This window comes from Pelmatolapia mariae, linkage group LG10_11 (assembly GCF_036321145.2).
Source record: "Pelmatolapia mariae isolate MD_Pm_ZW linkage group LG10_11, Pm_UMD_F_2, whole genome shotgun sequence".
Taxonomy (NCBI): Eukaryota; Metazoa; Chordata; class Actinopteri; order Cichliformes; family Cichlidae; genus Pelmatolapia; species Pelmatolapia mariae.
The window spans coordinates 50,776,546-50,883,415 of NC_086236.1; the positions used below are offsets into that span (position 1 = coordinate 50,776,546).

Genomic DNA, 106,870 nt, shown 5'->3' on the forward strand with positions numbered 1-106,870 from the left:
GAGCTTAATATCATAATTTTGACTTTATTCGCAAAATGAACGAATACATTTTTTTTCTTAATGTGGCTCTAATATTTCTTCATAGAAAGAATCTCTGTAACACACCGATATTTAACCAGTCAATCACTCAGTCACCTCAGCACTCTGACATTCACTTAACTTATTGTGGTCTGACCTGTGTGACATGCAGCAATAATAAACACCAGCTGTAAATGTTGTATCAGTTATGATCTTGATAGGCACTTGAATTTTGTCTAACTTCCAACAAACACAGAACATTTATTGAAGTGTTTTTCTTACAGATGGATCAAATTAGAAGTCTGGCGTTAAGTCAAAGAATACACTCTTTAGTAAGCTAATGGCTTTCTTCCAATAGGCTATTAAAATTGGATCGACATCATTTAGAAAATAACCAAGAAGCTAATGTGATCATTGAAAAAAACTTTCTTTCTTTCTGTTTTTCCAATTTTTAAATATTGTGGTTTTCCATCACAGCTAGAATTTGGCAGACATAATGGCATGTAATCACTGTGACTGGTAAAGATGTTCTGGCGAACATGGCTGAAACCCTGATGTCAACTGGTCAAAACTAAAGTATGACTGCAAAAACTGAACCGCAGTTTGGACAGATGTTGACGTCTCCACAAACAACATAGGTCCTACAAAGTGAAAAGTCTAGATGTGGTTATTAAAATGAAGGGAATAATGCATCCGTCTTCATATAGTCTTTAAACAATGTCAGCTTAATTGGTTAGTATACCTTTGTGAACAGCCAACCACACACCATCTTCTCAGTATTAACAAAGTTCAAAAAGAGTCCCATCAACCACTAAAATATAGTTGTACATGTGTTCTTTAATGTGTAATAAAGAAACTGTTGAGAGATGATATTTATTTGTTATTTAAAAATCATCTGACTGCTACAGTCACCTGGAATAAAGTCATACAGGTGGTTTGTAGATGCCACTCAACATCCAAATGTCTTAGTTTTTAATTAGCCAAGAAGCGCAGTCAATATCAGATCTCTGCTTTTCTTACAGAATTGAGAAATTAACATTAGGAAGGAAAAATCTTGAATCAAAATGTTGAAAGTGATTCAGCAACGTAGACATGTGATCAGAGTGCTTTATTCTAATGTGCTATTTTCATGAAAATGCTTAATTTAGAAGCTTAAATTAGATGCTCGTAAATTAGATGTTATACACAGTTTTAACTCTAAACAAATCTTCTTTTTCTTTTTTTTCTTTTTTTTTTTTTAACTGGAAGGACCTCAACAGAAACCTGATCTACTTGAGGTTTTAAAGTGGTGGATGAAACTACTTATCATGAGAAAATCAAACGTCAGCAATCACTGAGCATCACTGTTAATAGTGTTAGACTCAGTAATAATTCCCAGGTTACTATAATAACCTACCTACTACCAGGTTAAGAGGAGGGAAGATTTTGATGTTACTGCATATGTGAATCTGTTAGGATCTATTTGGGTTCAAGTGATGTCAATTTTGTTATCGGATGCTGAACCCAAGGGTCGGGGAAGACATCTGCATACCAACCAAATGTTTGTGACTGCGCAGACGTGACTGCAGGGACTCTACATTACAATCCACCGACTGTGAATGTGCTCGAGACAGTGAACATCAAATAGTATAACAGCAGTGACTAACAGGGTGTGGTGTCTTCTGCTGTTCGTGTCAACAACAGAGTAGAATCAACCTTATAGTGCCAGCTTAAACTCTAAGCTAAGGCAAAAGCAGGCTTGTTGAAATGACATGCTAAAATTCTGCCTTTTGTAGCACAAACTGTTAGAAAACAGTGGTCATACTTAATGTTTTATATATGAATTTGAGCCAACGAGCATTTGAAATAGTCTTTTAGTCTTTTTTTCTGCTAACATAAAAAAAAAAATACGGGATAGCTCAGCTGAACTACCAAGTTCAGCTTCTTCCCTATTTGCTCATGAACAGATGCAGACAGATCTTTGGATTTTTTTTTTAAATATATTTGTTCAATTTAAGCAGGAATTTCCTTCAGATGAATTCTACTTTTCAAAGGAGACTTTGTTAAGAAGGGTCATCATTGTAAGGTTACAATAATTACAAAATTCATCATGTCAAAAACAGACATGGAATGATAAAAATACGGAAAGTCAAAACAAGCAAGGAACACAATGCAAAGTCTAGCTTAGCAACAGAAGCTTTGCTCTAAAAGTATGAAGAGCATTAAATTCTCCCAGAGAGACAAAAGCTGTCATTTTTTTTTTCTGAAGGTTTTTTGTGACTGAGGTGCAAAATAACACAACTCAAGTTCAGAAAACATCCTGGGTACCCCAAAAGAGGAACCACCTGGAGGAGCGAATGTCATACCAGCTGTTGGAGAGCGATAAGAGATCACACACATAAGTTGCTGGGTTCACAGTATGCCCTGGCGGATAAAAATATATTAACACTGTTGTGTCCTTAGGCTAAATGAAGGCCACAAAATCACATCATAACATAAATAGCAATATGTTCTGACTCTAATTTTAGCTTCAGATTTACTGCTGACCCTCCAGTTCATATGCGTTTCTGCCCACAGACAGTCCAGTTTTTCCAAAATGTTTAAGCTGCTCTTTCTGGAAACGTGTTTGTCTATTTCACACAATATGTAACAAAACTACATCATTTCAGCTGTGTAATTTAAGTACAGTAAAAGAAAGAAAATCTGTGCAGATACAAAAAGGTAACACGAAATATTTGTTACTGTAATACAAATTATTCAGTTGAACTGACAATGAATAAATAATAACTACCTTCTGCCTCCTAAGCCCCCCGTGCTCTTACTCTCACTCTTCTTCTTCCTCTCTGTTCTTGCTCACCCATCTTCTTGCCTAACGTTACAGACTTTAGTGAAAAAAAACAAACATATGAAAACTGACAAAATGTGATTTGTTGCCCTGTAGCAGCCAGTTTGAACAAAGCTTTTTTTCATGGCAGTATTAGTATTTTTTTTGCAAATGCAAATGTTTCTTTTTATCTGATGTCTGAATTAAGTGCAGTAAATGGTGCAGTAATTCTGCATGGTTTTCTTTGTTTATTTTGTTTTTGTTTTTTGTCATATAAAATATATCAGATTTGATGTGTTTATAATTTTACATCCATCAAATTACACTGAAAAGTTAATATATAAAGGATTCTATTATTGCTTATTACTTATTATCTTTAACTGTACTTCAAATATTTTCATTTATTTCACAATGAAATGGTTGCACAGATGCTCAAATATCTTCCAATTGCACTTTGAACAAACCTGATGAAAGTCAATGAAAGATCATGTCCTAATTTGTTGCAGAATTATTATTCTCTGACTCTCACTACATGTGCTGAAAAGACTTGTACTGTACTCCTTTCAAATATTTTTACAGCCTCCTTTAGAGTAAATAGACATGGACTCCAGCTAACACAGTACACTGACAGCATGCAGTCATTATAGATTAATGTGGTTGTTCTACAGCAACCACCAGAACTGGGATTATGCACTTGACTTGAGAGGGATAAGAAAACAGAATTTAGTTGACTGCAATCTACAGTCTACTGACGTCTAGTGGTGAGATTTTACAGACTGTGCCTTTAAACCCTGGAAAAATAAATCAATTTTTAAGACATGTTGCTAGAGAAGTCCAGCGTTCCTGTAGGTGAACAAAGCTTGCTAAATGATCCAGTCTGTGTTCAGAGACTAAACAGAATGATTTTTGAGTGAGACCAGTGGAAGTGTTACATTGAGCATCATGCTTCCAGAATTGTGTTCATATTTCCACTTCTTAGTCATTTCAGATCATTTTTCTCATTTGTTTCTGTATCTATTCTTAGTACACACCAAAGAGCAATGTTGTATTTATGTAGAAATATGTGCAAACCACCTCTTTACTGTTCCATGACTACAAGAGGAACATGAAGTATTGAAGGTGCTCCACCAAAAGATAAACACTCGCTTAATGACTGGGTGGATTAGTAAATCAAAACACACATTTCCATTCACCTGTGCTGATGACAGATTAACTGTTTTAAATGAAACACACACTGGCAATTTGGGTGAAATTTTATCGCATAATTGTTGAGTGTGCAAGAGGCGTCCTGCTCTGACATCTCCAGTCCACTGCAGATATAAGCAGTTACTCTGACAGACTTTTTCCTCCATCCTCGGAGGAACCAAACTGCATCTTTTCTTTCAAAGCATGCTCAGTTCGACCTGCAGGTGAGTCCACACAGGTGAGTCTGCGACATCTCACGCAGCTCCTAAAGGCTATGTTGTTTTTATCTCAGTCTGAGTCTGTGGTATATTAAAGTAAATGCCAGTAACATGTAAACTATTATCAAATACATAATAGAACAAATGTAATCGATGGAATAATAATGGAATGTATTTTGTATATATATTTAATGTAAAAAAAAAAGTGATAAAGTTATAATCATCTGTCTGTTTCTGTCTGAAAGGTAACAGCAGCGCTTCAGTGTCAGATCAGAAGTGAGAGGAAAATTTAAAAAAACCAAAGTGCCAAATCACAACAACAGTCGTACCTTTCTAGCATCATTGTAAGGTAGACCCTACAATCATATGACCCCCTTATGAGCAAGCACGTTGGCGACAGTGGGAAGGAAAAAGTCTCTTTTAACAGGAAGAAACCTCAAACAGAACCAGGCTCAGGGAGGGGCGGCCATCTGTTGGGGTGAGAGAAAGAAGACAGGACAAAAGGCATGTTGTCTCAGACATGTAGCACACTGTACAACAAGTGTTTAGAAATCATCGAGTACTAAAGATGTAGAAGTGCTTAGAAACTCTCCATTAATGTTACTGGAGTGGCGATATCGGGGATAGGCACAGTTGTGGTACTGATTCACTCTTTAGAAATATGGTCACCCCGGTGTGTCGGCCAGTACACCACCTAAGGCCAAATTGTCCCAGAGTATAGAAGAAGGAACTTGAGGTTTGGTTTGAGGCACTTTATTCTTACAGCTCAATTCCTGTGGCTGTAATCACAGGGGTGTGTGTGTGTGACTTTTTTTCATTCACGCACACATCACATCCCACAGGAATCAGTGCACCCCCACCGGACCAACACTGCTCGTCCGACATTAAACTGCCCACCTTACTAGCTGGATGATGTCACCAGACAGTGGGCTGGATCAAACTAACAGAAGGTTAAATATTAAATGAACAGTATATAAACTTACAAACACCTGTATCAGAGTTCAAATAGAATTGTCCTGTGAACTTTGGGCCCTTTTATACAGTTACAGATATATGAACATCGTAAGAGGTGAAAAGGCTGTTATCTATTCAGTTTAAATTCTTTCTTTTTAGAATATATATATTTTTTATAGCCAACGTAGACAGCTGAATGAAATTATACCACCCTGTTAGGTCAGACCTGAGCACTGCACAGCCTCCTGTACAACACTGCTGAAGGATACATGCTTTCAGAGCAAAACACTGCCTAGTTTAAGAGTACCACTGATGTAAGCTGGTCGTGAAATGCTGCACTGTGACTAATGAGGCACCTTGGACCAAATAAGTATAAATACCAGCACCTTTTACCTCAGCCAAGCATCACAAAGGAGCTGACAGAAGCCAGTCAAAGGATCTGACCAACGTAAACCATTCAACCTTCCTGAAAATGAAGACATAACATGTTGCAGTTGCAGGGGCCCTTCAGGAGAGCTCTGCTACATTTGCCGAAACAGGCCGACTTAAATTCATGAATGAGCAGCCAAGACACTAACATCTGGTTTTCTTTAAACAGCCACAAGAGCTAGGGGAGGCAACAAGCAATGACAGTCCAGTTGCAATTGTGAGTCAGCTAACATCTCCTGATGTTAGATGACTCACAGTTGGTGTGCTCAATTCAGTCAATTAAAACAATGACTGTAAAATCACTTGTGTGTGTGTGTGTGTGTGTGTGTGTGTGTGTGTGTGTGTGTGTGTGTGTGTATGTGTGGTTCTTTTAAAACATATTTCCCCAATGCCTCTCTCCACAGGAGAAGGGGGGGCGGGGGGGATGCTAAGGGATTATACTGCAGGCTCTTGACATTTTGCTCTTGTCTTTCACACAAAATCAAACACAGTATCAAACAGAATCCTGTCAGGTGTTACTTTTGCTTCAGACAGTAGAATGTTTTATCCGTGCTTTTACTGACTACTGAAACTTATGGAAGCCCGTTTCCGCCACAAACTTATTAACTCCAAATTTTGACTTCTTTTCTTGAAATTTTGACTTATTAACTTGAAATTTTGACTTATTTTCCTGAAATTTCGACTTATAAACTCAAAATTTCAATGTATTAACTCCAAATTTTGAGAAAAGTAAGTCAAAATTTCGAGTTAGCTCGGCCAATCAGTAATCTACGTGGAATGCGCACTCAAAACCGGATCACAACAAATTGGCGCTTTCAAGAGTATGTTTGCTGATAGGAACGCCATGTGATTCCGCTAATAACACAAGGATTTCATCATTTGTGAAGCCACGCTGAAAATAATCAGCAATTTGTGCATTCATGACTGGCTGTAATACTGGTAGCTTAGCTGTAGCATTTGTAGCTGAGGGCTTCAGCTTCCGGGTAACAAGGAAATGACGTCATTCACGTAGATTACTGATTGGCAGCGCTAACTCGAAATTTCGACTTACTTTTTTCAAAATTTTGAATTAATAAGTCGAAATTTTGAGCTACTTTTCGAGTTAATGAGTCAAAATTTTAAGAAAATAACATGAAATTTCGAGGTTTTTTTTTTTTGTGGCAGAAATGGGCTTCCATAGTACTAGCTCCTGTGGGGGGGGGGGAACGCTGTAAACAGGAAAATAAACAAAGTGGGTGGCTTAGAGCAGGTTTATGAATGCTCATATGATTTATCACATCCAGAGAACGCGTTACTGTAATCCGATTACTTTTTTCAAGTAACGAGTAAAGTAAGGGATTACTATTGCAAAAAAGGTAATTAGATTACTGTTACTTTCCCGTAAGCACGCTGCGTTACTGCGTTACTAAAACCGTGATTTTTTTTGCGAGAGTGTCCCATGACAATGACGTAAGCGAGTGCGACGTTCGTGGCAGCAGCTGTGTGCAGATCAACAATGGATAATATATCGAGTGTGGGAGAGAGTATGAGCGTGCAGCGTTTAAAGCGTGGAAGTACTGACCTCACTTTGAGTTTGATTCCATAAAAAGTGACAAAAACATTAGCGTCCGCTGTTCACTGCGTGGGAAGAAAACTTCTTTTTACAGCGAAAACCCCTTAACTTCCGAGCAAGCACCGAGTACGCTACCACGGAATGGGAAATTCACAGACAAACTCGAGGATTCTTCCACTGACCGCTGCGGCACACCTGCACCAGGGCAAACCTCCGCCTGCTATACAGGTGAAAATAGAGCAACAGGACTGCTGAGTCTTTGATTTTATTTATTTTCTGCTGCGTTTCACTTGCATTTATTTGAAAGACTGAGTGTAAACACAAAAAAATATTTTATTTTATGTGCTGGAATCTGCAGAAAATCGGTTTAAATGTTAAACAAATTTCCTTCAATCAGAGAATGTTGCATATAATTTAATTTTTGCTCGATGCATAAAGTTAAAAGATTAAAACTAATAAAACAAGTTTTAAAAAGAGACTTTTTCATTTCATTACATTTTGTATGATGGATTATGAAGAAAAAGTAGAATTGGGCTGAAAGATCTATTGCTATATTATTCAGGCTGTAAATCGTGTTTTTAAAAAGTAACTAAGTAACTAAGTAATTAATTACTTTTGAAAATAAGTAATCAGTAAAGTAACGGGATTACTTTTTGGGGAAGTAATCAGTAATTAGTTACTGATTACTTTTTTCAAGTAACTTGACCAACACTGATCACATCACTGGACACTGCACTAGTACTGCTACTTTACAGTATTACTAGTGCATCATTCAAGATGAATGTAACCAAGGTTGTTAGGATAAACGCATTAAGTGAGCTTGATTAGCAAAGCTAATGCTTAATTTTTAAAAAGGACTTGAATAAATAATGTCCGTAAATGTTCTTACAAAGACAGTCATTACAGTTAGCAAGATGTGATAGCCGCTAATCCAAAAGTCCCCAGTGCTGCACTTACCCTCAGGAAAAAGTGGAGCAGATGAACGGCGGCCAAGAAAGAAAAGCAAAATACACACACTCACACTCACAGATTCTTGGATTTATTCGTAAGGTGTTTCAGCACATAAATGAATTGCTCTACTCATGGTTTGCAAGTGCACAGACAAAACCAAAAGGCAAAAGCCCTAAAATGAAACCCACATCAGGTCATTACACAGCTATTCACAATGAATGGTCAACAATAAGTTAAATATAGGAACACCATAATAGGGTGGATCGATTAATAGATGGAGGGATGGACTCAATAGTGAGCAATTGCAATACAAACAACTGCAGCACCATTATATATCCATCTTCTTTACAAAATAATTTTGTGTGTTATGCGTGTTTGTCATTATATCTCAAAGAATCAGCATTACTTTCCTTTTGCTTTGGTATTTGAGGACAAACTATGGTGAACAAGCAAATGCAGGCTTGCCTTTCACTTGGAATTTCCAAGCTGCAGGCTCAAGCATAGATGTTGGGAATACAGAGTGTTGCAAGTTCACCTGTGAGAGCAGGCAGAACCATTGTGAGTTATGAGCGACAAAACGTGCCCTAGCTGCTTAAACAACATTGAGCAGCACACCAGACAGGTTTTACAAAATAAATACAGCAGCCAAGGAAGAGTTAAGAGATAATAATTCTGTTTAGATGTAGGCCTTCTTTTGTTTTATGTACAGTAACTGTAAATGTTCTATGAGGCACTTTTACTGTGAGTCTGACAGGTTTTAGAAATTAGTACCAGCAACTAAGACAGAGTTAAGATGTAATACAACAACTTAGTTTATGCAAATGGAAGCCTGTCTTTGCTGGTTCACACACAGCTATAAATCCAGTATGCATGTATTAGGCACTATGTTTAGATTTCATACACAGTATAACTGTGTATGAAATCTAAACATAGAAGAAAGAGTTTATAGCTTTCCCTTAACTCAACTACAGAAGGGCATTTTCTACAGGACTCAATGCTTCATGCAGTGCTTTCAGAATATTGGTTATATGCTTATCATTCTTAAATGAACTCACAAGTGACATCCACAGTTTGACAGATTGAATCTGAGTACTTAAAAAGTTATTATCTGCAGCAAATAAACAATCGAGATCCTGATCTATTTTTCATCCGTTTGGTTGGTTTAAAGAATTCTTTCATAAGCCATTAAGATTTTTGAAGTTATTATAAGGAAACAACGTATCAAGGAATAATGATATAAATAGTACATATTTTGGTTCTTCATTAAAAGTATCAGAATGATGCTTGAAAATAGAAACTTGGAGTTGCAGAGCAAAGAAACAAACTTGGATAATTTCCCATTTCCGGTGCAGTGGAATTTCCCAGTCCCACTGATGCAAGACTGCTCCAGACATAGCTTTTGTACTCTCAGTGCTTGTTTCTCTGTGTGTGAACACTGTCCAGCCCACCCCACAAGAAAGTGGTTATGTAAATGGATGGATGGATGGCTATTTTTACAAGTCTAATAAAGGAAAAGGCTACATTTATAATAACAAAAATGCACATTATACTTAAATTAAAAGTTTATTGTGATAAACTGTGTAATACAAGCATGTAGTTGATGCAGTAACTGAGGACACAATGTGACTAAAATAGTATAATCTCACACATTGTCTGTGACATACAGTTTGTTAATACTGAGTGGTTGTTGGAGCAGGAATCCTCAGAACCTGCAGCAAACTCCACAGATACCGGGGGTGCAGCAGCCACAGCAAAAGCGACACTTGATGCCACGCTTGTGTCTGCTGTTATACAGCATCTGTGGGAAACACAAGAGACATGAGCACAGAGTTCATCTGCAGCAGCATCACTGCTCTTTATTTTCATCTGCTCTAACAAACACTTTCATTTAGCTGAAGTAATTTGGCCACATTCACTCAGTTAGTGTTACTTACCTTCCATGAGTCCACTGATGCCTCCTCATGTGCTGCTGCTGGATAGTCCATGCTCATTGGCTCCTCCAGCTCCTGCTCCTGTTAATGAATTGAGTGCAGTAGTAACCACATTGTAGCATTGAAACAAACATTTGCAGCTTGTAAGTTAATACACTTGATTAAAGTCAAGTTCTTACTTCAGTGACTGGGACAGCAGAGCTCTGCTGAACACAGATGAATGTGAGCACGACAGCCACTGCAACTGCAACACTGAACGTCTTCATCTTAGGAGGCTTTGAGAGGTTCAAGTTTGACTCTTTCTCCTGGTCTGGATGATTGTTGTGAGCTGAGTCCTTCTGTCTGATGGTTAATGTGTGCAGAAGTGCTGATATTTATACTGATTTGGGCCCCTGCTGCCTCGTCACTCACAGCTCTTGCTCTACCTGATTTCAGGAACATTGCAAAACTCCTTATTTTCCTGTGCTATGAAATTCTGGGAATGGGAAATGCCTGAGGAATGAGAAAATCTGTACTTTTCTGAACTTTGACCTTTTCTTAGGATGTTTAAATATATGGGTTTTCCTAGTCCTATTGATGCAAGCATGTTCCCGACAGTAGTTTCTGTACTCTAAGTGACGAGGCAGCAGTGGAGCAAATGAGTATAAATACCAGCACCTTTCCCTCAGTCAACCATCACAAAGGAGCTGACAAGAGTCAACGAGAGAGTCAAAGGATCTGACCACCTTAAACCACTCAAACCTCCTGAAGATGAAGACGTTCAGCGTTGCAGTTGCAGTGGCCGTTGCACTCATTTGTATTTGCATTCAGCAGAGCTCTGCCACATTTGCTGAGGTAACAGACTGTTTTAAATTCATGTAATGTGCTTCTCCTGCATGAATTTGTTGTGAAGATGGTAAGATCTGTTTTCTTTCTCTACAGATACGAGAACTGCAAGAGCTACAAGAGGCTGTGAGCAATGACAGTCCAGCTGCTGAACATCAGGAGGTATCAGCTGACTCATGGATGGTGGGTTTAATTCAATAAATGAATGAAGACAGTTATTGTGAGATCTCTCAAATGCAGGCAGATGTTTAAAATAGACTCTGCACTCGCAGCTTTACGTAAAAATAGAGAGAATGAAGTGAGTTATGGCTGAAGATAAACTCTCAGCTCTTCTCTTTCACACAGATGCCGTACCACAGACAGAAGCGTGGCATCAAGTGTCGCTTTTGCTGCGGCTGCTGCAATTCTGGTGTCTGTGGATTGTGCTGCAGATTCTGAGAATATCTACCTGCGATTCTCCCAACAACCACTAAATATAGACTGTTATACCTGAAATGATTTGACTGCTTAGCATTTGTTAAAGTCTGACAGTGTTTCTTCATCTGGTGATCCTGCTGTAACAGTGAACAGTGTACCAAGCATTTGGAACTACAGTATGTTATTATATTAAAAAGTTCAGAGTCACTATACTACAACATGTGCTGTTTGTTTCTGTCTGACAAGAATTAAACATTAATGGAAACCAGTGACATTTTGTGCTGATGTCAGTTAAGAGTTGTGGCCTCATACTCTTGCCCATATAGTGTATGGTACAACCTGTTATTAGAGCCAAGTCATTGATAGCAAAAGTAAAGTGAGCATATTTTCCCATATTTGTAATTATATGAGTAGGGAGCATCTCATCATCATTCAATATTACCACAAATTATGACAAAAATGCAGTAATGTACAATAGCTTTGAGCTGATGGACTGGTTCATTGGTTATTTGAAAGTTAAACCAAGCATACTTTTTTTTTGTAAAGAATCTAGAAGTGTTAGGTGCTGTTTACTCGAAACACTTTCTATACAAGTTCATTCATAAATGTTTTAGACAACCTTATCTTGACAACCTTTCACTGAATTTATTTGGAGGTGTGCATATGAAGTTTCTAGGCTGCATGATTAATGCAGGAATCCCTCACATAGAAGAAAAAGAGAGAATAGAAAGATTTGCGTAAAGCAGACATTTGATACTGGACATAATAATAGAACACATCTCAACAATACCGAGAGACGTTGCACTGTGGTGAAACTGTAAATTAGGTGTAACACTCTATAATGCCGTGTCAGATAATATCTGTACAATGTGTGCGCTGCATCAGTTCTGCAGAACATTTAATCAAAAATATTTCACGACACTTCAAAAAAAGCTAGAGTAGCTGTATCATGTGGCTGTAGTGTATCACAAGGAGGCGCAAAGCCAGTACAACCAAACGTGATCAAACGGAAGTCCAAGCTGGAACTGATTCCTATCTTCTGTAACTTCTACAAAACTGTCCAATAGAGACACATGAATGAAATGCAGTGTCATTAAAAACACTGATGATTTTTTTCATATTCTTCAATGATCTTTATTTAAAAATGTAATATAATTACATCTGAATAAACTTTTAGGCATTACTCTGACTGATGGATGGATGGACAATGAATGCTTTCTCATCCTTCTCTCATGCTCCATGGAAGTGTCTGCGGGGCTTTTCCACTTGGTATTGGGATTCTGTGTCCACACTTCCGAGGTGGAGTTTCCAGTGTCTCACCTGGGCCTCATCTGCAAACAATCAGCAGGAGGGCTTCTTAAACCAGCGCTGCCTGCTACTCCTCGCCAGTTTGTTTTGCCATCTACAGTGGTAACTAGGCTTCACCTCTGCTCCAATTCTGGCTTGCTCCTTCCCTGTGTTTAACCTTGTTTTCCCTGTGTTTAGATCTCCTCTGCCAACATACTCATCCTACCCTCAAACTCCCTTACCCGTCCAACAACTTCTTCTCCCTCTGTTGCAGAATTCCCGTTGGACTGTTCCCATCACGACCCAGGTGATCAGTCTCTCGATAGCTTTTCCTCTGGTTCCTGCTCTCTGCTGACACTCCTAGCTCTATCCACGTTCTCCATTCCCTCTCTTTAAACAAAGTCTTGTAAATAGTTTAACCATGCGCATTGAATCTGCATTTGGGTCTAAGCCTTCTATGGAGGGAATATATCTACACAGTGACATCCATTCAATTTTAAATTCAATTAAATTTTATTTATAGAGCGCCAAATCACAGTAACAGTCACCTCAAGGCGCTTTATATTGTAAGGTATACTTACAAAGAAAAACCCAACAATCACATGACCCCCTATGAGCAAGCACTTTGGCGACAGTGGGAAGGAAAAACTCCCTTTTAACAGGAAGAAACCTCCAGCAGAACCAGGCTCAGGGAGGGGCGGCCATCTGCTGCGACCGGTTGGGGAGGGGGAAGGAAAACAGGATAAAGACATTCTGTGGAAGAGAGCCAGAGGTTAATAACAAGTACAATTCAGTGCAGAGAGGTCTATTAACACATAGTGGGTAAAGAAGAAACACCCAGTGCATCATGGGAATCCCCCGGCAGCCTACGCCTAATGCTGGGCTCACACTGTTTGATTTTTGGCCCATTTTGAGCCGATTTTTCAGTCGTGCGACCGTTTTGGGGATCGGCCCGAGTTTGGCCTTAATCGTGTGTCGTGCATCGTATACATGGGGTAACGAGAAGCGATTAACACCTCACGACCAGCTCCCGATCATCAGTCGTTTGGTCGTAAGAAAATCAAACCTGTTTCAAATCCTGTCGGCCGTCGTGAGGGTGTCAACGCAGCGTCTCACACTGTGCACGCGCAAACACAGAAATTAAAGTAAAAAGACGGAACAGCACGGCAGTGCAGCGTGTGATCTGGACACAAGCAATGGAGGCACAACTTGTAGAACTGCCAAGCTCATCCGAGCCTTTTCGATGTGGTCTCACAAAATTATCGCGACCGCAACAACCGTGAAAATAGTGTAAAATTTTGTGTTATAACCTTCATGCTATGGACGCACAGTGTGAGCACTCAGGTCGCACAGAGCATCGGGCCGTATAGTGTGAGACCCTGCATCGTGACCTACGAACTTCTAACCCCTGCGAGTCAATCGGACAGTTTGAACAGGAGCTGAATAACGCGACTGAAAAAATCGCACAGTGTATGCCCAGCTTATTGCAGCATAACCAAGGGAGGATTCAGGGTCACCTGAGTAGGCCATCAGCCTTTATAAAAGGATACGGAAAAAATCCGTCGAAATAGTGTTAGTTGTCATCACTGGTGCTGGTGGACTCATTTGAACACCGCCGAAATTTGCAAACACGCAAGTATTCCTCTTCTTCCTCCAAATCCTCTCGGGACCACTTCCTCGAGCCTCCTGTTTCATGGTTGTCAGGCTCTTCATGTGCATCTTCAAAAAGTTCATCACTACTGCTCTCAGAGTGATCATACACAGTTGAGCTAGTCCCCGCATCAGAGTTTGTGAGCCTGGATTTTTTGCTATTAGGCTCTTCTTCATCTCCATCTTCCTTTCTGGACCTTTTCGTGGGTCCAACAGGCAGCGGTTCCTCATCAGCAATATTACCAACATGAGGACAGCCCTCGCTATCAGGGTCACAGGCAGAGATGAAGTCAGAGTCATCATCAGAAAACTCCTCGCTCCATCTGATTCTTTTGTTTGGTTCCACATCTTCCACATCCAGCTCTCTAGACCTCTTCCTGGATACAGCTGGCTGAGGATCCTCTTCTGGGAAGTACTGGTGAACATCCTCACAGTCTTCAAATGCCTCATCAGAATCGTCATTTTCAATGTCGACAACAACAACAGCATTATGATCATCATGCAGTTCATTGTTGTCAACATTGCCATTATTGTCTCTCACATTAATATTGTGAATGTTTACGTTGTTGACATTGCCGTCATTGACATTGTGAAAGTCAATGTCAAAGACATCATATCGGTCCTCTAATTCATCTAATATCTCAATCAGCCTCCAAAAAAAGATATCATGAAGAGCAAGATAAAGACTGTCCAGTAAACCCCAGAATCCACCAATAGGTTCATAAGCTGGTTCCTGATCTCCACTTTGAAACATTTCTGGGTTAACCTGTCGGCCTGCAAGATCATTTTATCTTTTAATTAGCATTCATAAATATCCGCTGAAAATCAGTTTTTCATCAATTTCAAGACTGAGTACATGTGCTTACCATTACGGTTATTTTGTGATCGATCTCCTCTTCCATTCATTTTGACTAAAAGGAACACAAAACAACAATGATCACTAAACCTCAACTCAGAATGTTCAGCGAATTTGCTTTTTTTGTGATAACTTTAGGCTAGGTCCACTCGTACACGGGCATTTTTGAAAACGGAAATTTTCCTTTTTCATTTGAAAAAAATCCCGTCCACATGTGCAGTTTTGAAAAAAATATCTCCTTCCTAAAAACAAAGTCAAACGCGGTCAAGAACATGCCAAATCCTAACTGTGTAGAAATGTTGGCCAATCAGAAGTCTAGAAGCCTGGGAGGAAAACCTCACAAAACCTTACGTACTTCTGAAAGGTTTTTGTCTTTTTCTGGAAAGGCAGCTAATTTTGTGTTACTTTTAAGTGCCTTCATCATTTCAAATGTTAATAACTAAAGACAGCATTTTGGCTGGTATAGACTCACAACTTTGGAATGGACAAAATGCATATAGCATACATAGATGTAATTTTTTTAAATTACATTTATTCCAAACCGACGTCAGGATCTGGGTTGTGAGAGCGTCTGTGTTGAATGATGCTCACTCTGATGCCTCTGTCTTTCTAACTGGAGGCACAGTAACTGTGTGTGTATATGTAAGCGTGTAAAAACTGCAGATACTAAGATTAACAGCAACAGTATTTTGTCTACATCCGCCATTGTAGAAATTGATCTGATGTAAACAATAACGTGGCCACAGCGTGAAGTCAAAAACGGCGCACACTTTTGACATTGCCTGAGTAAATCTCCGTTTTCCTCGTCCACTCCTAAACACAAAAACGTAGTTTTCAAAAATCTCCACCCTGGCAGGAGTTTTTAAAAATCTCACCTTTCAGTGACTCACTATGCTGTTTAGGTGTGGACGAAAGGCCCAAATGCATAGACAAAGCTGCGTTTTCAAAAATAGCCGTGTACATGTGGACATAGCCTCAGTTTCTCAAAAAATGCTCTCAGAAATTCTAATAGTTTGTTTGAGAACAAAACTTAAGTTTTCTCTATTTTCCTAAATTAACAAGATAATCTCAGAAATAATTGTGTTAAAAAGAGCTTCTGTCACTCTAAGATATGATTAAGAACACTTTCTAATTTATGTATAATGTGTCAAATATTACAACAGCTGACAAATAGTTAAGTCTTCATTTGTTTTCCTGAATAATAGATCCGCATCACTATGATGAAAAATATAGTCTAGACTTGCACAATGTAAAGTACATAAATACTGTCCTGGCAGGCAGGAAAATCGGGCTTTATATTTAAGTAAATGATCTTAAGTTTATAAACTGAAATTTGAGCTTACTTTAGTTCTTGGTAAATTACAGAGCAGTTAATCCTCAGGGAAACGTAGAAATTTCACTAAATAGTCGTCTTCTTTCATACGGTTGCAGTGTCTCTTCAGTTTTGTTTTCATATGCTGATGTTTTCATTCAAAACATGTTTAAATGCTGTGATGTCATTTTAGCATCAAAGACTGCAGAATGTACAGAGATTCTTTTTACATCAAGTTGTATGCACAGATTTTGATATCTTTTATATGGCCTTATTATTGAGGATTAAAGCTCAATAATGAGTACACACACAAAATATAACACATTTCTTTATGATTGTTAGGCAAAAACGAAGAGAACCCAAATTTATCAAAACACCTAATATGGTCTTATTCTTGCTCTGCTTCCTAATTTTTCCCTGGAGGCATCACTATGGCAACAAAACAACATGCATTAAATGACGTTCCAAACAACAACAACCAAACTGTTTTCGGTGCTTAATATTTAACATGTCTTTGTTATAAACTTTATTTGTACAAATCAGTGATGTTGATGTGCACAACCTGGGATTCAGACCTTGGAGGGTTAATCCAACAAATCACGAAAAATTAGGTTAAAATTTTTGTTTATGACAGTGCAGATTTCTGACATTTTGTGTACTTTAAGCATTTAACAATTTGATTATTTTCCAACAAAAAACAGTGTGAAACTCAAGTTAGACCTGTGTTTGTAAATTAACCGCCCCATGTTGTGTAGCTTTCTGGATTTTATACTTATTGGGCTACATATTTATTTATTATACAGGCAATACAGTACATAACATCAAAACTCACGTTTTATGGAACTAAAGTGTTTAATTATGTGGGCTACAGACAATAATCAAGTTATGGACTATACAGTGGTTTGCAAAAGTATTTGGCCCCCTTGAACTTTTCCACATTTTGTTACATTACAGCCACAAACATGAATCAATTTTATTGGAATTCCACATGAAAGACCAATACAAAGTGGTGTACACGTGAGAGGTGGAACGAAATGATTCCAAATATTTTTTTACAAATAAATAACTGAAAAGTGGGGTGTGCGTAATTATTCAGCCCCCTGAGTCAATACTTTGTAGAACCACCTTTTGCTGCAGTTACAGCTGCCAGTCTTTTAGGGTATGTCTCTACCAGCTTTGCACATCTACAGACTGAAATCCTTGCCCATTCTTCTTTGCAAAACAGCTCCAGCTCAGTCAGATTAGATGGACAGCGTTTGTGAACAGCAGTTTTCAAATCTTGCCACAGATTCTCGATCGGATTTAGATCTGGACTTTGACTGGGCCATTATAACACATGGATATGTTTTGGTTTAAACTAGAGATGGACCGATCCAATATTACGTATCGGTATCGGTCCGATACTGACCTAAATTACTGGATCGGATATCGGAGAGAAATAAAAAATGTAATCCGATCCGAAGTATCACAAAATCACCTCACAAAACGCGCTACTTGGCGTAACCCAGCTCGGCGCATCGGAGCAGTATGTGTCATGTGATAGAGCGGCTGTTGTCTGCGAGACCTGTCGGCGGTCTGGTGGAGCAGTTGGAGCTTCGCTACATGCTTCCTAACCGTGGCATTTCATCTCGGCGAAAACTATCCCAGAGAAGTAAAGCAAGTGTGTAAGTTCGTCCCTGAATGTTTGCATAGTATTTCCAAGTTAAGCTTAACAACTGATATATTGAGCCACAGCTGGACTGGCCATCGGAGTTCCAGGTGAAAAGGAAGCGATTTGTCCCGTACTTCAGCTAGAATTAAAAAAATAGACACAAAGCTGGAGTTATTCTGTCTTTGCTGTGCAGTTGCATCCACTTCTCTCATTCTCTCCCCCTTCCTCTCCTGTTATTACTTAAAACATGAAACTGATCAATGATCAGCTGATCGGCTTTTCTGCTGCAAGTCCCGTCTTTTTTGTTTGTTTATTGCCCATTTTGCGCTAGAAAAAGGAGACCAGTGGATAAACAACAGCAGCACGTTTAAGCGTGATAAGCTGTTTTTAGAATGTATTTAATATTACTTTCTAGTATCAGCTGAGGTTTGCTGGAGCCACAGCTGTAAAAGCTGCTGGTCATGATATTTTGGTTTGGATATGTGGTGAAAGGGAAACATGAAGATGAAACCAGGAGATGTCCTTACTGAATCATCAGAGCAAAGAAATATTTTTCTTTGTTATGTCATTTAAAAACTTTGAATAAATAATTATCTGACTCTTACAACAAAAGTGGTCATCTGATTAAATGTATAGAAATCAAGGGCGTAGATTTGGTTTTGGCATTGGTGGGGATGGATGATTAAACCCCCGAACCCTGCCCTGTTTCTTTTTTTTTTTCCTTTTTGTCTCTGCTTCTTGATAATAATAAAAAAAGGAGAAATACAATACAATACAATACAACTTTATTTCTATAGCACGTTTAAAAGACCAGCGGTACACCAAAGTGCTTTAGAATAGAATAGAATAGAATAGAATAATCCTTTAATTGTCCCACAAGGGGAAATTTGGTTGTATCAGCAGCAAAAACACACATATACAAACAGAGCAGGACACAGAACAGAAGCACAATTATTTACATATTTACATCATGGACAATAGTTACCAGAGCAGAGTACTGTACAGTTGTTTAAATTGGCGTACACATAGTGTGCAAACAGAGCAGGATACTGAAAGATGTTTAAATAGTTAAGAATATTTAGAGTAATTAGAAAAGTGCAGATTGTTTATTGTACCTGTGCATTAAAAAGTAGACATGTAACTTTCAATAAGTTAGTGTATATATAAGCTGAGAAAAGTAATGTGCAAGTTATAACAGTAGAAGTTGTTACAGTGCTGATGCAGACATCTGTGTTTGTTGGGAGCAGTTCTGATTGTACAGTCTGACAGCTGCAGGGAGGAAGGACCGGCGGAAACGCTCCTTCATGCATCTAGGATGCAGCAGTCTGTCACTGAAGCAGCTCTGCAGTTCAGCAACATTTACATGCATGGGGTGGGAGACTGTCCATCAGAGATGTTATTTTGGCCAGAGTCCTTCTGTCTCCCACCACCTGCACTGGGTCCAGGGTGCACCCCAGAACAGAGCTGGCCTTCCTGATGAGTTTATCCAACCTCTTCCTCTCAGCTGCCGATAAACCGCTGCTCCAACATACCACACTGTAAAAAATGACAGATGCCACCACAGAGTCATAGAAGGTCTTTAAAAGCGCTCCCTGTACTCCAAATGACCTCAGCTGCCTCAGCAGGTAGAGTCTGCTCTGACCCTTCCTGTAAAGAGCATCAGTGTTGTGGCTCCAGTCCAGTTTATTATTCAGGTGAACACCCAGGTACCTATAAGAGTCCACTATCTCAATGTCCACTCCCTGGGGTTCACCGGTGTCAGTGTGGTGGGTCTGCGTCTCCGGAAGTCCACCACCAACTCCTTGGTTTTTCCGGCATTGATCAGCAGGTGGTTCTGCTGACACCAGTCCACAAAGTCCAGAGTCCACTGTCTGTACTCTGAGTCGTCCTCACCTGTGATGAGGCCGACTATGGCAGAGTCGTCAGAGAACTTCTGTAGGTGGCAGCGTGGGGAGTTGATGGAGAAGTCTGCAGTGTAGAGGGTGAAGAGGAACGGTGCCAGCACAGTTCCCTGTGGGGCCCCCGTACTGCAGACCAGCGTGTCAGAGACACAGCCCTGTGACCTCACATACTGTGGACGTTCTGTGAGGTAGTCCAGTATCCACTGGGACATGTGGTGGTCCACTCCCGATAGCTCCAGCTTGTCCCTCAGAAGTCGTGGCTGGATGGTGTTGAAAGCACTGGAGAAATCAAAGAACATGATCCTCACAGTGCTTCCAGGCTTCTCCAGGTGAGTCAGAGCTCGGTGCAGGAGGTAGATGATGGCGTCCTCCACCCCAATGCCAGGCTGGTAAGCAAACTGCAGCGGATCCAATGAAGACCTCACCAGGGGGCGCAGATGGTTTAGAACCAACCTCTCGAGGGTCTTCATCAGATGCGATGTCAGGGCTACCGGCCTGTAGCTGCTGAGGTCCTTGGGATGGGAGGTCTTTGGTACCGGTACCACACAGGAGGTCTTCCACAGCTGTGGTACTTTCCCCAGTGACAGGCTCAGGTTGAACAGATAACCTAGGATGCCACACAGCTCATCTGCGCAGCACCTCAGGAGTCTGGAGCTGACGCCATCTGGACCTGCAGCCTTACACACCTTGATCTTGCGAAGCTCGTTCCTCACTTGAAGTGCTGAGATGGAGAGAGGGGGTTTTGGGGGAGGGGTGTGTATGCTGGAGTCCACAGAAGCCGGGGGTGGGTGTAATGACTTGGAGCTGGGAGGTGTGAAGCTGAGAGGTGTGAAGTCCTGAGATGAAGGACAGGCAGTCCCTGAAGATGAAGGAGATTGCAGAAGGGGGGACGATGCTGTGGGAGGGGTGGGTGGTTGATCAAACCTATTAAAATATTTATTTAGGTCATTCACCCACCCCAAGTCTCCTGCAGCCTGGGGGGTTGGTTTTTGTCCTGAGATTGTCTTCAGGCTGTTCCAAACCCCTCTGATGTTGTCCTTTACAATAAAAACAGGAAAATAAAGACATTAAATAAAAGACTATTAACAAAGCACCACATATATCATCAGGTTAAGGGCACTAATTATACAGCAATAGAAGGGAATATAAGAACAAAGTTACTAAGAACAGATATAGCTAAAAGATAAAGTACATAAATAAGAAATTGAACCAAATATAAAATAGGGACACTAACTAGATGGAAAAGCTATGTTGAATAAATGAGTTTTTAAACGGGATTTAAAAGATAAAACGGAGTCTGACGCACGGATAGCGATCTGTTCCACAGATTTGGTGCAACCAGGGCAAAAGCACGGTCACCCCTAGATTTAAGTCTAGAGCTAGGCTGAGCCAGGAGTAATTGGGCTGAAGACCTGAGGGCTCGCCCAGGGACATATAGACTAAGAAGATCGACAAGATAACGAGAGCATAAATTATTTATAATTTTAAAGGTGAGCAACAATATTTTAAATTCAAATATACTTGCCTACATTCTACATTCTACTAATTAACCTTATGAATAAAATAAATTTCAACATCGGTAACATCATAACACCCACCCAGCAGTATATAAAGTCCGTCATGCTAGCTAGTACACGTACGAGTTATTGTAACTGACTGTAAAAAGTCAGCATAACGAAAATAAACTCCACCTAAACTTGGTTTATATCAGACCCAGATAGACTGCAGGTCATAAGTTCTCACCTGAAGTTCAGTTCCCCTGATACTCGGACCAATACCAGCGGCCGCCTCGGGTCTCTCCTCCTCCTGCCTCACCTTTCCGTCATCCACCTGCCAGCGTGTTGCACCTGCTGGCCTCCACCACTTGCTCATGTTACTGAATCTGTGGAAGCTCCGCAATATCCACCACCAAACAATTGAGTTATTTTTACACATATCCCAGCATCTGGCCAATCCACCACCTTTTCGTGTTTATACCGTTACGAAAAAAAGGGGGAAAAAAAAAAAACCATCGGCCCATAAAAACGAAAAATCCCCATGGCCAGTCCAGCTATGTATATACTGCTGGGTGGGTGCTATGATGTTACCGATGTTGAAATTTATTTTATTCATAAGGTTAATTAGTTTCCAACTGTAGAATGAAAAAGACACAAAGCTGGATTTATTCTGTGTCTTTATGCTGCAGCTGTTTCTTCTTCTCTCATTCTCTCTCCCTCTCTCCCCTATTGTTATTTCAATCATGAAACTGATCAATGATCAGCTGATCGGCTTTTCTCTCTTGTTTATTTATCGCCCACTTTGCGCCAGAAAGAAGAAAGCAGCGGATGTCGCGCTAAACAACAGCAGCACGTTTAAGCTTGATCAGCTGTTGTTAGAATTTATTTAATATTAATTTCTAGTATCAGCTGATGTTTGCTGGAGCCACAGCTGTAAAAGCTGCTGTTCATGATGTCGGTTTGTATATCCTGGTGAGAGGGAAACATGAAGATGAAACCAGGAGATGTCCTTACTGAATCATCAGAGCTGAACAGGTGATGGAGAAACAGGTTTACCTTTTAGGTGACATGAATGAGTTGAAGGGAAGTTATAAGTTGTTTCTGAGAGACAAATAACACCAGGATCCTTTTCTAAGCTGACAGCTGGTAACTGTGCAGGGGCGGGTCTAGAAAAGTTTTGCCAGGGGGCAGGTAGGGCATTAAATCAAATCAAATCAAATCAAATCACTTTTATTGTCACATCACATGTGCAGGTACACTGGTACAGTACATGTGAGTGAAATTCTTGTGTGCGAGCTTCACAAGCAACAGAGTTGTGCAAAATACAATAATGTAAAACAAGCAAAATATAAAAATGGCTAATCTAAAAAGTAATAAATATATGTACAATATGTAAAGGTATATACATTACTGAATGTGTATACTAAATATGTTTTTCTACGTGTGTGTGTTTGAGTGTGTATATAGTATGTATATACATGTTTTACAAATGAAATAAAGTAAACAATAAAATAAGATATATAAAATATACAGAGGTTGGTATGTGCAAAACAGTGGTATTTATATACAGTATGGAGTGCATAATGTTGAAGTTCCAGTAGTGAGGGTGAGGTGTCTATGAAGTGTTCAGCAGTCTGATGGCCTGATGGAAAAAGCTGTCTCTCAGTCTGCTGGTACGGGACCGGATGCTGCAGAACCTCCTTCCTGATGGAAGTAGTCTGAACAGTTTATGGCTGGGGTGGCTGGAGTCCTTGATGATCCTCCCCGCTTTCCTCAGGCACCGTTTCCTGTAGATGTCTTGGAGGGAGGGAAGCTCACCTCCAATTATCCGTTCAGCACACCGCACTACTCTCTGGAGAGCTTTACGGTTGTGAGCGGTGCTGTTGCCGTACCAGGTGGTGATGCATCCAGTGAGGATGCTCTCAATGGCACAGCGATAGAAGGTCCTGAGGATGCGGGGGCTCATGCCGAATCTCTTCAGTCTCCTGAGAAAGAAGAGGCGCTGCTGCGCCTTCTTCGCTGTTTTGTTTATGTGTACTGACCACGTAAGATCCTCAGCCAGATGTACACCAAGGAAGCGGAAGCTGCTCACTCTCTCCACAGCGGCGCCGTTGATGGTGATGGGGGTGTGTACTCCTCTGCACCTCCGGAAGTCCACTATAAACTCCTTTGTCTTTGCGACGTTGAGGGTGAGATGGTTGTCTTGACACCAGTGGGTCAGGGCGCTGACCTCCTCCCTGTAGGCCGTCTCATCACCGTTGGTAATAAGACCCACCACTGTAGTGTCGTCCGCAAACTTCACAATGATGTTGGAGTTTCTAGTGGCCGTGCAGTCGTAGGTGTAGAGTGAGTACAGGAGAGGGCTCAGTACACACCCCTGTGGAGCACCAGTGTTCAGTGTGATGGGGGATGAGGTGGTGCTGCCCAGTCTGACCACTTGGCGTCTGTCAGACAGGAAGTTAAGGATCCAGCTGCAGAGGGAGCTGCTCAGTCCTAGATCCTTCAGTTTCCTGTCCAGCTTCGAGGGAACGATGGTGTTGAATGCTGAGCTGTAATCTACAAACAGCATTCTCACATACGTGTCTCTCTTCTCCAGGTGTGACAGGGCAGCATGGAGTGTCAGGGCTATGGCATCATCAGTGGACCTGTTGTGGCGGTATGCGAACTGTAGAGGGTCCAGTGAGTCGGGTAGCGCAGAGCAGATGAAGTCCCTGACCAGCTTCTCGAAGCATTTGCTCACGATGGGGGTCAGGGCTACGGGTCGCCAGTCGTTCAATGAGGAGATGGTGGAGGATTTGGGTACAGGGACGATGGTGGCCATTTTGAAGCAGGCTGGGACTACAGACAGAGAGAGGGAAAGGTTGAAGATGTGTGTAAACACTCCAGCCAGCTGAGCCGCGCATGACTTGAGGACGCGGCCGGGAATCCCGTCCGGACCAGTAGCTTTGCGTGCGTTCACCCTCCTGAAGCACTTCCGCACATCCTCCTCAGACACAGTGTGCGCACTGACGTCATCCGCGGTGCGCACACTGTCCGGTCTCGTGGTGTTCGCTGTGTCGAATCTAGCGTAGAATACGTTTAGATCCTCACACAGAGAGGCCGTGGTCTGCGGTGTGCTGGTTTTCCCTCTAAAGTCTGTGATCGTGTTTAGTCCCTGCCACATACTCCGAGGGTTGTCAAAATGTTGCTCCACCTTGTCCCTGTACTCACGTTTGGCTGCTTTGATCGTCTTCCGGAGTTGGTAATGTGCGTGTTTGTAGTCCGATTTGTTCGCGGAGGCAAAAGCGGTGCTCCGTGCCGCCAGTGCTGTGCGAACATCTCCGTTAATCCAGGGTTTTTGATTTGGGAAGGATTTAACTGTTCTGGATGGGACGACATCTTCCACGCATTTTCTGATAAATCCGCAGACTGAGTCTGTGTACTCATCAATGTCTTTAGCAGCCACGTGAAACATTTCCCAGTCCGCGTGATCAAAACAGTCCCGCAGCGTAGACTCCGATTGGTCCGACCAACGGTGCACCGCCCTCAGGGTTGGAGCTTCCTGTTTCAGCTTCTGCCTGTAGGCGGGCAGGAGCAGGATGGAGCGGTGATCTGATTGGCCGAATGGGGCGCGGGGGAGGGCTTTGTATGCATCCCGGAAAGAGGTGTAGCAGTGGTCAAGAAGCCGGTCTCCACGAGTGCTGAAATGGATGTGTTGGTGTAGTTTTTGTGAGACTTTCTTCAGGTTACCCTTATTAAAGTCCCCGGTCGTGATAAACGCCGCCTCTGGGTGTGCGGTTTCCTCACTGCTGATCGCGCTGTACAGTTCCCTGAGTGCTCGGTCAGTGTCGGCTTGTGGGGGAATGTAAATCGCCGTAATAATCACTGCTGTGAATTCCCTCGGTAGCCAGAATGGCCGGCACTTAATCATCAGGTACTCCAGGTCCGGTGAGCAGAAAGATTTGACCGGGTGCACGTTCGCATAATCACACCAGCTGTTGTTGATCATGAAACATACACCACCGCCTCTGCTTTTCCCAGTAAGCTCCTGTGACCTGTCCGCGCGGTGCACAGAGAACCCCGGTAGTTGTATTGCGGAGTCCGGTACCTTGTCCGATAGCCAGGTTTCTGTGAGGCAGATCACGCAGCAGTCCCGCATCTCTCGCTGGAATGAGATCCGTGCCCGAAGCTCGCACAGCTTGTTCTCCAGAGACTGCACATTAGCCAGTAATAAACTGGGTAACGGTGGTCTGTTACTGGGTAACGGTGGTCTAACAGGGAAAGGGGGCACAAAGAAATACTTTTCTTAATTATTCTCATTTAAAATGTCTGTTTTTTAATAAATAATTATCTGAATCTTACAACAAACTTTTTCATCTGATGTAAAATGTATAGAAATCCATTATTGTACATAGTAATTTTTTTTCAGGGTCCCATCATAATTTCTTCAGAAGTAAGTACTGTATATGATGCCAATATTTTCCCACATTTTCTAGATTCTGTACCTGTAATTCTGTAATCTGTCATTTATTATTTTTAATATTCAGTAATGATCATGTCTCACCTCTAGTCCTCTCTGTCTTAATTTCAGGTTTCCACCATGTGTTGTAGATAGTTCAGGAGGTTAACTCGACCAAGCAGTCTTTGGGTTTCGGCTAAGTACTGTTTAGAATACCAGAATAGGGAGGATGGTGTAGTTTATTAGATTGATACATATATACCAACAGGACAGTGTACATCACTGTGACAACAGCGTTTGTTTTCATTCAAAGGCTTTATGGTTTTTCCTATAATACCTGGTGGGCCGGTCTCTAGTCAAAATGCCCGGGCCGATTTTTTGTCCCAGTCCAGCCCTAATAGAAATCCATTATTGTATATAGTAACTAATAAGTCTAATATACACCCTAGTAAGCTATAGTACTTTTTCCTTTGGGAAGGTACCATCTCTGCAGTCTGCAATTCTGTTGAAGAAAGATGTTGAATCTATTTAATTATTGTAGAAAAATAATTGATTTCTGTGCATTTGTTTTACACTTGCATTAAATTAAAGTTGATTACATCGATTAAGGGCGGGGGGTGGTTCCCTAATATTTTTGCTGGGAGTTGGCAACCCTATTAGTTAGGTAGGTAAGTACTCTTTAAAATGCCAGAATAGGGAGGATGGTGAAGGTTTAAATTTATTAGATTGATAAGTGTTGCTGAACTATAAAATCTTTTGGGTGGAGTGTATTTTTTGCATACAGGTATAACAGAATAGCTCCAGTCTCTTCTTTTTTAAAACTTGAGTATGAACTTATACAAAATGCAGCAAGATATTTATAAAAAACAGTTTTATTGATTACAAAATATGCTATATCGGATTCATATCGGTATCGGCAGATATCCAAATTTATGATATCGGAATCGGTATCGGACATTAAAAAGTGGTATCGTGCCATCTCTAGTTTAAACCATTCCATTGTTGCCCTGGCTTTACGTTTAGGGTCGTTGTCCTGCTGAAAGGTGAACCTCCGCCCCAGTCTCAAGTCTTTTGCAGACTCCAAGAGGTTTTCTTCCAAGATTGCCCTGTATTTGGCTCCATCCATCTTCCCATCAACTCTGACCAGCTTCCCTGTCCCTGCTGAAGAGAAGCACCCCCAGAGCATGATGCTGCCACCACCATATTTGACAGTGGGGATGGTGTGTTCAGAGTGATGTGCAGTGTTAGTTTTCCGCCACACATAGTGTTTTGCATTTTGGTCTCATCTGACCAGAGCACCTTCTTCCACGTTTGCTGTGTCCCCCACATGGCTTGTGGCAAATTGCAAACAGGACTTCTTATGGTTTTCTCTTAACAATGGCTTTCTTCTTGCCACTCTTCCATAAACAGTGCACAGTGCACGACTAATAGTTGTCCTATGGACAGATTCCCCCACCTGAGCTGTAGATCTCTGCAGCTCGTCCAGAGTCACCATGGGCCTCTTGGCCGCATTTCTGATCAGCGCTCTCCTTGTTCAGCCTGTGAGTTTAGGTGGACGGCCTTGTCTTGGTAGGTTTACAGTTGTGCCATACTCCTTCCATTTCTGAATGATCCACAGTGCTCCGTGGGATGTTCAAGGCTTGGGAAATCTTTTTGTAGCCTAAGCCTGCTTCAAATTTCTCAATAACTTTATCCCTGACCTGTCTGGTGTGTTCTTTGGACTTTGTGGTGTTGTTGCTCCCAATATTCTCTTAGACAACCCGTCTAAGAGAGCAGCTGAGCCCGTCACAGAGCAGCTGTATTTGTACTGACATTAGATTACACACAGGTGCACTCTATTTAGTCATTAGCACTCATCAGGCAATGTCTATGGGCAACTGACTGCACTCAGACCAAAGGGGGCTGAATAATTACGCACACCCCACTTTTCAGTTATTTATTTGTAAAAAATGTTTGGAATCATGTATGATTTTTATTCTACTTCTCACGTGTACACCACTTTGTATTGGTCTTTCACGTGGAATTCCAATAAAATTGATTCATGTTTGTGGCTGTAATGTGACAAAATGTGGAAAAGTTCAAGGGGGCCGAATACTTTTTCAAACCACTGTATTTATATGAAAAACATGTATCCTTCCTGCATTTGAATCATTTTAACCATATGTAACCACCTGCGTATGTGTTTGAAAAAAAAAAGGCTTTGATTTTGCCACCCCGTTTGATTTCTTTGCCCCCCTCATGGCACCCTAAGAAAATTTCTCTAGATCCGCCCCTGTTTGGGGAAGGCCTAAGAGGGGACTGGCAGATCACCACGTACTAATGAGAAGGGAATTATTTTTTTTTAATTTAATGGACAGGGAGGGTCGGACACAAAAATGAGAATGAACAGCTTGTAGAGCCAGGGGTGTCATTTATAGATAGACAACTGGAAGGGACATGGTGTGGTGCCAACTCCTGAAATTCAGATCATTTATCTCCAATTGCTTTCATATGAAAAGGCAGGATCATGTTGTCTTCACTATTTTTATTTGTTATTGTAAAATCAAAATATTAATAGGTGATCAGAATATTTTGGAGAGTCTCCCCCCAAAGTCAGAACATTTTGGTGTTCAGTTAAATTGTGATTTTGAATCAGTTACAGGGGTTACTGTGATCATGACTGCTTTTCTCTTTGTGTGTTAACACTGTCCAGGATATACCCTGCCTGTAGCCCTATGGCAGCTTTGATGGATGGATGGATGTATAACAGTCAGTTTTACAAATGTAACAAAGGAAGAAGCTACATTTATAATAACAACAAAAATCCACATTATATTTAAATGACCTTAAAGTTTATTGTGATAAACTGTGTAATACAAGCATGTCGTTCATACAGTAACTGAGGACACAATGTGACTAAAACAGTAAAATCTCACACATTGTCTGTGACATACAGTTTGTTAATACTGAGTGGTTGTTGGAGCAGGAATCCTCAGAACCTGCAGCAAACTCCACAGATACCGGGGGTGCAGCAGCCACAGCAAAAGCGACACTTGATGCCACGCTTGTGTCTGCTGTTATACAGCATCTGTGGGAAACACAAGAGACATGAGCACAGAGTTCAGCACTGCAGCAGCATCACTGCTCTTTATTTTCACCTGCTCTAACAAACACTTTCATTTAGCTGAAGTAATTTGGCCACATTCACTCAGTTAGTGTTACTTACCTTCCATGAGTCCACTGATGCCTCCTCATGTGCTGCTGCTGGATAGTCCATGCTCATTGGCTCCTCCAGCTCCTGCTCCTGTTAATGAATTGAGTGCAGTAGAAACCACATTGTAGCCCTGAAACAAACATTTGCAGCTTGTAAGCTAATACACTTGATTAAAGTCAAGTTCTTACTTCAGTGACTGGGACAGCAGAGCTCTGCTGAACACAGATGAATGTGAGCACGACGGCCACTGCAACTGCAACACTGAACGTCTTCATCTTAGGAGGCTTTGAGAGGCTCAAGTTTGACTCTTTCTCCTGGTCTGGATGATTGTTGTGAGCTGAGTCCTTCTGTCTGATGGTTAATGTGTGCAGAAGTGCTGATATTTATACTGATTTGGGCCCCTGCTGCCTCGTCACTCACAGCTCTTACTCTACCTGATTTCAGGAACATTGCAAAACTCCTTATTTTCCTGTGCTATGAAATTCTGGGAATGGGAAATTCCTGAGGAACGAGAAAATCTGTACTTTTCTCAGTCGGCATGAACTTTGACCTTTTCTTAGGATGTTTAAATATATGGGCTTTCCCAGTCCTATTGATGCAAGCCTGTTCCCGACAGTAGTTTCTGTACTCTAAGTCAGTGTTTCCCAACCACTGTGCCGCGGCACATAATTGTGCCGTGAGAAATAATCAGGTGTGCTGTGGAAGATTATCTTGTTACACCTGATTAATACTCTAAGCAAAGGTTGGGAAACACTGGCTTAGAGTACTAATCAGTTGGAACTAGATAATCTTCCACGGCACACCTATGTGCTACGGCACAGTGGTTGGGAAACACTACTCTGAGTGAGGCAGCAGTGGAGCAAATGAGTATAAATACCAGCACCTTTCCCTCAGTCAACCATCACAAAGGAGCTGACAAGAGTCAACGAGAGAGTCAAAGGATCTGACCACCTTAAACCACTCAAACCTCCTGAAGATGAAGACGTTCAGCGTTGCAGTTGCAGTGGCCGTTGCACTCATCTGTATTTGCATTCAGCAGAGCTCTGCCACATTTGCTGAGGTAACAGACTGTTTTAAATTCATGTAATGTACTTCTCCCGCATGAATTTGTTGTGAAGATGCTAAGATCTGTTTTCTTTCTCTACAGATACGAGAACTGCAAGAGCTACAAAAGGCTGTGAGCAATGACAGTCCAGCTGCTGAACATCAGGAGGTATCAGCTGACTCATGGATGGTGGGTTTAATTCAATAAATGAATTATGGCTAAAGATAAACTCTCTGCTCTTCTCCTCTTTCACACAGATCAAGTGTCGCTTTTGCTGTGGCTGCTGCACTCCTGGTGCCTGTGGCTTGTGCTGCAGATTCTGAGAATATCTACCTGCGATTCTCACATTAACCACTAAATATAGACTGTTATACATGAAATGATTAGACTGCTTAGCATTTGTTAAAGTCTGACAGTGTTTCTTCATCTGGTCATCCTGCTGTAACAATGAACAGTGTACCAAGCACTTAGAACTACAATAATTTATTATATTAAAAACTTCAGAGTCACTATACTACAACATGTGCTGTTTTTTCTGTTTCTGTGTGACAAGAATTAAACATTAATGGAAATCAGTGACATGAAGCCCCTGATGTAGTTTTTGTGCTAATGTTAATGTCAAAGCAGGTTTGGAGGTTTAGAGCAGTTTTTGAGTCAACAGTGTGTTGGTGACTTTTATGTGCTGGGCTCCTCAGCACTCTGCAATCACAAACTGACTTGTTGCACAGTGACATCCTATTATAGCATCACACTCAAATTCAGTGAGCTCCCTAGAATGGTGCATTCCTTCACAAATGTCTCCTGTCTCCGACCTGTCTTCCCATGGGATATTTGTGCTATGTATGTATGGTCAGGGTGGGGGGGTCCAGTTTCACTGCAGGTGCAAACTTTCATGTGACAAATAAAGGTTTGATTGAACTGAATTCAATTGAATTGAATTATATTGAAATGTTTGTGAAGGCACACTGCATGGCTAAATATTTTTTAGGTATTTCAGGTACTAAGAGTTGTGGCCCCATACTCTTGCCCATATAGTGTATGGTACAACCTGGTAATAGAGGCAAGTCATTGACAGCAAAAGTAAAGAGAGCAGCTTAACAGTAATGTCAAACTGTCAGAATTATAACTATCAAATTATTGCTAGTGTGCTTTCTTAAAGTCATCATGAAGATTACCTTTGGTGGTTTTCAAAACTGATGCATTATATCAGTTTTGAAACACTGATATACCGCAGCTGATGAAGAGCAGCTTTAAGTTCAATAGTAGTAAGACTAAACACAAAGTAGAAAATTTCAATGAAGTTAAATTTTTACATGAATGGCCTTTAATTTGAAGTCATTATGTTGCACTACATAACATTTCATATAAATATAATATAGACAGTTCAATCGTTATTCAGTAGTACTTTTCACAGTATAAGACAACCAATGGTATATGACAGCAAATGTGCTATGAAGTTTTGATTCATCCACTTTATGCAGCTTTATATAGATGGCAACAGCTGAAAGCAGTAACCAGCTAAACTGGTTCCTGCCTGGTAAAAGCCTGTATTTGTGAGTAATCACTTTAGACTTTAGCCTCTCCATGCTTGGGACCTTATATTTATGGCAATGGTGTTTGGGTTTTTTGATTTAGAAGTTGTACATTTAACATGGAAGGCTACGGGGACTGGCTTGTTTTGGGGGCATAAAAGTAGTACCAGCTAGTGGTTTTTGGCACTAACATCTTAGCTTTATTTTTTAGCCCTGGTGTTTTTTTTGGGGGGGGGGTTTTTTGTCAAACATTTAAATTCACTCATTATGAGCATAAATTGAATTTATGTACACACATGGTCAGATGTATATATACAGGCTCTAATATATCAATAAATTCAAGCTTTTGCAACTAATTCTTGTTTTAAGGATATTTTCTGTACAATTATTCCACCCTGGAAAAACAACAGTTCAAAGACCTCCAAAAGTTGATTCTGTTCATCTGGACGTTGTGGGAGAAACGTTCAAAACAGTTCAAAGAAAGCATTAAAAGCCCAAAGTTACCATGGCATTCATGCCCATGATGAGTGCATGTAAACTTTTGACCACAACTTTATTTCCCGTACAGATCTTTTGATCTGATGATGGATTAGACCTTCTCGTTTTGTTTCATTTTGTGGTTCTTAACAAGTTGGTTAGCAATTCACAGTGTAAGTTTGGCTGTTATTTCCAGTGATCATTTATTGGTGTGAAGTGTTCAAACTAAACTTGATCACATTAAGTAATGCATAGGGGGGAGGAGAGGGGGACTACTTTTATCAGGACTTAGAGGAAAAAGGTAAACAAATCCCAGCTGTGTGATCTCCATTAATGACAACACTGCAAGAAGCTCTTATTTTCCTGCACAGGTACTAAAGAACTGCACTCATTACTCCAGTGCTGAAAGCATTACTCTTCAAATAGTGGTCCTTGCAGCTACTATAAATGAGACCAAAAAAGGTTAAAAGGCAGAACGTATTCCAGCAGAGCCAATAATCCTACTTTTGTTGTTGACACAGATGTGCTCATTAAGATAAAGCTAACAGGTCAGAGGGGTCACAGTACACGAGACAGAGTGGAGATAAGGGATTTTGGTTATTGCACAAGAGGTTTAGTAAAATTCAAAAGACCCTTTCAACCTTTATCAGAGTAAACACACCGTGCACTCCTGTCATTCCTGCCATTATTGATTTTGGTATTTCCCTACAATTTATTTCATTGAACAGATTTACATTATTTAAAGTGGTTGTAATAGAGTGACAAAATTTAAAGATAAGCCATTTGCTCTGTGTTTAAGTTGACAGTTATATGACATGTGATACTGATCTGTTGAAAACTGGATCATATGTCAGCATGTTAGGATCTTTATTATGTGTAATAAAACAATACAGAGTATTACACATTGACATCAAATATATATTCTGTATCATAAAACCATAATTCCTGCATTCAGTACAGTTGTCTGAGTGCAAGAAACTGATTCATACAACTGAGGGAAAACTAAGTGATCAGATTAAATTAAGTTTGTATTAGACAGTAGCAAACTACATTATTTAAGCTGCACTGTCCTGTAACTGGTCAATACTGAAAGGAAACCCACTCAGTCTAGCATCTTCCTATAAGAAAGTTCCAAGCACTGGACACGTTGATTTGAAATAACAATTAATGTATAAGTAAAATAGTGCAGAATATAGGTGACAAATTGTGTACTGTATTAAACTGTTGCACTCATAAAAAATTCAATACTATTGCTGAATTAAGGAATTAAGATTATTGAACAAATACTGTTTGCACCAGTGCAAAGTACTGAACATTTTGTCGTTTGGGAATTTCCTATTACCATACCCAGCATCCTTTAAGTAGTGTTGCAAGCCTTTCCCAAGAGGGAATAAAGTACTGCCAGTAACACTGTATAAATAACAGCATGATCAGCAAACAGAGCCATTATGCTCAAAAGCGTTGACAGCAGAAACTAAAAAATCAACTACTCTGACAAGTTAAACTGCTGAAAATGAAAACATTCACGGCTGCAGTCGTCGTGGCTGTTGCACTAACTATTTGCATTGAGGGGAACGCTGCCTTCCCATTCACAACAGTGAGTAGCCTGCTTGATGTAAATTAAGATTTATTCCTTTTTATTCAATGCTCATCAGCTCTGTGTGTTTTACTGTGTTTCTACGTGTATGCAACTAATCAACAGGTGGAACACGTCGAGGAAGAAAAGAGCACTGATGATCCTGCTGCAACGCAAGAAGAGACGTCAGTAGAAACATGGATGGTATGCTGAGTTGATCAGATACTTAAAATAAGTCATGGAGCTTGAGTTCATTCAAATTCTGATCTACAGTCTCCAAAAGTTGAATCTGTTCATCTGGACGTAGCGTTTTGTGGGAGAAACGTTTCGTCACTCATCCAAGTGACTTCTTCAGTCTCAGCTGACTGCAGGTTTCCCCAAATCTTATAAACAGTACATTTGCATAATGACTGAAACCAGCCCACTGAAGGAACAATGGGCTGTGAGGTCAGTTCCTTAATCATAATTATGCAAATTCCCATGACCATTGATCAACAATCACTGACCAAAACCCACTGATCAAAGACCACTGATCAATGGCCATGAGTACCATTCACAGAGAGTTGGGGAATGGCTGCAATCACAGCATTGTAAGATGGTGAAAGATGTACCCTTAGGCCCCCTCCTCGATTCAGAGATGGTCTTTCCCTTTTCACGTAAATGGCCTCCTTGACTCCGCGCTCAAACCAGCGTTCTTCCCTGTCCAGGATGTGTACATCCTCATCATTGAAAGAGTGTCCACTGGCCTGTAGGTGTAAATAGACTGCAGAGTCCTGGCCTGACGAGGTAGCTCTTCTGTGTTGTGCCATCCGCTTCGCCAGAGGTTGTTTGGTTTCCCCGATGTATAAATCCTGGCAATCCTCCTGGCACTTAACAGCGTACACTATGTTACTCTGTTTGTGTCGGGGGACCCGATCCTTGGGGTGGACCAGTTTTTGGCGCAGGGAGTTTTCTCCCACAGTTTTCTCCCACAAAACGCTACGTCCAGATGAACAGATTCAACTTTTGGAGATTTACTTTCCTGGATGATTGAGAATGCATCAAGATCTGATCTACAGTGTTTTCAAGTAGCACTTCAAAATACAGCCTACAACCTATCCGGTAATTTTACAGGGCAATTTTTATAAATTTAGTGTGCATTTTCAGTACCCCAAAAATACTTCAATGAAGCAGAACAAAAGAGTAGCAAACTGAAGTTTTAAAGGAAAAAAAAGACGTCAAGTGTATTTGAGGAATTAATAACTGAGATATTTTAGAGGAAATGACAAACGGTGTTGCCCAATCTTACGTTGCAATTTTAGGGGAGAGGGCTGTATTACTGTATCATTACCCCAACCACCCTATATTGCACTGCAATTACACATTATTTTGGTGTCCACATTGTGGCTAGAAATATGTGCCAGTAAACATTGGATTTAAAGCCACTCACACTAAATAAAAACACGTTAGAATTTCGGTTTCTTCTTTCCTTTAAAACCTCTAGTTGTCACACCCCTGACGTACTGTACCTACACCAGTATCTGGGGAAAATTAAACTCTAGGTCAGGAAAATTCAATTCAGTTTATATAACGACATATCACAGCAACTGTCACCTCAAGATGGTTTATATTGTAAGGTAAAGACGATACAATAAGACAGAGAAAACCCAAACAAACAAACAACCCTCTGTGAGAAATCAATTGGCAACAGTAGGAAGTAAAAACTCCCTTTTAACAGGAAGAAATCTCTTTGATGTATTTATTGTTCAGACGTATTTCTAATTTTTTTTCACAGATGCCATTTGACATCGGGGAGAATCGCGACACTAGCCCCGTCAGATGCCATCATTGCTGTGACTGCTGCCCGCTCAGTGGCTGTGGCATATGTTGCCAGTGAGGCTCAGATTTGAGTAGCTTCCATCAAAAGCAGCTTTACTTTCTCATCTTCAGCTAAAAATATGATGTATGTATTTATTCATGCTGTATTTACTATTATGTACAATAAACAACTGTGATGATCAGAAAGAGGGAGTGTCTAGGGACAAACAACAGAGGCGGCTATATTTTCTGAGGGTGGTCTGCTGTCCAAGTGCAAACCAGGCTCAGCTCTGGTTCACTTATTATCCAGTACAGAACATGGAGGTATGGCATCCAGCCATGGTGGTGTGCATGCTATTGTGTTACTTTCAGCATGGCTGGATCGTGCCTCACTATTATAATGACCACAAAGGTCAAATAAATGATGCGGTGTTAAACCGGTGTAGAAATAATTAGGGAACACACAGACTAAGGCAGTCTATCTGACAGAGTTATGAATGGAGGGAACAATATGCAAAGAAGTCAACAGACTGCAAGTGACATGCAGAACAATGGCAAACCCTGTGGTTGCTGTTTAAGCCTGTGTGATTACAATTTAATTACCCCCAATACGCACAGAAGTGCATATACACAAAGAAAAACACACACATTTGCTTACACGCATGCACAGACTACCAGTCTGGAGCCTGGTGGACTCCTGCTCTGATCCCACCCTCATTCAGCCTTGCAGGGGGCTGAGAGGCATGCCAGGCTTGCCTCACGTCCAGACGGATGCCCGTTGTACGCCCCCATACCGACAAAGCTGCTGCCAAACCACACAAGGAGATAGTAAATGAGTGCACAGGGCTCTGTTCAGCTTCCTTACACACACAGAGACATGCACACACACCATGTGGTTTATTTTATCTGACTCATACCCACATACACATATGAGGCACAGTGCAGGCAGGTAGCAATTAGGGCCCTGTTCATCGGTAAATGCAGTACACTACGTCTATAAATCTTTTAAACTAGTGATATTTAAGTGTGTAAACTAAACTTCTCGGGTGGTAAGATGAGGAAATCACACAGTGCTGCTTTTTGTTGGTGATTTGATTTGCAGGGGATGGCGTTTAGCCAGAAAAATAATAATAATAATAGTACAGAGATCTTTAAGACAAACACAACTGGAACAAAGAGCTTTATGTAGCACATAATTACTGTGCTACAAACTCTTGACCTGATGGCGGCACTTGCTAAAATGTCTGGAAATAAACATAGGCATCACAATTCAAAGGGGATGCCAGCCCATCTGATAGTAAATGTCATTTACAAATAGTCAGTAATTGTTATTTGAAGATTATTGACCTGCCCGTGGTGTCAGAAAGCCCCGCTTTCTGTGTCTGCACTGTCTTGTGTCTGCATTGTTCTGTCTGCTGTTGCACTGTTTTTTGCCATTTTTGCACACTTGCACTTTATGTAGTCCTGTAGCATGGTCTTGGAGGAACGCTGTCTCGTTTCACTGTGTACTGTAACACTGTATATGGTTGAAATGACAATAAAGCCGCTTGACTTGACTTCAGCAGGGGTTAGAAATATCAGTTATGTGCTTTCCATCCAAATTTGGGGCTCAACTTTTACTCCGTGGTTAAGCGAATGTTAAATATTTACAGGCTTGTTTCTTTATAGGAAAAAAATTGCAAGCAAGATGTTTTAAAAAATGGATATCTAACACTGTGTGATAAGGACTTCAAAAAAGGTCCCTTGTGACTGGATCTACAGGGAAAATTGTCATTTGACAGCAGTTGTTTCAGACTCTTAACTGACAAATCAGTTATCACTTTCTCCAGTTAATCGCTTAAACCAGCAAAGAGCAGAGTGTCAGCCAGTGACTCCACCGCAGGTCACGCTCGACAGCAAAGACACGCACGCTCAATCTGGGCTGGAAATGTCTGCGATGAGGTCAAGACCTCCCCTATAGCTGAGTTGATTAAATACGTTTCTACAACCCACACACTGCCCAATAAAATTTGCTGTGCTGAAGATGATGACTGTGCTGCGCTCACTGGGGGCATCACTGGCTCCAGTCTTCCCAAAGAGCCCAGCCCAGGGACTTACGCTCAACACCCTGCTTCAGCGGCTCCACTTCCACCTACTCACCAGGGGCCTTAAGGGAGCAATCAACCTGGCTTCTTATTAGAAGGATAACAACCGTTTGCACGTGTGTGTATATGTATGAATGAATATTCCTTCCACAGACCCTCCAAGTTGAGCCAAAGGTTGCTTCTGAAGCATGCTACTGCATAATCCATCCCTGAATCAAGGAGGGTTGGGGGATAAACATTCCTGGACAATGAGAGCCTGCTTTACCCCCTGCTGTATTCATACCCACTTAAAATCTGCTTACCCACAATGCAATACCTGGCTTAAGCGAATAGCCCCCCAGGAAGGAATGCAGTGCCACTACAGAACAACATATCCCTACACGTAGAAGCCACTAGTGTCAACTATGGCTCACATAAAGCCCCTCTGGGCTCTGACTGAGTACATTATATCCCATTCAACTGGTCTTAATATACTTTAATAAGACCTGTTTTCGATTAATTCTCCCTTGAAACCAGTAGTAACGCAGCTACTAGGCAGTGGGCACATATAAAAATTGAATGAATGGAGCAGGGCTGCCAGAGAGTCAGAAGAGGGAAAATAGGAATCCTTGTGGATTTGTCCTCACCAGCTGGCTCTTGAGTCCAATATAATGGTTGTGCCCATGGCTCTCAAAGCACCAGTTAGAGGAAATGTTTGCCCAGCCTGTAATGCGTTTAAGGTGTGCAGTATGATTCATTTCAGGTCATAAAGCCCTTGCGTGTCACATCCTGAGTGGTATGAGCGAGCTGCTCTGCCTATAACTGAGCAGGGACAATGGCTTTGTGTTGCATTTGAATCCCAGTGTAAAAGAAACAGCTAGGTATTCCAGAAGAATGCGGGGTTGAATCGGCCAGGAAAAACAATAGTTACGGCACCCTTAGGAATCGCCACGCCGGGTAGGTATAGAAATGCCTGTCTGCTCCATGTAATGGATGGTGATAAAAACGTCCCATGTTCTCTTCTGCACCTGCTGCAATGAAGCTCAACTGAAACACTACCAGAGCAAGTGACTCATAAATATCCCCATTTGTCATCCAGAAATTTAAACAAAAATATATGTGTGTCAAAGCATGGCAATATTAATGCACAAGGTGAGCATTATGACAAAGGGCCTACGTTTCCTGTCCTGCAGGTGAGGCCGACATAATGGGGCTACACGATTGCGATCATCCACGCAGGCTTAACCAGTGCACCGCTACTCCAACTCTGAATCTTTTTACAGTTTCCCATTTTGAATGTTTCTGCAGCAAAGCAAATGACTGTCACAGACAATTAGCTTTTATTGAAGACTGTATTTATTCTAGGGATTAACGTGTTCCCTAGCAACTCCAAATGAAGCGAGTTCCTGCATTGAGAGTTGACTTTGGATTGCATTGTTGCAATTAGGAGCGAGTTTAGTAATAAAAGTCACCCATTAATGCCACCATTTCACAGCCTTGTACACACCATGATGTCTAACATATGGCAAACTTGTTCAAAATATTAAGATCTGCTTGTCCTTTGACACCAGTATGTTCCTACTCAGTGCTGTTTCAGCCCGTGCCAAACATCATGGCTAACCCACCAGAAGATTAATGATTCCAGATTTCCTTCAACTCACAGGGCAAAGCGATGGCTCATTATACAGTTATTAAAAACAGCAAATTATTGCAACATTTATTATCCAGGGCAATCTTATTTGCCCCGCCAATGTCATAACTTCCACTTCTGCCATGCACATTGGAACGAATGTGTCACATATGCCACAACTGCTTACTCGCATTAAGCTGCAGCATGTTTAATATAGGGCAGAGGTCTCGGCACCCCTCCTGTTATCCTCCTACTGTCTTGTGAGCCGCGTACATGGCCGACAGCAGATACACTTAAGCGCCATCCCAACCTGCTTTAAAAGCACTGATCTATCCGAATTCAAGCCCACTGGGTCATTTCCTGTTAGTGGTTTCACTTGTTGTGCCTTTGAAGCAGGCTTTAATAATAGGACCCAACAGAACTAATGAAAATGCTCTCTGTCAGATTAAAAGGGAGCTTCAGTCTCAGCCACCTAACCGCATTCAGCACAAACATTAAAAAAATCCGCACAAAGGAAGGCATACACACACTCACACACTTTACAGAAGTGGTTTGCACAGGGAGGACCATTCCTTCTGATGTGTGCATGACTGTTAACCTCCTCAACAACACTGAGAATTGCAGCAATGTCCTTTTTCTCACAGTCACAGAAAAACAAATGAGTGGAAAGGGACAGACCGATATTAAAGAATAACTATCAGAGTTTGATCGCATCGCATCAAATGTGCGATGTGATTCTTTGTACTTTCTTTTTTCCACTGTGGATGCTGCAATGTGTGCTTTAGTGGTGGTCTTGTGCTTAATGAATCCACTTCAGTGGAGTTCCTCTCCGTAAGCTGTAAGGTTTAATCCCCAAGTCTGGAGTAGTGATAGTCTGGCCCGGGAGATGACATCTGTGAATCGTTCATTAACTTGGAACCGGCAGCAGATGTCTTTAAAAACAACTTACTCAACATCTATGACATGTTTAATTCCTTTCAAAAATTTATTTCATTTTTGCTTTGCTTCATTTACTCATTGGCCCAACTGGTTGTTTATTGGCCTCCCTTTTGCCATCTTTAAATACATTTTTTTAGAAAGTAAAATTTTACGACAGCTCTAGATGGAGGCCTAAAACTATTTAATACTACTTGTCTGTCAAATAAAGGCTTGCATCTGGGTAAGTTTGTTAGCTAGAGTTAAAGTTAGCTACCTTTAGACATGCATTAAATTACATGTAAGGTTTTAAAGGCCATGGGTTGGCCATTGATGTTATTCCCCCCAAAATTTGGCTGCTTCCAAAAGCCCAAATAACAAGACAGAAAATGTGGATTTAAAAAAAAAAAAAAACTAAAGGAAAGATCTCAATGGGAAAAAATCATGCTAGAAATCTATACTGATACGGACTGGGTAATGTCTTTGGAACAAAAGGATGCCACATTGTTTGGTCGAAATGAAAATAATCAAACTACAGGGTGCAGATTTGAAAGTCGCTCTTAAAATCAGAGTGAAAAAATGATGAGGCAGGCTAGTCCATTTTACTGGAATTTCACTGCAGCAACTCACTAGTTTGTATGGCTCCCTAATGTTCTTGTACACATGCCTGACAACATCAGGGCATGCTCCTAATGTAACGACAGTTTCCTGGGAGATCTACTCCCAGATCTGGAACAGGCTCAGTGAGCCATATCAGTGACCTGGCAGCACCTGATCTGGATCCTCTTTGTGAACTTAACATGCTAGCCAAAAATTATTTCTTTGCTATAGTCATACAGGGCTTATTGAAACATTGCTGACATTTTGTATTGCGTTTGATTAAATGTTTCTATTCTCATTGTTCTAATGTCATGGTAACTAAAATAACCAAATGTGTTAGCTATTCTTTTGACTTGATAACCTTTTACTACTTGTCGGTTTTGCGGCTCCATAGCAAATGTGACTTGGTGGAAGTGTTAAGCTGTGAAAAGCCTCCTGGGTAAAGTCTGCCGTGCCACTTGGAACACCTGTGAAAGATGTTCAGGCACTTAAAGCTGCATATTTGGCCTTAAGATAGACATGGAGCCCATAAAGTGAGGGGTATTTCAACACTGACAGACTCCCTGTGGAAATATCATATGTGATTTCAGGGGGGGTTAACCAGAGCAGGAAGACTGTGGTCTCTTTCTCCCAGGATGATATATATATATGTGACACAGCGTGATTCATCTGCTACTGGGCATCCATAAGCTGTCTGGCAGATTTGGATTTTTTTTTCTTTCCTTCATTTTTTGGGATGGCGATTACGCAGCATGGACCTCGGGTTAAATTAGCCATGACTTGCATTAAAACATGCTCTCTTCACCCATATACCAGATAGATTTAGCATAAAGCTAAATTTCTCTGTGATTATTTAATGTTTTGAAGATCACAGAAGTAAGTGCGACGTGCATCACTTAAGTTGGTGATCGATTGTGTGTCGCATGACAAAAGACACAGCCAAACGCAAGTTGTTAGGAAATTATAGTGTAATGCTGGAGATGGATGAGCCACCAATGACATCCGCTGGTTTTGTAGCTTTCACGAGGCTACGTCATAGTGAATTACAAACCCTTAACGGTGCTGTCATGCCGTTAAGGCCTAGTCGACCATATCCAATCCTTTGGCTGGAGATACCACTTGTCTCATGCAGTATGACATGACGGATTTCACAAATGTTTTTGAAATCACTCAATGGTACTTGGAAAAAAAAAGACAAGAAAACTACAGTTTCAGAGTTTAGCCACATATATTATAGCCACAGACAATAATGAAAGGCTTCATCATACAGTCACATGAAATGTTTTTTAATAAAACACAATGTACACATATGCAGTCCTATGACCATACATTTGCTGGATCCTAATCAATAAACCTAGAATATGTCAAAGCATAGTTTTATTAGTCTTGTTTTTTTTTCTTCTTTAAAACATCAAAATCAGTAGATGAGGTCAAATGAAAGGAATACAACACCTGCGTGACAGACGAGAAAGCGTTTCCACGTGTTAAAGATATGCACTGTTATAAGGAACGCAAAGAATATTTCAGCATATAAGAGTAACAGTATGAGGCAAAAATTCTCACTGAACCAAAAAAAAAGTACAAAACAGAATTAATAAATAAATCAAATATATACCATATAAATGAAATAGCTATATGGTGGCTATGTTTATTATTTGTTTTTAATCATTTTAATCTGTAGCTTGTATTACAACCTTTTTTTCTCTAAAACATTTAGAACGATGAACGAGTCAATACTGAAAATACAGTAATAAGCTTTCAATATTAGATCAACTATGTACACGAGTCTGTTGCCATGCTAGTTGAACAACTAAATTTATTCTTTTCTTCTTCTTCTTTTTTAGTTTTTTAACCACACTATACAGTTAGAGCATAAAGCGGTCTGAACGTAAACAGTTTGTGCTGAGAATAAAATACTTTGCAACTATGCATGGTAATTTCTTTTAATATTACTCTCAAAAATGTACATAACATAAAGGCCACAATGGGAACACTTGTCTCCATGAATAAGGAAGGTAAGGATAGCTTTGACATAAATATAGGGAACAAAAAAATAGTCTCTCTCTCAGGTCAAGATGCCATTTTCTTGTCCATCAGCATCGTTTTGCTTCGGTCGAACGTATCCTCGAGCGTATTTTTAAATCTCTCCCGAACAGTTTATGTCGCCAACTCCCTCACAACCTCACCGTCCCCTTCCTGGCTCCTCCGCCTCCGCGGTACCTCTGGTGGCTCCTCCGTCTTCCGTCACCCCAGACGTTGAATGACATTGTTAATGACGATGAAATGAGTTCGGTAATGTCAACTGTAAAGATCCACAAGGTAACAAGGCTGGGAGAACAGAGTCACCTGGCTGGTCACTGCAGCTCGGGGAGAATTAGCAGGAGGCAGAGGCATGAAAGCGTGTGTTTGGTGTGGTTGTGGTTTAGTGTTGTACTTATATCACACGTTATATGCTGTATATTGTTGGACTGGCAGATTTCTGAGTCCTGGTCGGCAGGGCGAAGGTGGGATAGGGCTGGGCAGCAGGTGGGGAGGTGGCGGGGTTCGTGATAGTCGTCAGTCAGAATATAGGTGCAGCAGCGGCTAGCAGCTTTGCGTTGGTTCTTTGTTCACTGGGTAGTTTCAGTCCTCACTGGCTGGAGCGTTTTGAGGCCAAGTGGTCACTGTGCTGGTTCTGGGCTCGAAACCGCAGCCTCTGCTTGTTCTTCTTCTTTGGCTCTTTGGATCGATGCTTTCCTGAACCACCTGAGCAGAAACAAGAGAGAGAAAAGATTTTTCATTTTAATCATTGCCCTCAGATGTGAGATTTTCTGAGTGAGAGCGATTTTGTGTTTTAGACTGCCTCATGTCAAACTTGTTCTCTTCTTTAGCCTAAGGTTGGCAGGTCATTTCAGTTAATTTTATTATTATTAATCTCTGGCTCTCTTCCCCAATGTGTATTTTCTCTCGCCCCACTCCACTCCCCCTAAACAGTCACGGCAGATGGCCGCCCCTCCCTGAGCCTTCTTTAGTTTGAGGTTTCTTCTTGTTAAAAAGGGAGTTTTTCTTTCCCACCTTTGCCAAGTTCTTTCTCTTAGGGGTTTGTTGTATTGTAGTGTTTATTGTAGGGAGTTGTTGTTATTTTTGGTGCTATATAAATAAAATAGAATACAATTGAATGGTGTTTTGTATCATGCACTACTAAATCTGAATAAAGCTCCAAAATGATAACTGCGTACATGGTACTCATACATGGCTCTTGATATTCTGTTTTAAAATTATGTTTTTATTTCTAGGTTTTTCCATGTTCTCTAGTTATAGTAAGACTGTGGTCAACTGCACGTGATCAACCAATATATTCTCTCTATTTTTATTTTAAAAAGCAATCATGCAATTGGCATATGGGTAGGTGCAAAAAGCTGCTTTTGAAGGAACAAATTAATGAGCTGTGAGGCCATCTTCTCTGGACTTTAGTGCAGACTAAATGGAAACTTATGGAAACGCACATGCACAATGTGCACCTAGCATGCTTATATGGAGAACCGTCCAAGAGTAAGGACATTTTAAAAAGCTAAAATAATCAGTGTTTGTTGACAATTGGCTTGTGAGGGCCTTAAAAAGGTACGTATGTGAACTTTTGCCAAAGCCTGCATTATGTAAAAAGTGAGTCCTATGTTAGGAAACATCACAAATGAGGTCTTAGCTTGCTCCAGCCCTCAGAACTGAACCCCAATTTTAAACAAACGTCTGCACAGCCCAACACTTCACTGTCACTGCAATAGAGAGCAGCAATAAGTACGGGAAGTTGCATAACTCTTTTTCAAGTTGGAAAGGTCCCCCAGCCCAAGGTTAATCCATCCCAGGTTTCACTGGGATGGGCAAAGCATGCCGGGAACTGACTTCCTGCTCTCATGGAAGCGTGTGTGGTGAAGGATCTGCACCCAAGGCTCTCTGTGACAGAGAAAACTCTGGCTACTGAACCACAAGGCAACCAATCTGGCTGCCAAGGCCACAAATAAGATAACGAGGTGTGTGTGCAAGATGTATGTGTGCAGAGGGAGGAGAGGGGAGGCGGGTGAGTGTGAGGGAATTTAGGGGGAAAGAAAATCTAATGGGGGGAAAAGTGGAGTAAGGCTTGGATGATGAGAAAGATATCTGGATCCTGATCTAGAACACAAAGAAACAAGCCACGCTCTGGGTCGCTGACAGGGGAAACACAGGAGGAAAGTGCTACAGAAAAACAAGTCTCATATGGTGGCCTTCACCACTTAATTCTACGTCTTATTACAGCACTTGTTTAAGCTTTTGTCTTGAAAGGAAGGTAACGGCGTGTAAAATGTGGCCCCATCTCTAATTGCCTTCTCATACTGTATGTGCTGGTGTTGCGTTGGCCCTTCAATGCACCCATACAAAAGACTGTTTTCCCGTTCTCAGGGCTGCTCTGTGAGGTAGATTTGAAAATATTCACTCATTTAAGCTGACACGCATGAGAAAGCAAGATATTGCTCTAGTAACAGGGTTTCCCAATGAATAATACAGATGCACGCAAACATCAAACCATCTCTGAGTTATTTCCTGCAATTAATCTAATCTTGTTATTTTCAGTCACTTTGCCAATCTGAAACATGGCAATAAAGTTTCTCGCACACAGCTCCTAGTTAACATCACCCTTTGAAAACAACTTTCACATCTCTTCCATCAAACTCTCATGCCCTTCAATTGAAAAATATTGCCAGGGGACTTTGTACACTTGCTTAGCTGATTCTACTCTAGATTTTTTGCGTGACTTAATGTAGAATAATATTAAAGTAAGTCTGGAGCTCAAAGGCATTTGGCCTATAGGTTCATTTTCCTAATTGCTCTTTAAAGAGGTAATTTTCATTCAAAACAGTGTTGCTAGGTGCCTGATAAACACGGCTTTCAGTGCAATCAAGTCAGGATAAATTACATTTGACAGCAATAAAGTACACGGTGCTGCATTAAACTCCTTCAGTAACGGGCAAAGCCCTCGTGGGCCATTCCTTGGACGCAAGGCTGCATTTAAACTGAAAAAGCCTGCATTTACAGCAATTGCTTAAAACAAATAAATATGTGAGAGTTAAGTTAAAAGGCTCTTTTCCTGGCTAGTTCAGGACTGGGCAGGGGATCTGTAATCCAAAGAGTTTTACGCTCACAAAACACACACACTGGAACAAACTCAGCAGCTGCACAAGCAGGCTGACTTATAGAAAATCAAAACAGAAGTTCACAAATTAATAGTTACACTAATTAATTACAACCTGAAATGCCTGTTTAGCACCTCTTCTACATCATGCACTGCTACTATCACAAATTTTATTGAGCAAACTTTAATTTTTTTGTTGTTTTAAATGATTGTGAAGAGAATGAAAATTTGAATTTTCAGTGACAACAAAACTGAGCTACAACCAAAGGCAAAACAGAACCTGCAGTGTAATTCTACATGTAATGCCTAAAGCTAGTGTTCTTCCATTATTTTTTCCGCTCGCTGTGCCCCTGACCATATTTTCACTTGCGCTTCTCTTGAGTGCTTATTGTTGCCTGGTTACAAAAAAACATCTCCTGCCCAGTTTTTCTTCTCCTCCTGCTTGATTTTGATTGGTTAGTGTGAACACTGGCATTGTTCTGAAAGTTAAAGTGTTGAAGCCAACTGAGTAAAGACAGTAAACACACACACAGACAGACAGACACTGATTGCATTTATTTCCCACAAAGAGACAGCTAACTAGCTAAACAATGGGAATGGTAGATAGTGCGTTAAATAGGGCTAGAGCTAAAGCTAAGTTTGCTTATTACATTCCTGTTGCAAATTAGGAATTTTTACATGATATAAAAATGTCATATCACAATACCAATGATATTAGCAACACCATGCATTTACATTTCCAAGCTGGCACAACAGCACAAGCCCAGACATGTCTGACAGCGAGAGCCACATGTCAGTCTAGGGAGGAAAAGGGAGGTACTCCAATAAAGCTTTGCAAAATATGCAAGAAAACTGTTCTCGCTAAAGGAGGAAACAACAAATTGTTTTGCCACTTGAGGCACGCCATCAAGTACAACCACGCAGTAAAGGCAAGAGAGCTGGAGATATGCCACCCAGAAGTAAACAACTGGACCCCATATGACATGATGGAAATTACTGACTCAGTTACACGGTGGTAAAGGCGGGCTTTGAGCAAATGGTTAAAAAACCCGGCCCAGGCTGCAGCATCCCAGGTAGGAAATATTTTTTAATTTCGATTTATTACGTGACATTGTGGCAGGTTCCTGAAGAGCTCCATTATTAGATCATTTTAGTCCTTGCTATTGTAAACTAAAGAGTTAAACAGTTGTGTTACAATTTTACTTAAAATTTACACAGAAAACACTATCTAGGCTACTTTACTGTGTCACTGGATATAATGCTGTGTCAGTATGGCTGCATTGCTAATGCTGGCACCTTGTTGCAATATGTTCAAACTTTGAATTAAATAGTCTATCATCAATGACAGTAGCTCACTAGAAAAGAAGGATGGAAAATTCAATCCATTTTGTTTGCACTAATAAATGCTGCTACCTACAAGCTCCAATCACTGATACAATCACCAGTTGCACACTTCCAGTATAACTTTGGATGAATTGACATTCACTGTGCGTTTATACACCACTGTGCACTGAATAATTAGTTATTATTAATCTGAATGCTTATTTAATAGAACTTATTCTTTATGGTTGGTAACCTTTGCATTCAAAGTCTCAAAACAGTGCCTCCATCGTTAGCGCCCTCTTGCAACTTTGTTTCAAAAGCTTTTTTTCCTGTTCAGTCTTTTGGTCTGTGGCTGTGGCAAGTTGATGACAGCCATCAACAATGAGTACAAGTAAAATCATCATCCTCCATATGGGATATAGGATATAACACAGGAAGTAAAATAAACATGAGGGCCTTCACAGCAGAAACCAAATACACTGCCTTCTAGCCCGTTCCCTAGCTTTGTTACCCAAAAAACTTTACTTTAGCATTTGCTTGAATCCTGACTCTCTCCACTGGCTCCTTGTTCTTTTTATCATTAATTGAAAGGCTCTCCTCTCACTTTCTTTGTCTTCAATATTTTACCTGTCTGTGTTCCCACGTTTCCATCCCAAATGTTTCTTTTGGGGGGTTTTTGGTTTTTATTTAGCAGATATTGACAAGTCCAGACTTTTCCAAGCCACTAGTGATTCCTTCCAATCATACTCCTTCACATCAACATTACCAGTACATTTCAAAGCTAAGCTCACGCCCCCAAGCTAACTGATAGCGCTTCATAAACACACCTCGACAGAAAATTAGGACCATATTTCATAATCCAGTCTCAACGCTGACAGCTAGAGGGCAACCACTCCCCACATAAGCCCCTTCCCCCCTGCATCTGGTGCAGTCCCAGTGTGATGTTTTATCATATCTACCCTATGAACTCCCATTTAGCCTTTCCTCAGGGCACAGTGCACACTGAGCTTTCATCATCTCATATTTACGACCGATGTAATCACTTAAGCTGATTACTAGGGTTCACAGAGGAAACAGTTTAATTTGCATCAATTGCTTTCAAAACCAAGAACAAATTCATAAATCTTACAGCATGTAAAGATAATTTTGTCTTGGAAGGCACAGTGGCCTTCAAATCATTCTCTGTCTTTGTTTTGCATTGAAACTGGCACAGCAAGGATCAAATCAAAAGAACACGGCTTTTATAAGAAAATTATCTCCATTTAAAAAAAAATAAAAAATTCTCTTTCCATTCTGGCTGCATTTACTATCAGTAGAGCAAAACCGCAACTTCACCAATGTTTGGTTCTCCTCCATAGATACAGTCTTCTTTGCCAACTAGACGTTCGCATTCGGGTTTGAACTGAAAAGTGAATCAAACAAACAAACAAAGCTCTCAAGAGCAAATCAAAATGTTTTTGCATTTCGGAATCAGAAGCAGAGCCTGCGGTGGGATTGTTATTTACCGCTGTCAAAAGTGACCTTTGTGGAATTCTTTTGTGTATCAGTCAGCGTGCGAGCGCATGTGCGAATGATGTATGGCATATGCCCTGTATGCTTGCGAGTCCGTGATCGTGAGCTTCTATATCACCTTTGTGAGCTTGAGAAATACTTTGTGTCATTTCCAATTTTTTCAGCTGCCAAACCAATGAGCAAAGAGATATTAAACCTCTCCACAGGCACCGTAGAGGACGTTCCTCAATAACCTCTTAAAGCCATTCAGGATCTGCTACTTTTTCTTTTTCTTCCCTATCCTTCCCGTTTCCCCTCTCCATGTCCCCGACTTTCTATTTGAGGCTCTCAGTATGGTACAGCTCCAACTAAGAGTTAAGTGCTATTAGACGTATCATATTATTAGGATCACACTCCAGAATAATATCTCCTTGCGGAATGGCAATATGACTACTTGTCCAACTGATGCACTGAAAGATAATCAGTCAAATCCATATCCAGGGGGAAGGGGGCCAAAGCCAAAGCTCCCTTCATCTGTGTCAAAGCCAATATGTTTGTTTTGGAAAAGGGAAGCAAATTGAAGAACATGTATAAGTTTACATGAGAGAAATCAGACTTTTGTTTACTTTTGTCACCATAAAGAGATTTTCCCGCTAAAGTAAAAAAAAATACCTACTTTTTCACTGTTAGCTCACGCGTTATTGTGAGGCTCCTGCTACCTTACCCTATCGTCACAGAGGCCACAACCTCCTAAAAAGAAGCAACACACCAACCAATGGGCAGGCCAAGTGATTTCATCCACTCACGGCTCCGGCAGCAGCGCAGGAATCAAAGGCCTAATCTTATCTCATTTGCTTTGCGGTTTGAGAACAAAAATCGATGGCTGACCTCGAGAAGGCATTAAGACATACGGTAAATGGGATCCTACGCTGCTGAAAACTTGCCCCTGCTCTTCTGTTACCCCGTCCTTTCACTCGACACAGACGGTCAATTAATAAGTTTCGAAGAACATGGAATAGGGACTGGGGGCAGAGCAAAGAAAAAAAAACAACAACAACAAAACAACAACAAAAACATTCAAACAATTTTGAAGAAGATTCGATGAGACTTAAGGAAGGTAAAGCCGGAATTTTTGGCGGCTCGTCTTTTTCATAAACAGGCCAAAGCGGAGGCCATTATTTGTGAGGGAAGGAGAGAACTACTGGCGCCAGTGAGATTTGATTTCAGTGGCAGAAATTGGATTAGCAGCCATTAAGGGCCTCCTCACACATACATTTATAATGCTGTGAAGGGGAAAGGATCTGCAGCCAGCCAGTACTCACACACCGACAACTCCTCTGTCTGGGAAAAGGTTACGGACTGACACTGCCCTATATTGCCGCTGAACTCAGTTTGCAGTTGATTTATAGGTGGGACATAGCCATGTGACCTCAGCTGACCCGTGGTTCATTAAGGCGTGGGCCTGATAGGTAAGCCAAAACTTTTAATGGCGCTTTGTGCTGTTTGTGTCTGCCTGTGGGGGAAACGCTGCAGAAGGGTGATTTGACATTTGGGAACAAGGGGAGCGTACTACAGGATGAAATTATGTATAAAAAGAGGCCACAGTTTGTAACAGATACAGATGCGAAAGGAGAAAAAGCTCCAGTATTTGAAGTACTGTGGCAGAGACACAGACGTCAGATAGTAGGAAAAAAGAAATCAGCCCCTTGACAGAGAGGACAATCATTTACAAGATGCTCATCTTGCCAGCCAACTGACAAAAGGCCCTCTGCACAGCGTCACTTAGCCCTAACAAGGTTATTCTGGATCACACTCTTTCATTCACTTTCGTTCCGTCCTCCTTCCCTTTCTCCCCATGCTCTGCTTACTATCACCACGCTGCTGGCCGAGAATGATTTAAAACATACGCATTCCGATTTAAAAAGCTAATGTTGGGATTAGGTCGCTCATTATTTTCTCATCTATGACCCCGGCAGAGGATAAGCGCAGAGATTTTAAAAAGCAGGTTAGCTCTCTGCTCGGCTCTTTGATGCCTTATTTCACTGACAGTAAGTTAAAGCGAAAACCGGACTCGGAGATTAGCGTCTCTAAGCAGAGAAGTCCTGGCAAAATATGCATGACTGACACGGTGATTAATGCGCCCGATGGTCAGCACAGACAGTTTTGTTTTTCCCCCTCGGGAGATGAACGATAACACCAGCAAGATGCAGCCGCAATCTGCACAGGTCGGCTACAGAAGCAATGAAGTTCTCCTCCATCAGTCTACTCAGGGTTCAAAGTCATGCTCAACTGCTTTGCCCAATACACTAACTGTTCCCTCGGGTTACCACTGCTGCTGGCTCGAGCACTCAGAAGCAAGTTATTAACAAGAAACCTTGACAGATGCTTAAATTAGACTATCTTCCAAAGAAACTCCAAATTCAAATCTTGCCTTCCAGAGATCTTTCCTCACATTTACTCACTTAAAACATTCCAAAATGTTGGAAAGTCAGGAATTAGTTCTTCCTGCTATACAAGAAAGCACACAGTGGATCGATTCCTTAGGCCAGATTTCCAAGTTGGAAAATTGGAGCACGTATCATTTCCCAGGTTTCTGAGATACAGTTTACTGGCACAACATAACATGATAATCCTTTAACTAGAGCTAAGGTAACTACTCAGGACAGAGAAATAACATGCCAATGAATATAATAGGAGCCAGCGTACAGTATATGCCCATATGAAATTTACCTTAAAAGATGTTTAGCTAATCATAGTAAAATATGACTTTTCTAACTATTGTTTACGATGGAGGCTAATTACATTAGTTTCCCAATTCATAAACAAATGGAATTATATTTTTTACATTATGTGGCCCATTTACAAACAACTGCAAAGCCTTCAAAACTACACATCTTTATTCATCAGTAGAAAGAGAGGACGGGTGAAGTAGCCTGTTTAAAGCTGAAGGTGTTTTCATTACAGAAAATCAGCAGCTACTGTATCTCAGAGGCATGAGCCATTGCTGTCTATTATGTCAAAATGTAATGTGTGTATATTTGTGTTCATCATGCTGAGTGTGTAGCAGGGATTTATTAAATACAAGAGGATTATTTTGAAATGCATCAATTTGATCGATGTTTTGTTTGCTCTGTTAACTAGTCAGCTAAAGATGCCAAATACCACAACAGGGGCTGTTGACTGATGTATCCATGGTTTTATACAAAGGTTTCCCAATGTTGCACGACCAAGCACACCAAAAAAAAAAAAAAAGTAAAAACCATGGTGGAACAAATTTATAATCTACAACCTTGAGAAGAATGCTATTTTCTCATCTGGCTACTGGGCTTAAGAACAGACATGATTTTGGCAGATTGTGTTGACCGATAGAACATCAGTTCAAAAGAGGTTAAAGTGAACCACTAAAAGAGCAGGATGTTCTTTCACTTTACTACTGTATCACAAACACTCTTGATTGAAGGAAAGAGCCCCACACAGGAGCAAGATGGTTCCTTACCAGTCCCTTTAAGAGCTGATTGTCTAAAGCTGATATTGAAAACTACACCTCGGTTCTTTGCCTCAGTTAGCATCCCGTCACTGGACAACAGGTCAATTTCTACAGCAGTAACGGCTTCATATACACCACACAAACACTTAACCTCAAACTATAAATGCTTCCTCTAAACTGCACTGAGCAGATGCCTCATCAGTAGACAACCGAACACAGTGATACAGGGATAGATTTCCTCATCCTCAGTGGTAAAGCGGTTCAGTCATTATTTCTAATCGTTTGGTGAGCGTACCAGACACAGAAAAGGAGAAATTAGGTCTCAGGGGTTAAATTACATGACGTAATCTGGTTTCTGGTCTGTGACATCCTGCAAACTGTTACGGTTTTCCCACTTCCACTTGGGGTTGCCAAAATGTAACAACTTGGGAGCAGGGATCGTACGCACGCTGTCGCCCCCTGCAGCATTGAGAGGCTATCTGAACATAGGCCTGCCGCTAATGCGAATCAGCCTCCTCTCAACTCGGAAGACGTGCCTGCTAGAGAGGTACAACACTCACTCTTCATTTTTCAGTTTGAATTAGGGCTGTATAACTGATCATCATTGATTTTTTTTTTTTCGTTTTCTTTCTGGTAAATGGAGCCTTGCTGTATTGCGGTAGCTTTACACGGCTCATGGTGTCATGAGGGTAACGTCAGCAGCTAGTCTGTGAACAGGCATTAAGACCTGCCTGCTGAGTCTGATGCGCCTGGAAACCGCAGGGCCCAGAGAGAAATGAGCAGCCCCCTCTGCGGTCTGCTATCTACCGACTGACTCATCGACACATCTGGGCCTAAGTATATGGGGGCTGCGCTGCCCCGTGGGCTCTTGGGTAAATGACGGATAATTAGCTCTAGTTGACTTTAATGAATGGCTTAATGTTGTGTTTCATTTCTGATGAGAAAAATATAAAGCACAGCAGTTATCAAAGGGAGGCCCCTGCACCGATGTTCCTGAAGGCTTTGCCGCTGGCGTAGTCTATTTGCTTTTGCATTTGTTGTGCGCATGGGGGAGTGAGCTAAAGCGAGCTACAGTGTTCAGCAGTGTAAAATATAAACATGGATCCAAAGATCAGGGAACTTGCTGGGATCTACAGCACAGTAGCAAATTCATTATTCTAGACAGTAAGCTATTACAGATGTCAACTCTGTTTGTCTTTACTCAAAGATAGGAAGAGCTACAGCACTCCAGTTTAATTTCCATGCCTTCTATATTAAGATGAGATCTCTATAGAGTCTTTGATCTGTCTTATAATTTCCACATGCGGTGATATAAAGCAGGAAATGTGCTGCAGAGTTATGATAGTCATCCATCTTAGTTTCCGATAAGTGCTTTGCATCGAACTGATGAAATTAAACTTTTTCAGCAAACACATGATCGAGCATGGATTCATTTATTCTACTGGACACTCGATAACAAGATTCTCAGAATCTTGTGTAATATAACTGCCATTTACATTTCTGTGTCTTTACAGTGATGTACTGCTGCTTGCTGCTGTAGCTCTTGATCTTATTTGACGGTTCGGTTTCATGCACTTGTACACCATCCACCTTGTCCTTGATACAGTTAATCAGACTTGTGATCCACAGGCAAAAGCAATAAAATAACCACTCACTCCAAAGAACCTCAGCAATCTTCCTCTCTGTGCATAAACAGGCATGTCAGCAGAATTAAATAGGCACCTCTAAATGCATCCTGACAATGGATCTGGGCAAGAAAAGGAGATCAAACTATGGAGGTTATATAAGTATTTGGAGCATTTATTATTTGTCTGAGGAGGGGAATCTGCATCTCCAGGATTTGTTGAGAGTCTGGGGCTCAAGTAACGCAGGGGGTCAACCCCCAATGAAGCATCCTGGCTAGGGGATTTACCTGGATCAGCCACCTCCTGTGAGCCTTGAAGGCCTGAGCAAGAATCTCTCTGCGTAACAGTTCCCCAGCCTCCTTTATAGACAGGAATAAAATGGGTGTTAGCATACGCACGAGGGGGCACACAATAAGGTGTATTAAGAGTGGAGAGGGCTTTCTGTATCCCTGTTTGCCAAGTAGCATTCATCCCAAGTGTTTCTAGGCTTAAACATGAAATCGATAGCATAACCAGCTAACTAGCTTAGTGTGATCTTGCATTTGTGCTTACTGTGCTTACAGTATTTATTGCCTCTTTTCTTTATTTCTAAGTGTATCGTCTGCTATTGAATTAGGCTTACAATCGGCTTTTTAACAAGCTAGCTATTCATCTATGGTCAACTGTGTCATTGAGTGTTTTCCAATGTGTTCGCGTGTGCGTGCACATGCTCCTCTAATCAATACATCCTCCTGTCTCTCTAGGTCTGTAAGGGAATGGGGAAGGATATAGAAAGAAATTGTTCAGCAAGACTCCCTCTTTACATCTCAATTCTGCACAAGCCTTTTCATCCCCCACCCCTTCTCTCTACTGGGAAACTTCAGGAGGAAATCCCTCACATGTTTGGACGTGGAGCACAACTGTCCCAAAAGAGGACCAGACCCTAACAAGCGGGGAGCCAAACTAAGTCAGATGGGCTTAGGCACAAAAACATAGACAGGGGCCGTCAGGATCATGGTGCAATCCCTGTGCAATGGCCAGTGATGAGAGAATCAAGGCTGGCAGCCACTTTTTTGTTTTCCTTGATTGTTCAGCTAACTCTCAAAGGGTGCTGTTGTTCAATCTCCTCCGGTGATCCCACAGACGGCACATATTTTTTGATAAAAATAGTTCATTAGTTCACAAAGGAAGAAAGGGGGGAGATGCGTTTGATGTTCGCTGAGCTCCTGTTGCACAGGGAGAGAGGTAAAGCCAATTCAGGAAGGGCTTGATCCTCTCTAAGGCCTGTGCTGCATCAAACACTTGTCAAACACCAGACAGACAGACAGCTGAGTGGCTCTGACAGATCCGATCACAGACACGAGCAATAAGAGTCACTGCCGGCTCAGCTCCTCTATCCAGGCACCACTCACTCTCCCTTGTCAATAATCCCCCTTAAATTCACAAGAACACAAACAGAGGGCTTTTAGGCATATGGCAGACATTTTCTTGTTGTTTTTAGCTGTGCGTGATTACAGTGCAATTTCAACGGTCATTTCATGGTCTCACCTCACCAGGGAGAGAGAGTTGTGTACTCCAGCATCTGTCATAGATGCAGCAGGGGCAAGAGAAAGGAATCAAATCAAAGAAAGACTTAAGCACTCTCTAATCTGAAAGAACTGTCTCAAGGCCTGCTGGGATCATGGTCCTGAACCTTGCCACCCAGTGAGAAGGAGCATTTACATTTGAGGGGATTTGATATGGTACCTGGAATAGGTTGACTTTCGTGGAATGGCCCATTCAGTCATTTCTTGAAATTTTCTTTGGAGCACTATCATATTCTGTGCACTAAACGGACCATTTTTAACATGACAGAATATTCAAAATCTGAGAAAATGCCCTTTGCGCCACTAAAGCCAGTGTGCTAACACAGTCTAAAAGAGGTCTGGATAAGCACCATTTGCTCTTCTGCAACTTCTCCAAGTTTCAAGAAATTCAGCCAGATCATTTCTGTTGTGTAATTTCAGTGACAGACAAGCAGACTAAGAGGACTGAAAATTTATCATGTGCAATCAAAAATGTAAATTTGTCCGTTATTCTCACCAGGGTTGTCTCTGTGAGCCTTCCAGCTCTTCTATTGCACGTGGATTACTGACTGATAGTCCCATTCTGACCATCTGCATGTATGCATTAGCAAATTCACCATCCTTAGACCTCAAACTTGAGCTGAGAACAAACCTCAAATAACGTGTCAAATTGGCCCAACTTTCATGTCAAGGATCATCACCGATGATGAGATCTGGGTCACTGGCTATGACCCAGAGACCACACAGCAGTTTTCAGTGGAATAATCTGAAATGTCCAAGCCCGGAGGCGGTGAATCTGATCAGGAGTACAACCAGAAAACACGTTCATCTTTATTTTCGATTTTGGACTCTGGGGGCAAACTGTCAACACGGAGTGCTAATTTAATGTCCTAAGTCATCTGAGGGGAAAAAATTTGGCACAAATCACCATAACTGTGGCGCACGCCATCGTCTGACCAACGGCATAGCACTGATTAGGAAGACGTTTTTCAGTCACACTGACATAATTGTCATTCAACACCCACCCTGCTTGCCCTTAAAATGAAATCCAAGCAGTAGGATTGCTGTTTTGACAAACTGGAGAAGACCTTAAATAACCTTAAAGTGTAATTTATGGTCCTGCAAATGCGTCCATCTGTGTACACGTTTCCCTTAGGGCAGCAAGCGGAGAGGGGGTTTTCACCCACCGCAGACGTGCTCCCGTGCAGTACTCCAAAATCACAACTGCACGTCGCTGGACGCGGATGTCGTACGCATGTGCCAAATGCTGATTAGTTGAAAAGTGGGCCGAAACACGGAGAGGAGCCACAGAGGAGTTCAGTGCAAATAGGAAAACCACGGAAAAAACTTCAAAGATCAAAAAAATAAAGCACGAAAAGTATGTTGTGTATTCATTTTCAGTTCAGCTTTCATCTGTTGCAATGTCGGTCTTCTCCGCGGATGGCTCACAGACCAATAACAGCAGACCGGATATACTACATACTCTAACTCAAGAACAAAAACTTCCAGTAGACTGTGAACCATGAATTCTACTTAATGATTATAGCAGCATTTAGATCCAAATTGTGTGTGTGACTTTATAAGTGCAATGTTCGGTGCCCTTGCATGGTCAAACGAACTGTAACTGTAACAATAAAAAATAAAAAAAACACTGAAATAGAAAAACTCTGCAACAGCAAAAACACAACAGAAGTAGAAAAAAACCCAAACTCTCACAAAACACAATGGAAGTGTTTCTGGGGACACAATAATGTGACGAACCAGCTGCCGAAGTATCAGATAAATGTTTGCTATTAGCCGTTTACTCACTTTTGGAGCTGTTCCGTCACAGGATTGTTTCTTCCAAAAAACTTTTGTTTTGTGATTTTTTTTTTTTTTAGCTTTCGCATCATTTTTTCTATGTTTGTGTTTTATTCAACTTCTGTTGTGTTTTGTGAGCTTTTGTAGAATTTCTCTATTTGCTGGTGTTTTCTTAAGTTGCAGTGCACTTGACCCCTCAGGAACACTGTCAAAAAGTAGCTACAGAAAAATGATTGCACTTTGTCTACATCAAAGTGCTGAAACCCTAAATCAAGAGGAACGTGTCATCTACCCAAAGAAATACAAAGATGCTGCATTATATTATTCTTGTCCTCTAATATATTGCTTACAAAATAACAAACCATGGTAACATTGCATGAATTGCTATTTGCCTTTGAAAATTCATGGTCTGTGCACTTATGCCACCTGCAATTGTCTAACAATAAAGAAATACTGGTGAGTCCAGGCTGTAAAACTATTGGACATAGTGAAGAAGTAAGCTTTAACAGAATCAGATGCTTGCCCTATTTCTTTTTCAAAACTAGACTCATCAAGTAGTCAAAAACCTGAACCAAAATGCATGGCAACAAGGCTCAGTGTCTGCTGGGATGGAAAAAAAATAGGCAAAAGCTTGATAACATGCTAGCATTTCAACTTCAATAAGACACTACTTAGTCAGTATTAGCTTATATTAGCTTACAGCTAGATCTGTCCTGGACAAGTGGCTAAAAATCAATCAAGTTAAATACCCTACATGCCACTCGCTCCAAACCAAAAGCATGTAAGAAACTTATAACTTCAGATTGGCTCGTGGAAGCTACTTTGTGCTTGTGTTTTTTGTTCTTAGTCTGAGCATGTCAGGGTCACTAACATCCTTTAATGCATTCACTCATTTAAGCTGACATTGTTAACCTGTGACATTACCCTGGCATTTTGCTTTTAGTTGTGTACTGATGAGAGTGCAGTGTTCTTCAATGCTGGTACGCTGGGATTGGCCTCTACTTACCACCGTAATGGCTGTGCTTTTAGTCTGCACAACCTGTATTTGTCACTTAGTTCACACAGACACATAGAAAAACACCCCAGACATACACGCAGCCAACGGCCAGCAGGTCTATACTTGTTCTTTGTTGTGTCTACATGTCTCTGCGCTGGGTCCATGTTCATGGACATGAGTGGGTCAGAAGCCACAGCCTCTCTCTCTGAATCACTAGCTGTAATTAAACGCTGTGATGGCTCTATAAAGACACTCGGCAGCAATGGAGAAATAAAGTGAAGGCGATGGAAAGAGGAGGAGAGGAGTTGAGTGGTGTGGAGTGGAGCTGAGTGGAGAGGGGTTCTTGGAGGCTGAGCCAGTGCAACTGTGGACCAGATGTTTTCAGGCTGTCCCGTTCGGCTCCTCGCCTGCCTTCTATTCTCCTCAAGCCAGACCGCTTGGAGAGTGAGGACCGCAGAGTGCCGCTTCAAAACAATGTGCGCCACGCGAACACGTCCTCCTCCGTGGCATGCACTTTATTCCCGCACTGTGATATGTGATACACGAGCACTAGCGTGTCATTCGAGTGCGAGACAGGAAAAGAGAATGGAAAGAGGGATGAGGGAAAGAGTAGATAATGCGGTGACTTGTTCTGCCTGTGAGGTCTGTTTTACTGTTTATCGGTGTCTATTACACGTTTCTCACACTCGGGCGGTGTAAACGGGTGCGCGCACGTGTGTGTACGCATCCTCATCTGTCTGGCGTGTTGTGGATGTGGAGATGAAAGCGTTCGTGGGCCCCACAGGAGAGCTGGCAGCAGCGGCGGACTGGAGGTCTGGCAGACAGAGAGGCGTTGCAGGGATGGGGCGCGATCAGACAGATCTCTCTTTGACCAGTTCGGGTTATTTAAATATGAGGTGACAAACACCAACACGGGCCTGCTTCAAGCTATGGGTGCTTCATGTTTTCAGACTGGAGAAGAAATGATGGCTTTACATTTTGCCTTGTTTCAGCTTTAAGAAATTACAATAAATAACAGAGTTGACTCTTATACTCCTATAATTTCATGCTGGAAAAGCCTCTAAAACCATAGTAACCTCCAAATACATAGCAATGAACTTCAATAAACATTTTTTTAGAGGGCAAACAGGTTCCATACAGTCACATATTTTACAAAAGGCCAAGGAGTGCTACATATATGATCCATCCCAGCTTCAAATGTCAAATCAGAAGCTGTTGCCATCTATCCTTGTAAAGACTGTGTCTTGTCTGCAGTTAAAAAAATAATAATAAAAAAAATATCACAGAGTGTAAACGGCACCAATTGCCCATCAAGGGGTCGTTGGTCGTTTTATGGTCATGACTTTCATGGGTAATATCAGCCCATATACTGCACAACGGGGGGGAAAGCTCCGGCTTGTGGGGCATGAGAACATGAAAACATTCCACTACTGTAGAACACCTCCCCTCCTCCACCTCCTCCCCCTCTTCCACCACCTCCTCTCCCCCCACCAGTTTGCTGCCACTTTGTTTGTTTGTGTACGTCTGTTTTTGATGGGGTTGTTGATGTCGGCCCATATGCCTCATTTCCTCAGCCAGAAGACGACAACGGAAGCCGCGCAACCGACACGGCGTCCCCTCGTCCCCGACAGAGTTCCTCTCTGAAAACAGGGCACGCAACATATTTCAAGTCGTTAAACGTACAAAAGAGTGAGTGTGATTTCAGTGAAATGCTGTCTGCAGTCGCGGGCGAGCGCAAGCATCAACTTTTGCCTGTCGCCATCAGCTAGCTCGCATTAATGGGAATAAGGACAGCAGTAATGCACATTTCAGTAAGCCCAGTCAAACAAATAAGAGGACGTCTGTATCTAATGTGCGTACACGAGTCTACAAAAGGCAGTTCAGCAAAACCGCAACTTAACTGGGCCAAAGAGTGTGAAAAAAAACAACAAAAAACCCTCACACCCCTCCTCTTTCTTCCTGCTTGGAAAAGACCAGATGACAATAATGTGGAGCACGGAGCCCCAGTGAGTGCCACTGACCCCTCCTCTTCCAACTCCCTCCCCTCCCTCCATCGCGCCCCCCCCGGTCTTTGAAAGGCCTCCACATGTTTATGGTTCATGCCTGTGGTATGACGATGGATTCTCCATATAAAAGCCAGCAGGATCATGGGTGTTTCAAATATTGCTCTCTGAAGACAGTTGCTGACAAAATGACAGCAGCCATATTTATTTTGGTCAGAGAGCAGGGGCACTTAGTGGGAAGTTAATCAGAGACACCCCTGTTTCCCCGCAGGGTTCCAGCATCACCCCCCCCCCCCCCCCCCCCCCCCCCATGCCCTATAAGGAATGTACCCAGGGAAGAGAAGTCTCTAAGAAGACTACTGGTAATGACTTTCTCCTGCATTGGAAGATTTAACACCACCACGAGAGGCCAGAAAAACAAACCCAAAGGTTCGGTTTGAGACCATCGGCATAAAGCAAGTGTTGATGGTCTGTCCAGACAAGAGCCTAGACAATCAATTTTAGGGAGATATGAAACACAAGCGGAGAGATGGGGAAAATCATGGCACAAATGCGCACACGTGATAGATGAAGTGTTAATTTGTGCGCGTGACCGTGGTGGTGACCGTAACTGCCATTGGCACTGAGATGCCGGAGACCTGGCCAAGGCAGTGACAGGTTGATGTGTCTGTCCTCTTCACCCACGCTCTTATTCACTCCAACACAGCGCAAAACTTCCAAAACACGCTCACCTCAGTTTTACAGATCCACAGCAATGTGTGCAACACATGGAATTTGTCATGTTTAAATTAATTCGCTTTTTTTTTTCTTGTCTTTCGTCTGCCCCAGATTTGGTAAGAATTTAATTAAATCAATGATTGATGAGTGTTTGTGCGGTGGGTGGTGGTGGCAGGTGGGCGTCATCACAGTTAGACACCAACTCAAGCCCGTGTGACCGCAGCCAAACCATCAATGCTGTCCAAAGGAGGCAGAGTGCTCCTGAGGCCCTCTCACCAGCTACTGTGTCAGCCCCTATGGAGCAGCCTTATTAAATGTAGATTAAGCCGTGGCTCCATCAGTCACAACAGGCTGCACTGAGAGGCACAAATAATCACTATGACAGGGTGGCTGCCAATTAGGGCTCTCCTTCTGTCCTGGGAAAGCGCTCCTGACTCCACTCCCGCTGGCGGGAAGAACTGATCCGGATTGTCCGTGATGTTACCCGGGCCAGAGATCGCCATTAATCACCACCTGCCATTGTAGTGCGGTAGAAATCAGAGCGAAACTTGTCATCTGTGCACCAGCTCCACTGACTTCCTGTAGCGCACACCCGGTGAACATTAATTGGAATAATGAGATAAGTACACAAAGGGAGAGGAGTGCAAACCTTTACTGTCGAGAGCTTTGGGTAGAGTTTAGAGCGGTGTCTCGAGCAGAGCTCTGTCGTTGTTTGGCTTGGACCCACTGTGCTGTGAGCTTTTCTGCTGAGACGAGAAGACCACGCTCCATCAATTAGGCTCAAGTTGAAAGTGTGCATCTGTTTTAGAAGCAAAAAAAAAAAAAAAACAGAAAAAAAAAACCTGGCCTCGTGGTCGAAGGCTACATCCGACAAAAACACACACAGAAATGTGTTTGGATGTCGGGTTTCCAAGCCAAACACAGGCCAGACTCAGATGTGATCATGCTGAGTGCGTAACTCAAATACTCAGAAGTGAGTGGCATCTTTCGCCAGAGCTTAAACCCCTTGGCTCGGTGAGTATAAACACCAAAATTGTGTGTCACACGCTCATAGGCATGCATATAAACTGCTTGCTTAAATGCGAGCACTGCCAGAATCCAGAATTGTTTGGGGTTGCGAGCGGTGTTTGCCACAGACAAAGCAGGCTGAGCTGAGCTTCCTCCAGAGCGGATTTAAGGCAATCACCATCCCTCTGTGCATCATTTTACAGGAGCAGAGACTTTCGAGCAGATGGTTCGCAGACGGTGAGGACTAGGGGGGTCCGCAGTACTGTGGATTCACCGCAGAACCAGACTGGGTTCAGACAGAACCTGGCATAAAATCCCACCAGTCAACCAAATCTTCCTGGAGTCTGGTCTATCCAGGGCGGATCTGCGTTCCTTTTAGTCTCCTACACCAGACTGTTGGTAGTGTGCCACTGCTCTGTCACGTCCAATGGCTTAAATGGAGACAAAGGACCTCAAAGGCCTAGAGATGTCACACTGCAGAGAAGTGATGAGGTGATACACTGATTCTAAGTGGGTTTATCCTCTTCTACACCCCTGCCTCAGAATGTATTAAAAAAAAAACCCTCAAGGTTCAAATTGATGGCATTGGGAATGGACTGAGCAGCAGGAGCAGAAGAAGTAGTTATCACAGTTACAGTATAAACATAAACTGCACAGTTAAGTTATGACAGGCAGTATTAGTGGTGGCTGGATCCAAGCACTTAAATGACTGATGGGATGGAGGGCTTGGCCTCAGCTGAGCCCTACAGCAGAAAGGGTTTCTCTGGTTACACATACGAGAGATCAATACTCCCACTAAGGCCTGCAGCTCTCCCAAGTGCAGGTACATAATCCAATGGCCAAAGATAATCATTATATGCTCCTTCTCTCTTAGTCTTCCTCTCTCTGCCTCTTTCTGTTTCTCTCTTTTTCTTTCCATGAGGTCAGCGATGTGTCTGCGAGTCTTCACGGGCTCAGAGTAGCAGTCGTAGAAGCGTAACTGTACACTGAAGCACATTGTTCTAAAAAGCCAGATCCTAAATGTCTTTTGGTTATCACTTCCAAATATTTGCAAAGCTGTAAATTTTTACTATTCCATAATTTCATATTGTAAAACTTTTGTGCTTGTTCGGTTAACTTTGGCCTTGGCTGCAAATATCTACCTTTACCTAGAAACCTAATAAACACCTATGGAAATACTGCTCCAGCCCACTTATTCGTTGCTGTATGAGAATCTGAGAGCTGATTTGCAGAAACGGTTGGACATGAGCCCAAATTACAATGGGCCATTTGTGTTGGATTTTACTCCCTCTTAAATGCCAAATCGGGGATAAGAGTTTTGAAGGCTTTAATACTTTATATTGTTTACACAACATTTAATGTCACTGCCATGGCCGAAGTGGCCATTGTTCAAAGATTACAGTAACATGACTGGGAAAAGAGAGAAAGTTGAGGCAACTCCAAAGATGGTTTGATAGGCAGAAGGAAAATGAACTTCAAATGGGCGTCAAACTCATCGCACAGATCTGCTTGTAAACCAGTGAATCTGATGACAGGGGGCTGCTGGGAAATCTCTGTAGGGAATTCCTTAAAGGCATCACCTATCCTCTCTTCCCATCAACACACAAGTCAGGGAATGGGAGGAAGCCAGTCTATCTGTGCTGATAGTGTCAGAGCTGCTATTAATAATGTCTCTTTATTGTTTCTAGCCTGGTCAGAGCAATGCTCCAGGGATCCAGAGGCTATAAGAGCATTTTACCATCTCAAAGGTACAATGCGTTGCCATGGTGGTCCAAATGTAGGTTATTTTTGTAACTTTTTTTCATCATTTCCACCTGGAAATGACAGGATTTCACCGTTATTTATTATAAGTTTGGAGAACTACGTATGGCTGAACGACAACCAAAATGTTCCTGGCTAAACAACGTGGCTTCAGATGCTGAAAATATACACTAATTATCTGTCTACTCATTCTATGTATTGTCATGTATGCAGTACAGTTGTAATGCTGCAATACCATTTTCTTTAACAGAACCCTTCACCGCATGTTTTGTCTGTCCGTGCACCACAAACCTGCATAATCAGGATTCTGCTTTCCTAGCAAACACTGGCCCAAATGGATCCCAGCAGTGTGAGTGATATACGGTGTTTACACTGATCGGCAACGTGCACTGAAGATATCAGACACAGTTTACACGGCGCGTCATGTTCAATGTGAAAACTCACCTCTTCACTTTATCTGGGCTTTGCTTTTTCCTCTTGTGCACATTTTACAGGGGGATTAAATCTCTACAGACACAGAAAGGGAACGAAGATCGCTCGTGTCGCGTCCGTTTGTGCCCTGCCTGAGCTGGGAGACAGGGATCTGTCTGTGACGTCCAGTGTAATTTAAATACGTGGCTGTGTTGAAATGCATCCATAAATAGCGTATAGATACATGCTGCTTCCTCTTATTTTCTGTCTCCGTTTAATCCATAGCATCTTTACAATGTGCAGTTATACAATCCTGTGCTTGTGTCTATGTGCTTTACGTATAAATAAAACATTGATTACTGCATTGCTAGGTTTATCATGTGCATGTTTCTGACTAAACTGTCAGAGACAGACTCCATGACGGTCCGACATCCTTTATGGGACCTGTGACCAATTCTGGTATTCTTTGGTGAATGCCAATCAAGCTACATGGTGCTAAACTGAGAGCACAGGTCACACCGAAGGACATCACGCCCTCCTGTGCACGAGTAGCCCAGGACACACTGGAAGTCATTTTGTTGAGGCTCTGGTAGCCCTCCACCTGTTCTTCCTCACACAAGAGAACAGATACTGGTCCTGTTCTTGGTCGATGCCCTGTGCAGCTTTCTTTTTGCATCCTCCAAAATTTAGAGACTGCTGAAAGACAGCAAATCTTCTTGCAGCAGCACATATACAATGTGTTGTCCTGAAGGAGCTGGACTACCTGAGCTAACTGAATGTACTGCAGGTATTGTCTCACGCCACCAGTAGTGATAAGGATGCCAACAAAAAGTAGAATTTAAGGAAATTAGTCTGAAGAATGGAGAGAACAATGGACTGTTGTCACCATCTGCAAAATCGTTCCCTTTGCTGGCAGACGCTGTTCCTGCCTGTCCGGTGCACCTGTTGTCAAGCAAGGTGAAATGGATTCAAAATTCTTTATGCTTCTTTACTGTACAGATTTATATCAATGATCGTTAACAGACTTTTTGTTACACTTTGATGATTGAGTATCATTTTCTGAGCAATGTATTTTCTCAGATAATTGCATTAAAATCAGGCCAAGAAGCACAGGCACCATAAACTCTCTAAAGGTCCAAGTTCAGTGATTGAATCAGTTTCCAGCATCCTCTGCCAGCACTGGTGAATGTGGCCGTGCCCTTAACTTTAAGCACTGATGCAGTTTAAAAGCGTAAGTTGAAACAGTCCGAAGATGTTTGGCAGTAAAAATTCTCTTTTTACGGCTGTAATGTTAACTATTTTAACATGGGAAGCTATGTGGACTGAGCTGTATTTGGAGCCACCCTCAAGTGGACACTTAAAAAACTGCAGTTTCCGCCTTCATTTTTCAGTCCCGGATGTCGCTGCTTGGATTTCACTCACGGACATGTGATTATTTGCCGGCGTCTGTCGGCTGAGCTCCCATGCAACAGTTCTAGATGTGTGCACTGCTTCTCCTCCCATTTACTTCAGCAGCTTCCATTTTCACATTGTATTTATTTGAATTGTAGAGTGTTGCATTTCACCGGCCTTTGCCAAGAAGGGATTTTTCACTAGCAGTGAGGAATTAACAACACATGCCTAAGTCTGAAATTTGCCTTTATTTAACGGGCCACCGCAGCACTTCACAAGCCCAGAGAGCCCCAAGATGCACACACAGTGACACTTTAACACACGTTTTGTAACCACTAGAGATGTAACTCAAGTTGCTGGAAAAGGGAACTGTACTGAGAGGTTTACAAAGACTGCATCATCAGGGAGCAGTAGCGTTAACTAAGATGGACATGGGCAAGTCTGCTGTCGACTTTTTAAAGAATCCAAAGGGGAAAAAAAGCTTCTGCTATGCACTCTTTTCATAGTTAACAACTCTCCATCACCGACTTCATGCTTGAGATAACTGACGACAGTAACCATGTACAAAAATGCCACATTTTAATTAAAGAAGGTCATAAAATTTCTTGGAAAAGGTCAAGCAGGCATGGCAAAGTCATGAAGAGGTGCGTGGGGGTTGGGAAGAATTTCCCTGACAAACAGCAGAGTGCTTTAGGAACTAAATGTGCCATGGAATCACAGTTTCCAACCCAGACAGCAGCAACCGCTTCGGTACTGCTGAAATATGAGAAACTATCAGGGTTTATTTCAAGTTTATTTACTCTTTCACCACTTCGCTAAATGACCCTCCCATTCAACGGTCTAGGCCAAAAATGGAGAAAAATCCTCAAGGTTAGAATATTTTCCTCTTTCTGTTAAACACTGTTTTGACAGGCTGAATGATATCTGCCACTGTAATTGCTTCCTTATTTGGTGAATTAAATATTTACACTTGGCCTATTCTAATCCAAAGTTTATGAGAGACGTAAAAGCACATTAAGGGAAAAGACATTTATTTTAAAAGCACTACTAACTGAGGCCGTCACCCCAAATGGTGTGTTTGGACCATCTAAGAGAAAATGGTTTACTTTTTGAAAAAAAAATATTTCCTTTAGCTCTATTTGCACACTGAGAAATTCCAGATTTGACTTCTCATTTAATGGCCTGACATGCATGCAGCACACACCGCAAATATCTCTCGAGTTGACGGGAGGAAACAGAGACGGCCATTGAGGAAACCTGCAGTTCGTACTTTGAAGAGTTCCGTTGAGGAGATGGTAGAGAGGGGCGAGGAAATATACCCCAGAAAAAGAGCAGGCTAGCTTATGGCGGCCATGGAAAAACTGTGATATTTCACGCAAGGAAACGTGACGGCACACGTCAAAAAAAACAGACGCTGAAAAAACAGGTACAGGAGTTACATGAGACAGGTGGAACTCTGACAGGACGGGAAGAATTCTCCTTTGGGATAAGTGCACTGTTTTCTTTAATATTGGCCCGAGTAGAGCAAACCTTAAAGTGAGTGTGGATAAAATCGGGACTGACTGACAGAAAGCCTTTCTCATACACAAAAAGCAACACATGGCTGCATAACTTCCTCACCGTTCCTGCAGTGCCGCTTGGCCATTTTGCACATCCTGGACTCGGCGATGGTGGGACAGGGTATTGTGTCCTTGGGTGGTTTCTTTACAATGTGCCGCGTTCGGGTCTCCAGACCCCACTTAAAGCCACAGGTTTTGTTTCTCCTCGTGCAGGCTCCCCATTCGCTCCACTGACCCACCTCGCAGCCCTCTGCAGAGAAAGACAGAAAAAAGTGATGTGCAGTGAAACCACAGCGATATTAGGGGTCAACACAGATACCCCGGGGGTCAAGATTAATGCAAGCTGAAGGAAATTTTACTTGGATACCATAACTTCTTTGTGTGTGGTCCCATTTTTTTTTCTTTAATAAGCAACTCACACTGAGAAGTTATAGAATACTGTTTACAGATAAAGAAAGGTGTAAAAGAGAAGGTGGCATTTCCATTTTTTTCTACATATTTGTTTTGCTTCACATACCTCCACACTCCATGGTATCTTCCAGCGGGGCAAAGCCCTCGGGGCACTTATCAAAGCAGCGCCCTTTGTGTAGGTAAAAACCCGACTTGCACTTGGTGCAGAAGTCTTTACTGAAGCAGGACTCGCAGTTCTCTATCCTGCACCCTGGAGGGAGAAGCAAAGAAAGAGGGAGAGTCATCAGCAAGCTCTCATCTGGAGCTGATCGAGAGCTAAGGGGTTTTGGGGAAAGGGGGAGGCCTTGAAGGAATTATACTGTCTCTCCCACAAAAAAAAATAAAAAGTCGATAATGCTTTGTGATTCATTTCTCTACGGAGCTCTAGTCTATATCATAGGACTTGTTTTCCCTGACATCAATGTGTTTTCACCTTCATGTTCTTGTTGCGCAGTGAGCGAACAAACAGTGTGAAAATGCAGCAGCAGAGCCGGTGAGGAATTATGTCACGCTGACCTCTTTCAACAGGATGAACTGACATCCAGCACATGAGCGCACATGTTTTCAACTAATGCTTGTGCTGAAACAGGAAGAACACATCCCGCCGGAGCTCTGAACCTCTGAGTCCTTTATATGCTGTCGTATCACTTCACACGCTTCCGATCCGCGTGCGTTTCAATAGCTAAAGATCATTCGGAACTCGGGTTTTCATTAAACGGCGAATAGTGCCTCTTGATCACAAAAGCGGACGACTCTGTGTGGATGCTTTGGCTACAATATGAAAGGGTGGCAGTGCGTTTTTTGTTTTTATTTTTGGAGGGGAAGGTGGGACGGGGACGACAACATTTTCTATTGCACAGCTAAATAAATGCTGAATCCTTTAGTCAGCAAAACCAACAGCGCACTTATCCTCCCACGCCACACCCTGGTGCTGCACATGACACCCTGTGCCGCGCTTGCAAAGAAAGGCAACGGCAATGTGTCATCAAGCTCTCTGCAAATAACACATCAGGCAGGGCGAAATTACAACAACCACACCAACGGGGCGACGCACAGGCCCACATGATTAGTAGGAGCCTCCCCGGGGCTGTCTAATTTATGTCGCTACTCAGAAACACTATGTGGCTCTTTTGCCCAGTAAGTTCAGAGTGAACCAAACCTATAACCTGCAGGCACCATCCACCTCAGACTGGAAGGCTGGGTTCTTGTGTAGGGTGTCGTCTGCTCTCCTGATTGTGTCCTGTATGAGGATGCATAAGCTTACATGCTTTTTCTCTCACGTGTTAGTGGTGGAGGCTGAGGGCTGCTCTTTTATCTGTGACCCTTGCAGGGCCCAGAGATGGGAAGGTTCTCACAATCACACCCCTTAATTACACCATCTTCAGCTAACCATCAGGCCTCCTCCTCGACATTCCTCCAAAACAAGGGGGTCCCTCCCGCTCCACTTTGAACCCTAAAGTATGGCCTCTGCCCACTCACTCTGGTCTCACGCTTTCCCGACCAGTCTAAACAAACCATGGACACACACACACACACACACACACACACACACACACACACACACACACACACACACACACACACACACACACACACACACACACACACACACACACACACACAAACCAATAAGATATGGCTAGTTATAGACGCAATTCCACAATAAAGCTGCACTCCACATTCTGAAAAATGAAGGTGGACTCATCATCAATCACTCGCTCCTCGAGCTATTAACTGCTTTCACACATCGCTTTTGCTTTAATAATTCAATCATCTGATATTATTGCATTATTATTATTATTCATCGACATATTTTCTAGTTTCATTACGGATTTTCTGGCGTTGACCAGGCCAAGTGGTTCTGTTATAAATGCACTCTGCTTTTCACTCTGCCTCTGTCTGGATAAGGAAGTTAAATCAGCAACGCTTGGGTCTGATACAAAACAAGCCCAATACAGGGAGCGAGCAAATAAATCACAGCGCTAATTGGAAAGCACAAAGCTGTCTTTTTACCCCTCACACTTCCCAGGCCTGTCATCACCTGAGAGACTTTTAGCTTTTGGACCAAAAAATAAAAGAGGGAGCGGGAGAACAAGAACATCTGGAGGTACTCTGAAGCACTGGGGCTGTTGTGCAATCCTTGGTTATTGACAGTAAATATGAGCAACCCAGATGTGCGGAGGTTTATGTCCTTGCAGAAGCAGCATAAGCACTTGACAAGGTTTTTGATTAAAACATCACTCTTGGTTTCAGTTTTTCAGATGTAGCCAGGCAAAGGCTCAAACACCCGGGTATCTAGTTTTCTAAATAGCAGATAAGCAATGATGTCATGCTGGGAAATGGATGAGGTGGACGACAACATCAATGCAACTGCATGGGAGTTAGAAATGAAAGTAGGCAAAGCCGGAGGGTCAGAGGTCGTCGGCAAGAGGGGCCGGTTAGGAAGGGAATCCCTGTGACAGACATTCAGAGTCCAGCTATCAGCCAAAAGGCTATCTGGAACAGTGTGGGCTATCTGAGGCACCGGAGAAGCCCCTATACTGACCACCAACCAGCTAAGCAGTGAGATGGCTAGTCCAGCAGCTCCAGAAACAGATACAGGGGAGTGGGTTCACTCTCCCAGTGGGATTAACCTCTGGACCACCTTTAAAGTCTTCATCTAGGTGCCACAGGGAAACTAATGAGAAATAATGAGGTCATCAGATCCCGGTGAAGGCCTGGTGTTCCTGTGACTTAAACTTATTATCATCATTATCTCCCAGCCTGGTTCTGGCTGTGACTTATATGATGAACACTGGAAAGTGTGTGTGTGTGTGTGGTGGGGGTGAGGGGCAGAAGCCTCATATTTCAGCCCTGAGTCAGTGAAGTGGCTGAGGATGCTCAATTTAAAGAGATTTCGTCAGTGCTTCACCACTGTTACAATGTCACTGCTTCACTTTTCTTTTTTCTTTTTCATCTGATTTTGCACTTCAATTGTACGCGGTTTGCACGCCAAGTGCTTTTGAAGTCAAGACATGAGTCACCGAGTGTCACTTGTCATCTAATAGCACATGCTTGGCAGAAGGAAGTCCCTCAGCTGTGGTCTGGATGGGGAACCCACTGATTTGATCATGGACACTTGAAGCTCCGTGTCAGATTCTGTCAACTTGCTGTTCCTCCACTGGCTCACAGCAACATGTGTAATCACTTCACTTATTGACACGAATCCTCGCTGTGCAGAGAGAGATGGTGTTAAATCATATTGTTCCTCACAGGCTTATAGCTGAGCCCGGAGTTGGGCTGTCAGGCCAGTCATCAGTCTACCGAGAGAGCCACCTCCACAAAACTAACCAGACTTGATGATGCACAGCAGGAGTGTCCATGTTATAAAAAGGGCCTGGCAGAGTGAGGGGGAAAACAAGCCCTCTTTTTCCATCTTTCTCATCCAGCCTAAGTCGAACAGCTCTGACCTACTCTACGGGCCCTGAATTTGGCTGACATGGAAGCTTTGGCTTGCCCGCTGCCACCCAGCCATGTCGTGTGGGGCTTCGGACGGCAGAAGTTCGCGGCAACGGCCAGCGCTGCCATGTTCTTCCCGACACTCTCCGTGCGTTTTTTTTTTCCACATGGGTGCACCTCCGCACACAAGCGCAGAGCAAGGTGGAGCAGAGGTGATGTTTCTGTCAGTCAGTATCTCCCAAAGAGAGATCAGGGATGACAGACATGTCAGCAGGTCCTCGTAGTTTCCTCACTCCAAAAGGCACAATCTTGTGATATGCTCCTATATTCCAGCATGTACTCGCAGACAGCTCAAGCTTCAGACGGTGGTCAAGCATAGACAGCCCTTCCACTCTTGCACTTTGGCATGCATAATTATGCAGTGCTTTGAGAACAAACCCAATTCAACTCTGTGTCTGGGTGTAAGGTCCTGGGAGCGGGCTTGGTTTGGTGGGCCCGTTGTATTGTCTGGCAAATCTGAAAGTGCGGTTAGTAAAGCTGTGATGATTAAATGTCCCTTGGTGAAGCTCAAAGGCCAAAAGCAACTGGTCTTTTTGTTGGTTAGACTGCAATGGAAATACCCACATGCTCAGAAGTAGAGCAAGGAAAGGGGAGCTTAAAGGAGAGAGTCCTGCCACTGTTGCCAGCTAAAGGCAGCAAAAACTTAAGTACCTTTACGCACACTTGTGCCCATATGGTTAACGATCATAATGCATAACGGATCTGCAACCCAACAAATTCCCAAAATGCACTTTAAAATTCAAATGATCTTGGAGAGGTTACATCCAATGAGCTTCTATTTTGACCCATAACAAAAAAGAAAGAAGTCTCTAGAGCACAACAGACTGGCACTAACTTAGGGGCAATTTTTAAATCATATTTCCAGGATACTGGATCTCAGGCCTTGATTTGACTGGTTGGTGGTTGGCAGTGAACGCAGCGTGGGGTTTTTAAAGCTACTGCATTGGGGTAAGGCAACTGTGCTGGCAGCTAGAGTATGTCTAGCAGTGGGGGGTCTGTAATACACCCCGAGGGAGGAAGTCTTCAATGCAGCCCTGCACTCATGCTGACCCTCTCAACACACTTTGTCTCATACAGAAGACAGCTCTGATAGTCGCCTTTCAGCTCATAATTCTTTCAGCCAGTGAGCTCGCTTGTGATAGCAAATGACAGAATATGCTTTGGCTGAGGAATGTATATTAAAAGCTAAGTGATATGAAATGTGACTTTGCAGAGAGCGTGACTGCTCTACATTCATGCAGATTTGGCTGTACACAAAGCAGCGCACTGTGTGACCGTTGCTACAAATCTTCCCTGCAGAGCAGTGGGCTGACACTCACAGACACCGGTGTGGGGCCTGTTCTGGGCGACTGATAAGAACCCCCGTGGATAACACTGGAGTTACAGCACATGGTTTATGGCTCATATCAACCCATTCATTAGCTGCTGAAAGGAGTTCCAGGGGAGCAGAGGTCCAAGAACATAAAATATGGTCACGCAGAAAGATATTATGCAACAAAAAGACATTACTGACGAACCAGCTCCATCTCCGTGATGGCAGTAAACACTGTGGCTCCCATGTCTCGAGCCTCTTTGGAACCTAGCTGAAGTGTAGCTGCAAATGGGCTTCCAGTTACGTTACGCCGCGGAAAGCAAAGCTGCCATTGTTTCGGTCTCTAATTATGGTGTTATCCTCCCTGCAGTGAAAGGGAAACCCCCCAGAAAAGTGAGCATTAAATTTAAAATTCATCATACGGCACAGTTTCTCAAGGTATTCAGAAGAAATTCGAGGAAACATTTTAGTAGCAAGGAGCAGCAGTCAACGTTGAGTTCTTTGCGGATTTGCAAAGAGCAAAGATTTAAATGATCATACATTACAGTATTGCTGTTGGCTTCGATTTTAGTAGAACCGCATTATCACAGTTTTTGAGTTCTACTGCACTGGCGAGCACTTTCCAAAGACATGCGAGTCAGGTGGACCAGACTGTCTGCAGTGCACAGCAGCTGGGTGAGAATGTGATCCTCTAAAGAATGAAACGCGTGAATGACGACCTGTTAGAAGACCAGAAAGCCACAAGAAACCTGCTTTCCAGATGAGCCAGCTGACCCTAATAGAGATCAACCATAATAGTGCATTTGGAGGATCTTTAACTAACAGTTGTAGTCAAGGATCTCTATATTTATGACCAGGAGCTTGACCCTGAACAACAGAGAAAGTACATCTGACATCTAAATTTACAGTCTGAACCATGACTTGTTCAACATAACAGTATACATGCGATTTTTGTATTTGTCTTAGATTCCTTACCAGTGAAACTACAGCCCTCTGTGTAGCTTTCCTTGCTTTATATTGCATAACAATGTCAGTTTACAGTTTTCCTTTAGAAAAAGTGAACGTTAGATTTCAGAGAGAGAGTCCCCAATCCTATCGACCTCTTGCTTAGTAGAAGATTTTCAGGACAGCCCTCAAAAAAAATTCTTGAATGTGATAAGATCGCACAGACAAACTCGGATTTAATAATAAACAGCTGTCCTCTAAGTGATTTCAGAGGCAATGCTTAAAAAGCCCCAAAGAAACAGGGCACAGAGAACCCCTCATCATCGCCATTCATGTCCACTGTGTCTGAGTTCCAGTTGCCTGCATTAGCTCACAAATATTACCTTCCAAGTCGATAAAATGTCCGCAATAAAATGGTCGGATGCCAACTGTTTAGTGGAAATGACACACAGAGCGCAGTTGAGAGTGAGACTCGAATAGGAAACCGGATTAGAGAGCCACAGCTGAAGCAGCTATCACATCAAAGTAGTTCTCGCTCTAAAGTCTGATGCTACATGACAATACAAGATGTTGTTCTATGAGCAGTTTGCATGGCCAGTGATCCAGATTAACTTCCCACACATCAGGATCCGTTAAAGTCAAAATTCAGCCTGTGTGGGGACGGTGCAGTCAGGAAAGCAGGGTTAAAAAGTAACGTTTTAAAAGACTTTTTTCTCTCTTCGACCAAAAAACAAGATGTCTTTCACTTCTAGTTTTCTCTGAGTAATGAAAATGGGATAAAGTGACTTTGGAGCCTTTATGATTTTGCCTCTAATGTGGGAAGACTGATGAACTATGAGCATGCAAAGAGCAAGGGTTTTGTTTGTGGGTATCCAATTGATACCAGCAGTCTGCGAAAAGAGACATTCAAAGTTTCAAACTGCACTACAAGATATTTCTGCAAACCTTTTGTGATCTTGTTAACCTAAATCGTTATTATAAAACGTTATTTTAAATTCATTCATGAATTTATATTTGGAACCTTTTATAGTTCTAATTTCTGAACAGAGCCTCAAAGACTGATGAAGAATCACAACCTGACCAAGTAAAAATGAACATGCGCTGATGTTCCACTGCCAGGTTTCTGGACACTGAAGTTTCACTTTCAATAGAGGCCATTTATGGCTTGAAGAAAAAAGAAATTGGTAGTTTGGCTGTAATATGCTTTTATTTTAATATCAAAATGAGCCAATCTATATATTTGCATCTAGGTGGGCTACGGCTGCTGCATGTCAGTGGCAAAGGTACGGACACCCTCATCTGGGACTTCATTTCAGTACGCCTGTCAAAAGTTTGGCCTAGGATTTAAGTTCCACTGTTTTTATATGAAACACTCAGCCAACACCTATAAAGGTCCTCTCCGGCCATATTCCACATTGGGAAAGGTTAAGTTATGAAAGTGAAACATGAAGAGGAGAAGGACATATTTGATTGACGAGCTATTGTTAATAGTGTAATCTAGAGTATGTAAGACCAAAGGTGTGGTCCAAAACACTAATATGCCTAATGATGAGGTGATATTTAATATGGTTTCATTACTCAAACAGTAAATAAAAGTAAGTCAAGTTCCGAATTATATTGCCTTTCTCTAAATACTAAATACAATATTAGTCTAAGGAGTAGTGCCACTTTTATTGCTTTGCTTTTCTTAATCAAACTCTCTAGTCAATGCACAATATATTGGTGGGTGGCCTGCTTTCTGTTCACAGGCAAAAAAATGTCTTTGACTTCCAAGAAATTACACTGTCTAATGAAAACCTCAATCCACAAGCTCCGGCAATCAGTCGTTAAAACAAGTAAGTTTCCTTCCCTGATTCTAACATATAAACATCTTTCTCCATATTGCATAGTATCTCCAAAAGGACTGTTTTACCGTACTGCTGTTTAATGTGGCCCTAAAGCTAGCTTTGGCCTAATTGCTCTTGCATTTTGGTTGCATTTGTGGTTCGATTTCATGCCTTCAGACAACCTTGCGAGACAGAGGCTGCTAAGACAAGGCTTCACCAGTTACATCCACCTGTGTGAACGGATGAGCCGTTCAAATTGTCAGGCATGTGCGTCTCCTCTGAGTAAGTTGCAATAAACAATTCGCTGTGGGAAAATGGGAGGTGGTATTGTATGTCTGGCTAGGGAGCTGAGAAGGAGATTTTGGGGAGTAAAGGTGTAGTGTATGAGGGATGCTGGGTAGGTTAAACTCGATAGGATCTTACTGGAGCACATGTTGAGTTCGGGGCTGCGCATGCCGTAGTATCCGGCCGGACAGTCGTGAAGACACTCCCCGTACTGCCTCATCCTCTCCCTCCGCAGAAACAGGAACAATTTGGGCTGGCAGTTCACACAGCCGTTATCCCTGGAGCACACCGAGCAGCCTTTACAGATGGGGTACGCACCATAGCTAGCTGCAGGAAGGACAAATGGGGGGGTGGGGGGAAGAAAGAGGGTGACACAGGAGCAACAGTTGATTAGAATCCGGAAGAATCTGTCACTTTTTTTTTCAATCAAAGACTTTGTTCACACAAAAACACACAGATTTATATTTCCTAAAACCTTTCTGAAATCAGCATTTGTGATCGATCCTTTATTGAACAGTGAATTTACCATCATCAATCAATGATCATCAGAAACAAATTAATTTCAATTTTCAGTGCGCGTGTGTGTGTATGTGTGTGTGTGTGTATGTGAAGGGTGTGTGTACAGCGACTGTGAGGTCAGTGCTTCTGTTAGCTCAACTACCGCTGGAAGATGTAACTTCCACGGTGGTTCAGATGGCTGTTTATTCTGAACCAGCAACAAAGAAGCAGGATTCCTTCAGATCCTTGTATCATTACTCATCTGCGGATGACCGTAAGTTCACCCTGTGACAGGGACGGGGTGAACAAGAGGCAACGCACTCAACTGTGGGAGGGCTGACCGTTAGAATAATACCTAAGTACAAGAGTAAAAACCCAAACAACCATAATAGATATATCAGCAGGATATCCTTCAATTCATAGTAAATATGTCCAATTCAACAATTTGTCATTCATGCAAACTCTAGTTCGCCTCTCAGCGTTCGAATGCTGATTGGTTATGAATGTGAATATTGCATTAATTCTGGTCAGAGCTGGCCTCCTAAACGATTGCGTTGAGACAGCTGATGAAAGCCCCCAGAACCGCAGCGGCTCTAGCCTCAGCTCGAGTTGCCTGCGGAAGACAAAGGAGCCAGTAAAAAGACAGTCCTTTGTACAATAAGTGACTTTCAATGTAAACTCCTTAGCATCCCGTTTACAGGAAAATATCCTCAGGCCATTCCAAACGAGAGACACTTCAGATGTTCTTCAAGCTAAGTCTTGAATATCACAGGCAGGGACTGGGTAACAGCGGTGCTTATACTGTGCGACCTACCACAACGCTTAATAAAACACTGTGTAGCAAGCTGGACAAAGCCTGAGAGACAGAGCAGAGCATGCCTGCATTACTGGCCATAGATCCACATATTAGATTTCTCTGAAGGGATTCAACCAGAAAAAAGTGAGAGCTAAGTGGGCCCATTGCAAGCATCAGTTTGTAATCATGTAAAAAATAAGTCAGCGCATGTCGGAGGCTGCCTCGGTCTCATCTTTTTTTCATTTATTTTGTTGGAGCGCTGGGAGACAGTCTTTAGAGAGGTATGCTGGCTCTGCCAAACTGAGCTCGTTCTCCTGAAGCCAGAGTGGATGGAAGTAAGATTAAGTGCTAATCAGAATGTGTCTCTGATGGTCTTTAGGGATGAGGTTTACAGCGACACTCCATCGATCACAGCAGCGCCGGGATGTGCGCTCCAACTCTATTCATCACACAGACTGGGGATGGTTCATCTCCAGTCGGCACTTGCTCAGTAAGACATGAATGAAAACCCCAAATTAATACTATCGTTGGCTCTTCCAATTCTCAGATGGAAAATCGTGTCTTATGTTCAACTGTCAATCCAACGTCCAACGTTTTAGTTGTGCCAATGCAGCTCCAAGACGGCATCCTCAAAGTTATCTGGCGGATACAGGTGCGTCTTACCTAGCATCTAGTACAAATGTCAAGTGCTTTCCTGACCTTACAGGAAGTGCTATAATAACGTACAAAAACTTAAAGCCGACTTCTATTTCCCGTCAGGTAACACTATCGCTATCACGAGAATCACTCCCCCGAATATATCTCATATTTCATTCTGTCAATCCTTCCATTCTGCAAGACTAAACTGTATCATTAGACCCAACCTCAATACTCAACCATATATTCCTGTAGAATACACAGTCTGGGTGCATTTACAGCAAACTGACATTCGCATTAAACCAGTCACATGTACTCCCGTCTGCCCTTGCTAAATCTGAGCATAGCACTGACAGAAAAGGAAAGCCAGCTTGGCAAAGGTAAACCTGTCAGGCTGGAAAAGTTTATTTCTGCAGCGCATTTCAAGCGGGCTCAAACCTCTTAACACTATGCTAACAAAACTATCCTAACAAGAATGAAAGAAAAACACTATCCGGGCCTGTGGTCATCCCAGACCATTGGCAGGTCAATCAACAGGGAAATTATAGTTATTGAAAGGCCTTTTGATGAGCCTGGCTCAAAGTTCCCGCTCATTCTTTGCTCTCCGTTGTTTCTGCTTGTTGCTAATCTCACGGTGACGGCAAGTGAGGACAGCGCAGTATACGCTGTTTGAATGAAGCCTTTCCCGTGTCCTGGAATTACCATATGACTATGGGGAAAGTAGGGAAGGAAAGGCTGAAGGCAGTGGAGAGAAACTCTTTTGGTCCAGATCTTGGGGAGATTAGCTTGTGTGTGTGCGTCTGTGGAAAGGTTTGGAGGTTTAGGCCACAGGTATGTCAGGAAAGAGGCCACAATTCACAGTGTCTGGAGCTACGCTGTCCAACTCACGTCCCACACTACCGGCATAATGTCTAGTGCACTTTACATCAATCTGCTGACTGCCAGCAGGTTTCAGCCATTCTTAAGAAAAACATCCAAATGTACTCTGATTTTTTTTTCTTTTTTTTAGAGCAGAAGAAAAGATACTGAAAAGTAAATTAACAGATATCTCCATATATTACAGCAGTTTAACCAAAATATATTGCTAGAGAATATGTTCCAAATTGTAAATGTGGTCCCTTTTTCTTTTGGCATATTATGTCTTTCCTATTTTCAGACACCAGGTCTACTTAAACCCAGTCTATCTTAATGCTAAGTGTGTTCAGACACATGTTCCACGTTGTTCTTCTGTTCTTCACGCCCATGCTCTTCTTTTGTCAGTCACTTTGAAATTAAACTGACCCACAGATGTAGAACAAATGGACAGAGTGGTCAGCATCTCATTATGGATACCAGGTTTAACGTATACGGTATGTATTTTGAGACTTCGGGAGAGGACTGCACATCATTAAAAGCACCACTCCTTTCACATGATAAAGTGATGTCGTTTACGATTTCAACCACAAAGTGCTTATTACGTGAAACAAAACAAATCCGCAGTTCCCACTTCTGACAGCTGAGTAAAGATCCCTCTGGGCTTCAAGTACTCTATTTACAAAAGCCCAAATCCATACGAACATCGCTGAAAAAGCCTCCACGAAGACATTTTAATACAAAAACTTAATAAGCGCCTCAATGTGTCATGTCTACAAGGCAAAGCGCTGTGCAAAGCTGCTGTTCTCATACAGGAACCACATGAAGGACCCCTCACATATCGTCTTCCTCAGCCTTCACAAATATACTGTGACAGCTAAACCCTGGTAAGTCCCGAGGGAGGAAAATACCTTGAAATCATTTGCATTTATAAAGAGAATTTACATAATGGGTACATTTTTAAAAGAAAATGCTGGCATTTTGGGGAAGATTACGTCTGTGTGCAAGTATAAAGCAGAAGCCAGTTAGCTTAGCAAGATCTAACTTTCCTCATTACAAAACCTGTCCAAAGTTTAAACACAGTACATGGCAAGTTAATTTATAAATAATTTATAAACTTTAAGGACAGATTTGATATTGATATGGCTAGATTATGATTATGCTGTTTCCCTATGCCCCAATATTTATACTAAATTAAGTTAAAGACCTGCTAATTATAGCTACATATGTAGCTTACAATATGAGCGCAAGACTGGCCCAAACCTTATTTAGCCTTTGTCAGAAAGTGTAATTTCCAGTGTATAGGGGAATTTTTAGACAGAGTCACATCAATTCCTAGCATTCGAACAGTTGTGTGCCACTAAGCAGTGTCCTTTCAGCTAATTTACAGAGGATTTTCTTTTTCTTCATGCTTCATGCTTCTATCCAACTAACTATCCAAAAACCCAACTGCACCTGGCATCTTGTGGGCTGTCTTCTCTAGACTGAGATGGCAGCCAGTTTGGAAACTCTCTCATGTTATAAAAATATAATAATCACCAAAATTAAAATTGATCATGTTACAGTGAAATATGCCATGCAGTTCCAACACCTGTTTTATTTTAGATCAACAGCGCTTAGCTTAAAGGTTTCGGAGAGTGACAAAGGCAGGGTGTTGTTCTGGAATCCCCTTGAATTGCATTACTTAGACATCAACCTTCTCCAAATGAGGAATGACCAACTTGATGCCCCAACACAAAAATACAGTGCTGTGAAAATGTATTGAATGGTTGGTTACAATAAGAGTGGAGATGACAGATCTTGTAACGCAAGTTAACATGTTTGGCTAGTATTAGCGCTGTCAATATGCTCTAAAATCTGTCAAATCTATCTTTTAAATCTCATGTCAAAGAAGAGGAACCCACAAGATCAAGATTACCCTTCATTAAGATCCCATACAGGAAGTTTGGCCATAAAAGTAAATATATAGGAGTAGAAGCAGTAACAGCTAACTAGCGCAACTGACTTTCTTGACTTCATCCACCAGTTATGCATCTACTATAGGATGCCACTCATATTCGACTGGGAAAGCACCCAGTCAAGAGTCATAGCTATGCTAATCAAGTGGTCAAGGCTGCAAGAGAACATGATTTATAAACCTGCTATTAAGTATGTATGCTGTTCATCTTAAGTTTGTCGAACAACAGTTAGAGTCACAGCATAAGAATGACAGCGTTTTTGGAGCGCGGCAGCTTTCGTTTTGCAGCCTGGGAAATTTAACTGCATGCAGCTCAAGAGTAATTAGGGCTGCTTTGAGATCAAGTAAAAAAAAAAACACAAACTCCATCGCAGGTAGATTTTTATGAGTCCAAAGCCAGCGTGACAGATTATGCTCATGGCTGCCAAAACCATCAGCATACGCCAGGAGGTTCCACCCACGGTCAGCTAACTTCCTGCCTTGCACTCACCTACCTACTGTTACCCCTGAATACATTCATATTGAAAGATTCCAACTTTCTGCAACCCAAAACCCTAACAAGGCAAATTGCATATAATTTTTGTGTTTCTTCTAGAGCCGAGAACTTCACAAAAAGAACAAAAGACATGTTTTAGTAGGTTTCAGTGATGTAGGTCTTTTTTTATATTGACTTTGTTAACGAATCTTAGGTCATTACTGATGAAGACTGATTCTCTGTAACCATTTTCAGGCCCTTAAAGATATACATTTTATTTTCATTTCCTTTAATTTTCGTAGGATCCTTGTATTTATGTTTTTTGGATATGTTATTTTCAGATGCAATGATTTTTTTGTTGTCTGTGGCCAAAAACATTTAGAACAAAGCAGTGACATGATTGTGTTTCACGCCTCGGCTCCTCAGTTCAAGTCACAGCATCATTCACTCAGCAAAAAGTAACAGACCATAGTTTACCTTGACACCTGTCATTTTAACCAAGCGCTAAATAGAAAACCAGACAGTGGGCTAGCAAAAAGCGTGTCCCGGTTAACTGCTGAGGTGATGCAGAAATGCTGCAGACTTGTATCGGTATCATAACACGGCGGTGAATTCCGAACTCAGCAAAACTGAAGACTGGTGCTTATATTAAAACACAACTCTTTCTATTCTCACAGTTCTGCTTCATTTCTCCAAGGGCCCCTGGTATGTAAATCTAATAATGCAGACTGTGAATGCAGCTATCCAGCAGGCACACTGTCCATTATTTGGAAAAGGCACTTTACAGTGTAGGACACATATATACATACGGGGAATCTTGACATCATCCAGTAACACGGCAAAAATATATCAGCCGCTTCATCTATATTATCCATAAATATCACATGGTGAAGAGGCAGTGATGGAAAACCTCAGCTTTTGGAGTAGCAGCAGGTCACAAAGACTTGCACTCTCATGTGGAAAGCGCCACATTCACCAACAGAATTATACGCTTTCCTCGTGGCACTGGGACTATTATTGTTTATTGTCTACCTCACTTGTTCCCCTTAAATGCTGGTATAAGCTTACTGCTGCTCCACTTAAGGGGAAAAAAGAGAAAGCATGGGACAGGGAAAGGGCATATACAGGACAGCGCAGCAGCCTCCAGCTGACTGGCGGCGAATCGTACCAGAAGGAGCAAAGCAGCCACTTTCTGGATCTCTTCAAACCACCAAACTATCGAGGATTACGCTCCATAGCTGTAGCAGTGTCAGCCCTCGCACCCGCAGTTCACCAGCGGTTGTAACATCTCAACATTGTTCGAGCATGGAAAATGACATCAAACGACCTGCTTTTCGGGCCCGTGACTTTATTTGTCATGAATTTGGAAGTCGCACTTAGCTAAAAAATCGCGGAGTAAAAGCAGAAGGGGTAAAAGAGGGGGGTACTTTGGGCCTGTGTGCTGAAGGCGCATTTCTGTTCCAATTTAGCAGAAAATATATTGGACTTGCCTCTGACTCTGTTCCAGCTGGAAACAGTCAGGTTTTAGGATCTATGCTTTTTTCCCCCCAGTTTACTTTAACAGATCATACTGTAAGCACATGTTTATAATTTGGGACAGTCCTGCTGCTTATAATGATTTTGCAGCATGAGACTGAGCAAACACATTTTGCTGTCAGACATATTAGCCCCAGCCAAAGTGTTCTTGTGACACAGATCCACCGTGCGACGCAGGCAGCTCGGGGATTTGAACCCTCACTTAAAAGGGTGGTTGTTAATGTAATGGCGAATGGGTAAAACAGGCAGCTATGGTTCAAACAGGCAAGTGGAAAAATGGCAGCATGAAGGCAACACTTTTTAGTGCGTAATAAAACAAAAAGTCAAACTAATTTAATTTGGTGTGACTCAACAGTTCGGGCCACAGTGCCATGCAGGTGAGAAAAATAGATTTGACTCACTGGATAACCACGGATGCAAATAAATGGAAGGAATAGTTTGACATTTTAACAATTTTTTGAAGTGTTTTTTTTTTCTGTTTGTGTTTTTTCTGAGAGTTAAATAACAAGATTGATACTGGTAGGGTTAATGTGTACATGAGAACTAACATGTTAGAGTCTCTGGTGGTTTCCCTATTTACTGCTCTCAGCCAAGACATACATAAGTTTCAAACTTCCCATAAAAAGACAATTTATTTGCTGTACACACATAGATTCAACATGATTAAACAAGATAAAACACATTAAATAGCCTAGTGAGCTTTCAAGGGAATGTTGGTGGTTTTGCAGCTTTAAAATTCAATGTGGCCTAGCTCTAAGTCTCTATGTCTCTATGTCCCTATGTCTCTGTCATGTCAGAGTTAAACCAGGACAACAACCTCTTTGTGACTAGGAAAACTTGGTGGTTGTACTGATTTTTTTCTGCTGTTTGCAACCGAATGCGAGTATGAACAACTGGTCACCCAGAGATTGAGCGGTCAACATCCTCAAACATCCTTTAACGACAAGGGATTTACTCAGGTTGCCTGGTGGGAGGCAACCAGTCTACAAACCATTGCGGCTCATCACAGACTAATTGCAATCACTCTTAGACTCTAATTGAAGGTTTTGGTGAAAGGTTGCAAATAACTAACATCTAATTTTTAAATGCAGATAGATATAAACATGCTGTAATCAGTCTGAGTGAGTCTGCGTCAATGAGTTTAACTCCTCTGCAACACAACCCTTTGCAAAAGGAAGCCCAACACCTGCTGTTGTTCTGCATATATTCCTATATAAAAGCAAGGCTGCCAAGAATCTATGACTCCATCTACTACTGTTTTATCACCAAAATTATGCACCAAAGTCACTGTGAACACGGCAACTGACTGCAAGTAGTTACAGAAATGGTCACAGTCTTCAAAGCAACATTTTAAATGCAACAAGGTTGCAAGTTCATTCAAAGTGTGATTTGATCCTGTCCTTCCTGATTTTGCAGCTGGTCAAATAGAGATACATTGAGAGTGCTTCAAAGATTATCTGGAAACACTCTGCACCTTTAGCCCATCTGTCCAGTTGAACTCTCAACCTTGCACTCCTTTCAAGTCTGTATGAAGACCCCAGGTTAGTCCACTTCCTAATATTTTTAAGACTTAAGTCCCTTATTCGGGTCAGACACAACATCTGGATTCCTTGATGTGAAAGAGACCTTGTAATTCCTGTTTGGAAATTCGTAATAAAAGATGAATCACTAACCTGCCTCTCACAGTGTTTTCACACTTTCAACCACAGTGATGGACACTTACACCCTTCAGCCAGTGGAAAGCTGCTCAAAAACTGGTCATATATGAGAGGGGAAAAAAACAGAATGACCTTGATGTGGTGGTCAACTAACGGCATCGCCTCTTCATTGTGGGTTGCGGTCCCATAAATGTTTTACAATTTTGCCTTGCCATGAAAACAGCAGAATATCTGTTTGCAGTCCGTGTCAACATTATTTAAACAATGCAGTGAAACAATGCAAACCTCTAATCATGTTAAACTTTTGTTCCAGTGGATTAAAAAAAAAAAACGTCCATTCTAAAAGAGTTGTGACACTTTAAAAAGCATTTGTTAGGAACGCTACATTTATGGGCCTATTTTATTTTTGGTATATTTTATAGATTTACAGCACAGCTTTAAAGTGGTTTAGAAAAAAACGAACAAAAAAACCCAGTGTTAATTGTAGCACTTTGACACTATTAAATGCACAAAATATTCCCTATTTAATGCACACGAAATCTGTTCTCTTTCTTGCCATTGTTTCAGTAAAAACGGACAAAAAAAAAAAAAAAAAATCAACCTGTCTGCTGCCTGTGATGGGTGATCATCTGTTTTTCATTCTCTTGGTGGTTAATGCTTGTTTTATACATTTACACTAGGACTGGCCAGTGCAGGTGCAAAAGGATTTTGTCGTATTTAATCACTGGGGCACTGCAGGAGTTAATTGATGAGTCACGAAGATGGACTTTATCACCCCCTAAACAGGCACCATGAGATGAACATGTGGTTTGCATTTCTTGCTGGCTCCATTTCTTCTTCTTGTCTATCTTTTTTCACCATTTCAACAAAAGGTGATGATGTTCTTGTGAAACACCAGAGTTATTTCAACCCATTTTCAGTAACTCACACCAGACTAACGATGGTGCCAAGTGAAATCGCCAGGTTCAGAGCACAAAAACAAACAAGCAGTTGGATATTGGAGATTTTATCAATAGCAAACATGTTGTTTAAACCAGTGTGGTGATGGAATGTGGACATTTTTATGCTTTTTTTTTTTTAAGGACTGGCCTGGATGAATTATGGACCTCTTTGTAAATTTGTGCCAACACATTGACCTTTAGTTGCAAAACTACATGGAGTATAATAAATCGTTTTATGGTTTTTATTCGTGAGAGTCCAGAGGTGATGCATAGCACATTTGGAAAGGATTAGATCAATTGTCCAGGATGTGGTTGCAAAATACAGTTTAAAAAAAAATCTGCATGATTCAAACACGGCAACGTATGTAGTAAGCTAATTGCAGATGATGGTCCATTTTCAGTCCTTGTACCAGATAATTTTCAGATCCGTTTTTTGTTTTTTGCGAAGCTACTTAACAATGACTTACAAATTATTCGAGCATAAAAAACGCACCTAAATCAAGCGAGTGTGTCGACACATAACAGACAACTTAGCCAGGCGACAGTTTTAATAGTGTCCTTAAGGACTTTGTTACTAGAAGCCTGTCACAAAAACATATAATTTTGTCCCACTTCTAAAATAAAATCCAGGAATAAAACAGTATTTTTGATTCCCAAAGAGATTATAGCTGAAAACCTGGCATATCTCAGCATGGTGTGCAGAGATGCACTGGGCCCTTGAGTTGATCCATGTACTGTCCACTGAAGCCTCATCAGAAATGGTGTCAGTGGAAGTGTGGCTGTCAAGAAGCCATTATTAAAGAAGGCAAACAGAGAGGAAAAATCTGATTTTTTTTTTTGCCAAATTAAAAAAAGAACTGGACTGATTATCAGTGGAAACAGGTTTTTTGTAGTGATGATGTAGTGTTTTGATCAAATCATTGTATCAAATCATATCTATGGAGGACGTCGGGAGAGAGGTACAACAGTGAGTGTCTACAGCCATCTGTTCTGTCATGGTTTTGGGCTGCAGTTAAGCCAGTGATGTTTATCAAAATTGTTGGAATTATACATGCAGAAAAGTACAGTCGAACTTTGATCCACTATGCAAGATCATCTGACAAGTGTCTGATTGGGAGCAGCTTCATATTTCAGCATGAGAATAATCCCAAACACACTGCCAATGCAACACAAGCATACATGGATGGTAAAACATACAATGGGACACTATCAGTCATTGACTGGCCTCCCCAGAGCCCAGACCTAAACATTAGTGAAGCAGTGAGAGATCCAAGAGCCAACATCCAAAGAAGAGCTTTGAATGTCTTTCAAGATCCCTGGGGAGTTATTCCTGAAGACTGCTTAAAGAAATTCTAAGAAAGCTTGCCTAAGAGAGTTCAGGCTGTGCTGAAGAATAAAGATGGTCATACCATTGACGTTCAGGCTTGTTAGAACTGTACAAACTTTGTTTTTGTTTTACATTTCAGCGAATCACGGCACCCATTTCCCATTTTCCTAACAAAATATAAAGAAATGAGGAGTAGCTGACAACTTTTGCACAGTAGTGTACATCTAGGCAGTCTGATATCAGGAATGTCAGTAGATTAACAGTTTTTGACACTGACTGAAAAAGCATAAACTACTTATGAAGTATAAGACATGCAAAATAAGAAGTAATTCCCAAAAGAAAGAAACCCATTTGGAATTTGTATAGTTCAATATTTACACTCCCTCAAATTCACTCAAGCTGTGGGAAAAATGTGTTCTCAGAACAGAAGGAAGAAATGGCTGAGGGGAAAAAGCTGGGTGGAGGGAAAGGTGGAGTGGCTCTGATTAGGCCACATGTTGGTAATTTATCACACATAAACCTCACACCTAATTTTCACACCTGTAGCTCACCGTGTGGGTAGTCTAGTAATTCACTCACTCACACACGCACCTACACACACAGACACACACTCTTACGCCGCTGGGTGGGACTTGGCTGTGGGTTTTCCCAGCGCACGAGGCGACCGAGGACATCACAGGGATCAGCAAAGTCATCGGGCATGCTTGGCATATTTGCACCCCATGTAGCTTCTGCTCCATCTCTCCCGCCCTAACCCGCGCGCACGCTCCCCTCCCCATGTGTCATCACCTTGACTAAACTCATCTCCACTTCTAGCTCACACATCTGAAAAACAAAAAAAACTTGGACGTAACTTTTTCGTACTTGCCAGAAACATATTTTCGGAGATCCAGATGGAAGATAATCATCTTTTGCCGAAGTGTCACGCAAAAACAGACTGTAAACTTAAGGTTTTGTTACTTCCTATCGCTGGCTGGCAAAGCTGGGAAAATAAATTATTTTTTATTTTAACGTAAGTAGAAAAAGCTGGTTGGATCACAATGAAATGCTAAAAGTGGAACTCAGAAATAAAAATATAAGAAATTGCCATCAATGCTATATTAAAAGCTCAGATTTTTACTTGAAAAAATTAGCTTACTTTCATGCTTTTTAAATGTTTAGCAATTACAGTAAATTGTGGAATTAGTGTTAGTGAATAGTAGCTGAAAGTAGGGCAAATTCCATCATTGTAAAATTTGATTACTTGGCTTTACTTTAAATTATACAAACTTTCTCTCTCAAAAACATTTATTAGCCTCAACTTAAGATGGTCAAGATATGCTAACTTGTTTTTTTTGTGACCATTACTCAAGGTCAAAGGTGTAAAATAAAAGTTCTCCTATCAAGTTAAACACACTCCATGCAATTTTAGTTGGATATGAAATATTGATCAGATAATGATGACGATGACTTTAATATAAATGACGCACTGTGCCCCATACACCGCACAGTTTAAGAAATGCTGGTTAAATAAAGATAAAGTACAAAAGTCACATACTCAGACTATAACAAAACAGGAGTTTTGTTTCATCATGCATAATTGTGACTTTGTTTTAGTGTCAGAGCAGGTCGCAGTAGGGGTCATCTTAATATTCTATACAAATATAGGTTTTAATATTAAATTCTATATTGTGTAACCTAATCATGTTTTATATGCAATTATTCTCCAACGGAACTTTAAAAAAACATACAGTATTTTTATCTTAAATGAAAAAGAATGAAAGTTTAAAGGAACAGTGAAAAGAAATATAGAAACAGTAAGAAACTGGTTTTGGACGTTAAGAAAACACACTGAATGTTAGATCCAGGAAAAGACTGCCAATTGTGAGGACTCGCGTAAATCAGCCAGTTACTAAAAGCTTTGACATTTTCTGTTCGCGGCACAGAGTTTCATTATTTATTTTCTTAGGGGTAGCCAAATTTCAGGAGACGGGAGCAGGAGCAAAGAGCTGCCACCTGATGGAATCTTCATTTTCATAGAATGGGTTTGAATCAAGTCATTTAGCATTAAAAAAGAAAAAGAGAAAAAAACGAAAAGAACATGAACAGCTGTTGAAAAGTTCTTCCTTATTAAGTGCTTAACAAGATACTACTTCACACCCCCCACTTCACCCGCTGAGGCCAAAAGGGAGATCTGAAGTGCTTACCGGGGTCAAAAGTGGAGAGCACCACAGGGGACAAATGGCAAAGACCTGGTCTCACTTTCAGTTGTGGTGCCTGACACTGAAAAAACCCCAAAACTCCTAAACATCAAAGCCACATTTTTCTCTCTCTCTCTCTCAAAAAAAAAAACTGGACTGGATCCAATATCGACTTTTTCACGGGAAAATACCGCAACCTTGTTTGTTTTCTCACTTAACTGCCTGCTGCCGGCTTTTCGACAAGAGAAATGGTCACAGCACAGGTCATTAGAAGGCTGAGACTATTTCTTTCACTAAAGCTGCCATTATTTTGTTAAGTTCTCTTTAACTTAATTACCAGAAAGCGCACACATACACAAAGAATCTTTAAAGAGAAGTTCATCTGAGGTACTTCTCAAGTCTGCGATGTACAGTTTTGCGTAGAGCCGCCTGCTCCTGTAGCAGGTGCCTGGGTCACATCTGGCCTCATGTTTTCGCACCACCACAAACCGGCACCTGAATGGTTGGCACTGCCCAGATTTCTTAACAGAAACCGGCTTGTGTTGGCTCTGAGAGGCCAGGACTCAGCCCGCGGGAGGACATGTTTCTTTTCTTATATTGCCTTTTGAGAGAACCTTGGAATAAATGCTTTCATAACGCATGAAGGAGGGGGGCATTTTGCTGTAGCTGAATTTTCTTTCAGCCCGAATACTGCACGTGCTCTTCAGTATTTGACTGCTGCACCCAAAAAAACAAAACAAAACAAAAAAGAACACAGGCTTCCAAGGAATGTGTTAGATGTTGCAATAAGATTTAAGAAGCCGATACTTGCATCCAAAACCCTCTGGGTGGTAGGAGGGTTGTCGAGTCTATCATTACATGCAATGGAGACAGATGAATGGATTGAATGGCTGTGCCCGCCTTTTACCTGCACGCCGCTGCGTTTGCTGCTACAGCTATGAGCAAATCAACTCAATAAAGATTCAGTATCTTCTTCGTCACATATAACTAATAAATATTCAGGTTAGATCATTTATTTTTCTTCTTCTTCACTTGTCTGTCTTTCACCCTTTGAATACAAATGTGTGCACTCATCGTCATTGCTGACGCTAAGCAGCCCCATGCTGTCCATTACACTTCACTAGTGTTCATTACCGCACCAAGGCGGTACCATCTCTGAAGCCATTAGCTGGTAAACATATAAACTACACATGACCCTTGTCCACAGATACCTATTAGTTATGACTCCTGCTGGTGACAGCTGTTTACACAGCTAAGGCCGCATGCTCCTGAGCCCTGGCACCACTCCAAATCAAATAATATCCAGTTAAGGAGAAGTCAGCCAAGATGTAACACAAGTGCATAACTAGAAGGGGGTAGGGGGAGGGTGAAGGAATGTGACAAATGTTAATGGACCTCTTTCTTTTTTTTTTGTTCTTTTGAAGCTTATACTTCTCTGTCTAGCATTTGTCTCTACCACAGTCGTGTTTCATTGTCTGCATCCTAAAACAAGATTAGTGAGAAACCCTAATGGAGAAAGAAAAGTCAAAGGCAGTCACCACAATTGATGTGCTGTTTGACAAGGCGCAACATAAAAATGCGCTGCATTAAAATCATAACAGCTTAAAAATTTTCTCCCACAATTAGACTTTCACTCGTGTGTGTGCGTGTGCATTTGTGTCCAAAGCCCATGTGGCATGCAGCCAGAGGAAAAAACACAACGAAACACAAAAGCATACACTGGCTTTAGGCAGCGCAGACAACAACAAGACAAACAGCGCCAAAAATGCCCCCGACCACAAAATACAACGCTGCATACAATACAACAAAATGAACTGTATTACAGTGAACACAGCTGTGCCCATTCTGTGAAACAAATGGGACTGCATCTCATTCAGTGACGGACAGCGTTACCCAAAGTGTAGATTTGACTGAGAGGGGAGGAAACTACACCTAACTTGTCGTTCTCATATTAGTTCAGTGATAATCGAGAGCGCGCTCCAACAAATTGCTTCAAAATCTCAGAGACTTCACGATTTGCTCTAGTCGTTTAAAGCATCAACCTATTCTGTGAGTCCCACATGGATGCATCTTCATTTGTTAATTTGTCAGTCATTCAGCCAGGTTTTTCCTAATATTTGCAAGCAATATCTAGGCCAATCACAGGAGGACATCCGGTCCAAGTGTAGCCCACTTAGACTGTCAGAAATAAACTTCTTACTGCTGCAGTGCTTACACTGAAGCTGCTTTAAGCAATATCTTTTAGACTAACAATGGACTGAATTGGTATTTGATGAAACAATCCCTATTTTTAAGCAAAGCGAAGAAGTAAACAACTAGAAACTTAGTGCGTAAAATCTGCCTGGCATAAAAAATTTACAAGGACTGACATTAGCAGCTTAAGTGTTGCATATATTCTGTAGAAGTTTGCGGAGACCCCAGCACAGTAAAAAGAACTTGCTACTCTGGTATTTGTCACACGGTCAAAAACAAATCTCAAACTGATCACTAATGATTTAACCGGACAGCTGGAAAGTCTAGATAGCAAAAGTTAGTTTTGGTACTTCGATCGTTCAATCACACCTTAAACCAGATTTGTTCTGCACGCGTGGGAAAATGCACATGCTTCCTATTACTGCTTCAGTTTAAAATTAATTGTTTTCTTTCTGACATTGGGTTAAAGTGTGTATGTCAATCACTTTTATTGTGAAATGCATGAAGAGGAAGAAGCCCACAACAGAGCGCATTTACAGAGAGCCTGTTGATTGCTAGTACTGGTCTTTCATGAAAAGCGGCAACTGCTAGTGCTCGAAGGATAGTCAGTGAAAATGAGTGAATGAAGCTACAAGGCTAACATAATTATTTATATCTGCTTCTAGAGAAAACAGCTAAAAAAATACTGTCGTTACATGACATCACACTATTACATTAGTGTAATATTTAGTGTAACTTTCTTTGTCTTTGGGCGTCATTCATAGACAGTTTAAAGGATGGATATTATCCACTGGTTTCTGAAGTCTTGTTTTAAAGCCTCAAGATTAGCATTTTCACTGTCATCATCTTGGTTTAAAGAAATAAAAATCAGATGTGTTGAGGTGCACACCTGTCTGTGAAACTACTCTTTGGCATGTGAGTTGTCGATAATGAGTTGGCAGCCAATGAGCATGGATAATCCTTCTTTTTTTAAACATAGTATGACAAAGATTTGCAAATGAGACAGTTTTCTATTCAATATGTCCCAAAATGAGTGACTGAGCCCATAAACCCACCAGGAAAGTGTTTGCAGAGGTAAAGACTTAATTAAACTTAATTATGACTGGAAGTCGTTTTGCAACCACAGCTATCGCCATCTTGTGGCCTTTAGATGGAATAAAAGTTTATGCTTCATTTAACCAAACCAATGTCTAGGGTTACTTTTACAGTAAAATACTAAATAAATACCAATTTCATTCATTTTTATAGTTAATGAAAGTTTCTTTTTTCATTTTGTTTTCTTATTTTTCTTCTTTTCTTTTTTTTACCAAAACAGTGTTTAAGCAGATTTTTCTATGTAATTTGACATTCTTAATACAAATAAGGATCAAAATTATTCAGAAAAAATATTTTTCATAACTAGTCAAATAAAATATAAATTTTAATCCTAAAATGTTAAATGAGAGTGTAGCAATTTTATGTACATCAGTCACACAGTGTACGTGTCGGTGACTTTTATTGTGAAATTCACAGGAAGAAGCCAACTACAGATCCCATCTATAAAGAGCCCATTCATTGCTAGTATCACATGCTGCATGTTCCAAACCTGTCAATTCTGATAAAATAAGCACATATAAAAATAAAACACTGTTATTTGGGAAGGCTCGGGGGGATTTTATGTCGAAAACACATCCTTTTTCCAACAAATAACCAGCTCCCCGTGGAGAGTCACACCTGCGGCACCAAAGAAACTCATTGAGCGAAAACTTACAAAACATCTGTGTTGGCTTTTATTTTTTTCCAAGCTCAAGGTCGGGAATGAGCTCAGATACTGAGCGTACATACTTACAGTTTGACAGCTAGGATGCTAGCCATTTAGCAAGGAGTTTAAAGACACGCAGAGGTGCTCTGTTATCTTGGATATAATCACACAGCTCATCAAGCTGAGCGACAAGTATTGGGGTGTGAGACTGAATAAATCTGACAGGAGAAGAAGTACACTCCACTGCCTTGAGGCTAATGTTGCTGTTACTATAGCTTCCATTACAAGATTGACCTACAATCTTGTTGCTTTGCTCTGATAAGAGACAGACCAGATCTTATCCAATCCTTCCTCTATCGTGCTCTCTCTGTTCCCATCACTCCTTTTTGCTCCTTCTACCCCGACCTCATAAGTCTACAGGGTATGACCCTCTAAGACCTTTTTAAATCTGACACGCACGCTACGTTGCTGTCGGTCTGTTTCCTCCTCCTCGTCCTCTGCCTTCCTTTCTCCCCACAGAGGGAGTCAAAGAGACAATGAGCTAAGCATCAAGGCCCAGTAATGACTCCCAGCCCTGTTCCTGATTAAAAACACACCGGGTGCTTCTGCACTCCGCAGGCAGCTATGAGGCCTTCCTCTCCTCACACCATGAGTCTTGAGAGTTAGATGACAGAAGCACAGGCCAGCCTCAACACAGCTCCATGGCCAGGAAAACAAAACCAAAAAATAAAAAAAAAATCCGGTCTAAGCATGACACGTTGTATCATTCAAAGCTCTTGTCTCAACTAGTCCAAGCCTAATTCCACAGGCAAGTCCTTATTTAGTCTGAGGGTGCCCAATTACCAACATTAACCTCAACCTCAGCCAAAACCATAACAAAGCCATAACAGAGGGTGCTTACAGTCCCCGCCAACGATGCATCAAGGGTGGGGGTAAAATATCTTGTCACGGTTACATGTAATTGAAAGTGCGTTGGTTTTGTCTTTCACACAATATACGATGATACTGGCAAACCAACATAGCAAGAAAAGCGGATTTTGTTGAGCGTTCTTCAATAAAGCACCTCAGTGCCACTCCATAGATGGCTGTACCGCACCATGCAGTCAGCAGGCGACAGTGGGGACTTCCCTACCTTTACCTCTCCGTGTCCATACTCAGGCCACCAAATTACAGGCGCGCGCCGCAGAGAGACGCTTTATTGCATCTGACCAGCTCACTTCCTCTCCATACCAAAGGCATTACATGCTGAGCTTCATTTTGATGTGGCATGTAAGCATAATTAGAGGTCCCATAAAAGAAGGGAGGGGGGGAGAAAAAAAAAGGAGTCTTGTCCATCTGTCGAGTGTTAAGGGGTGGGCACGGGGGTAGCAATCAGAAAGCCCCATGCCTCCTTCTTGTTAGAGCCATTCTAACAGGCATTGAAGCAGACCTTAGCACCAAACTCGAGTCAGTGTGTGTGTGTTTGTTTTTGTACATGCTGGTGTATTTTCTCAAGGGGCCTCCTTGAGTTTCAGATTTCCGGCCTTTGCAGATCGATGCAAAATAGGTACTAGTCAACACGCACACAAAGGATCATATCAATATGGTAAACAAGAGCACATACTGAGTGTGGCTTTTTCTAGAAACACTATACATTAATCTTCCTTCCAAAGGCTCTTGGGCCCTAAATGATCCTCTAAACATTTAGAGCCAGCCGGCTATAAAGAAATGGAATATTCATAAAATATCTTAAGGAAAATTACATGTTATATGTTGTGAAAAGACATTTTTTGCTTTCTGGTTATCATTTTATGCTGTGTAGTGTTGACTAAGGGCACCCTAACCCTGACCATTTCACATATTGGAGTGATAAAAGCACACGATGTGATAAATGTGCTCAATATTCTTTTATGTATGCTACGTATATTATGTACGTTTTCCAAAAGTGACGATTTCTATCGATATACTTTTGATATCTGGACGTTTAACATAAAACTTATCATCAGACTCAAGCTAGCTTAAAGCTAGCCTGAAGCTAGCCTAATTCAATGGTTCTCAAAGTGTGTGGCGCGCCCAGCTGGTGGGACCCACAGTTCTGGCAGGTGGGGCGCAAGTTACCTGGCAGAAAAGTCATGTTTAACATCGGAATCACTTTTACTGCGGAACAAAGAAATTTGCGGCAGTTACGTTAATAATATGCGCATCCGCTGAAAAGCTGCACCTGCGTGTGTAAGTCGACAGCCGCAATAAAGAAGTATACTGAAAAGTGCGAACATGTGGTCGGGTCTGTTGTGCATCGTTTACAGTGGTGCCGAAACCCAGGATTGGAGCACAACAGACCCGGCCACATGTTCGCACTTTTCAGTACACTTCTTTATTGCGGCTGTCGACTTACGCACGCAGCTGAAGCGTTTCGGCTACAGCCTACACACATCAACAACAGGACCCACTTAATTCTGTTTTAAGCCGGGAAGGCATGATTGGGGATGCCGCTCAGGTGCGTCTGCCTCCCCCGCAGCCGTGCCGCAGACCACGCCCCGCCACAGCTCTGCAGTCAAAAACAGGCTCACTGCAGCCACTAAGAGTGAAAAGTATTAAACTCTCACTAAATCATATATTTTTCATCTCTGTTCACAAGTTTCTGGATTTCTTTTTTATAAGGCTAAGACCGAACTTTATTTTTCCATGTTTGGAATGTTGACATTCTGTTTAACTTGTTGCTTTTTTGAAGAAGTGGTGCAGACGAATGAAGCAGTCTAGTGAAAAAAGTTACAAATAGTTGTTTGAAATGAAAGTTGTTTGTTTAAAACAAAAGTTACTGAAGGATTCATTGTGAATGAGTTTATCGTCTAAATAAAGCTGCAGCTAGGCTTTTCTGTCATTGTTTTGTTTAGATGGGGCGTGAAAGTATTTCTTCCTGCCGTGTGGGGAATGATGTAAAAGTTTGAGCACCACTGGCCTAATTTCATGTAATAACTAGAAGAAGGAAAATAGGAAAATAATCAACATGTAAAGAAGGAAATGTATGTTTTTATACAAGTTTTTATACTTCTTAAAATGTGAAAGAACAGCTCAACACTCAACCTATTCCTTTTTTTCGTGGAGGTCATGAAAACATTAGGTATCACTGCTATGTCCATTATGTGAACATACAGCAGCAGTCTGTCAGCTAATAAAACAGTACATTAATATTTACAGCATTTTACAATTTTTTAATAATAATTACATTGTTGTAGAAACCTTAAAGAATACTGTATATACATATTTAATAGTAATAAACTAGAATAACTGCAAATAGCGAATCCAAGTGCAGTAGTTTACTGCAGTTTAACACAAACCGATGTTACAGGGAAAATATAAAATCCCACTAGCGTAAGTGTAGTTTTTACACTTTCTGTAGTGTGTTAAATTACATTGTGTTAATTAGTGAGCTTTGCGGGTGGTTTTGTTGCCTTTGGACAGAGTCAGACTGACTGTTTTCAGCGCTTACACTAAACTAAGCGAACTGGCTGCTGGCATCAGCATGATCTAGCTCTCATGTGAATGAACACATTTCTTAAAATGTCCAGCTTTAAGCCTAATTTTAATGCTTTGTTTTGTGTAAAGCGAAAGGGGAAATGGCTCATTTTAACAATTCCCATGATTAGATTCATTGAGGAAAAAAAACACAATAGATGCCTATTGTGTTCACATCATTACCTCTAAACAGCTCTTCACTGGATTCTTTTAGAGGTGTGTATTAGTAACGTGAGAGGTAAGCAGCCTGGAAATGCATTCTGGTGTAAGCTCGAGGGGCTCCATCCCCTGCTCTGGGCAGCTCTCCCACCTGGAAGGACCTTGTATGTGTTTTTTTTTTAAATACTCTTTTTGTTTTGTTGTTTTATGTGTGGCACTTAGAAATGATTCCCAACATTAGAATCTTTTATGGCCCAATAAAGTTGAGAGAATTGGACCAAATTGGCTGGTCATATTTAGAAGCTTTATAAGGAAACGTATTAAGGTGTAATTGCTGCGAAGGAACAGGCATAGGTGAGGGATGCAAAAAAAAAAAAAAGTCTTCACACTCTGGAAAGACACTGTAGTTTTTGTCTGCTGCTGGGAGATTCCAGTCACCATGAGGAAACATGGAGTGTGTTCTAAAATTTTATATAATAGCTTGATTTTATTTCACATTTCCGAAAAAAAAAAAAGAATTTTTACAGCGTGGTAACACATAGCCTAAAATTGAAAACATCTGTTTGGCATTTAGCTTTGCCAGTATATGGGATCCTCAGATGACAATAGTTGAAAGTTGGAAAGGAACATCCCCATGTGTATCCCCCTCCCAACCCTCCAACCCAGCCTCCCTATCAAAAAAAAAAGGCAAAAAAGGTGGGGAGAGAAATTATGAAAGAGAGTCCGAATCTGGAGATGGAAGAAGTTGATAGATGAATATGAGTACATCTCCTACCTCACGATCACACGCTCATAAATAAAAAGGTTATTCAGCAAACTCAATTCATTCATTGGGATTTACTGAATTTTTCAGATGGTAAAACAGTGGAGAAAAAGCAGATCAGATCATCCTACTTTGTCGTGGAGCCCAATAAAGAATCCAGATCTGTGTCTCCCTACAGAAGAAAGTTCATGCCACTGCATGTTTTTTCCTCTTGCTGGGGGTTTTTCAGCAGTGTAGCATGGCACGAACGCACTGAGGAGCCTTTCACCGGCTTCACCTGATACCGCTGGGACTTGAAGCGGGAGCTGCACTACAGGCCGGGATCGACGTGCAGGTCAGACGAGGAGCTAGTCTTTCGACAGAGTTCGGAGGCTGGGTCAGACTAATGTGATTTATCAATATAGTGCATAAGTGAATCATTGTCCTTAATGGCCACGATAATCCCCAAGACAGACCGTGAACATGATTGGTTGAAGAAGTTGGGGTGGGTGAAGGGAGAGGATGGGTGTTGTGGACCCTTGATCATCGGTAACATGCACCTGCAGGGTGTCCATGTATCTGCCAGTACTCTTCCTCTCTCGCTCACTCTCTCTCTCAGACACACACAAACACACACACACACAAAGATTTACACTTCTCGAAGCTTAGCTGACGGGGCCTGGGAGAAAAAAGACAGAGCTCTGTTCCTTGACGCTGGAGCTCGAGCTCAGGTCAAGACTCAGCCCGCTGTAATCCCTCTCAGGTGATGCTGTTCACATTCAGCCGCTTCCAGCTGATCTGCTTAAATATGCCTTCCTCATCCCCTAAAAAGCCCCCTCCTCTCTCCCCTCAGCACAACCTCCAAGGATGGTGAGTGAGAAGGACGGATCTCTGAGGAGATCAGATCTGATGGCTTTTCAGCATTTTCCGGAGACCAATCCCGTGCTTCACACGAATAAAACAAACGCACTTTCAAGTGTTAGCTATGGAATAAGAAAGAAAAAAAAAAATAGACGAGTGAGGCTGCAGTGCTAACATCACCTGGAGTAGAGTGGCATCATGTGAGAAGGTCTTGTTAACAGACGTGCCATCTGCAGGGCTTTTTCCCTCCACACACACTTTTTTTCCAGACTAGCGAGGGCTGGTTTAAAAGCAGCTTCTTGGAGCGTTCCCTGTCATTCCCCTTAAACACTTAATCAACAGATTATATTGCGCTGAAGTGCTGTGTTCCAACATTAACACTTACACCCACAAACCTGGGACTTTGTGCAAGCTTTCAGCACACACAGGTCCACAGGCTGATGTGCAGGGCTCAGAAAGAGAGCGCACTATGTGCAAGTAGCTTAGCTGCATCTAAAAAGAAACTCCACCAAACTTTTGCTGTATTATCAAAGTAAACCATAGAATCAGTTAAGAAGAGTCCACTACCTGAAAGTATCACGTTTTCACTCATTTTCAGTGACATCTTGTGATTTTTAGCACTAAAACCACATTCCCCCCACACACACAAACACATCCATGCTGCAAGTGTCATGCATCTCTAGCCTCGCCCCCTCCAACTCTGCATTGGTTTAATCTAATCACTTTGGTCCTTCAACAGAAAACACACAAAAAAACAAGCATCTGAGAACACAGTTAACACAGTTGAGTAACAGATTACACAGCTGAATCTGATCTGAAACACGCTATGACCTGCTGGGAATTCAAATTTGGGATTTCTGGCTTGATGCACAAAGGGTTAACAGTATCACATGGCAACTTTTCACCACTCTCGACTGCCATTACCTATTCATTACCAGTTAAAACGGCTTAGGGCCCCACTGTGTATCCCTGTTCCTTCAGGCAGCGCTCCTACTCGAGCCTGATTTTATGGAGTCAGCAGGTGGCATCATTAGCCAGAGAATAAAAATGAAAAGTAATACCCTTGTGTCTAGCTATGATATCATAGCAGGGCTCATTGGCATCATTTTCCTATTTCTAGTGGGCAGGATAGGGGGTAAGGAGGTGTAAATTTAATATATTCTGTCATCTGTTTTACTTTTTTTTTTTTTTAAAGTGTATATGCACAATTGCCACAGTCAAAACAAGAGGCTGGTTCATGCCATGCAGTGTGTGAGCAACACCAGACCAGCCCAGAAAACCACACAAAGATCCCAATCTTGACCGCGCGCCAGGGGTCACATGCAACGACAGCATTACTCCTTGACAAACCGGCCCGCCCCCATTCCCCTCATTATGATGGCATCTCCATTCCTTACACCTCGCTCAGTTATGCGGCTACGTGCGCCATAGCATATCAGTGGCAAAAAAATTCTCTTTTCTTTTGTTTATACTCATCAGTGTTTGGTAAATTACGCAGGATGTCTTTCATTCCACGTTACAGCAGTTTCGCCTGGGGGAGCCGAGCACGGCCAAACTGAGTTTTAAACGTGCCTGGGTCTCAACACTCCTGAAAGCTTTGGATAGCTTCCCCGTGCATGCCAGACAGGCTGTATATAAAACTGTCACAGGAACCTTGAGGGCTAGAAAAATATTCAAGCATTTCTAGGCCTATTGGACAATGATCTCTTACACATGCTTCTTTCAATATAACCGTGATAAATAAAGGAAGGAAGCAAATACTGAAGACTTGGCTGACTGCCCACTGCTTGCTAGGATGGCAGTTTTGGCCCAAAGTGCTGTATGTCCACTCCCCTCAATACAGACGTACACACAAACACACACGTATACTTTAAACATTACAATAAAGGCCAAACCTGTGCATATTTGCACGGGGTTAGCATGACAAGTGTAACATCCGCTCTGAGAGTGAGCGGTAACAGTGTGTAGCTTATCGTCCTCAGCCTGAAGCTGTTCTTGAGGTCAAATGTGTAAGTTAACCTTTTGATCTCGTCCCCGCTGGTTAGGCCACCCCCTAGACCTCTTCCTTCTTTCTCTCTCCGAACTCTCCCTCACACACAAACAGACAGCAGCACAGATAAAGAGGCACCTAAAGACAAATGTGCACCGCTGGATTTGCTGCTTGACCATCCAACCCTGCAGATTAAAGGCGCTCTTAAGGGCGAAAGACGTGCTATCTAAAAGTTGCACGGCGCAATGAGAGAGAGAGATGCAGAGAGAAAGAGAGGGGCTGAAAAACGTGTGTGTGCCAGTACCCCGCAGTGATTGCCTGATTATTTGCAGATGGGCAGTGGAGGGCTTGCAGAGTGTGGAGGTTCCCCCTGGCACGCAGCGCATATGATTAAATATGTGATTGCCTTACAATTTACAAGACCCCCCCCCCCCCCCCCCCCCTTTGACTTTAAATGAGTTTTTCAAGTGTCCTACCTTTAGACGCGGGTTGTTAGCGCCATGCGCAAACTGGACCACATTTCCTCTCACGGTCACCCTAAAAAGGATCTCGGCAATGTGTTATGTCACAGGTCTGAGGAGGGCTCCACAGGGGCCACTTTCCTAATCCGGTTGGCTCCTCATTCATACAGAGTAGAGAGTGGTATTTACAAAGGTGCTGATCCCCACCCCCCTGCCCCCAACCCCTCCTCACATCTCCTGCGCCTCTGCTGGGTGATTGTTATGCGCGTTTCCTACCAACTGTTCAAAGTGGTTATGAGATCAATTAAAACCAGCTTAAACTGGTGGGTGGGAGGGAGGGTGGAGTTGAGATGTGGCATCCATAAGTGTGAGGATGGGGATTCCGTATCTGTCCACTGAATAAGTCACCTCCTGCTCGCTACAGACCCAAAGCGCTAACGCTATTTATTTATGTAGCGCTTTACGTGCCTCCAACACACTGCACCTTTTCTGGTACCAGAACATCCACTGATAGCCTGAATTAACGCTAATCCAGTTCGCTCTTTGTCATTTTGGATGCGCGTGGCCAATTTTGCGCACATTTTACGCACCAGTTACCGGCTCTGAAATCATTAAATAATGTGGAAAATCTTATTTTAGAGAGGTCAGTAGGTTACATGAGATGCTGTAAGAATGAGCTGTAGCTCAAACAACTATTCGTTTTTTCTCCTTTTTGCATGGATTTCTGGAATGTTCTGGGTTGGATCGACGGCACTAAGTTACGTGCGTTGAAAACAAAATTCAGATTTAATTTCATTTTTTTTTAAAGAAAAACAACAACAACAACAACAACAAAACCCAACAACTTTCCGCCCGCGTTTAGTGCGCACAAAACAGGGGCTACAAGTAGGAGCGAAGAGGACTTTTTACAGAGTGTGTGAACAACCTTGTTTAGGATAGTTACCTCCCCGGACACACACAAACTCTTTGCGAACCCTTAAAAATGATGCTGCTGTAATACTGGAAGGTTTTAACCTTCTAGTTACCTCTTTTGTTTCTCCTCCAGCGGTGCGACGGCGCCTGACAGTTGCTGTACTCCATACAGTTCAATATGATCAGGGCAAATGAGAAGAGTCGAAACTGCATCTGGACGGCGGTGTGTAGCTCGGACTCCAGTTAAAATCTCGAAATCTGTGTAACGTCCTCCTCCACGTTTCTTTAGCTGGTCATCGGATGTGTCAAACATAAGACGAGATGTGACATCGTATCAAGTCGCCGACTGGGATCATTTTCTGGAGCGCGCTGATCCTCACTGAGTAAAAGTGTCCGTGCGCTGAGGGGAGAATGACAAAGGAGGTTACTGTGATAACAGTGTAACGAAATCAACACCTTCCCTAAACACTGATGCGTGGGGATGATAGAGGAGTGCACTGAAGCCCCCCCCCCCCCCCCCCCCCAAAAAAAACAAAAAACCAGAGAAGCTTCTGTGTGTTAATGTGTTGGAACAATCGCAAATGTAAAACTCAAAGGGCACCCCTCTTTAAAAAAAAATAAAAATAAAAGCAACTGTGCGTAGTGGTCGCCAAAAAATAAAAAAAAATAATAATAAAAAATAATAACGCTCCGTGATTAACGTGATGTTGTGTACCTTTCACAAGATTAAGTGCAATTCCGCTCCGGTTCCACTTTCAGCTTCCCACCTCTGAGTGCAAGTGCGAATGGGGAACGTGCAGCATCCCTCTGTGTGTGTGCGTGTGTGTGTGAGAGAGAGAGAGAGAGAGAAACTTGTGTCTCCAGAAGAGAACAGAGGTCCGAGGAGGAGGAAAAAGGTGGTAGCGGTAAAGAAGGGGAGGTGGTGGAGGAGAAAGAGGAGGAGGGGGTCCTTTCCTCCTCTCTGTAAAGAAAGGGGGAAAAAAATGGGGAGCTTAGATTCCGTTTACCTGCGTTTCCTCTCTCAGGCTCGTCCACTTGGCTTCCAGCAGAAACACATGTGTTGCTTGTTTGAGAGCGTAAAACGAGAGCCGGTGAAGTGAGTCTGCGTTTTGCGCGCTGCTCAGACTGAGCGGTGGGGACTTGGGACTCCCGACCGGTCCTGATGCTCGCTGCTGCCTTTTGCCAGATATAAGCGCCGTGTCGCTGTCACGTGTGGAGACTCTTCGCGTTGTGTGTTGCTCCTTATTTCAGATGTTCGAGATGACATTTCTTGTATTCCCCCCACCCTCCCTCCTCTCCCCTCCTTCCCCTCCTTCCCCTGGCCCCCTAGCGCAAACTCGGCCACACTGGCCGATCCGAGGCTGCCTCTGGGTCCTAGTGAGCATTAAGAAAAAAGCTGGATCGTCATTCAAGAAGAAAAGAAAAAAGTTGATGTATTCGTTTCTGGATAATGGGATTGCAGTCCGCATACAATGGACTTTTTTTCTGCCAAACGACAAGATTATTTAGGACCCAAATTATCATCCAAACACGCCCCTTTCCCCTTCGGCAGAAGTTTCAAATCAAAGTTTTTGACTCCTCTCAACTGGAGATGTAATTGCTGCACAGCCAGTCTATCTCGGTTGAGCTTTATTCCACTGACGATGGCCCTATTTAATAATTAGAGGTTCACCCCACGAAAAAGAAAAATTATCTGCATAATTTATGGTAATAGCATGGGTAAAGTCAACCATATGGTCACGCCTATTTTACTCCAACCCCCGCCCCCTCTCTGAAATTAATGCTAATCGTCGGAGAGGCTGTAATTGTGGAACTTGGATCAATCATTCAATCGTTTCTGGGAGTTTTTCCGCTTTTCCCCTCATGCCGGGCCTTCCAGGGTGACCCACGTGACCCCAAAGAAAGGACATATCCAAGTCGGTGAGCCTTCTCCTTCAGTCAGGAGCGTCTCACCTCGTGGGGAAAAGCTGGAGCTCGTCCACTACCCCCCCCCAACCCCCCGTGACATTCAGACTGCCGGCTGACCTGCAGATGAGTGATTACAAAGGGCAATGAACGTATTAAAGTTGGTGACGGAGGGCTTCAGGTAAAACAGCCACACACACATAAACGTGGCCGTGTGCAGAATACAATTTCTCCTGATGTTTTCTGACCCACTGGAATCCAAGTTGTAAATGCTCTACCCCCTTCAGCCACTAGGTGTGGCACTTAATCTTTTATTTATTTCAGGAAATTATTTTCATGTGAGAGCAGCTCCGTTGTCCACGTCGGTGATCCCACAAGTGGGAGGTCAAGAAAAAGGAAAAAACAAAACAGGGCAGATATATTATATTTCTTACACTTCAACCAGCAGAGGAGCCAGGTCGTTTAAAAAAACAAAACAAAAAACACATTACTACTCAAAAACCCGGTGGTACAAGGCATCATTTGGTCACTAGAACCGAAAAAATGTGAGTGAGGGAAACCTATGTTTAAAAAAAAAAAATCCTGAAACTTATGGTGACCTTTGTCCTCACTTTGTTTATTTATTTATCCAGACATTGTGGTCAGGAGGCCTGTTAGCCACAGGCAGAGCTGCTGGTTTGGACTTGTCTCTAAAACAACATCTAAGAGTGCACGGTTAAGGTGAATGTGATAATTTAGGCCTCCGGCACTTTTATTTTCATGATGTGTCATGGAGAAGGGGGTCGGTAAACCAATCACTTTATTCTCTCCATCCCTCCCCTCCCGCTCCTTGCAGTGCACAGAAGTGGGGATGAGGGGGGGGGGTGACGTCAGCATTTGGATGGTCTGGCTCAGAGCCCTCAGTGCCATAACAGCAATGAGGGGAGCTGCTGTTCACTCTGCTAATCAGAGATCCAGGCTAGATGGTCTCCATCGTGGGTTTTTTGTCACACTTTATTTAGTTAGAAAAGGAAAAAAAAAAGCCACTCCACAGTGGTCATCTACAAATCAGAACATCCAAAATGTCAAGGGCAGGATGAGAGTGAGGCAAACTGAGAAAGTTCAATCTGTTTTTAGCAACTTTCCATGTTTGTGGCTCCAAATGGAAAGAGGGAAACTTCAATATCCCAAAATAATCCAACATGACATTCACAAACAGAGCTGAAACATTACAGTCCACTTGTGCAAACACAGTTTTAGAATCACCATAAATCTAGAAAACAAAACCGTCTCCCCTCAGGGTTCACTTTAGGAGCTCTTCCATTAGATTTAACTGAAAACGTGAAATAATGTGAACAGCTACAGTTCACCTGCTGGTGAAGATCGCATGAAGTTTTGGAACAGCTAATAAACTTGACCTCTAAGGGAGACTGGGTTGTATAACATGATCCTATGTATGACAATGTGCCCACGTCTGATCAGACTTGTTTTGCATGTGTTTTTTCTAGGGACGGATCAGTTTGTCATTAATCTTTTGTGTCGTTTTCTGTGGTGCTTCGAATTCCAGTTCCTCTTTTTAAATGAATAAATCCAAGCTCATTCAAAAACAATAATGAAGGGCTGAAATGCTTCAAAAGTGGGGTTTTTTCTGCAATGAAGACATTACATTTCCCTTTAATAAAATGGAAACACACCAAGAATCCTTTTTTGAAAATCCCCCTGGCATCAGATTATCAACAGTCCTGTTAAAAATTAAGTGCATCCCTACTGTTTCCATAGGAAATGTGAGGGTAAGTAGCAGCCAGGTGCAACTAATCAGCTGCACCTAATTAACTGATCATCAGTTATAAAAGACGTTGTTTTGGCAGTTTGCTGGTCTGGACCATTCCGTTGTGTTAATACAATGCCACAATCTTCACAGTAACTTCACCCAAAGGTGAGACTGTGCAGTGCTCAGAGAAACATGTTAAATCTTACAATTCATGACACTACAATTGGAAAAACACTGAACAAGTATGGCTTGTTTGCAAGGGTTGCAGGGAAAACCTCTTCTTTGTAAAAAGAACATGGCAGCATGACTTAGATTTTCAGATTTGCATGTGTTTGGAAAAAACTAAAAAAAACTAAACAAGCCCCCCAGCATATTAGCACATATATCTCATACCAACTGTCAAGCACAGTGGTGGAGGGGTGATGATTTGGGCTTGTTTTGCAGCCACAGGACCTGGACAGCTTGCAGTATTTGAATCAATGATACAAAATCGTGTCGTGAAGTAGACAATGATCCCGAGCACAGGAGAAAATCTACAACAGAACGACTGCAAGAGGAAAAAAAAAAAAATACAAGGTGTTGCAATGGTCCAGTCAAAGTCCAGATGTCAACCTCAACGAAATCCTGTGGGGTGAGCCTGTGGCTCTGTATAAACAAATACCCACCGACCTCAATGAACTAAAGCAACACTGGAAAGAAGAGTGGGTCAAAATTCCTCCACCATGATATGCGAGAGCGATAAAGTCAGACAAAAATAATTAGTTCAAGTTATTCCTGCTAAAGGTGGTTCATGAGATCATGAGATTTTGTTTGTCTGCATGTACACATATATTAATACACACACACACACACACACACACCTATCTATACATACACATACACACATGCAGACCCTTTCCAAAAAATTAGAATATCATGAAAAAGTTTATTTCCATAATTCCATTCAAAACGTTAAATTTTCATAGATTATAGATTCATGGCCCACAACTTAAATGATTCCAATACGTAGTTTTTTACTGGTACATAATTTGGGCTTCCAGCTCATAAAACCCACGAAAACAGGAATTCAAAAAATTAGAATACCATGAAGATATCAGCCCAAATTTTACAGGGCATGAATGTTTTAACAGTGTCGCACACAACTCATCTACTAAACTAAAAGCACCTGCACAGGTTTTCCCAGGTGTCATTAAATTGCTTCAGTTTATTTCAATTGTCTCAGTTAGGTTCAATATAGTGAAGACTGCAGACTTGACAACTGGCCAGAAGAGCATCATTGATACCCTCCATAGGATGGGTAAGCTACAAAAGTTCATAGCTAAGGAGGCTGGCTGTTCACAGAGTGCTGTGTTTAAGCATATCAATGGAAAGTCTAGTGGAAAAGCAAAATGTGGCAGAAGATGCACCAGCAGAAGAGGTGACAGTGGCCTTCAGCAGATTATCAAACAGAAGATTCAAGAATCTGGCAGAGATCCAGCTTCAAAAACCACCACATTCAGATGCATCCGGGAGATGGGCTATAACTGTCGGGTTCCTCGGGTCAAACCATTTCTGAGCCTGAGCCAACGTCGGAAGCGACTCAACTGGGCCAAGGAGAAGAAGGACTGGACTGTTGGCCAGTGGTCCAAGGTCCTCTTTTCCGATGAAAGTACAGTGTGCCTTTCATTTGGGAATCAAGGTCCAAGGGTTTGAAGGAAGACGGGTGAGGAACAGAACCCAAGCTGCTTGAGGTCCAGTGTGAAATATCCACAGTCAGTCATGATTTGGGGTGCAATGTCCGGTGCAGGTGTTGGTAAACTCTTTTTTTAAATCCAAGGTCACTGCAGCAGTCTACCAGGATGTTTTAGAAAACTTCACAATTCCTTCTGCTGAGGATCGTACAGATCCTCAGCAGAAGGAATTGTGTGGAGATGGAGATTTCATCTTCCAGCAGGACCTGGCCCCTGCCCATACCGCCACAAGCTCCAAAACCTGGTTTGATGGCCATGCCATCACAGTCCTTCACTGGCCAGCCGGACCTAAACCCCATTGAGAATCTATGGGGTATTATCAGGAGGAAAATGGAGTTAACCAGACCCAAAAACCTTTAGAGCTGACAGCAAGCATCAAGGAAATCTGGGCTTCCACGACTCCCAGGCAATGCCACGCCACACCGAGGCAGTGATTAAGGCAAAGGGATTCCCAACCAAGTATTGAAGATTGACATATCGTTTTGAAAGTACCCCATTTTGATTGACTTGATGTGATCCCAATTTTTTTTCCTTTTTCTTTTTTTAAATGCAAAAACTGAGAAGTAAATGCTAATGTCTTCACGGTATTCTAATTTTTTGAATTCCTGTTTTCGTGGGTTTTATGAGCTGGAAGCCCAAATTATGTACAGATAAACAACTAAGTACTTAAAATCGTTTAAGCTGTGGGCCATGAATCTATAATCTATGAAAATTTAACGTTTTGAATGGAATTATGGAAATAAACTTTTCCATGATATCCTAATTTTTTGGAAAGGGTCTGTATACATATACACAT

At 41.9% G+C, this 106,870-nt stretch overlaps 5 protein-coding genes across 7 annotated transcripts; 2 read left to right on the forward strand and 3 right to left on the reverse strand.

Moving 5' to 3' along the window:
* Positions 1–9,812: 9,812 nt before the first annotated feature.
* On the reverse strand, positions 9,813–10,307 carry LOC134636641 (hepcidin-like). The gene is made up of 3 exons (XM_063486710.1): positions 10,221–10,307; positions 10,045–10,122; positions 9,813–9,908 (listed from the first exon to the last, which is right to left on the reverse strand). The coding sequence occupies exons 1-3, from the start codon at positions 10,305–10,307 to the stop codon at positions 9,813–9,815; spliced, it is 261 nt and encodes an 86-aa protein (XP_063342780.1).
* Positions 10,308–10,737: 430 nt separating this feature from the next.
* Positions 10,738–11,304, forward strand: LOC134636275 (hepcidin-like). Its single transcript, XM_063486190.1, has 3 exons — positions 10,738–10,875; positions 10,963–11,049; positions 11,212–11,304. Exons 1-3 carry the CDS (start codon positions 10,792–10,794, stop codon positions 11,302–11,304), a joined length of 264 nt encoding a protein of 87 aa, XP_063342260.1. The 5' UTR covers positions 10,738–10,791.
* A 17,467-nt stretch (positions 11,305–28,771) lies between these two features.
* On the reverse strand, positions 28,772–29,355 carry LOC134636634 (hepcidin-like). Its single transcript, XM_063486698.1, has 3 exons — positions 29,256–29,355; positions 29,080–29,157; positions 28,772–28,941 (listed from the first exon to the last, which is right to left on the reverse strand). Exons 1-3 carry the CDS (start codon positions 29,340–29,342, stop codon positions 28,846–28,848), a joined length of 261 nt encoding a protein of 86 aa, XP_063342768.1. The 5' UTR covers positions 29,343–29,355; the 3' UTR covers positions 28,772–28,845.
* A 629-nt stretch (positions 29,356–29,984) lies between these two features.
* LOC134636312 (hepcidin-like) lies at positions 29,985–30,632 on the forward strand. Its single transcript, XM_063486242.1, has 3 exons — positions 29,985–30,127; positions 30,215–30,280; positions 30,370–30,632. The coding sequence occupies exons 1-3, from the start codon at positions 30,044–30,046 to the stop codon at positions 30,433–30,435; spliced, it is 216 nt and encodes a 71-aa protein (XP_063342312.1). The 5' UTR covers positions 29,985–30,043; the 3' UTR covers positions 30,436–30,632.
* Positions 30,633–41,940: 11,308 nt separating this feature from the next.
* rspo2 (R-spondin 2) lies at positions 41,941–101,918 on the reverse strand. Of its 3 annotated transcripts, none has more exons than XM_063486816.1 (6): positions 101,697–101,918; positions 100,803–101,089; positions 75,418–75,602; positions 67,481–67,624; positions 67,025–67,213; positions 41,941–43,447 (listed from the first exon to the last, which is right to left on the reverse strand). In XM_063486816.1, exons 2-6 carry the CDS (start codon positions 101,000–101,002, stop codon positions 43,332–43,334), a joined length of 834 nt encoding a protein of 277 aa, XP_063342886.1. In that variant the 5' UTR covers positions 101,003–101,089; positions 101,697–101,918; the 3' UTR covers positions 41,941–43,331. The 3 variants fall into 3 exon arrangements, with proteins under 3 accessions (XP_063342886.1, XP_063342887.1, XP_063342888.1); XM_063486817.1 differs by lacking the exon at positions 101,697–101,918 and adding an exon at positions 101,405–101,495; XM_063486818.1 differs by lacking the exon at positions 101,697–101,918 and having other exon boundaries at positions 75,418–75,606; positions 100,803–101,004.
* Positions 101,919–106,870: the final 4,952 nt, after the last annotated feature.

Bases quoted from the DNA above. Each gene is read 5' to 3' on its own strand.
- LOC134636312 (XM_063486242.1), top strand. From the start codon at position 30,044: ATGAAGACGTTCAGCGTTGCAGTTGCAGTGGCCGTTGCACTCATCTGT. The intron at 30,128-30,214 runs GTAACAGACTGT...CTTTCTCTACAG, and splicing joins GCTCTGCCACATTTGCTGAG to ATACGAGAACTGCAAGAGCT. The intron at 30,281-30,369 runs GTATCAGCTGAC...TCTTTCACACAG, and splicing joins CAGCTGCTGAACATCAGGAG to ATCAAGTGTCGCTTTTGCTG.
- LOC134636275 (XM_063486190.1), top strand. From the start codon at position 10,792: ATGAAGACGTTCAGCGTTGCAGTTGCAGTGGCCGTTGCACTCATTTGT. The intron at 10,876-10,962 runs GTAACAGACTGT...CTTTCTCTACAG, and splicing joins GCTCTGCCACATTTGCTGAG to ATACGAGAACTGCAAGAGCT. The intron at 11,050-11,211 runs GTGGGTTTAATT...TCTTTCACACAG, and splicing joins TATCAGCTGACTCATGGATG to ATGCCGTACCACAGACAGAA.
- LOC134636641 (XM_063486710.1), bottom strand. From the start codon at position 10,307: ATGAAGACGTTCAGTGTTGCAGTTGCAGTGGCTGTCGTGCTCACATTC. The intron at 10,123-10,220 runs GTAAGAACTTGA...ATTCATTAACAG, and splicing joins CTGCTGTCCCAGTCACTGAA to GAGCAGGAGCTGGAGGAGCC. The intron at 9,909-10,044 runs GTAAGTAACACT...TGTTTCCCACAG, and splicing joins CATCAGTGGACTCATGGAAG to ATGCTGTATAACAGCAGACA.
- LOC134636634 (XM_063486698.1), bottom strand. From the start codon at position 29,342: ATGAAGACGTTCAGTGTTGCAGTTGCAGTGGCCGTCGTGCTCACATTC. The intron at 29,158-29,255 runs GTAAGAACTTGA...ATTCATTAACAG, and splicing joins CTGCTGTCCCAGTCACTGAA to GAGCAGGAGCTGGAGGAGCC. The intron at 28,942-29,079 runs GTAAGTAACACT...TGTTTCCCACAG, and splicing joins CATCAGTGGACTCATGGAAG to ATGCTGTATAACAGCAGACA.
- rspo2 (XM_063486816.1), bottom strand. From the start codon at position 101,002: ATGTTTGACACATCCGATGACCAGCTAAAGAAACGTGGAGGAGGACGT. The intron at 67,214-67,480 runs GTATGTGAAGCA...CTTTCTCTGCAG, and splicing joins AGATACCATGGAGTGTGGAG to AGGGCTGCGAGGTGGGTCAG. The intron at 43,448-67,024 runs GTGAGGAAGTTA...GTTTCTGCTCAG, and splicing joins CAAGCGGCACTGCAGGAACG to GTGGTTCAGGAAAGCATCGA.